The sequence below is a fragment of the Micromys minutus genome, assembly GCF_963924665.1.
Source record: "Micromys minutus genome assembly, chromosome: 1".
NCBI lineage: Eukaryota > Metazoa > Chordata > Mammalia > Rodentia > Muridae > Micromys > Micromys minutus.
The window spans coordinates 36,786,462-36,930,640 of record NC_137969.1 but is presented as its reverse complement, the minus strand read 5'-3'; the positions used below and the strand labels follow the sequence as shown (position 1 = coordinate 36,930,640).

General features: G+C 37.3%; 1 pseudogene across 1 annotated transcript; it reads right to left on the bottom strand.

Annotated features, from left to right (window-relative positions):
• Window positions 1-120,802: 120,802 nt before the first annotated feature.
• Window positions 120,803-121,685, bottom strand: LOC308424365 (calponin-1-like; annotated as a pseudogene). The gene has a single exon. The product of its transcript is annotated as a calponin-1-like (transcript).
• Window positions 121,686-144,179: the final 22,494 nt, after the last annotated feature.

The following is a 144,179-nucleotide window of genomic DNA, read 5'->3' as shown; positions in this document are numbered from 1 at the left end:
GATTCTTTTAAAATAGCTTTATAAATATCTTTAAAGTAGCCTATTAACAAATTTAAGCAGAGATTTATGCCTTCCAAATATATATAAACAAGTAACAAGTAAATGACGGAATGTATAATGTTGTCAGTTGAGCCTTGGGTTGGCTTTAAACTAAGTAACACTTGCTTCTTTTCTGCAGCATGCTAATCAAATTGGAAGTGACACTTCTTCCCACCTCCACAAAGAACTCACATAGGAAAAATTAAAATCTAAGTGGGAAAATCCTTACCTCAGAAATTATTTTCACAAGCACCAGCATGGCTTCTCACACCAAATCCTCACAGCAGAGAACCACTGAGGCCCTGGGATAAGAGTGTCTATAATGCATGAAGTCAAGTACCTGAGAACGTAGGGTTAAATTAACAAATCAGAAAATGCAAAGGGTACTGTGTAGAACATTAGATTATTCAAGGATGCTTCTCTTGTGTCTAAATCAATCCAATCAAGTTCTCCTCTAAGTGGAGTGGGCGATGCTGATGAGATAGCTTCATTTGGTTTCCACCTCACAAGGAGTAAATTACTGTAACTTAGAGAAGATGCATTTGAGAGAGCCATCCTGTTGTTTGAAGTCCTCAAATTGCATCCTCAAATTACTGAGCACTTGACAAAGATCAACTAACAGCTCCTCTTTGATATCTGGGACAACACATGGGGCTTGAAAGTTGAAATGCCTGAAGAAAGATTGGCTTCAAAGGACTAAGAGATGCCATTTAGAAATTGGAGGAGAATCCTGATTAGAAATTAAAAACCAGTTTGCTGCTGTTTGTAAAGATTTATCAATGTCTATGTAAGCTCGGTTACAGTGGGTTTGTTTTGGCTAAGGACGCATGTGGTCATGCATCCTTAATATCAAGGCAGCGAGTAGGTGCTGGAGCAAGGTTGCTATGCTAATCTCATTGTAGCCACTAAGAAATGGAAAAGACTTGAAGAGAGTGATGTCCAAAGTTTCCAAAGCCCCTTCAAAGACACACTCCAGTGATCTGTCCTCCTTTCCTTCATCCTAACCTTCTCGGGGTACTTCTTCCTCCCAGTAACATTACAGGATTGTAGTCAATCTATTACTACATATACAGAAACACACAAGATATTCACCATTCCAGTCACCAATTAATAAAACCAATTTCTAATAACTGAAACATACCTGGTACCTGCAGACAGGCAGAGATGTTGGTGAGTTTGCAGGAGAGCCTGAACAGCATAGATATGCATTATAAATCAATGGGGTCTGTGCTCCCAGCTCATTGCTGGGTGATCCTCTAAAACTAGCAGGATATTGAAAAAGCTGCACATCAGGACATTTCAGTGAAAGATTGGGGAAAAAGTGGCCATGGCAGGCACCTGTTTACATATCCTACCTGTTTATTATTATCAGATAACAGTGAAGAACCCACCAAAGATTCACGCCTTTAGCCAGAGATACCTTCACTTCAAATATAGTTTCAGGCTATAAATTGGACCACTGTGTGTTTGCAAATGCAGGATTCTGCCTGCTAAGTTATTTATGCAAAAAGATGAAGCATCTTTTCAGGGATTGCATTTTTTTTGTTGTTTGAAACATTTGAATTTTGCTATTTATAAACTGTGCCTTAAGATTCATGTCCATGTAAATGCATTTCCAAGAGTTCAGCTGTTTAAACACATTTAAATTTTAATGAGGAAGGCCTTCTAGTGCATTTATATTGTAAGGTGAATCTATAACAAAAATAGAGTTGGCCTTATCAGTAAAACAAGCAATATTGGAATAGAGTGCCAATTTGAACATCATAACTAACCCTGCTTCTTATACAAAAATGAGGGGTACCACATTAGTGTTCAATAGCCCTGTCTACTTGAGACAATGTGAAACTCTCACTGCCTTACAACCTGCTTCTTCTTTATCTGCCTTTGCATTGTGATTATTTCACTTAATACAGATGCCAACTGATGGCAGTGTGTTCTAAATAGTAAGGAGCTATGGGATAAACCTCAAGAAAACAGATCTTTATTATTGCCATTGAGTCCCTAAATCTCTTGGTCTCGATATATCTCTACTACTATTGTTTGCACTGGCAAAAAAAACTTGGCGGATTAAACCCATAGTTATTTTGATGAGAAAAATAATATACAAAAACTGAAAATACGGTGAAAAGCTAAAGGAAAGAGAAATTCTCCTTACACAGAATTATAATTGCAGATAAGTGATTTTTTTTGAGGCAAGTGTGGGAATAAATGTTTGTACTCCCAGGATAGTATTATTTTTGTTTATTTGACGAATAATGTAGGCAGGGATCAGTTTCTTTTGCCTGCTTACTAAAAATCATTGCTTAGGTGTAAGATTGTAGTGTTCATTGAGCCATATGGGGCCAGCTTAAGGTTCACAACCAGCCCTTGCCCACTCTCTTCCACGTGACCAAGCAAAGCAGAAAAATCTAAATATGGCTTTGCACAGAATATGCCTTCAAATTTCAATTTGAAAACAGGGAAAAATGGATAATCAATAATTAGTAAGATTTCTGTTTCTTTAACGTTATTTAAATTTGGAAATAATCTTTTTCTAAGTCAATGAGTTTCTGACCTTGGTCAGAAACATATATCATGATTTTCCTCCTAGGGTTTTCTTAATCCCTTGCCCGGAATTAACCTTTTAGATGTACTGATCTCTTTACTGCAGTCGCCTGCCTTGTGCTCCTCATTAAAGGATTCAATAGAAAAATGTCTAATGTCTTTCAGAGAACAAATTTCTTTCGATTTTTGCTGTTACTGCTGCTTTTGAACTATTGGTTAAAAGCAGAAATGTACAAACTATGTTTATTGGAAAAATGAGGCCCAAAGTTTGTCTTTGTTTTATTAAAATCTAGTGATACCTATTTAATTGTCATCTAAACCTACCTTTGATCCAAATGAAGGTTTGGGAAGTTCAACCCACATTCAGCACATGTAGAATAAAATGCTGATAGTCTAATCTTCACACAGTCTCTGGGCCCCAATTTTGAGTGATGTCCTCAGCACACCTACCTCCATGTCATAAGATAGAGGAGAAGAAGAAGAAGAAGCCTGCCCCCTCATATAAACCAGCAACAACAATTTTATAAACCTAACTTCTGTCTAGTGGTCACACTTAGCTGCCAAGGACTCTAGCGAATTTCTCTCCATTTTGTATAATGGTGGACTCAATCAATAAAACAGAGTTTTATCACTTCATGAGCCACTGAGAATTGCAATCCGCAAGATGAGAGCTAAGCAACCTTCATTTTAATTCAAGCAAGAGGAACAAGGACACTCAACGCCTTGCATATCTGGGAGGCTAAACAAATGTTGTTATTAAAAACTGACAGTGATCCCTTTAAAAGTCAGCACCTGACACTGTTTTCTTGAGCCCTGACATTTTATGATTGTACACAGTGCTACTATGAGTTGTTTACTGAATTCTGATTGCTTCAAAATTATACTGGCATCACAGCACTGAAGTTCAAGCCAGTAAAATCCCAAAGCCTTCATACCATGAGAAAAATTCTTCTAGAAAAAGATCTGCTTCAGAAACAGTTAGCTGAGCACTCTTCCCCTAGTTTGTAAGCGGATAAATCCCTTTGTATCATGGGTTATGTGACTTATGTATTATTTCTATGATCATACTACTGTTGGCATTATTTTCCCATTATGAACCAACCATTATTAGAATTATTTGAAAATGTATAGCTATAAGAAATCTGATTCTATTATGCTAATAGAAACAGCTAGGCATTTTGTATAATTTTTCTTCCTCCTTCAGACACCTCTCTTTTTATTCATAATTATAGCCTAAGTCTCCGAATAGCCATAAAAGCGGGATACAGATCATATTATCGTGAAATTCATTTACAGCAAGTTGTGAGATACTCTACTTCTAGGATGCTTGAGTCTGCAGATTCTGAAACATCATGTTAAAATGGCTTAGCTATGTCCTAGAAAGCAGAAACAGTCTGACCTTTAAGAGAACAATGGTTTAATCACTCCTCTCCTTCCACTTCCACTGTTTTTTCCAACAGAAAACTAGAATTATCCATAACCATATGACCAAATGTTAGCACGACCACAGTAACTTAGTTCACAAGCTGAAGCAGCACAGTGAGAGTTTCAGCTTAAATTTAAGAGTACAGTTAGTCCTCCTCGACCCTAAAAGGCAACAGTGTAGTAATGTCTGTGTCCTGGAAATGTGATGATTTTTTAAATTAAATGGTTTCCTGGGGTCATTTTTCTTCTCTGCAATCTCTATACTTTATTCTTCTGAGGTCACAGGTGGGATTTGTAGTGGGAATCTCAGTAGCTGTTGTCTGAGTGACTAGACTCCACAGCTGGACAACCATAAGGTGATCTCAGGCTCCAAGTGAATGCATACACAGCAACTAAAATGGATATAGTCTCCTTGGTCTTATCAGAGGATGACATGACTAGACCAGGACTAGGATACTACACTCCACCCAGGAAGCAAGCTTATCCCCCAGATATCCCTAGTACAATTTGTCAAATAGATTCTGAAATAACATGTTCAATTACTGTTGTTCTCTTCTGGTCACACTTCAGTACATATTGTTTGTATAGCAGGACAGCTTGATTCAGATTGCAGTGTATGCTAACCAACACAGACAGGAAGAATATTCAGAAGTCCTTGTATTCTCCCAAAGAAAAACATAAATACCCTGATTATTTACCGCTGTCTTAATTAGCTGAAAATCCAAACATAAAGGTGATAGTACAGAAGTGGCAGCAGAAACTTACAATTTTGGAGGAAGGAAGGACTATTTATCAGAACACCACTCTTTACTGAATACCTCCTAAGTTGTGGACAGTGCTCTAGAAATGAGTTCATGACAATTCTGTCTCTTTGTGCATGGCTGCAACATACTCTTTCCAAGACGGGTGAAATGAAGAAGCAATCTAATAAGAGAACAACCAGGATTTAAAGTATTTAGCTATATAGAAGAGTCTATGCGGGGAGGGTAAGATAGAATGTTGAGGCTGAGCTTCAAGTGACTTAGAAGTTAGAGTTTTTTTTAATAAACAAAGGACTGTCAAGTCAAGCCATGTGGTAAGTTAAGCTTCACATGCTGGGTAGATAAGAAACTGGATAAGGAGCCACTTAGCCTCCAACTGCCTTACACATAGGCTTGATGCCCGATTTTACTCTCTTGGCAGTGACAAGACTCTTCACCAAAGAAAAAGATAGTGAGACTTGAGGTTGGGGCCACAGGGTCTCAATGTGAAATGAGAACTCAGAGTTTGAAAAGACAGTGTGACTTTACCGAAGACCATAGTCCCAAAGAAGACAGCGGGACATCAATCAAATAAAAAGCTTCATCCAAAAGATTGGAAAAGATAAACAATTAATGTCATCAGACCTTTAGCCAGTTTAATGATGCACCCTCTCTGAGAGAAACGGCATTCAACTGGGTATTACCAATTTCATAATCAACTCCTGGCTTACATCAGCACATGTTTTTATATTCTTCCAATGTACACAGAACATGTTTCTGTTAACAGTTGTGTAAGATCTTAGTAGTCTACCATCTGAGAATGCTTATTCTTTGGCCTTACCAAACTAGAACCAATCTTTCTTACCATAGAAATATAAACTCTGTTTTTATGTTAAGTGTGTGTGTGTGTGTGTGTGTGTGTGTGTGTGTGTGTGTGTGTGTGTGTGTCTGTGTCTGTGTCTGTGTGCATCACTCTATGTCTTGAGGGATCAACACATTTATTCCAGTCATGAATTTTGATTTTAATCCAGTGTTAATGAAAGTGATGTCGGAAGCTAGAATATAGACTGTCTGGAAGTTACCAGTGTGGGTCAGGAAATCACTAAAATAGCTGAGTTGAACTGGGAGCTAAAATAACCCTTGTACTGCAAAGTCACTCTGCTCATGGAGGGCTCTTGTTTGATTACCCTCAAGTAACAGCAAAGCATTTTTATGAATGAATCAAGAGGCCAAGAGAACTCTCTGAGCTAACCAGCAATAGCACATGGCTCCGGTACTGTATAGCAATGAATACGCCATTGTTTCCCACACTTAATCTTAGAACAGAATATACACAAAGGTGACCTTGAACAGTGAAGAGCAGAACTTCATTTCATGGCAATCTTTATATAGTCTAGAATTATAAAATGAGAAGATAGCATGGAAAACATGGGTGTGGCATGTAATCCTGGAAAAATTCCTTATATTGTCTTCTCATATAGAAAAATTAAAAACTTTTTGGTTAGGAACATATTTTAAAGGTGACTGTATTGGTGGTTTCATTTGGCTACAGATAGACTGAGAACCACTAAACTACTCCGTGATAGAATTGTTTGCACTGCCAGCATTACCTCAGTAAATGTATTTAAAATATTCACATGTTTAAAGAGAGAAAAGCCATGACTCCATCTACTCACATGGGAAAGATAAGGACAGAGTAGGAAATTTAAATTTATCTTGGAGTTATATGTGGGATAGAGTATGTTATATGTGTTGGATTTATGAACACATATATGTGCATGCAGAGGCCAGAAGGTATTTTTCCCTTTCCTCCTTATACCCTTGAGACAGGGTGTCTCACTGAACTCGGGTTTTTATTCTTATCCATGAAGTCATCTCCTCAGTCCCAAGGTTTAAGTGAAAGATTAAATGTTAACCGCAAAGAAACTTCATTCTCTCCCTGCTTAACCTATCTGAGCCTCAAAGTTTCAATTATTTAAAATAAGTGGCTGCTCTTTGAGGGAATAAAAATTAGTCATTTTGATGCTCTGGACTAATATTTTCAACTACTTTTGAAAATACTGCTGTGTGTGAGAATGTGTGTGCATTATGTTTGTAAGATATGTTCTATACAGATGCAGATCAAAATTGCTTTTCCAAAATCTGTAGGGTATTACATTTTGATGAATAGTTGGACTACAACCAGAAGCTTAAACTTCTGATGTGCCAAAAACCTATGTTAAGTTTAACATTTCATCTTTACAGAAACATTAATTAAAGATGATATTCTTAAAGTAAGAATAATAAAATGGGTTGCACTACATGGCACAAAATGAAAGATTTTAGTAAGAATATGTATAATAGCTTATGAAATGTCAATTTTATTTATTCTTATTAAAATTTTGAAATTTTAGAGAACTAACTGTATTTCTATTGGAAGTAAAAGTACATTGCCAGAGACCACTACTCTCAATAACTTAAACATGCATATAAAAGAACAGCTGGATGTAAAGGTAAAGTTACACCAGCAAAATTCCACACAGCCACCCATGTGGCTCTCTCTTTATTCATATATCTTCACTTTAAGACAAGCTTCCTAATCACAGTGTGGCCCACAAGGCTTGTTTACCAAATGCTTTTAATCAGACCTGCACTATTCAATCATAGGGGAGAATATGAAAAGTACACGGATATTGCCCACCACTAAGTTTGTGTCCACAAAATTTGCTAGCCTGCCTCTCAATAAAAATTCAAAAGTTGCTCAGTTTACGAGTGATATGAGCTCTCAGGGTTCAGTGAGTTTGTATTATTTTTGCTTAGCCTCAGGTGGGGCTTATAGGTTGCTTACCTGACATTTATCAGATGAATAGTGGGAAAATAAATGTTGCTGCTTCTGAGAAACATGTTCAAATTGAGCAGCTGACCAGCCATCACAGTCTCAGACTTGTGGAGCTCCCACCATGACAGAACATGCAAGCACTAAGATTCAGCGAAACTGAAATTGTCATTCCAGGCATCTCTGCCCTTTGCTTTTTACTTTTCTTGAATTGTCATGTGGGGGAAACCATTTAAAAAATCCCTAACCCTTCACATTTTTGTATTTTTTACTGAGAGTGCTAAATGGTCTTTTTTTTTTTTCTCTCTGTGTAGATATGAAAAAGATATGGTCTTGCTTCTGGTGAGATTTGCCCTGTGGGAGAGAAGCTGAAATAACATTCTGGACGCAAATAGACTACAAATAACTTGAGCCCTTTGAAATTACTCTTTCGATATTGATTCGCTCCAAGGATGAAAGCCAGCCCTAGGCAGAACCAGACCATGGAGGCAGAGTTCCTGGGAAGCCTGAGATCTCTGGGAAACTGAAGCTTCCAGAGGCACTTAGCAGTGTGCCCACCAGCTAGGCATGCTTTAACTCCATGCCTGCCTTTGAAAATCTTTCAATATATTCTGAACACACTGCCTCACATTTTTAGGTGACAATTTTGAGAAAGAGGTTGAAATAATTGCTTGCTACCTTAACTGTGATCAGTTGCTGTATGTTTCACATTCCTGACCAAACAGCTCATATTTGAAACTTCCTTACGCACTGAGACCGTGCCTTTGTTAAGCAGTTTGTTTCCTGTTCACAAGGAAAAACTGTGTGAACATCTCAGACATCTGCCAATGGGAGCACTTGGATTGAGGCAGGATGTGGTCTTCTGTTCTTGGACACCTGCTGAACATCGCTATTTGTCCCACATCTTCTAGGGTAAAGCTAGAAACACATTCAACACTAATATCAAAATAGGTATTAAGTTGTGCTGGGAAAACATGATGGACACCCATGCAGAATAAATAAGAATATAGGCCATGGAAAGAAAGAGGTCCAGATCTGAGCAAGTAATGATATGAAATAGTACAGTATTATTCTATTTGAAAAAAATATTTCTATGCTCCAAATGTGTCTCCAGTAATGACTGAGGGATGCTCATGAAACACTTAATTGAACATGTGGTCTCCATAAGTGTGAAAAACAGAATGCTTGGGTGCTAGGTGGCAAGAGAGTAGCTTCAGTCTGTCAAATGATGGGATAAGAGCATCATGTCTCTAGTGGTCCAGAGCTTACCCATAAACAGACAGCAGTCTTAATCATGGTGCCGTGTAGTTCCTCTCATGTGTTTGCCAAAGAGTGATACATTGATAAATACATGAAGCTGTTATCAAGCTAGATTGGTTGACTTAATTTCTCACCCACTGGATCTTTTGTATTTTGATACTACCTAAAAAATGGTATATTCACAATGAAAGTCATTTTATTTCTATATAAATTCTGCAGGTTCAGAATAGCTGAACTTTCATTCACAAGTCCCACCAAATGCATAAACTGCTTGGGACGTTCACACTGCAGAGTTGGAGTTTTCATGCCATTTGATATTGTCGCAATGAGGGCTCAGCAATTGTGCTCACTCATCCATTCAGCAGCTATATCTAGTTTTGGGTCGCAGAGAATTTAAGTCCAGGTATAACACAATGTACCCTCAGTCTCAGTCATGTGAAGGCAAATATTGATGGGAAGTCCCTAGGCCATAAAACTGCTCTTTGAAGAGAAGAACATAGAAAGGACCTATAATAATGACTTCTCATTTTTATACAAAAGAACTCTTCTTAGGAACTGAATGGCCCTAACTCAACCATATGCAACAATAGAGTGTCTTCCTGAGTCCTCATTTTTGTTTTTAGGTTGTCTGAGAGAGCTTTCCTTAGGATTTCCTAAACTGGGATATTTTTAGTGAATTGTTTAAAGTAGGTTAAATTACACGTTTTAAAATTCACAATGCTAAATACTCTATTTTCAAGGCAAAGACAATATTATAGTCTTATGTTTGTTTGTTTTGGTTTATCTTCCATGTCCAGTCCTGAATGAGACATGAAAGCCAGTGTTCCAAAAGGGCAGACGTAGTACAGATATCCTTGAGTGGATGGCAGAGAGTGATAGGAAACACAGCCTTCCTCCTTTTAGAAGCTGTCATTGGCATGGATCTAGCAGCATTGTTCTTGCCTAGCACCTGGCATATTGCAAGCAGATTTGGGGTCATGTAGGACAGGTAGAAAATTCGTCATAAGGCCTTGTTTTCAAAACTGTTCTGGTAATTGTCCTCTGGTGTGGTATTCAAGCACAAATAAAAACCTCTTGCAAAGTATTTAAACCACCTGGCATTCCAAAATGATTTCCTTCTGTTGACATGAGGCAGAGCTAAGTGTTATAGCTCACACAGGAGATTGCTTCTTATCAATTTCATTATAAAAGAAGATTTAGGTTAAAATCACAGAAAATGGCAGTCAACAAAGCCAGAGGCTGCTGGGTAGGAAAAAATAAAACTGTTGCTACGATTAATAGGCACTAGCTCTCCTTTGTAGGGATGGAACTTTTTAATATATATGCTATTTTAATTGACCCATTATAATTGTACAAGTCTGTGGAAATCTTGATATTTTCCATGTATAATGATCAATACAAGTAACTAGCATGCCTGTCACCTCAAACATTTATCATCTCTATATTGGAGCAAGCATAGTTGCTTCTGTGATAAATAAGAACAATCAACATAGTCATCCTCTGCTATCAGGAACTGAAAGTTGCTTCTTCTAACCAGATGAGCTGCTGCAACTTTTTGCATTTCTTCACTTTCTCAACCTCCAAAGTCTCCTGTAACTATGGCTCTTGTCTCCCCATTCTATGCAGTCAACTTTTTCAACTTCCACAGATGAAAACATTCAGTCTTTGGCTTCCCTTACCAAACATGTTTTAATTAATATAACTACCTAACCCATCAGCTGGTCCAGGTTGTTGCTAATGACAGAATTGCATTCTTTGTTGTTGCTTAACAGAATTCCCTTGTGTACATACATTTTCTTAAACCATTCATTAGTTGATTACATTCTTAGTTCCGTTGCTAGATTATTGTGTATTGATATGAAAAGAACATGTGAGTGCAGAAGTCCCTTCAACCAGTTTTCATTCCTTTGAATATATTCCCATTAGTAGGAATAATGGTTTTATAATACATGTTTTTCTAGGTTTTGATAAAACCCCCATATTGCTCTCTACAAAGCCAGTACTAATCTACATTCTCTTGTTGCAAGGCACAGGATGTCAGGGAGATGGCTTTGCTTAATATTACATGCCTCTCAGTCTCAGTTCTAATTCCAGAGATAGTCTATTAAAAGAATAATGTAAGTCAGTGATCAGTTGCCAAAATCATCTTTTTAAAAATTCTTTGACCATGTAAAATCAAATGAAGCATCGAATCATGTGAACTCCTTTTATGTGTTTTCCAACCAAGCCAATAGTACAAAACAACTTAGAAGCTCTAAATAATGTGAGCCAGTAGCTTAAAACTGACTCTTTCTGAAAAAGAAACACAATCTATGTCATAGTACAATGCCAACTCCTCTTTATCTCCTCACTTGTTGTGTCTTTGATGTTTATGGGATCTTTCCCTGACTCTTATGGGGCAATGCAGGAAGGCAGAGGGCATCTGATTAGTCATGAGGACACAATCTGGTGGAAGCATAGACCTCTTCCATGGTGTTTGCATCTCAGGCATGACTCAGAACAGTTGCTGAGGTCTGCATTTGTGTTCTCATTTGTGAAAGTAGCTCCTCCATCATATGGCATATGATAGGCTGTGAATGGGGGCTTCAGTAATTAGCACTCATGGTCCAATTGACCTCATTCTCCACAACATCTAAAATCAAGAAAGCATTTACCACTCAGTCAGATTCTGATAGAGTGAGGATAAAAATAGCAATCAGGCTTTTCCATAAAACAACAGACTTTGTAACCCTAAAGACAATAAAAGGCAGCTTCCCAGGACACAGATCTGTGGTTTTGTCCCAGCCCACCTTATTCCATAACTGTGCCACTTTTTCAAGCCCAGGGAGTCCTGATGCCCACAATCTCCAAAGTGCCAAATCTGTGGTATGCATCCTTTTGCTGAGAATCCTAGATGACTCTCCTAGAATAATGTCAAAGACCCCTTTACTTTAAGTTCTGCAGCTGTAATCAACTGGGAAGTGATTCCCCATGTGACATCTACAACAGCAATATCTTCAGCATCTAACACTGGTTTGAAATACAAACCATGGACATTGCGGAATCTACAGAACAAGATTATTGACAGTGTCCCAGGAGACACCATTACAGTAAACCTGGCATGTCTTGAAGCTCTTCCCTAAGAGTTGAAAACCTCAAACCTAAATCAATAACAACCTGCTTCTCTCATGTCTGTCCCACAACCAACATCTGATTCTTCTAATACAGCCTCTTTCCCAAGTTCCATCCTGCCTATGTGAAGACGTACTTTGCCTCTTGATGATAATGGCTTGGTCTTCAAACCTTGACTGGTACAATGCAGGAATGAGGAAATGACAGCCAGTGAAAAAAGCAGCAGTGGGCATTTGGAAAACCTAGGATCAGGTTGGCTGGGCTCACTCGGGAAGCCTCCATCTATCAGGAAACCATCATGTTTATTTTATCCAACACAAGGAAGAGGGGTTGCTAGTCTCTCAGCAGAAGGTCTCTGAAGGGGCAGAGACTTGACTTGGTCTGTAAACATCTATGGTAAAAAAAACACCTAACATCTGTACCTAAAAGTTTGTATTTACACTGGTTAATCATTCATATACACACATAACTTGGTCCAAAGTAAAAGATTTACCATCTGTTGACCAGGAAATGCTTTGTCACAGTCATGTGTCTCAGGCATTGGGGTCCTTGATATAACCTTGCTTATGTCAATAATACAGAGTCATTCATGGCTTCCTCTGCTCCACACACATTTATTCTTGGTAATTAGGAAGAATGAGAATTTGTGTTAGGTACTATTTGAACTTAATCATGTATATTATTCAACACCTGTAGATATGCATATGTGGATACATGCAAATCTATTTCCACACATGTGTGTCTACATATTACCAACATGTTAAAGTAACAAAACATAGTCAAGAAAGGTTAACTGCCTCAAGCTACTGCCACAAATTAACTTTTTCAGTTCCCCCAACTGCACATGAGAAGTCTTGCTTTGAGGATGTTTGTTCTTCAACTTGATCCACATCATTTTCTTGAATACCTGGACATTCCACAAGGCATCAGCACTCCAAGAGACTTCAAGAAAGGCATATTTAAAACCTACACAGCACACCCTTCTGAATATTGCCCTTTCTTTCTTGTTGGAGATTTGGGTATAAGGAAATAAAGAATAGTAAAGAGAGTGAGGATATATGACTCATAAAGCCACATCACCATTTTTTCCCAGCAAAGCTCCAGAGGATGGACATCTCTGAGCCTGATGGAAATGCTATTACTTGGAGCCTTTGCCTGCAGATGCAGCTCCTCTCAGAACTGAGTACAAGGGGATGAGCAATGGCCTTGGTGAATTTTGTGGTAAAATAGAGAAGCACAAAAATGCAGATTTGGTGCAGGTCTCTGTGATGAAAACTGGAAATTTGATGTGGCTAATAATGTCAGCAACTATTAAGTCCCTTAAGTCTGTGGGCTGAAGCTGGTTAGTGCCCTTGGTAATCTCCTAGGGCTCTTCATGTGCAAAACTAATTTAAATTGCAACATGATTCAATAGGTGGAAACAAAGTTGAAATAAGCCTTTTGGATCTTGTAACTGAACAGAACCATTGTACTTGAAAAGTACAGAGAAAAACAATTGGAATCATTTCAGGCTTTGAAAACTTATAATTACAGGTAAATGGCTATTATGTTATTGGAACAGCCATTATAACTGAAAGGTACAATTTGGGATAATATATGTGGGGACATTAATACACCATCAGATTTTTACAGCACAAGCATCACAATGCATCCAATTTCAAATTAGATGTTACTTCCCTGTTTTATTTTTTTACTTTAATCTCTGCCTCTATTTTTATGTAGGGCATTCATGTGAAATAATGACATCGTTTCAAAGAATCATGATAATTTTTGGCTATCCACTATTCACTATCATTTAAAATTCTCCTGCTCTTTAACATTATAGGAAAAAATAACAAAAGTCAAAATTACCCATCAGTTAATTCCCCACATGACTGTCACCTCTAAGTGACTTAAGCTAATGAAATAACACAGTGATATAGACCATCCTGATTGAATGAAATCCAGAAATCATCCTTATTTACATGTATACTTTGCATTTAAGTGTAAATGCATTTGATTCTTTGGACATCTCCTGAGGCCAGGATGAGCTTCTCCAAAAGGATAAGAAAACAGGAATCATGGAAAGAACCAACTAAATCCAGTCTGGACTCTCACATGGTTATCTGGTAACATCTCTAACAAGCATGGGCTTCTGCATGATTTTAAGTTCTACACAGTATGAGATTGCCACAGAGATGATCAGAATAGAAGAAAATAAAACAGAGAAAGAAAGGTGGAAGTCGACTGGGAGCCAAATGTTACTGTGCAGAGCCCACTTTACCACCAGGCTGCTTTACTCAGCCACATGCCGCTGGAAGATGCTAAGTCATTGAAGACTCATCATAAGATCTTGATCACTGTGTTCTTCCTCAAGGGACAATACTGGTGTTTCCTAGCCCTCTTCAGTTACCCCAGAATCTTTAGCTATGTAGACATCTGTCCTCCATTGGAAAAATGTGAAAAATGAATATCAGCAATTCAGCACTTGCTTAAATTTTAATTTTGAGCTGGGGTCGATTCTCTGTTAATTTGCAAGTTGTTCACTCTTTGAGCAAGCTCACTTTTCAGGTGAAGAAAATTTCCCTCAGCTCCATGATTCACTGTTATAAATCCACAGTATGACTTAGTTACATCGTTTAACATGATTACAGATATGCCCATTCACAATCTCGATCAAAATTCTAACCACTGTAATACAAGAGCTTCTGTGATCCTGAAAATGCTGGCCTTACTGGCATTCTTCTGCTATATTTATCTGTAGTGTTTCCTTGTGGTGAATGGAATGATGGGAGCTTTGCTCCGGTGTAGCTTTCTCAAAAGACTGGTGTTCTCTATGTTGTTTGAAAAAAGGAGAATTGTGACAGCAACAGTCTTAATTATGCAAGCCACTGTGGTGAGAAATTGACCCAAAACAAAGGATTGAGAACAATACTAAAGGAAGTTGAGAATTAAAATGATTTTCTGCATTTAAGTGTATAGTTATTATACATTGATCTTTTCTAAATAGATTGAACATGAAAGTCATAATTTTATTCACAATAATGTATTTTCTTCCTCCAAAATAATTTCATATGCAGATATATAAAATATTATTGAAAACAATAGTAAGTTAACTTGTGGGTTAACCTTGAACTATATCAGATACATGGATAGTGAGATACAGTCTTTTGTGAATCAAATAAACTTATGAAGCACAAAAAGAAGGAAGGCCAAAATGTGGAAGCCTCAGTCCTTCTTAGAAAAAAAGAAAAGAAAAAGAAAAAGAAATGAGTCTTAATCACCTATTATTATATAACAAATATTGTGAGCCATAATAATATTTTATAAAATAAATAAATTAATAAAAAAATCAAATAAACTTAATAGTGTGTTTGGGAATCCCTTGTGCCCTTCCTTTCCAACTTGGACCCAGCAGAATGGCTCCCGCAAAGAAGGGTAGTGAGAAGAAGGGCCGTTCTGCCATCAACGTGGTGGTGACCTGAGAAATATACTGTCAGAATTCACAAGCACATCCATGGAGTGGGCTTCAAGAAGCGTGCTCTTCAGGCACTCAGAGAAATTGAAAAATTTGCCATGAAGTAAATGGGAACTCCAGATGTGCACCTTGAGACCATCCTCAATAAAGTTGTCTGGGCCAAGAGAATAAGGAAAGTTCCATATGGCATCCAAGTACATTTGTCCATAAAATATAATGAAGATGAGGATTCACCAAACAAGCTCTTCACACTGGTAACTTATGTGCCTGTTACCACATTCAAAAATCTACAGATGATCAAGGTAGATGAGCACTAACTTACTGAATATCAAATATAGTTGCAGACCTGTCAAAAAAAAATAAAAAATAAGTTTGGGTGGATATACTTAATGTATAATAAATATTTACATTAAGTATCTTTGTGTAGCACAGTTCCATATACAATAAATATGTACATTAAAGTTTGCCTTCTGTCACTTTGACATTACTTTTATGTAAAGTAACTTGCCTTCCATTTAATACCTTATCACTAAAGAAAGTCAGAGTAGCAACAACAAGCAGAAGCAGGAACCATTGGGAAATGCTACTTGCTGGCATGATCCTTGCAGCTTACACAACTTGCTTTCTTATACCACCCAGACTCACCTCCTAAGCAGTGGTACTGCCCATAGTGAACTTCAGTATTCAACTTCTATCTTTAATCCAGAAAATGCCCCAACAAGTTTACCTACCTATAATTTCACAGAGATAAATCCTTTAGTAAAGGTTACCTTTTCCTGAATAATTTAGCTGGTGCCAAGTTTCCTAACAAACAAACAAAAATAGAAACCATTACATACAATAAAATTTTAAATAAGAGGTGGGGGATGACCCGGTAAAGTGCTTGTTGTGTTCACATGATGATGTTTTACCAAAAGTGAGGATGTAGGCTGAGACTCTCAGTACTGGGGAAAAGGGAAAGGGAGCATCTTGGGAATTCCTTGGAAGTCCACCAAAACTAACAGTTGAGCCTAAGACAAGTGAGAGAACCTGTCTCTAAAACCAAAGTGAATGGTTACTGACAAACAACAGATAGCAAGTTGCAGGCAGTGAGAATATTTACTGTTTCCTTTAACTATTTGTGTTGTGCATACCCAATGATATTCCTTCTCAAAATAACCATGGACTGTGTAGAATGTATACATTGGAAAAAAGAAAAAAGAAAACAGTACCATAACTTGCCTACATAGGCTTTGTCTGTTACTTTACTGTATAAACACACAATGTGCCTTCACCTGCCAAAGGATTTTCTTTACTCCATTCACATTGGCTCATTCCTAGGGCTTGGCTTCCCCATTTACACACCTTACCTTTCCAGGGTCCATGGTATATAAAAACAAAATCTAATCAATCTGACATTTGTCCTCAAGGACAGAGCCACCCAGTACCCTCTTATTTCTGCCCCTTACTAGTTTTTTCTCTCACTTTCCCAACCAAAATTGCTGATAACTGGGCAGAAAGGACAAAATATTTTAATGGGTGTAAATAATTAAAATACAGTGGTGAAACTCACCATAACACTTTAAAACAAAGGTTGATAACTGATAACTAAGGTAGAAGTACAAAATATGATATTTTTATAGAAATCTGAAACATATTCTCTTCCAAACATACACATACAAGCTAAGAGAATTTTTTTCACAAAACCTTCAAAAGGAAAACCTTGTTTTCCAGCTACAACCATGTAAAATGTTCTGTAACACTGACAAAAGAGTTCACAAGGTCCAATAGCCTTGATTCACAAACTCTCTAAGTGTGCACTTTCATTCCCACATGGTATTCCATTTTCAGAATGCATTTAATAGGCAATATGGCAGAGTTACAGAAATACTTTCAAAGCATGTGCACTCATAATGTACAAATAACTGTGTTGCAAATTAGCTGAATTATTCATGGAGGTGCAGTGCCAAACAGCATTATCTAGACCTGAATTCCTAACAGGTTGAGTTCATTTTTCAAAAACAAAATTTGACAGTTTTTTATGATGCCTGGGTGCACACACCACAGCCAAGTTTATATAATGTTGAAACTATTGCAGAAAAAATGAAATACACAGCCAGACATCCCCCCACGTTTCTGTATTAAAGCCAAACTAAACCAGATGAAGATTTTGGACAGAAGCATTCAGTTGATTGACTAAAATATTAAGGTGCAAATTGTAAAATAGACCCATTTCTGACAATTTTGTAGAATACAAGTAAAAATGTTGATTTGATATATAATAAAGAAAGGTTCAACAAAAATAAACAATATACTTAGGGTAATATCCTCTGAATATTAGTAATATTAGTAATATCCAGAGGAACCAAGAAATTCCAGGGAATGGATAAGGTTAGTGTCCTAATATAAACAGAGTAACAAGTTTTGCATTCTTTCTCCTTCAAAATTAAAACTAGACTATTATTTAACAACATACTATAAATTATTTGCTGGTTATGTTTTCTATGCCCAGAAAGAATATCTACTAAAGACTGCAATCAGTTGGGTGGCTTCTAAAAATAGTTGGCCCCACCTCTTATCCTGAGTTTTTTTGTGTGTGACAAGCAAGAAAGGTATATATTCCCCCAGGTCTCATATCTTTCTTTCTGGCTCATTCTGGGATTAAGGGGTCATAAAACACTGCATAGGTGTTCTAGATGGGTCTCTGAGTCAAACCAGAGTGTGGTTCTTTTATTTGATGATGACCTCCTCTAATTGTTTCCTGTTCTTGCATTCACTAACCCTCTTCTGGAAATGTTGTCTAGTCTTCTTCCAATGAATTTGAGTTGACCTTGTGACTTGTTTGACATGTGATGCCAGATTTAAATTTGCTTCTTTACAGGTGTAGGAACATTTGTTTTTGTTAACTTGAGTGCCTGTCATCAGGCTCCAAAGAAGCAAATGAAGAATGCAAGGTAAAAGTTGTCACTTAAGACATGTCAGCATTGTGCTCCTTGGTAAAGCCTGATAGTTCCTGCTCAAATAAGCCTGGAAGAAAAGCTGAAGCCTGAGTGATCCCATGAGCTTAGCAGCATTGGCAAACTTCACAATTAATCATGGGGAATAGTAAATTGCTGTTGTGTTGATCCACTAAATGTTATATGTTTTATGCAATAGATCACAAAAACACAAGCATGAAGTATCCTGAAATTAACACATGGATCAAAATGTGGTTATCAACACAGATACTTTTTACTTTATGTTTTTTTATCTAAAATGCCATGCCACATATAAAACAGAACTAAGAATTCCCATAAATTTATGCTAAAAATTCCAAACCTGGCATCTTCTAAATTCTAGGATGCTCCTCTGTGTAGTAAAGATATATGTAGCAGTATTTGCAGCATAGGAAACTGTGTCAATCAGAAATAGAGAGTTGAGTCCAACAAAGTAATCACAGGTACACTGGCAGTTTGGACTTGTTAATACTACAGAAAATGCTGAAATCAATATAAAATTTCAGTTGTCTCATACTAGAGAGCTCCTAGTCCAGGTGTTATTCAGGTTGTGTTTACTTCTTAGAACTTGACTGTGAAATAAAAGCATGAGCATCTCTGCATAGATCAATATTAGCTTCATGATAACTAGAATCTTTTATCCTTCATCCATTTTGTTTCCCTTGATCAGTTCTGATGGAAAATGCAAGAGACAGAGTAGGTTGGGGTTGTCATCAAAGAAAGTAAATTAAGAAGTTCACACAGCAGTGTTATTTCTTGTGTCCAGACATTTTCCCCCAGTATATACCCAGAAGGAATGTTTCCTTATCAGTTATATCTTTTCATAGTTCGTTGATCACAATAGACCCAATCTTATAAGGATTGCTGATAAAAATTTTAAATGTGTGCATGATAATAATAAGTTATCCACACTCTGATCAATGGTCCATCCCATAATTATTATAAAGGAGTAAAAATAGATGCTCATAGTCCCAATAAGTTTAAATACTCAGGGATCCTATATGACACAATTTCCCAATCATTGAGCAATCCACAGATTTGCTGAGAAAACAAAAGCCTAGAGGCACTCATCTTTAGGTGTTGACAAGTATCTAGAGTGTCCTACATTTGAAATCATATAGAATGCTACCTTTCAGATTAGCTTTTACCTAACAATATGTATATGAAAAATACTCATGTCCTTGATTGATTTTTTTCTTTTTAATAATGAGATTCCATGGCCTTATGATTTGATGCTATATTGGTGGACTCCTAGTTGTTTTTACAGATTCAAGACAGGGTCTCTTGCAGCACAGGCTGGCCTTGAATATTTTAATTTTTTTAAAAAATATATTACTTGACATTTCCCACTCTTATCACACTCATAATCCCAGTCTTCTCTTATTGCATATGTACCCCATCAATCCTGCCTTCAGAGCCACTCACATGGACATAAATACAGAGCTATTCACTGGTGCACAAGCAGCTCACCAACAACTAAGCTAATTACTGATGGATCTCCATGTTCCAGCAGTCATATGCTGCCAGGAGATCCCCAGGAAGACCAGGGCTCCCAGGAACCCCTCATCTCTCCTTGGCAGAATGTTAATGGGCTGGATTGTTCCCTGGGCCTTCATTTTCTAAGTGCTGAAGTGTACCACCATGTGCAGTGCTGAACATTCAACCTAGGACTGTGTTCAGACATGTGAGTCACATACTTCACACAGAGGCATTCCTAGTGTAAATGTATGGTAGGGCTAGAGATTCTCTGTAGAGCCAAGGCTGGTTCCACAAATTCACACACATGCCTCAATGTCTGTTCAGTCTTACACATATGTTTGAGACAATTGTGTCTTGTACGTCTGGCTTGTCTTTAGGAACTCATCATGTAACCTAGGTAGATGCCAAGCCCTTGTTCTTGCCTCCACTTCTTATGTTGACAGATTTAAAGGTGTGCCACTACACCCAGATTGCAGGCATGCAGCAAGGATGTATTGCTAGCACTAAACTGACCCGTTCATAGATCTGAGTGACTTCAAACATTCCTTATGGCTGAGGATAACTTCAAACTTCTCATCCCCTTTCTACCAACTGAGTACTGGCATGGGTATGTACTGTCATTTCCACTTTTATGAAATGTTCCTAACATTTTCTCTATGCTACTTAAGCTCTTCATATATTGGGCTATACTCCCAGCCTAGCATCCTCCCTTCTGGTTTTTGAGCTGACCCTGGTTGAGCTCACATTGATGTTGTAACCCAGGCTGGCCTTAGAACTTATTCTACCTGAGCCTCCTCAGTGCTCTCATACAGAATAAACTGCATAGGGAACACAGGAGTGTACAGATTCTGCAAGACTATAATCCCCAGAACCTAGGAAATGGAAGTGAGAGGACAAAGAAGAGCAAGGCCATCCTTGCATATGGCAAATGACAAGTTGGGTCAAGATTGTACTACATGGTAATTTCAGGATTTTGTGGCTAGACTGTGCCACATGATAACAAACAATAATAAAAAAAGAAAGGAAAAAAGAAAAGAATGAATATGAGAACCAAACAAAGAAATGAGGAGGAAGAGGAGAAGAAGGAGGGGGAGGAAAAGGAGGAGGAGGAGAAACTCAAGAATCATTGAGGGAGAGCAGAAAGATGGCTCTGAGGTAAGAGCACTGGCTGCTCCTCCACAGGTCTTGAGTTCAATACCCAGTAACCACGTGGAGGCTTATAACCACCTATAACTGATAAAGAAAACATTCCTTCTGGGTATATACTTGGGGAAAATGTCTGGACACAAGAAATAACACTGCTGTGTGAACTTCTTAATTTACTTTTTTTGATGACAACCACAACCTACATTGTCTCTTGGATTTTCCATCAGAACTGATTAAGGGAAACAAAATGGATGAAAGATAAAAGATTCTAGTTGTCATGAAGCCAATATTGATCTACGCGAAGATGGTTATGCTTTTATTTCACACAGTCAAGTTCTAAGAAACACATAGATAACACAATTAAAGAAGATGTCCAGGAAAGTCACAAGAACATAAGCAAACAAATTGAAATCCTTAAAGAGGAAACACACACAATAAATAAGTAAGAAAATGATAGATAGATAGATAGATAGATAGATAGATAGATAGATAGATAGATAGATAGATGATAGATAGATGATAGATAGATGATAGATAGATGATAGATGGATAGATAAAATGAACCCCCCCACACACACACATACACACACACAAATCACTTAAAGAGCTACAGGAACACAAACAAACAAGTAAAGGAATTGAAAACATAAATAAAAGTGATGAAAAAGTCACAAAAGAAGACAACCTTGACGTTGGAAAACCTAGGAAAGCCATTGGGAGTCATAGATGCTAGCATCACCAACAGAATACAAAAGAAGAAAAAGAAAATCTCCCGGGCAGAAGATACCATGAAAACAATGACAAAACAGTAAGAGAAAATGAAATCAAAAAGTTCCTAATGAAAAACATTCAGGAAATCCAGTACACAATGAAGAGACCAAATTTAAGGATAATAGCTGTATAAGAGAGCAAATACTCCTAACTAAAAGGCCCATTAAATATCTTCAACAAAATTATAGAAGAAAACTCCTCTAGCCTAAAGAGATGACCACTAACATAGAAGAAACCTACAGAACCCCAAAGAAATTGGACCAGAAGAGAAATTTTTTTCTGACACGTAATGTTGAAAACAACAAATGATCAAAACAAGAGAGGATACTAAAAGCAGGAAGGGGAAAAGAACAAATAACATATAAAGTCAGACTGATGAGAATTACAGTGGACATTTCAACAGAGACTGTGAAAGCTATCAAATTCTGGACTGACTAAAACCAGACTCTATGAGAGCACTAATGCCAGCCAAGGTTACTACATCTGGCAAAACTCTCAATTACAATAGATGGACAAATCAGGATATTCCAGGGCAAAAGAAATTTTACATTATATCTATCCAGAAATTCAACTCTACAAAATAATAGATGGATAAACTATAGCCAAAGAGGGAAACTTCACCTTAGGAAATTTAAGAAATTAATCTTCTTGCAACAACCCCAAAGAAGAAAAGAACATAAACATATTTCTTCCTAACAACAACAATAGCAGGAAACAAAAGTCCTGATTCTATAATATTTTTTAGCATAAATTGATTCAATTATCCAATAAAAAGATATAGACTATAAGATTGGATACATATAAAGATGATCCAGTATTTGCTGCATACAGAAAACTCATCTCAGCAACAAAGACAAGCACAACCTCAGAGTAAAAGGTTAGAATAAATACTTTCCAAGAAAATGGTCCCAAGAAACAAGCTGGGGTAACCAACCTAATATTAAATAAAATAGATTTTCAACCAAAAGTAGTCCAAAAACATAAGGAAGTGCACTTTTAACTCATCAAAGAAAAAAACTATCAAGATGAACTCTCAATCCTGAACATATTTGCTCTATATACAAGGGCACCCACATTAATAAAAGAAACTCGACTAAAGCTCAAAGCATATATTGCAACACACACAATAATAGTGAAAGACTTCAACAACCCATGCTCATTAACGGACAGATCATGGAAGCAGAGAACAGTAAAAATAACAGCAGTTATAAACCAAATCATTTTAACAGACACCTATAGAATATTTTATCCTAAAACCAAAGAATATACCTTCTTCTCAGGACTTCAGGGCACCTTCTCCAAAACTGACCATATAGTTGGTCACAAAACAGGACTCAACATATACAAGAACATAAAAACAATTCCATGCGTTACATCAGTTCACCATGGACTAAGGCTGGTTCAAAAAAAAAAAAAAAAAAAGGACTTATACACATGATAGCTAAACAATGCATTCTCAATGATAACTTGGACAAGGAAGAAATGAAGACAAAAAATAACGATGTTTTAGAATTTAAGGAAAATGGAGACACAACATACCCAAACTTCTAAGAAGAAAACTCATAGCTCTGAGTTTTTCCAAATGAAAGTTGAGAGAGCATACACTAATAGGATGAAAGCACACCTGAAAGCTCTAGAACAACAAAAAAAAAAAATGTAGATATACCCAAGAGGAGTAGATTTCAGAAAATAATCAAACTCAGAGCTGAAATCAACCAACTAGAAACAAAAAGAACTATACAAAAAAATCTACAAAGCCGGGACCTGGTTCACTTAGAAAGTCAACAAGATTGATAAAACTTTAGCTTGACTAACTAGAGGGCAAATAGAGAATATCCAAATTAACAAAATCAGAAATGGAAGAGGAGACCAAACAAGAGAACTGAGGAAATTGAAGAAATCATCAGATTTTACTACAAAATCCTATACTTAACTAAACTGAAAAATCTAAAAAAAAAAATGAAAATTTTTCTAGAAAGATACCAGGTCAAAAAGTTAAATAAGGAATAAATAAATTATCAAAAAAGAAAAAAAAACTCATAACACCTAAAAAAATGGAAGCAATCATCAAAAGCCCAAAACCAGATGGGTTTAGTAGAGAATTCAATCAGACTTCATCGAGACCTAATATCAATACTCTCCAAACTATTCCACAAAATAGAAAGAGAAGAAATACTATCCAACACAATCTTTGAAGCCAGAACTGTCATGATTCTTTTTTAAAAACTTTATTTTAAAAAACAAAAACAGAAAAAATTTAAACATTTTTGCATAAATATATACAAATACAATTATGTCAGTGCTTGGCTTTTTTTTTTTTTTTTTTTTTTTTTAAGGTTTGATACTCTGCATTAAGGTCTTACAATTTACAATGAGCAAAAAGTGCATGTAAAACAGGGTGTAACCTGGAATTAGTCAACATGTTCTTGGTGTTTAAGGATTTACATGACATTTTTGTTTTTTTTGTTTTGTTTTGTTTTGTTTTTTGTTCTTGAACTTCACACAGGCTGTGAGTTGTTTCTGGGGCAGTCCGAGCCTCTGGGGTTAGCATCCCACTATCAGTGACTGCATATTCTGTCTGTTCTTTTGTGACTGGGTTATCTCACTCAGGAAGATATTCTCTAGATGCAGCCATTTCTTAAGTATTTGGTTAAGTCATTGTTTCTGATGGCTGAGTAGTATTCCATTATGTAAATGTACCACAATCTTTGTATCCATTCATCTACTGAAGGACATCTGGGTACTTTCCAGCTTCTGGCTATTATAAATAGAGCTGCTATGAACATTGTGGTGCATGTATCTTTGTTGTATATTAAAGTGTCTCTGGGGTATATTGCCAGAAGTGGAATAGCTGGATCTTCAGGTAGTAAGTACTATGTCCAATTCTCTGAGGAATTGTCAGACGAAATTCCAGAGTGGTTGTATCAGTTTACAACCCCACCAACAGTGCAGAAGTGTTGCTTTTTCTCCACAACCTCGCCAGCATCTGAGTTTTGGATCTTGGTCCATCTGACTGCTGTGAGGTGGAATCACAGGGTTGTTTGGATTTGCATTTCCCTGATGGCTAAGGATGTAGAGCACTTCCTCAGATGTTTCTCAGCCATTCGATATTCCTCAACTGAGAACGTTTTGTTTAGCTCTGTACCCTATTTTTAAATAGATTTGTTTGATTCTTGGTGTCTAGCTTTTGGAGTTCTTTGTATACCTTGGATATTAGGCCTCTATCTGATGTGGAGTTGGTAAAGATCTTTTTCCATTCTCTTGGCTGCCATTTTGTTTCCTGGACAATGTCCTTAGCCTTACAGAATCTTTGCAATCTCATTAAGTCCCATTTGTTAATCTTTGACCTTAGAGCTTGAGCCATTGGTGTTTTGTTCAGAAAATTTTCTCCTGTGCCTATGTGTTTAAGATTTTCCCTACTTTCTCATGTAATAGTTTCAGTGTACCTGGTTTAATGTGGAGATCTTTGATCCACTTACACTTGAGCTTTGTACAATAAGATAAAATAGGGTCTATTTTCATTCTTTTGCATGCTGAGTGCCAGTTGGACCAGCATCATTTGTTGAATAGGCTGTCCTTTTTCCATTGAATATTTAAGGCTCCTTTGTCAAAAATCAGGTGACCATATACATGGGGGCTCATTTCTGGATCTTCTATTCTATTCCATTCATCCACATGCCTCTTTCTGTACTAGTACCTTGCAGTTTTCAGCACAATTGCCTTGTAATATAGTTTGAGGTCAGGGATAGTGATTCCCACATATGTTTTCTTGTTGTTGAGGATGGATTTCACTATTCTATGTCATTTGTTATTCCATATGAAATTGCACATTAATCTTTCCAACTCAATGAAGGACTGCGTTGGAATTTTGATGGGGATTGCATTGAATCTGTAGATTGCTTTTGGTAGGATGTCCATTTTTAAAATGTTGATACTTCCAGTCCATGAGCATGGGAGATCTTTCTATTTTCTGAGATCTTCCTGGATTTCCTTCTTAAGAGGTTTGAAGTTCTTGTCATACAGGTCCTTCACTTGCTTAGTTAGAGTCACACCAAGGTATTTCATAGTTTTTGTGACTATTGTGAAGGACATCTTTTCCCTAATTTCTTTCTCCACATGTTTGTCCTTTGAATATAGAAAGGCTACTGATTTGTTTGAGTTAATTTTGTATCCAGACACTTAGCTGAACTTGTTGGTCAGTTATAAGAATTATCTGGTGGAATTTGTGGGTTCACTTAAGCACACTATCATGTCATCTGCAAAGAGTGATGTTTTTACCTCTTACTTTCCCATTAGTATCCACTTGATCTCCTTTTGCTGTCTAATTGCTCCAGCCTGGACTTCCAGTACTATGTTAAATAGGTAGGGGGAGAATGAGCAACCTTGTCCAGTCACTGATTTTATTGGTATTGTTTCAAGTTTCCCACAGTTAAGTTTGATGTTGGCTGTTGGTTTGCTGTATATTGCTTTTAATATGTTTAGGTATGGACCTTGGATTCCCGTTCTTTCCAGGACTTTTAACAAAGAGGGGTGTTGAATTTTGTCAAATGCTTTCTCAGCATCTAGTGAGATGACCATGTGATTTTGTTTCCTGAGTTTGTTTATATGGTGGATTACATTGATTGATTTCTTTGTATTAAACCATCCCTGCATCCCACGGATGAAGCCTTCTTGGTCATGGTGCATGATAGTTTTGATGTGTTCCTGGATTCGGTTTGCAAGGACTTTGTTGAGTATTTTTGCGTCAATGTTCATAGGAGAGATTGGTCTGAAGTTCTCTTTTCTTGTAGGGTCTCTGTATGTTTTAGGAACGAGGGTTATTGTAGCCTCAAAAAATGAGTTAGGTAGTATTTCATCTGATTTTATCTTGTGGAATAGTTTGGAGAGTATTGGTGTTAAGTCCGCAATAAATGTCCGATAAAATTCTGCACTGAACTCATCTGGACATGGGCTTTTTTTGGTTGGGAGGTTTTTGATGACTGATTCTATTTCTTTAGGTGTTATGGGATTATTTAGATGATTTACATGGTCCTGGATTAACTTTAGGATCTTGTATCTGTCTTGGAATTCATCCATTTCCTCCAGGTTTTCCAACTTTGTGGAGTATAGGTTTTTGTAGTAGGATCTGATGATTTCTTGAATTTCCTGTGTCAGTTGTTATGTCTCCACTTTCCTTTCTTATTTTGTTAATTTGTATACTCTCACTTTGCCCTCTAGTTTGTCTAGCTAGGGGTTTATTAATCTTATTGATTTTCTCAAAGAACCAGCTCTTGGTATTGTTGATTATTTCAAGGGTTCTTTTTGTATCTATTTGGTCTATTTCTGCCCTTATTTTGGTTATTTTGCCATCTACTACTCTTGGGTGTATCTGCTTCCTTTTGTTCTAGGGATTTTAGCTGTACTGTTAAGTTGCTGATGTATGCTCTCTTCAGTTTTTTTTTTTTTTTTTTTGGAAGCGCTTAAGGCTATGAGTTTTCCTTTCAGTACTGCTTTTATTGCATCCCATAGATTTGAGTATGTTATGTTTTCGTTTTCATTGAATTCTAGAAAATCCTTAATTTCTTTCTTTATTTCTTCTTTGACCCTGCTATCATTTAACAAACCATTGTTTAGTTTCCATGTGTATGTGGGCTTTGTGTTGTCTTTGATGTTGGTAAAGACCAGCCGTAGACCATGGTGATCTGAGAGGATGAATGGGAGAATTTAATCTTCTTATATCGATTGAGGCTCGTTCTGTGTCCAAATATGTGGTCAATTTTTGAGAAGGTGCCATGGGGTAGTGAGAAGAGTGTGTATTCTTTTACTTTAGGATGATATGTTCTGTATACATCTATTAATTCTAGTTGGTTCAAAGTCTCTGCTTGTTTTGCAATGTCCTTGTTCAGTTTCTGTTTCCCTGATCTGTCCATTGGTGAGAGTGGGGTATTAAAGTCTCCCATTATTATTGTGTGGGGTGAAATGTATTTTTTGAGCTTAAGTAAGGTTTTTTTTATGTATGTGGGTGCTTTTTTATTTAGAGCATATATGTTAAGAATTGAGAGTTCCTCCTGACAGATTTCCCCAGTAATGAGTAAAAAGTGTCCTTCCTTATCTTTTTTGATAACTTTTGGTTGGAAATTTACTTTATTCGACATTAGAATAGCGACTCTAGCTTTCTTCTTTGGGCTGTTTGCTTGGAAGTTTTTTTCCCACCCATTTACTCTGAGATAGTGTCTGTCTTTGTCTCTGAGATGAGTTTCCTGTATGCAGCAAAAGGCTGGATTTTGTTTATGTATCCAGTCTGATAGCCTATGTCTCTTTATTGGGGAGTTGAGTTCATTTATGTTAATAGATATCAAGGAATAGTTGTTTCTTTTTCGTGCTATTATTGCTGTTGTGGGTTGAGTTGTGTCTGTTTCTTTTTCTTCTTTTAGTTTCCTTGTTTAGGAGTTTTCTTTTTTTTACGAGGCTGTATTTTCCCTCATTGTATTGCGTTTTCCACCTATAATTCGTTGTAGTGCTGGGTTTGTAGTCAGATATTGTGTAAATTTTGATTTGTCTTGAAATAGTTTTATCTCTCCATCTATGGTGATTGATAGTTTTGCTGGGTATAGCAGCTTGGGCTGGCACTTGTGCTCCCTTAGGGTGTGCATGATGTCTGTCCAGGCTCTTCTAGCTTTCACACTCTCTGTTGAGAAATCAGGTGTGATTCTAATTGTTCTGCCTTTATATGTTACCTGACCTTTTCCCCTAACTGCTTTTAGTATTCTTTCTTTGCTTTGGGCTCTTGGTATTTTGACTATTATGTGTTGGGTGGAATTATTTTTCTGGTCCAACCTATTTGGAGTTCTGAAGGCTTATTTTATGCTCATGGTCATCTCATTCTTAAGGGTAGGGAAGTCTTCTTCTGCAATTTTGTTGAAGATATTTACTGGGCCTCTTGGTTGATATTCTTCTCCCTCTTCTATTCCTATTATCCTTAGGTTTTCTCTTCTCATTGTGTCCTGGATCTCTTGGACATTTTGGGTTAGGAGCTTTTTAGTTTTTGCATCTTCTCTGGCTGTTTTGTCAATGTTTACAATGTTGTCTTCAGCCCCTGAGATTCTCTCTTACATCCCTTGTAGTCTATTGGAAATGCTTTTTTCTGTGACTCCTGATTTCTTTTTTAGGTGTTCTACCTCTAGGGTTATCTCTTTTAGTGTTTTTTTTTTTTTTTTTATTGTGTCAATTTCTATTTTAAATTCCTTCTTCCATTCCTTCATCTCTTTGGTTCTGTTTTTTTTCTAGTTCTTTGAGTTCTTTGAGTGTTTTTCTTGTTTCCTCTTTAAAAGCTTCAGATTCTTTTTGCTTTTCCTTCTGATCTTGTTTAAGGATCTCTATGGGCATCTTGAGGTATGATTTTAGGTCTGCATCTTCTTTTTCTGGAGTGTTTGGCATTCCATTGTTTGCTATTATGGGAGAGCTTGGTTCTGGTGTTGCCAGGTTGTCTTGGTTTTCTTGGGATATACCCTTTTGCTTTCCTCTTGCCATCTTGTTGTCAGTGATATGTTCTTGCCTTTCCCTTGTATCTGGTCTGTGTCCCTGGATCTCCTCTGGTCCAGGTGGTAGATGGGCAGAGCCCTGTTCTGCGCCCCAAGTTCCCAGGGTATAAACAGAGGTTCCAATGGTGTGTTCCTGGTCCCTGGATCAGGCAGGGCAGGGGCGCGCATTTTGTGCACACTTGGCAGAGATCTCTCTGCTCCCTAGCTGCCCAAATTCCCTCCTCTGTGATCATTCTTAAACCACACAAGCACCCTACAAAGATAGAGAACTCAGACCAATTTCTCTCATGAATTCTGATGTAAATATACTCAATAAACTTCTTGCAAACCGAATATATACCACATCAAAGCAATAATTCACTATGATCAAGTAGAGTTCATTCCAGGGATGCAAAGATGGTTTAATATATGAAAATCTATCAATGTAATACAACATATTAACAAACTCAAAGGGAAAATAAACACATGATTATCTCACTAGATGCTGAGAAAGCATTTGACAAAATTCAGCACCCCTTCATGTGAAAAGATGTGGAAAGATCAGGAATTCAAGGATCATACTTAAACATAGGAAAAGCAATGTACAGCAAACCAGTAGCCAACATCAAACTAAATGATGAGAAATTAGAAGCAAACCCACTAAAATCAGGGACTAGACAAAGCTTTTCCCTCTTTCCCTACCTATTCATTATAGTACTGGAAATATTACGTAGAGCAATCAGACAGCAAAAGAGGTCAAAAGAGACACAAATTAGAAAAAAAGAAATAAAAATATCACTATTAGCAGATTACATTATAGTATCCATAAGTGACCCCAAAAATTATACCAAAGAATTTTAAATAAACAACTTCAGCAAAGTGGCAGGATAAAAAATTAACTCAAACAAATTAGTAGTCTTTCTATGCTCAAAGATAAGCAAGCTGAGAAAGAAATTAGAGAATCAACACCCTTAACAATAGACACAAAGAATTAAAAAAAAAAAAAAAAAAAAAAAAAAAAAAAAAACCTTGGGGTGACCCTAACTAATCAAGTGAAGGATCTGTATGACAAGAACTTCAAGTCTCTGAAGAAGGAAATTGAAGAATTCCTCAGAAGGTGGAAAGATTTCACATGTTCATGGATTGGAAGGATCAACATAGTAAAAATGAACATCTTGTTTAAGGCAATCTACAAATTCAATGCAATCCCCATCAAAATTCCAACTCAGTTTTTCATAGAATTAGAAAAACTATTTGCAAACTCATTTGGAATAATAAAAATCCCAGGACAGTGAAAACTATTCTCAACAATTAAAAAAAAAAAAACTTCTGGGGAAATCACCATTTCTGACCTGAAGCTGTATTACAGAATAATTATGATATAAACTCCCTGGTATTGGTACAGTGGCAGGCAGGTAGATCAATGGAATAGAATTTAAAACCCAGAAATGAACCCACACACCTATGGTCACTTGATCTTTGACAAAGGAGCTAAAAACTTTCAATGGAAAAAGACAACCTCTTAAACAAATGGTGCTGATTTATCTGGCAGTCAGTATGCAGAAGAATGCAAATAAATCCTTTCTCATCTTCTTGTACAAAACTAAAGTCAAAGTGGATCAAAGACCTCCACATAAAACCAGGTACACTGAATCTAATAGAATATAAAGTGGGGAATAGCTTAGAACACATAGGCACAGTGGAAAATTTTGTGAACAGACCGCCAATCGATGATGCTCTAAGAGAAAGAATTGACAAATAAGACTACATTAAATTGCAAAGCTTCTGTAAGGCAAAGGACACTGTCAATAGGACAAAAGGCAACTAACAGATTGCAGAAAGATGTTTACCAATCCTACATCTGATTGAGGGTTAGTATCTAATATATGCAAAGAACACAAGTAGTTAGACTCTCCAGAATCAAATAATCTTAATAAAAAAATGGGGTGCAGAAATAAACAAAGAATTCTCACCTGAGAAATACCTATGGGCTGAGACCCACTTAAAGAAATGCACAACATCCGTATTCATCAGGGAAATGCAAACCAAAACAACCCTAAGATTTCACTTCACACCAGTAAGAATGGATAAGATCAAAACCCCAGGTGACTGCAGAGGCTGTTTAGGATGTAGAAAAATAGGAACACTTCTATACTATTGATTGGATTATGAACAAGTACAACTACTTTGGAAATCAGTCTGTGTTTCTTTAGAAAATTCGACATAGTACTACCTGAGGACCCAGCTATACCACTCCCGGGCAACTGAAGAACAAAAGAAGCTCCAATATCTAAAAAAGACATATATTCTATCATGTTTATAGCCACCTTATTTATAATAGCCAGAAGCTGGAAAGAACCCAGATGTCCATCAACAGATGAATGGATACAGAAATTGTGGTACATATACACAATGGAGTACTACTCAGCTATTAAAATCAATGACATCATAAAATTCCTAGGTAAATGGATGGAGCTTGAACTATCATCCTGAGTGAGGTAACCTAGTCACAAGAAAACACTCATGGTATATACTCACTTATTAGCAAATAATAGCCCCAAAAGATCTGAGTACCCAAGAAACAATTCAGAGAAATTATGAAGGTCAAAGAGAAGAAAGGCCAGAATCTGGAAGCCTCAGTCCTTCTGAGAAGGGAAAACAAAAATTCTCATGGGAGAAAATAAAGGGACAAATAGAGGAGTGAGGATTGGAGAAAAGATCATCCAGAGACTGCTTCACCTGGGGATCCACCCAATATGCAACCATTAAACCCAAACACCATTGCTGATGCCAAGTAGTGCTTACTGGCAGGAACCTGATATGGATGTCTCAAAGGCTCTGCCAGAGCCATATTGATACAGAGGAGGATCCTTGCAGCTAGCCATTTGGCTGAACATGGGGACCCAAAAGAAAGAGCTAAAGAAAGTACTGAAGGAGCTGAAAGGGTCTGAAACTCCATGGGAAGAACAGAATTATCAACTAACCAAGCCAACCACAGCTCCCAGGAACTAAAACACCAGTCAATGAGTTTGCATGAAGAGACCCATGGCCCAAGGTGCATATGAAGCAGAAGATAGCATCCTGTGGCATCAATGACAGAAGAAGCCTTTGGTCCAGCATTTTCCCAGTGTAGGGGAATGCCAAGGTGCTGTGGTGGGACAGGGTGGTGAGAGTGGTAGCACCTTCATGGAGACAATGGGTGGGGGAGAGGAGATGTGTTTGGGGAAAGCAGGTAGCATTTGAAATGCAAATACAGAAAATATCCAATATAAAAAAAGGAAGAGGAAGGTGTAAAGGGGCAATAAATTGTGAGGTGGGACTGAAAGGAGGGGAGAAAAGGGGACTGCAATTGTTAAGTAAATTGAATTCATTAATTAGTTAATTAATGAAAAATGGACCATGAAACTGAGTACAGAGTTTCCAAGTAGAGAAGAAAGGCCAGAATCTGGAAGCCTCAGTCCTTCTGAGAAGGGAGAACAAAAATTCTCATGGGAGAAAATAAAGGGACAAATAGAGGAGTGAGGATTGGAGAAAAGATAAATGCAAATTAAAACTTATTTGAGATTTCTTCTTAGGCCAGTCAGTTTAGCGGTCAAGGAAGAAAATGGCATCAAATGCCGATGTGATTGTTGGGAGCGGGAACTGTCTATCTACCATTGTAAAGAGTGTATATAGATACAGTCACTATGAAAATCTGTGTCTGTTTCTCAAAAAGTTAGGATGAGAACAGTGATATGACCCAGCTATTCTGTTCATGGCTATATATGCAAAGGACTGTATGTTCTCCTACTTGCACAAAACATCCTCATGGCTGATATATTAGCAATAGGTATGAAACTGAATCAGCCTCATCATTCATCAACTAAGGAATGGAAAGTGGAAGGGTAGTAGGTACACACAGTGAATTTTATTCATCTCTAAAAAAAAAACAAATTTTGTATAAAATAGATATAGCCAGAAGTATTGGTAACCCAGAATCAGAAAGGCAAATTTCACATGTGTGTAATTTTTAGATTTGTATGTTTGATTTGGTTTGTCTATAGATTTAGAAATATAGAAATGGCCCATAAGAACAGAAGGGAAATAATGTGAAGGTAGGAAAGGGATAGTATATGCTATAAAAAAGAAAGTGGGATACTGAGAGTTAATGTTCTATACTTACTGTGGTAGAGCCAGTGGAATTCCCTCATAGGGACTTGTTAACCAAAACTAAATTTACATGAAAACCATTATAAAACATTATCAACAAACCAAACTCTCCACAATTCTCATGGACTAAGACACCAACCATTGAGCACATATGGAGAGACCCATGGCTCCAGTTGCATATGTAAGGAGAAGAGAGCAGTGTCTGGCATCAATGTGAGAGGAGGCCTTTGGTCCAGTTAGGGCACATTTTCCTGATGTAGGTAAATACCAAGGCACTAGGGTGAAAAGGTTGATTGGGAGAGGATGCTTCTTCTTGGAGACAAGTAGAAGGAGAGGAGGATGGGATTGGGGTAAAGAAAGTGGATAACTTTTGAAATGTAAATACAGAGAGTATCTAATAAAAAGGAAAAAAGAAATACACTATATTATATTTACTGAATGTAATTATTAGTAAAGGTACTTAAAGGTGTAATAAAAGAGGAGAGATCTGAACAGAGGTGCTTTGCATAGGTAAATAATGCTGTCCCTAGAAAACATGGCTCATTAAATAAATATGTCCAATGCCAAACATGCACATTCTATGAGTTATTTGTCAGGAAGGCCCCGGAAATTTCATAAATTAGACAGCAAGACCATATTTGATGACCATGTAATTTATTTTGGGCATGAGACAGAAAAATCAAGTTGTAACTGCCCTAAAAGCCTGCCTTCTTTCCTCTTTGCTATCATAGTATAGGGAGGTACTATGCATGCCAAAAAAAAAAAAAAAAAAAAAAAAAAAAGAAAGAAAGAAAGAAAGAAAGAAAAAAGAAAAGAAAAAAAATCACCTCTGGTATTATTTGGTAATAAACCATAAATGCTATATAGTGACCTGACAGGTAAAATGTGACCATTTGTGCAAAAGCAATGAAAAGATTCTAAAGGTAACCAGCTACATTCTGATTGGATTAGAATCCTCCTTTCCAAATGAGATTCAAGGATTTATTTTTATTTATTTTTTATCGGATATTCTCTGTATTTACAACTCAGGTGTTATCCCCTTTCCACCAATCCCATCTCTGCTCCCCCTCCCATTGCCTCCATGAAGGTGCACCCTCTCCCAACCTCCCTATCCTACCTCAATATACTGGGAAAATAACACTTTCCTGGACCAAAGTCTCCTCTCATTGATGCCAGAAAATGCTATCCTCTGCTGCATATGCACCTGGAGTCATGGGTCTCTCCATAACAACTCTTTGGTTGTTGGTGTTTTAATCCCAGGGAGCCGTGGTGGGTTTGGATAGTTGATAATTTTGCTCTTCCCGTGGGGCTGCAGACCCTTTCAGCTCCTCAGTCCTTTCTCTAGCTCCATCATTGGGGTCCCCATGTTCAGTCTGATGGTTAGCTGCAAGCATCTCCCTCAGGATTCAAGACTTTTATCCTGGTCAAAGCCCTTGGCAAAGGAAGTCATATGTCCTGGTAGGGGTCAAGAAGAATCCAATTCTACTATGTTTCTAAATAGGCATGTTGTTTAACATTCTTCTAAATATGTATTCTTACATACATGGATTCATGCTGCTCTCTACTTTAATCATTAAAGTGTCTTTCTGCAGCAGTCAGTAGTTAAGACAGATTCATATTGGCTAAAGTGTTTAGAGTAAATGATTATTGGGTACTTACCTATGAATGGGATATCAATATCAACCTCCTTACCATAAGACTCAGGAACTATTATGGAACAGGGGAAGAAAAGCACATACAAGCTAGAGGATAAGGAGGAGTGTTTTGAAACTCTATCTTCTGACATCACATATCTGTTGGGCTTATGAGTTTGCAGCAGCTGTGGTCACCTGTCGAAGGCCTATGCAAGATCAAGACAACAAGATCACTCAGCATTCTGATAGAAAGCACCGACTGAACTCAGTGAACTACAAATAGGAGGGGAGTAATAGGAGGTATCTTGAGGAATTAGGCAGGGGTAACATCAATATCTATTACATAGATGTATAAATTTGTCAAAGAATAAAACAATATATCTTAAAATTAAAATGATATTATACTTGAATTCAGAGCATACATACTTTCCAATTTTATAATGAACAAAGTGCTGTTGTGGGAAATTATTTAAATTCTAGGTGACATAGTCACTTTAGAAATGTTTATAATGCAGTCTATCATATCCATAAGAATCAAGCATAGTATACAATGAAAATGCAAAATTTAGCTTGAAAATGGTCCAAAGTTTTCCCAGAGGAAGAGACTTTTGCTCTTTCTTAAGCACTACTTTATAATTGAAGAGTGTAAAATGGAAAATAGATAAGACACTGGGAAGGGAGAGATGTTGAAAGGGTAAGCTCCCATCAGACTCGAAAATGATTCTATGTGGCTCACTTGTAACATTAGATCAGGCCAGTAAGGACCAGAGCATGGGGGACTGCATGGCTCTAAAGAACAAAAATGCCACAATAAATGGATAAGAGCTTATGAGAAAAACTATGGAGGCATCAGCTCTCTGCTTCTCAAAGCCAAAACAAAAAAGCTGAAAAACAGCAACAGAAACACATTTTCCTTCAATGCAAGAGAACACGTTCCAGGAAACTGTTAGCAAATGAAATTTCAACATGTCTTGAAAGATAGATAGCATACAAAGAACATTTCTAACCACAAGAAATAGTTAGGTAACCATAACTGAAGAAACACTGAAAAATTTATAAATTTGTGTAAATTAAATAGCATAGCAATGAATTAAAGAAGAATCAAAGCAAATATTATTAAATATTTTAGAAGAACAACAAGGAAAACACATCTTACCATAACATGTGTAACACAGTGAAATAGATAAGATTGATAGCAATAAGCCATTGCATTTAGAAGGAGAAAAAGCTAAAATTTAGATGTGATACTTATAAGTGTATAAAAACACACAAACATATACATCCATATACATACATATATACATAGACAAACACACACAGACACACACACACACACACACACACACACACACACACACACACATGCTTTAAGCCACTTGTGCTGTCATTGTTTCCCACAATACTAGAGGAAAATTTTGAATGGTCAGTCAGGGTAGTCCAACTGACAGCTAAAATTAGAGGGGAGGGGAGACAGAGAGAGAGAGAGACAAAGAGAGAGAGAAATAATTTGTGTAGCCCTTAATTGCCTCTCAGGCTTGAGAGTGCTCGCTATTGCTGAAGACACCTTACTCACACTTAGAATACAAGACTTTGATGATTAGAACTGGATCTGACCAAGGACAAGATAAGCCTGACCACTCTCTCCCTATCTATTCAATATAGTACTGAAAGTCCTGGCCAGAGCAATTAGACAACAAAAAGCAGTCAAAGGGATACAAATTGGAAAGGAAGAAGTCATAATATCACTATTTGTAGATGATATGATAGTATACTTAAGTGACCCCAAAAATTCCACCAGAGAACTTTTACAGCTCATAAACAAATTCAGAAACATGGCTGAATATAAAATGAACTGAAACAAATCAGTAGCCTTACTCTTCTCAAAGTATAAACAAGTAGAGAAAGAAATTAGGGAAAAGATACCTTTCACAATAATCAAAAACAATATGAATTACCTTGATGTAACCCTAACTAAGCAAATGAAAGATCTGTATGGCAAGAACATCAAGTCTCTGATGAAAGAATTTCAAGAAGATCTCAGAAAATGGAAAGATCTTCCATTTTCATGTATCAAAAGAATCAACATTGTAAAAATGGTCATCTTGCCAAAAGCAATCCATAGATTCAATGCAATCTCCATCAAAATTCAACCTCAGTTCTTCATAGTGTTTGAACGCGAAATTTGCAAGTTTATCTGGAATAAAAAAAACCTAGGATAGCAAAATCTATTCTTAATAATAAAAGAACTTCCAGGAAAATCATCATCTTTGATCTCAAGCCATATTACAAACCAATTGAAATCAAAACCACATGGTATTGGTACAAAGATAGGCAGGTATATCAATGGAACAAAATTGAAAACTCAGAAATTAACTCACAAACCTCTGGTAGCTTAATCTTTGACAAAGGAGCTAAAAAACATTCCATGGAGAAAGAACAGCCTCTTCAACAAATGGTATTGGTTCGACTGGCAGTCAGCATGCAGTAGAATGAAAATCTATCCTTTCCTATCTCCTTGTACAAAGATCAAGTCCAAGTGGGTCAAAAACCTTAATAAAAAACTAGATACACTGAAACAATTAAAAGAGAAAATTGGAACGAGCTTAGAACACATAGGCACAGAGGAAACTTTTCTGAACAGAACACCAATGCCTTATGTTATATGATCAATAATCAATAAATGGTACTTCATGAAATTGAAAAGTTCCTGTAAGGTTAAGCATACTGTCAAGAAGACAAAATGGCAGCCAACAGATTGAGAATGGATCTTTACCAATTGTACATCTGGTAGAGGTCTAATATTCAATATATACAAAGAATTCAAAAAATTAGACTACAGAAAATCAAACAATCATAGTAAAAATGAGGTGCAGAGCTAAACAAAGAATTCTCAACTGAGGATGCCAAGATCTCAACTTTGGGTGCCAAGAAGCACCCTAAGAAATGTTCAACATCCCTAGTAATAAGTGAAATGCAAATTAAAACAACCCTGAGATTCCACCTCACACCAGTCAGAAAGGATAAGATCAAAAACTCAGATGACAGCAGATGTTGCTGAGAATGTGTATAAAGAGGCACACTCCTCCACCTTTGGTGGGGTTCTAAACTTATACAACCACTCTGGAAATCAGTATGGAGGTTCCTCAAAAAATTGGACCTAGTGTTACCTGAAGACCCAGCTATTCCACTCCTGGGTATATACCCCTAAGATGCTCCAACAAAAAATCTGAACACGTTTCGACATGTTTATAGCAGCGTCATCTGCAATAGCCAGAAGCTAGAAAGAACCCAGATGTCCTTCTACAGTGGAATTGATACAGAAAATATGTTGCATCTACACAGCCATTAGAAATAATGAGTTCATTAAATACTTAGGCAAATGGGTGGATCTAGAAAATATCCTGAGTGAAGTAACCCAATCACAAAAACATATCCATTGTATGCACTCACTGATAAATGGATTTAAAGCCAAAAGTGTATTGGAATACGCAAGATAAACTTCGTTGACCACATGAAGCTCAAAAGAAGGACCAACATGTATATGCTTCAGTCCTTCTTATAAGGGGGATAAAAATATCCTCAAGAGGAAATGTGGTGACAAAGCTTGAAGCAGAAACTGAGGGAAAGGGCTTCCAGAAACTGCCCCAAATGAGGATCCAGCTCATATTCAGCCCACCAAACCCAAATAAAATTGCTGATGCCCAGACGTGCATGTTGACAGGAGCCTGATATAGCTGCCTCCTGAGAGGCTCTGCTGAAACATAACAAATACAGAGTTGGATTCTCACAGCCAACTATAGAACTGAGAACAGAGTCCTTAATGATGGAGTTAGAGGAAGAATTGAAGGAGTTTACAACCCCATAAGAACAACAATATCAATTACCCAGAGCTCCCAGGGATTAACCCACTATCCAAAGAGTACACATGGACATGGATAGATCTATGGCTCTAGCTGCACATGTAGCAGAGGATGGCCTTGTTGAACATCAGTGGGAGAAGAGGCTTTTGGTCTTGCTAAGGCTTGATGCTTCAGTTTATGGGAATGTCAGGGTGGAAAGGCAGGAGGGTTTGTGTGGCTGGGTAGACACCTCCATTGCAGGAGGGGGGAGGGGTGATGAGATAGGGGACAAGGAGTGGAATCTGGCAAAGATATGACATGTAAAATGTAAATAAAATATATCCAATAAAATGTAAAAAATGTCTATACCAAAAAGACCAGAATGACACCAGTTTTAATGGACATGTTACTGATATCGAAGAAAGAAAATGTCATGGGGTTTGTTTCCTAGAAAGAAAATTCACTGCAAGTAACTAATGCCTTCTGGAGAAAGAAAATTAGCTTTTCTCCTGGATGTGCATCCTTTCAAGCCTGTCCAATACAAAGCAGTCAGCCAATATAGACACACAAACTCAAACTTAGTGAATTGTATTTTAATATATTTATGCACACATACCTTTTGTGTATGTGGAAAATAATAAACATACATAGTGTGTTGTGTGTACTTGTGTGTGTGGTATGTAAAATAATAGTCAGACAAAAAGAAGCTATCAACTTGGGAAGTGTGGTGTTCATGAGAGGGGCTCAAGGAATGGTAGCTCAGAGAAGGTAGATGTAAGAAACACAGAATCAAATATTTAAAATCATTAAAAAGAAGTGACCTCTAATAAGTAACCTAACTTATATAGAATAAGCTGTAGAAATACCCAATATAATAGAAATGATACTATAAAATAATGAAGATTATATTACAGATAAAATACATAAGACATAAAAAATATCAATCAAACCAGCAATTCATTATTTGAAAAGATTAACAAGATTAACAAACTTTTGTAGTTAAATGGACTAAGTAAAACAAGAAATAATAGTGCCAGGTAGATGACTGAATGAGCAAAGTGCTAGCCATGAAAGATTTGGTATAGGTCCTCACAATCTATATCTAAAAGTGAGTTGAAATGGTATGAATATGAAACGTCAGGATGATGAGTAGTTATGTAGATCTGATGGACTTGCTAGCCAGTCTACTACAGGTTCAGAGATTCTGGCTCAAAAGCTAAGATGGATATAAGAGAAGAAAGCACTTAGTATAGATCTCTATCTTACACTCTCCCACACAAATTATAGCATTGGCATATACATAGGATTATACATACATAAATATTTAGATATATACATATGTGCATACATATAAACATACATACCCACAGAGAGACACACACGGAGATAGGTATTGGAGGAATAGGAGGAAAGAAGGAAGAAAGAAAGGTAAAAAGAAGGAAGGAAGAATGGAAGGAAAGAGAGAAGGAAGGAAAAGCAAGATGCAAATTATAAAGTCTAGAAATGAAAGCGCCTTCCGACCGGCCTGATCCAGAGACCAGGAACAGAACTTTGGAACTTCTGTTCCCACCTGGCGGCGACTTCAGGGCGCAGAACAGACTACGGCCCATCTGCCACTCAGACCAGCAGCTCCCAAAGGTTGAAAAACTGGTGAGTAGGAGATATAGGCAGCCAGGGAGCAAAGAGATCTCTGCAGAGTGCACATGGAAAGCACACCCTCCAAACTGCCTGATCCAGAGAATAGGAACAGAACTTTGGAACTTGTTTCCACCCAGCGGCGACTTCAGGGTGCAGAACTTAGCATGGCCCACCTGCCACTCGGACCGGAAGCTACTAAAGGTTGAAAAACTGGTGAGTAGGAGATCTAGGCAGCCAGGGAGCAGAGAGATATCTGCAGAGTGCACATGGAAAGCACACCCTCCGACCTGCCTGATCCAAGAACCAGGAACAGAACTTTGGAACTTCTGTTCCCACCTGGCGTCTCTGAGGCATAGAACAGGACTGGGCCCATCTGTCACCTGGACCAGTGAAATTCCAGGGACACAGACCAGATACAAGGGAAAGGCGAGAACATATCACTGACAACAAGATGGCAAGAGGAAAGCAAAAGGGTATATCCCAAGGAAACCAAGACAACCTGTCAACACCAGAACCCAGCTCTCCCATAACAGCAAACATTGGAATGCCAAACACTCCAGAAAAAGAAGAGACGGACCTGAAATCATACCTCAAGATGCTGATAGAGATACTTAAACAAGAACAGGAGGAAAAGCAAAAACATTCAGAAGCTTTTAAAGAGGAAACAAGAAAAACACTCAAAGAACTCAAAGAACTAGATGAAAACAGAACCAAAGAGATGAAGGAATGGAAGAAGGAATTTAAAACAGAAATTGATACAATAAAGAAAACACTAAAAGAGATAACCCTAGAAGTAGAACACCTAAAAAAAAAAAAAAAAAAAAAAGAAATAAGGAGTCACAGAATCAAGAATTTCCAATAGATTACAAGAGATAGAAGAGAGACTCTCCCGGGCAGAAGACAACATTGTAAACATAGACAAAACAGCCAGAGAAGATGCAAAAAACAAAAAGCTCCTAACCCAAAATGTCCAGGAAATCCAGGACACGATGAGATGACCGAACCTAAGGATAATAAGAATAAAAGAGGAAGAAGAGTATCAACTAAGAGGAACAGTAAATATCTTCAAAAAAATTGTAGAAGAAAACTTCCCTACCCTCAAGAATGAGATGACCACGAGCATAAAAAAAGCTTTCAGAACTCCAAATAGGTTGGGCCAAAAAGAAATACCTCCCAACACATAATAGTGAAAACACCAAGTGCCCAAAGCAAAGAAAGAATACTAAAAGCAGCAAGGGAAAAAGGTCAGGTAACATATAAAGGCAGGACAATCAGAATCACACCCAATTTCTCAACAGACACTATGAAAGCTAGAAGAGCCTGGACAGACATTATGCACAGGCCAAGCTGCTATACCCAGCAAAACTATCAATCACCATAGATGAAGAGATGAAGATATTTCAAGACAAATCAAAATTCACACAATATCTGACCACAAACCCAGCACTACCATGAATTATAGTTGGAAAACCAAATACAATGAGGGAAAATACAGCCTAGTAAAAACAATAAAACTCCTAAACAAGAAAATCAAAAGAAGAAAAAGACACAGACACAACTCAACCCACCAAAGCAATAATAGCAGGAAACAGAAACAACTATTCCTTGATATCTATTAACATAAATGGACTCAACTCCCCAATAAAGAGACATAGGCTATCAGAATGGATACATAAACAAAATCCAGCCTGTTGCTGCATACAGGAAACTCATCTCAGAGACAAAGACAGACACTATCTCAGAGTAAAAGGGTGGGAAAAAAAGCTCCAAGCAAACAGCCCCAGAAGCAAGCTGGAGTGGCTATTCTAATATCGAATAAAGTAAATTTCCAACCAAAAGTTATCAAAAAAGATAAGGAAGGACACTTTTTACTCATTACCTAAGAATTCTGTCAGGAGGAACGCTCAATTCTTAACATATATGCTCCAAATAAAAAAGCACCCACATACATAAAAAAAAACCCTACTAAAGCTCAAAAAATACATTTAACCCCACACAATAATAGTGGGAGACTTTAATACCCCACTCTCTCCAATGGACAGATCATGGAAACAGAAACTGAACAAGGACACTGCAAAACTAGCAGAGACTTTGAACCAACTAGGATTAATAAATATATACAGAACATATCATCCTAAAATAAATAAATACACCTTCTTCTCACTACCTCTATTACACCTTTCGAATTTGACCACATAATTGGACACAAAATGAGCCTCAATTGATATAAGAAGATTGAAATTCTCCGAAGCATCCTCTCAGATCACCATGGTCTACGGCTGGTATTTAACAACAACAAACACAACAAAAAGCCCACATACACATGGAAACTAAACAACGCTCTGGTAAACGATAGCAGGGACAAAGAGAAATAAAGAAAGAAATTAAGGATTTTCAAGGATGCAACGAAAACAAAAACACAACATACCCAAACCTATGGGATGCAATGAAAGCAGTACTTAGAGGAAAACTCATAGCCCTAAGTGCTTCCAAAAAGAAACTGGAGAGAGCTTACATCAGCAACCTGACAGCACCGCTAAAAGCCCTAGAGAAAAAAAAAAGCAGATACACCAAGAGGAGTAGACAGCATGAAATAATCAAAATTAGGGCAGAAATAGACCAAATAGAAACAAAAGGAACCATTGAAAAAATCAGCAAAACCAAGAGTTGGTTCGTTGAGAAAATCAACAAGATTGATGAACCCCTAGACAGACTAATTAGAGGGCAAAGAGAGAGTATACAAATTAACAAAATCAGAAAGGAAAGTGGAGACATAACAACAGAAACTGAGGAAATCAAGAAATCATCAGATCTTACTACAAAAACTTTTTATGCCACAAAATTGGAAAATCTGGAGGAAATGGATGAATTCCTAGACAGATACAAGATCCTAAAGTAAAACCAGGACCAAGTAAACCATCTGAATAACACTGTAACACCTAAAGAAATAGAAGAAGTCATCAAAAGCCTCCCAACAACAAAAAAAAAAAAGCCCAGGTCCAGACGGGTTCAGTCCAGAATTTTATCAGACATTTATTGCAGATATAACACCAATACTCTCCAAATTATTCCAAAAGATAGAATCAGATGGAATACTACCTAACACATTTTTTGAGGCTACAATAAACCTAGTACCTAAACCACACAAAGACCCTACAAGGAAAGCGAACTTCAGACCAATCTTACTTATGAACATTGATGCACAAATACTCAACAAAATCCTTGCAAACCTAATCCAAGAAAACATCAAAATGATCATTCATCATGACCAAGTAGGGTTCATCCCTAAGATGCAGGGATGGTTTAATATAAGGAAATCCATCAAAATAATCCACCATATATACAAACTCAAAGAACAAAATTACATGGTCATCTCACTAGATGCTGAGAAAGCATTTTATAAAATTCAACACCCCTTCATGTTAAAAGTCCTGGAAAGAACAGGAATCCAAGGTCCATAATTAAACATAATAAAACCAATATACAGCAAACCAACAGCCAACATCAAACTTAATGGCGAGAAACTTGAAGCAATCCCACTAAAATCAGGGACTCCACAAGGCTGCCCTCTCTCCCCCTAACTATTCAACATAGTACTGGAAGTCCTTCCTGGAGCAATTAGACAGCAAAAGGAGATCAAGGGGATACTAATCGGAAATGATGAGATAAAAACATCACTCTTTGCAGATGACATGATAGTGTACTTGAGTGAACCCAAAAATTCCACCAGAGAAATCCTACAGCTGATAAACAAGTTAAGCAAAGTAGCTAGATACAAAATCAACTCAAACAAATCAGTAGCCATTCTATACTCAAAGGACAAACATGTGGAGATAGAAATTAGGGAAAAGGTACCCTTCACAATTGTCACAAAAACTATGAAATACCTTGGTGTGACTCTAACTAAGCAAGTGAAGGAACTGTATGACAAGAACTTCAAACCTCTAAAGAAGGAAATTGAGGAGGATCTCAGAAAATGAAAAGATCTCCCATGCTCATGGATTGGAAAAATCAACATTTTAAAAATGGCCATCCTACCAAATGCAATCTAGAGATTCAATACAATCTTCAAGAAAATTCCAACCCAGTTCTTCAGGGAATTGGAAAGATCAATGTGCAATTTCATATGTAACAATAAAAGACCTAGAATAGTGAAATCCATCCTCAACAACAAGAAAACATCTGAGGGAATCACTATCCCTGACCTCAAGCTATATTACAAGGCATGGTACTGGTACAGAAATACTCACCTGGATCAATGGAATAGAATACAAGATCCAGAAATGAGCCCTCATGTATATGGTCACCTTATTTTTGACAAAGGAGCTGTAAACATTCAACGGAAAAAGTTCATCCTATTCAACAAATTGTTCTGGTCCAACTGGCACTTAGCATGCAAAAGAATGAAAATAGACCCTTTCTTATCTCTTTGTACAAAGCTCAAGTGTAAGTGGATCAAAGATCTCCACATTAAACCAGATACACTGAAACTATTAGATGAGAAAGTAGGGAAAACCTGAGAACACATAGGCACAGTAGAAAATTTTCTGAACAAAACACCAATGGCTCAAGCTCTAAGCTCAAAGATTAACAAATGGGACTTAATGAGATTGCAAAGTTTCTGTAAGGCTAAGGACATTGTCAAGAAAACAAAACAGCAGCCAACAGAATAGAAAAAGATCTTTACCAACTCCACATCAGATAGAGGCCTAATATCTAAAGCATACAAAGAACTAAAAAAGCTAGACACCAGAGAATCAAATAACCCTATTAAAAATGGAGTACAGAGCTAAACAAAATTTTCTCAGTTGGGGAATATCCAATGGCTGAGAAATATCTGAAGAAGTTCTCGACATCCTTAGCCATCAGGGAAATGCAAATCAAAACAACCCTGAGATTCCATCTCACACCAGTCAGATTGGCCAAGATCCAAAACTCAAATGACAACAGATGCTGGCGAGGTTGTGGAGAAAGAGGAACACTTCTGCACTGTTGGTGGGGTTGTAAACTAATACACCCACTCTGGAAATCAGTCTGGCGATACCTCAGAAAATTGGACATAATACTACCTGAAGACCCAGCTATTCTACTTCTGGGCATATACCCCAGATACACCTTAGTACACAACAAAGATATATGCACCACAATGTTCATAGCAGCTCTATTTATAATAGCCAGTAGCTCGAAAGAACCCATATGTCCTTCAGAAGACGAATGGATGCAAAAATTTTGGTACATTTACACAATGGAATAGTACTCAGTCACCAAAAACAATGACTTAACCCAATTCTTAAGAAAATGGCTGCATCTAGAGAATATCATCCTGAGTGAGATAACCCAGTCACAAAAAAACAGACAGAATATGCAGTCACTGATAGTGGGATGCTAACCCCAGTGGCTCGCACTGCCCCAGAAACAACTCACAGACTGTATGAAGTCCAAAAAATAACGAAAACAAAACAAAACAAAAAAAAAAAATCTTTACACAACAAGAAAACTTTGACAATTTCTATGTTACATTTTGTTTTACATGTAATTTATGCTCATTGTAACTATTAAGTTTTCAATGCATACTATCAAACCTTTAAAAAACCATATACTGCCTAAAAAATATATTCATATAGTTTTATGTAAAAATTATTTTAAAATCTGAAAAAAAGTACTGACAAAATATATTGTATAATTTTATGCAAAAAATGCTTAAAATCTGTACATTTATCTTTGTTTTGTAAAATAAAGTTGTTAAAAAATAAATAAATAATTTACAAACTGATTAATGAAAACCAACTATCCTGAAAAAAAAAAAAAAAGAAATGAAAGCTAAGTTATAAACCCCAAATGGTGCCAAAACAATTAGTATAATCAAATATATTCCAATTCTTTGTTTTTTTGGGGGGAATTTTTTACATAGTATTTCACTCTGTTGCTCAGAATTGCTTTAAATTCTGCATGCATCAAATTCCAAGATGCCCCCCCCCCACCAAAATGTGATTACCTAGATAAAATGAAAAAATTAGTTGAGACAGAAAATCTGTAAGGACTGAATAGTGAAGAAATAGAAATTCAAACTATACCTTTGAGTAGGAAGAAAACTTAACTATTCTTTTCCCCAGTAACAAAGCCTTAGACATGGTGGCAACCCCAGCTAATTCAACTGAGAATATAATGAAAAAGAAATAACGGTCATTTCCAAAGATTTCAAAAAGCTAAGGAGGAAAGAACACTGCCTAACATAGACAAGAAATTCAACATGAACTTGAAACCTAACCACAGTATAAAAAGCAAACATCAAAGTGACATATTTTATGATTATTATTAGCAAGGTCCTCAACAAAGTTTTAACATTCACAGCATATTAAAATGTGCAGCACATTAAAATGACTGTACATCATCACCAATAGACATGCATTCTTATAATGTAAGAATGGCACAGTATAGAGAAATGGCCAATGTAATCCAGCACATGAACAAAATAAGAGGGTAAATAATCATTTCTACTGACACAAGGAAAAGCTTTAAGAAATCAATACTTCTTTGTGAAAAAAATGCTCAACATCTAGCAACAGAAAGAAAATACTTTCATATAACAAAAGCCACTTTGAAAAAATTTGTGGCATACTCCTTCTCAGTATTGAATGTTTGCTAAAAGCTTTTCTTTTAAGAAATAAATAAAGCAAAATGTTCATTCTTACTACACATATTCATCATACTACAGAAAATTCTAGTCGAGCCATCAGGAAAGGGAAAAATGAATGCAAACTGAAAAAGAAAAAAGTTAAATTACCTCTATTTACTGAAGATGCAAAATGACATTCAGAAAGTCCCAAAGAGTCTACTTTAATAAACCCAACAATGTCAGAAATACAAAATTTAGAAAGAGAAATCAGACACTGCCATCAGGACTAACACCCTGTCCACAGAGAATTGAGCACTCAGAGGAGACACAGAAAAACTCTCCCTACTGAGCCACGGGTGTGCCCACACTGTCTCTCCTCTGGTTATCTTGGGAGAGACCTCCCAGAACTCTTTGGAAAAAGGGATCCCAGTGCAGTCTGGGATCAAACTGGTCCAGCCTCTACCTAATCCCAGAACCACAGGCAGATCAGGAACACTGCCATTAGGACTAAAGGCCTATCCACAAAGAACTGAGCACCCAGGGGTGACACAGGTGCACTCTCCGTACTAAGCATATGGACCTCCATCTGCACCCAGAGATAGAGCCAGCCCATTGCTATTGGAGCTCACAGCCTGCCCATAGAAAGATGAACACACAGGAACAATCTCCATCTGGAGCCCATAGCCCACAGACACACAGAAAAGACAAGCTCCATTCAGAAACCACAAGAACTAACATCAAATATAAGAGGGTGGCAAGAGGCAAGCACAAGAATATAAGCAACAGAAACCAAAACAACCTGGCAACATCAGAACCAAGCTCTCCCACCACAGCAAGCAGTGTATATCACAACAGACCAGAGAAACAAGATTTGAACATAAAATTGTTTCTCATGCTGATGTTAGAGGGCCTCAAGAAGCACACGAATAATTCCCTTAAAGAAATACAGGAGAACACACCCACACACAAAAAAGTACAAACCCCTAGAGAAATGCAGGAAAACATGAGCAAACAGATAAAAACATTTAAAAACAAAAATGGAAAAAATAAAGAAATCACAAAGAGAGACAACCCTGGAGATAGAAAACCTAGGAAAGAGGTCAGTGGTCATAGATTAAAGCATCACCAACAGAATACAAGAGGTGGAAGAGAGAATCTCAGGAGCAGAAAATAGAAAGCATTAATAAAACAGTCAGAGAAAATGTAAAAATTAAAAAAAAAGCTCCTAACCAAAAACTTTCAAGAAATCCAGCACACATTGAGAAGACTAAATCTAAGGAATATAGGTGTAGAAGAGAGTAAAGACTCCCACCTGAAAATCCCAGTAAATATCTTCAATGATATTATAGAAGAAAACATCCCTAACCTACAGAAAGAGATAACCATGAACATTCAAGAAGCCTACAAAACTCCAAATAGATTGTGTCAGAGAAGAAATTTCTCCTGACACATAATAGTCAAAACACCAAATGATCAAAAAGAAAGTATACAAAGAGCAGTAAGAAAAAAAGACAAGTAATATATAAAGACAGACCAGTCAGAATTAAACCAGACTTCTCAACAGAAACTATACAAGCTAGACAATCCTCTACAAGTGTCATACAGATTCTAAGAGAACTTAAATACCAGCCCAGGTTACTATATTCAGGAAAACTTTCAGTTACTATAGATGGAGAAACCAAGATATTCCAGAAAAAGATGAAATTTACACAATATCTGTCCACAAATCCAGCCCTACAAACAAATAACAGATAAAAAACTCTAACACAAGGAGGAAAATTACACTCTAGAAAAAGCAAGAAAACAATATTTTTGCAACAAAACCAAAAGAAGAAACATACACAAACATAATTCTACCTCTAACAACAAAAATAATAGGTAACAAAAAACATTATTCCTTAATATCTCTTAATATAAAGTGACCCAATTCCACAATAAAAAGACATACACTATCAGACTGGATATATAAACAGGACCTAGCATTTTGTTTCATATAGGAAACTCATCTCAGCAACAAATACAGGCACTGCCTCAGAGTAAAAGGTTGGGAAAAAACTGTCCAAGAAAATGGCACCAAGAAACAAGAGTGAGTAGCCATCATTGTATCATTGTATCAAATAAAATAGATTTTTTTCAAACAAAAGACATCAATAAAATTAGGAAAAACAAAAAAAAATACAGGAGAAAGCACACTAACAGCTTGATAGCACACATAAATGCTCTAGAACAAAAAGAAGCAGATCCACCCAAGAGAAGTAGACGGCAAGAAATAATCAAACTCAGAGCTGAAATCCATCAAGGGACATAAAGAGACATACAAAGAATTAACAAAACCACTATCTGGTTCACTGAGGACATCAACAAGATTGATAATCCCTTAGTCAGACTAGTTAGAGGGCATAAAAAGAGTATCCAAATTAACAAAATCAAAAATGAAAGGGGAGATATTAACAGAAAGTGAAAAAATTCAAGAAGTCATCAGATCATACTACAAAAGGCAATATGCAGCAAAATTGGAAAATCTAGAGGAAATGAACAAATTCCTAGACAGATATCAGGTACAAAAGTTAAATCAAGATCAGATAAAGCATATAAACAGCCTCATATCCCCTAAATAAATAGAAGCAGTCATCATAAGCCTTCCAATGAAACAAAGTGCAGGACCACATGGGTTTAATGCTGAATTCTATCAGACCTTCATAGAAGACTGAATACCAATACTCTCCAAAATATTTCACAAAATAGAAATAGAGAGAACACTACTCAACTCATTCTTCAAAGGCACAATCATGCTCATTCCTAAAGCACACAAAGACACTACAAAAGGAGAACTTCAGATCAATTTCCTTCATGAAAATTGATGAAAAAATACTCAATAAAATTCTTGCAAACTGAATCCAAGAACACATCAAAACATTCATTCACCATGACCAAGTATGCTTCACACCAGGGATGCAAAGATGTTTCAATATGGAAATAAATCATTGTAATCCACTCTACAAAATTCAAAGAAAAAAATAAACTTGATCATCTCTTTATATGCTGAGAAAGCATAGGACTAAATTCAACACCCCTTCATGTTAAAAGTCTTGAAAAGATCAAGAATTCAAGGCCCACATTTAAACATGGTAAAAGGAATATACAGCAAACAAGTAGCCAACATCAACCTAAATAGTGAGAAACTTGAAGCAATCCCATCAAATTCATGGACTAGACAAATATTCCCACAATCTTTCTACATATTTCATATACTGCTGGAAGTACTAGCCAAAGCAATCAGACAGCAAAAGGTGGTCAGAGGGATATGAATTGGAAAGGAAGAAATCAAGATATCTATTTGCAGATTATATGATAGTATATTTAAACAACCCCAAAAATTCCATCAGAGAACTTCTACAGCTGATAAATAAATTTAGAAAAGTTGCTAGATATAAAACTAACATGAACAAATCACAAGCCCTTCTCTACTCAAGGGATAAACAAGCTTAGAAAGAAATTAGACTAGATACAGACTTCACAATACTCACAAAGAATAGAAAATGCCTTGAGGTGGCCCTAACCAAGCAACTGAAAGATCTATATGACAAGAAATTCAAGTCTCTGAAGAAGAAAATTCAAGAAGAACTCAGAACATGGAAAGATATCCCATGATCATGGATTAGAAGGATTAACATAGGAAAAAATGTCTGTCTTGCCTAAAGCAATCTATATGTTCAATGCTATCCACATCAAAATACCAACTCAATTCTTCATAGAATTAGAAAAAGCAAATTGCAAATTCATTTGGAATAAGAAAAAACCCGAGATAGCAAAAACTACTCTGAGCCATAAAAAACTTCCGGGGGAAACACCATCCCCAACCTCAAGCTGTATTACAAATCAATTGTTATAAAATACTGCATGGTGTTATTACAAAGACAAGCAGGTGGATCCATGAAATAGATTGAAGATCCAGAAAAGAAACCAAACTCCTATGGTCACTTGATCTTTGACAAAGGTGCTAAAAACGTTGAATGGAAGAAGGACAGCCTCTTAAACAAATGGTGTTGGTTCAACTGGCTGGATCCTTTCTTATTTCCTTGTATGAAGCTCAAGTCCATGTGTATCAAAGACCTCCATATAGACACAGCATGCAGAAGAAAGAAAATAGACCATTTCTTATCTCCTTGTACAAAACTCAAGTGCAAGTGGATCAAAGATCTTCACATTAAACCAGGTACACTGAAACTATTAGATGAAAAAGTAGGGAAAACCTTAGAACACATAGGCACAGGAAAAAATTTCCTGGACAGAACACCAATGGCTCATGCTCTAAGGTCAAAGATTAACAAATGGGACTTAATGAGATTGCAAAGTTTCTGTAAGATTAAAGACACTGTCAAGCAAACATAACGGGAGCCAACAGAGTGTGAGAAGATCTTTACCAACCACACATCAGATAGAGTCCTAATATCCAAGATATACAAAGAACTCAAGAAGCTAGACACCAGAGAATCGAACAACCCTGTTTAAAAATGGGGTACAGAGCTAAACAAAATGTTCTCAATTGAGGAACATTGAATGGCTGAGAATCATCTAAGGACATGCTCCACATCCTTACCCATCAGGGAAATGCAAATCAAAACAACCCTGAGATTCCACTTCACACCTGTGAGATTGGCCAAGATCAAAAATTCAGATGACAGCAGATGCTGGCAAGGCTGTGGAGAAAGAGGAAGACTTCTCCACTGTTGGTGGGGTTGTAAACCGGTACAACCACTCTGGAAATTAGTCTGGTGGTTCCTCAGAAAATTGGACATAGTACTACCTAAAGACCCAGCTATTCCACTTTTGGGCATTTACCCCAGAGATTCTCCAACACACAACAAAGACACATGCACCACAATGTTCATAGCAGCTCTATTTATAATTGCCAGAGGCTGGAAAGAACCCAGATGTCCTTCAGTAGATGAATGGATACAAAAATTGTGGTACATTTACACAATGGAGTACTACTCAGCTATCAGAAAAAATTACCTTATGAAATTCTTTAGAAAATGGATGCATCTAGAGAATATCATCCTGAGTGAGATAACCCAGTCACAAAAGAACAGACATAACATGCAGTCACTGACAATTGGATACTAACCCCAGAAAGCTCTGAACACCTCAGAAACAACTCACAGGCCATGTAAAGTTCAAGAAAAAAAAAAGAAAGAAAGAAAAGAAAAAAAACATTATGGTTACTCCTTACACACCAAGAAAACTTTGAATAATTCCAGGTTACATCCTGTTTTACATGGAGTTTTTGCTCATTTTAACTAGTAAGATCTTAATGCACTCTATCAAACCTTATTTTAAAAAAAGCCAAGCAATGACAAAAATGTATTCGTATACTTTTATTTAAAAATGTTTAAAATTTTTATATTTATCTTTGTTTTTCTAAAAATAAAGTTCTTCAATTAAAATAGAGTCCTCCATATAAAACCAGGTACACTGAATTTAATAGAAAAAAAATTGGGAAGAGCTTAGAACACATAGGGACAGGAAAAAATTACCTGAACATAATATCAATAGGTTATGCTCTGGGATTAAATTCAACAAATAGGACCTCGTGAAATGGCAAAGCTTCTGTAAGGCAAAGGACACTAACTATAGGACAAAATGGCAAACCAACAGATTGGGAAAGATTTTTACCAATCCTCCATCTGATAGAGGGCTAGTATCCAATATATACAGAGAACTCAAAAACTTAACCTCTAGAGAATCAAATAATCATATTGAAATGAGGTAAACCAAAAATTCTCAACTGAGGAGTACATATGGCTGAGAAGCAAGTAACGAAATTCTCCACATTACTCTCATCAGAGAAATGCAAATCTAAACAATGCTGAGAATCCACCTCAGACCACTCAGAATGGCTAAGATCAAAAACTCAGGTGACAGAATATGTTGGCAAGGATGTGAAGAAAGAGGAACATTTCTCCACTTTTGGTGAGGTTGTAAGCTGGTACTACCACTCTGGTAGTCAGTCTGGTAGTTCTTCAGAAAATTGGACATAATGCTACTTGAAAACCCAGCTCTACCACTCCTGGGCTAATACCCAAAAGAAACTCCAACATCTAACAAGGACACATGTTACAGCATGTTCATAACGACCTTATTTATAATAGCCAAAGGCTGAAAAGTTATCCTTCAGCAAAGGAATGGATACAGAAAGTATGTTACATATGCACAATGGAGTACTACTCAGTTATTAAAAACAATTACTTCATGAAATTCCTAGGGAAATGGATGGATCTTGAAGCTACCATCCTGAGTGAGGTTACCCAGTCACCAGGAACGTTAATGGTATACACTCACTAATAAGCATATACTAGCCTCAAAATTTCAGAATACCCAAGAAACAATTCACAGAAATTATGAGGCTCAAAGAGAAAGAAGGCCATAACATGTATGCCTCAGTCCTTTAGAAGGCAGAACAAAATATCCATGGGAGGAAATAGTGGGACAAATGGAAAAGCAGGATTAAAGAAAAGATCATCCAAATATTGCTCCACCTGGGGATCTATCACATATGCCACCACTAAACATACACTATTGCTGGTGCCAACTAGTGCTTACTGGCAGGAATATGAAATAGATGTCACCTCAGAGGTTTTGTCAGAACCATACTGATAGAGGAGGATGCTTGTAGCTAACCATTTGCCTGAATACAGTGACCTCAATGAAGGAGCTAGAGAAAAGACTGAAGAAGCTGAAAGGGTCTGCAACCCCATGGAAAGAACAAAATTTTTAACTAGTCAAACCCACCACAGCTCCCCAGGGACTAAATCACCAGCCAGTGAGTTCATATGGAGAGACCCATGGCTTTAGGTACATATGCATCAGAGGATAGCATTTTCTGTCATCAGTGAGAGAAGAGGACTTTGATACAGTGAATGCTCATTTTCTCAGTGTAGCAGAATGCCAAGACTCTGAGGTGGGAGAGGTTGGTTGGGAGAGGTAGCACCTTCATAGAGGCAATGGTTGAGGAGGCAGGATGGGATTTCCTGAAAGGTGATAACACTAAAAATGTAAATCCAGAGAATATCCAATAAAAAGGAGAAAAAATATAGATACATTTCACAAAAAAGAGAAAGAAAAATCAAATATATTTTTATATAAGAAACAACAAATAGTTGAGGATACATCAATATTGAATGATTCTGAAATATTATTAAACACAGAAATTAACCATGGGTAACACAATAAAATCTATAAAGTAAATTAAAGCATGGCTTGAATAAACTGAAACATTTCATATATTTTTCTTTGTTCATTTTAATTATCTCTTACTTTAGATAATTGCATTATTTTCCAGTTCCCTTACCTCCCTCAAAACCCATTGCATATACCTCTTCTCATTCTATTTCAAATTCTTCCATTTTTCACTAATTGTTATATTTTTATGAATTGTTGTTACATGCATATATATGTATGTTATACATGTATAGATATATACATATATACATATCAATATACACACATCTATATATGTGCGTATATATATTCCTAAATATAAACTGTTCTGTCTGTACAAGGTTTCATGTGTATGTTTATAGGGTTGATAATTTAGTATTGGGTGACCTACTGGTCTGCTCTATAGGAGACTGTTTCTCCTGCTTTCAGCATTCCTTATTTGACTTTAATTTTGGAGGTAACCAAACTCTTTCTAATTGGACTTACAACTTTCTCAAAAAGATATTGAACCTTTTACTGAAGATGTATCCAACCTCCCAGGACTAATGAAGTCATAAGTTTTATATAGAATTGGTAACATGAAGTTTACTAAAATAGCATAATCTGCATTCTAAATATTTTTCCTTATAATCACCAAAAAGTATAGTCCTTACCCCTTCTCAAGGAAACTTATCTTTATGACAAATTTAAACACTAGAGAAAACATAATCAATCAGCATGCAGACTTGTGCAGCTCAGTTCCAATATATATGTTTTCAAAATCTAAACATTTTTTAAATATCAACATAACACAGTGGTTTAAATTTTATTGAGATAGTTATCAAAATATCAATAATACTTTTGATCAACAAACATGAATTTAAATGAATACAGAATTTTAAGGAATGAAAGTCAAATTGATCTTGAACAAAATCAAAGCCAAGAAATTCACATGTACATATTTGGAAACTGACCGCCATTCTGCAGAAATAAAAGTAGTGTGGTACTGACAACAATGGAGACCGATCAGATGAGATACCTGAGAAACAAACCCTCACTCACACATTAAAGTTACTTTCTTCAAGAATAACAAGAGGAGAGAATCGCGTGCTTTCAAAAATAGAGGTGAAAAAATTCTACATAGAAAAAAAAATTGTATACATCTTATATGAACACAAACTAAAATATATCAGCATAAATCAATATGAGCTGCCCAAGTAAACCAGATTACCATGAGAATTTCCTTGGCATTTCTCTCCATGAAGTGAAGAATAGTGAAGCACTGCATGGTATAGCAATGCAAGAGCATCACTGTGAGATTCTGATTACATTCATTCTAAACATCATTCACCCTCTCAGGTGTCTGTTTTCAACAAAACAACATATGTCCTCTCACAAGACACTTGCCACAAAAATATCAAATGACACCCTTGAATTTTTAAAGAACCTAGAAATTTCCACTTCAGAAAACAAATGTATTTATCAAAATTCTGGAAGCTGTTAAATCCAAATGAGAGCAGGTTTAGTGTGGAGGGTTGTTTGTTGAGCCTGAGACATAGCTTGATGACTGCATTCTCTAAGGGGGAAATGCTAACCCTGGACTGTAAAAGGCAGCAAAAATAAAACATGAACTCTGCCTACCAAGCACTTCAGTGGGGGAATAATCCCACTCACAAGAGAGCAGCCCTCTGTGCCTGCCTACTAAATACTCCATTTCTTAAAAGTATCACATTGGCAACACCTGAACATGGAAGAAAGCACATTCACACTATAACATCGAAGAGCTTTGAAATATCATGTGAGTGAAATAAGCTAAAAGAGAAAAACAGGTGTTATATAACCACACTAGATGAGTTGCCTAGAATACTCAGATTCACAGGACCAAGAAGTCCAGTGGTTTTGTCCATAATGAATGAAAGGATAAACAGTTGTTTACTGAGAACAGAATTTAAATTTTAAAATGAGAATTGTGGATGTGGGGTTATACAGAATGAAAAAAAATAATACTAAGGAGATGCACATCAAAACTGGAGAAGGTGGTAGGTAATATCTTATGTGTATTTTACTACAAAATCAGTTTTAATCATAAATAATAGTAGAGAAAATTTAAAGCAAATAATGACATATTTTAGGAAATTGAATCATCAGCACAGTCACAAGGTAAAAATGAAAAAATACTAGCAAATCTTGAGTGAAGGTATGAAAGAAAATGGTAACTCAGTGAGATGATTCAGTTCCCTCCATGAATCTTAGTAGGAGACAAGTAGTAAGAGCTCATGACTGTGTAGGAGGTGACCCAGAAGAGAGGTGGACAGATGCAAACTGTGTCGTGACAGTCAATTTTAAAGCAGCCATATTAATTACAAGAAAGAAGAGTAACCCACTGGCAAGTATTCAATGAGCTGAAGGGAAGCATTCGTAGGAGTGGTTGTTGTTTGTAGACACATGTATGTGCATGTGTTCACGAAAACACAGACACACACACACACACACATAAGGAGAAATAAGTATGAACACTATAAGCAAACCAACTAAAAACCCAAACAGGATACTGATTCCATAATTACTTGATCTTGGACCTCCCAGCTACAGAACTGTTAGTTATAAGGCTAATTCTATGAAAACATGCTGTAGTCACCTGGGTTGATAAAAGGAGCCTAATTATCAGGAATGTCTTGAGTTGACAAAAGCACATAAAGACAGACAGACAACAGCTAGATCATGAACGAAATTATGAGTGGGTAATGACTATAATGTTGAAGAAATAATTCTAAAGGGAATCAGTGATTTACTCAAGGTCACTTTGAAGGCAAAAGCCCATGTCATCCCTGAAACAAAAATCCTTCAACAAAGTTTTCTTTATGTATTGTACAGCTTTTATGCTTATATGAATAATATCTATAATGTTGTATAAATTATAATCATTGATGCTTTAAAATCAGACTTTTACTGTGAGGTTCAGGTGGACCTGAGGTATTCTCATACCTCAACACCCATGGTACTTGAATCACAAGGATGACCCATCATGTCTAGCTATAATTCTTATCTTTAGTCTTATTAATCTACAAATCATAACCCTTTGGACAGGAATCCTAAAATGAAAAGCCTTATAATAATTTTTTAAAGAAAATATTTATTTAACTTATGTAGATATATATTTATGAGTATAGGTAAGTAATTATAAGGCATACACCATGAGAAAATGTTGATTTCAGCAAGTTTCTTGCAAAACACTGGTAATTAATGTACACTTGTGGAAAATACCCAATTCTATTATATGGGCAAGAACTAGTAGAATGTTAGCTTCATGTATAATGCTGCTTCAAGTTTTTGTTGATGAACTTATTTCCTGTCCTAAGAGAAAAGTATATTTAATTCTTGGATTTTTCATCCACACTGTGTATCTTTTCAATTGTCAACAACCTGAAAAACTTGGAAACTGTTTGGTTTTTTTTTTTTTTTTTTTTTTTTTTTTACATTATGTTGGTGGAATGATGTTTTATTTTATTCCAAGCCTACTGTGGAGCAACTGCAAAGTATTCTTACAAGTTAACCCATGGAGAAAAGGGACTGAATAACACACACTGAGCATGCCAGGTTCAGTTCAGATGTCAGTGGATTAGGGAAGCAGTGACCATCAAGCAGAGATTGTCTTGTGAGAGTGAGAATTGTCAGATGATGGCAGTGATCATAAAGCAGAACCACATCAAGGATGTTAGCACAGCATCCTAGAAAGAAGAACCAGGAAAGAAGAGTCTTATAGAAAATGCTAAAGGACCATGGAGTCTCACATAAAACAAGAATCACCTAACCCAAGGAAGATTTTGAGTATAAAAAGTTGATCTGTGTGAAAATGTTAAAACTTTCCATGTCTCCCAAAAAAGACAGCACATCCCTTTACTCTAGTAATAACTCTGTAATGAAGTTATAGCTCATAGTACAGGTTGACTTCAAATTGTAATGCTTTACCCTTTGCCTCACAAGCATCAGGGGTAAAGATATGTAAAACCACCTGACTTCTGTTACAGAACTGTAAAGAAATGAACTGAAAACTACGGGCCTATAAGCTTACATTTTTATAAGTCAATATATTTAGTGATTACAATAGATAGGCTATATTTAAATATTTAAAGGCTATAATTTCATATTATTTTTCAAGACACTGTTTCTCTGTGTAACAGTTTTTTCGGTCCTGGAACACATTATAGACATGGCTAGCTTCAATCTTACAGAGATCCATCTACTTCTGCCTCCAGAATGTGGCGAAAGAAGATGCTATGTTATACTTCAATCTATGTTCTGAATAAAGTCTCATGTTGATTCTGTGTAATTGCAACATTAGCTTCTTAAATTTATGGTTCCAGCATAACACTTGCTTAAAACTTTAAAAATTATTCAGACAGACTAAAAGAGTTCTTCTGAAATTGGAAAACATAGGTGAAAATATACAGCTTTCTCGTTTAAAGAAGAGCATACTTCTTAGAAGGAAGAGCAAAACACCCATGGGAGGAAATATGGGGACAAATAGCGAAGCAAGGATTAAAGAAATGATCATTCAGATATAGCTTAACCTGGGGATCCATCCCATATACAACCATCGAACATAAACACTATTGCTGATGCCAAGAAGTGCTCACTGGCAGGAGCTTGATATGGATGCCTCCCTACATGCTCTACCAGAGCCATACTGATACAGCGGGGGATGCTGCAGCTGACCATTAGACTGAACATGAGGACCACAATGAAAGAACTAGAGAAGTCTACATCTAGGAAGGATTAGAAGTGAGTAAGTACTGTCTATTTGCTTTCACTGAGTCCCCCAGAGTGACCTGAACTAACTGTGCATTAGCAACTGAAAAAGGCCTTCTATTAGAGGAGAGACAGAGCTAAGAGGACCAGAAATATCAAGGAAAAAAACATTAAGCAAACAACTGATGCAATCAGAATAGGGTTTTAGAAAGAGAGCCCTTTAAATGTATGTGGAGAATACATTCAAGGATTACCTACTTGGAGTATAAAAAAACCAAACAGGAATATATTGCAGTGTTTTGGGTTAAATTTGAGACATTGGCAACATATGTGGAGAAAAAAATAGATTTGACAGATATATTGACAGATTTTTTTAAAGATTTAGGCACATAAAGAAGCAAGAGATGCATATGAATTACTGAAAGTGCAATTTAATGAAGAATTGTGTTTAAAATCTCCATACAGAGGACATGAGATTGGGAGAAAGTGAGTGAAACATATACAAACATAGTAAATGAATTTGCACAGGAAAATTCCTTATGGACAGAAACTAAATGGACATTAAGACCAAGAAATGACAAATGAGATATCATGAAACTGAAAAGCTCCTTTATAGCAATGGACATTATCAATTACATAAGAAGGCAGTCTCTCAAGTTGAAGAAATACTTACTAGATATAGATCTGACATAGGGTTTGTGTTTAGAATATATAAGGAACTCAAAAACTAAATACTAAAGACAAATAATTAAAAATATGTGGATGATATTAAACAAGGAGTTCTCAAAAAAGAAATACAAAGACTGTGAAATATGATTTAATATACAACTTTAGCCAACAACTAAAGCTTAATGTTCCTTTGAAATTTCAGAATGATCAAGATTAAAAACAAAAACAGAAACAACAACAAAAGAGTGCCAGATATCAGGAAAACCCTGGTTGCTTGAGAGATGATGGAGCAGTGTAGAGGAATTAATATTGAGTTAGCCTACACTACAGAACAAGTATTCCCCAGACAACATAGGCTATCAAATGAAAATTCTATCACCCGGTATGGGTAACCTCCATTTTAAATGTTGGACAATGGAGTTCCATAAAATTACCCCATTATATACTATTGCCATTGCCCTTGCTTTCCCTCCAGAATTTGATGGTATGACCTCATTACTAAACACAGCACACACTCGAATAAGAAGATGTAGAGCTATCAAGCAAGCACTAAACTAGACTCTTCATCTTTGCTAGCTAGCTGTAATAGTGCTAGAGCCATTGCACATGAATTCAATGAGGTCATGACTGTATGCTGAAAACTAAGGCAACAGAAGTTCCAGCATGTAAGGGTGAAGGGATTAAGAATGTTTACCACTAACTGAGGACACATTGTTTTTTGAAAGCTGCTGAGATAAAGAAAATCACCATTGTTCTATATTCATGCATACTAAGAGAACTCAATGGGATGAAAAACAGAGCTAATGAATTTGGAAAGTGATATTAGTTGGGGAGGGTGGTAGCAGACAAATTATAAGGGAGGAAAATAAGGACGATGTGATAAAATACAATATCTATGTTTATATTTTAAAAGAGTGAGAATAAGTAGCCTAAAACAGTATTTTTTTCCTAATACTGGTTTGACTTACCTACACCGAAATATAATAGTAATCATGCTCTCAATGTACTCCTGGGTACAAACGAACCTCCTAATTACTTTTCCCAATAAATTGTTACTTGAAGTTATTAAAAACAAAGTTTTCAACAGAGTTGTTCTGTAGGTAAAGTAACTATAGTTACATAGTTATCAAATTACACAGTTGTGTGCCTTCTATCTTGATTTTGAAAAAAATTGGTTATCTAACCAATTTGTGTTTGTGTATTATTTACTACCCAGTGTTCAATTAATTTTGGCTTTACAGTTGGTCAAGGCAGATCTTTTGCAAACCGCATCTATTCCACAGTGCAAATTTAAACATTTATTCACTCTCGAGTCTTCTTTCCATCCACCTCTACCACAGTTCTGGTAACCTCTCCAACTTTGGAAAGCCACATTTCTGCAATGAAACACATGGGTGAAAATAAGTCCCTATGGAATAATGACATGGATCTGTAGCCATGCTGACTCAGCAACAAGGTTATAAGCCAGAGCTGGTTTCAGGGAAACGCTTTCACAAAAGGAATGATAAAGTATGAAACAAAACAAGGAAAGACTGACTTAAGGTTTTTAAATAGAGGTCCAGTAATATGTCAAAATGTCCTGTTGGGACCCAGGCAGTCCATCTCTCACAGGAGCTAATGAGAGCCAAAATGACTGATAGGACTTCCGTTAAGCTAAAGCTGACAATATCCCCCAAGTGACGATGTTTTTGAATTTCCAATTGCATATAATACTCAGAATTTAAACCTACCTATAACTGAAAAGATAATGTAAAAAAGCCCAGGTAGCCAAATTCAATCAAGTAACTGAAATTTATCTCCAGGACAATGATAGCAGATCATATCTGGATGAAAACGTAAATGAGAGAATTGGTTACAATACATAGCTCAGCATACCTGAGCTTAAAGCCTATATAAGATTTGTATTATCATACTAATACCCCAAGTTAATATGAAAAAGTGGGATAAAGAATGAAAACTTTCTAGTCCTTAGAAAATGGTCTATTACGTGAAATGAACACACACACAAACACACACACACACACACACACACACACACACACACACACACACACACTGCCCTTTGTCTCAGACAAAAGCATATCATTTTTTTCTTCATCACAAATTTAGAAGCCTCATTTTCCAAACAAGGTTCTTTTACTAAAATTCATTAAGCTTATCACTCTTGTCCTTACAATCACTCCAAAAAAGAAGAGATTGTTTTTCTTCTTTAGCTTCTCTTAGAAACACTTGTCCATGCACACAGCATGACTAAAGTACTATATAGTTTTCCATCACTCTAACTCACAGCTCCACACCTGGATGTCTTCATGTATGTTTTTCTTCTGTCAGTGTGAACTGGTGTTTCCACAGTTAATAATTTCCCAAATAATTCTTTGGATAATCCCTTTGTACTGTACTGCTAAGTGCTACATATAGTATCATGCTGAGAATGTGAGATCTGGGGCAGGCAAGCCCAGGTATACTCAATGAAAGGCTAAGTAGTTTTACTGAGAGTCTGAACAGCCAAAGCAAAGAGCATGTTAAGGTCCATGTTTTATAAATTATGGTGCCAGTATCTATAAAATAAAAGACAAAGAAGAGGTAAATGGCCATGAAGAGGAGGAAAAATGAAGGGAAGGAGAACAGAAGAAAGAGAGGAGGAAGAGGAGAAAACAAAGTCCCTAACCCCCATAGACATCTATACCAAGAGATGATTGATTGACAAAGGCACGTTATGGACCGGTGGATAGATAGAGATGGTAGATGGCAGGTGGATAGGAAGTGGATGGACAGATAGCTTTATCTGACATAAAAACAACTTTAATAGAATGACAAAAAGACGTACAGTGTCTAGAAGTTGAAGGGGAAAAGAAGTTAATAAGGATCCAGTTATAAAAGACTTTTAAGAAATCATTCGCTTGTTATATTCATTTGAAAATTATCTGTACTTCAAAAACACTTAAAGATTGTGAGTCTGAGAGAGAAACTTTGCTCTCAAGTGCTTAGAGCCAACAGCTGATTAAGAAATCCTGCATGCCAAACACCATTGCAGATTACAGCTCTACTAGCAGAATTAATTTAACACACTGCATAAAAACAAAGTATCTTAGTTAGGGTTTCTTATTGTCATGATAAAACACCAGAACAGAAAGCAACTTGAGAGGAAGGGGTTCATTGCACATATACTTTCCTATCTCACTGTGGAGGAAAAAGAAGCCATGAAGCAGAGACTATGGAAGAATGCTGCTTGCTATCTTGCTCCTGTGTTTGTTTCAATTTCATGACCAACTCAGAAAAATTTACTTGCCCAGTAACTAGTGTTGCCCTAGTAGTCTGGGCTTTCCCACATCAATCATTAATCAAGAAGCTATCCCATAGATTTGTCTACAGGCTAAGCTGATGGGAGTGTTTTCTCAATAGAGGTTCCTCTTCAAAAATAACTCTAACTTGTGTCAAGTTAACAAAAACAGCACATATACCCATGACAATGAGTAGAAATCCTCTACTTTGATAATTTTAACACACTGCCAACAAGTCTCTTTTTTTAACTGTGTTGAATCTTTGAGAGTTTCACATCATGCACCCCAATCCACTTTTCTACCCGTCATCTCATATCTGCCACTTGCAACTCTTCACCGGCACATAAAAGCCAATTATGTAAAAAAAAAAAAAAAAAAAAAAAAAAGACTAGAAAACATCTCATCATGCAGCTTGTGGCATGTCACGGTATGTCCTACAGTATATCTCTCTGTCCATGTCATCCCTTTCAAGTGTTCATTTCAATGGGTCATTGGTCTGGTTTGAGAACTCTGGCTTCTGAGACACCATCAATATTGGATCGTCATCTGAATGCTTCATGGTTATGCTGTTGTTTCCCTGTGTCATGGAGATTCTGCAGTTTTTGATCTGTAAGACTGATTTTTCAGCACATTCCAATGTTTTGTAGATGGTATAGGTCTTGCTTTAGGCCAATTCTGAGTTCCGAATCTGGGCCTGGGTGAGAGCTGAGCTGGTCAGTGCTCTGGCTTTACCCCATCTGCCCACCAGGGTGAGCTCTCCACCACTTCTTGCTAAGCAACACATGCAGCATTCCCAAGTATATAAAGTCTGCTCTCCTACTCTCATGCCCTCAGAGCCCAATAACTCTGCCACCATGGCCAGCTCCACTGTACTGCCTGGGTGCGGCTCAGGGCTTGCTCTCCCTAACCTACCAGTAGTGACAAATGAGGCCAGTTCTCCAATGAGGGGCAGGAACAGTTCTGCACAGTAGCTAGGAATCCACATGTTTCCTAGAGGCTGGCCCAAACAGGGACATCCCCATATTCTCTACTAATAACATAACCCCTGCAGTTGCATAGCCATGAAATCAGATATGGCCTTGAGTGGAGGTTCAACCTCAGACCTCACCATGGTGGGGTTAGTAACTTACAACAGGCTCCTCCTCTCCAACTTCCAGTCTCCAGTTCCATCTCCCTTCAGGATACTCAAGCTCCTCTACTTCTCTTCTTGCCTCATCTGACCATCACATATTTTCACACTGAAGTTGTTCTTGCGGTAGGTTAGCATTCCCCATTTGCACGGTGTGGCACAGTGGCAAGGGGGTGTCTATGCCCTGTCTGTGCTGTTTATTGGAGGACAGATCTGTGGGTAGAATGGAGGTCAATTGGTCTTTGTCTGTCTTCCTTTTCTCATGCTGTGCTGCCTGGATTTGGCTGAATCTTTTTTGAGGTTTTGAGTTCTACATATAAGACAGCTTTGGCCACCAAGGCTTGCACCAAGTTAAGATGAACAAAGGATTCCCATCTGCTCTGCATCTGACTGATGAAAGAACAACACTGCCAACAGGTATCTCTTTGCCCATTTATGGAGGTGTCAGGGGGTAGTCTTTTATCTGATTTTCCTTTACTTTTCTTTCCCAGTAAATTGCCACAAGTACAACTACTTTACAAATATTTCTAACATATAGAGACGCAGAAACTGTGGGGCTGGAAACACACACACAAAATTCTGTGAGGTAGATGTTGGGCAGATGATGTTCTTTCATCAGCATTACCAGCCTCTACATTTGATCAGCCAGATTCTAGGTTTTATACATCATTTTAGGGAAATAAAAACAAAATGTGAATCATCCCCTGAGTAATTTGTTTTTTTGGAATTACTAATTAGTAGTAGTTAGAGGTAAATGGTCCTTCAATAAACTGATACTTTCAATATTTGTAATTAATATTTTACTAACTGTGACTCTTTTCTTTTTTAATAACATTATTTTACAAAACAAAGATAAATGTACAGATTTTAAGCATTCTTTGCATAAAATTATATAATACATTTTTGTCAGTAATTTTTTTCAGATTTTAATATAATTTTTACATAAAACAGTATGAATAAATTTTTTAGTCAGTACTTGATTTTTTTTAAAGGTTTGATAGTATGCATTGAAAACTTAATAGTTACAATGAGCATAAAGTACATGTAAAACAAAATGTAACATGGAAATAGTCAAAGTTTTCTTGTTGTATAGAGATTTTTTTGTTTTGTTTTGTTTTCTTTTCTTTATTTCTTGGACTTCATACAGTCTGTGAGTTGTTTCTGGGGCAGTGCGAGCCTCTGGGGTTAGCATCCCATTATCAGTGACTGCATGTTATGTCTGTTCTTTTGTGACTGGGTTATCTCACTCAGAATGATATTCTCTAGATGCAGCCATTTTCTTAAGAATTTGGTCAAGTCATTGTTTCTGGTGGCTGAGTAGTATTCCATTGTGTATATGTACCACAATTTTTGTATCCATTCATCTTCTGAAAGGTATCTGGGTTCTTTCCAGCTTCTGGCTATTATAAATAGAGCTGCTATGAACATTGTGGTGCATATAACTTTGTTGTGTACTAAGGTGTCTCTGGCGTATATGCCCAGAAGTAGAATAGCTGGGTCTTCAGGTAGTATTATGTCCAATTTTCTGAGGTATCGCCAGACTAATTTCAGAGTGGCTGTATTAGTTTGCAACCCGACTAACAGTGGAGAAGGGTTTCTCTTTCTCTGCAACCTCACCAGCATCTGTTGTCATCTGAGTTTTGGATCTTGGCCAATCTGACTGGTGTGAGGTGAAATCTCAGGGTTGTTTTGATTTGCATTTCCCTGATGGCTAAGGATGTCGAGCACTTCCTCAGATATTTCTCAGCCATTCGATATTCCTCAACTGAGACCATTTTGTTTAGCTCTGTACCCCATTTTTAATAGGATCATTTGATTCTCTGGTATCTAGCTTTTTGAGTTCTTTTTATACCTTAGATATTAGGCCTCTATCTGATGTGGAGTTGGTAAAGATCTTTTCCCATTCTGTTGGCTGCTGTTTTGTTTTCTTGACAATGTCCTTAGCGTTACAGAAACTTTGCAAGCTCATTAAGTCCCATTTGTTAATCTTTGACTTTAGAACTAGAGCCATTGGTGTTTTATTCAGAAAATTTTCTCCTGTGCCTATGTGTTCTAAGGTTTTCCCTACTTTCTCATCTAATAGTTTCAGTGTATCTAGATTAATGTGGAGATCTTTGATCCACTTACACTTGAGCTTTGTACAAGGAGATAAGAAAGGGTCTGTTTTCATTCTTTTGCATGCTGAGTGCCAGTTGGACCAGCACCATTTCTTGAATAGGCTGTCCTTTTTCCATTGAATGTTTATGGCACCTTTGTTAAAAATCAAGTGACCATAAATGTGAGGGCTCATTTCTGGATCTTCTATTCTATTCCACTGATCCACGTGCCTATTTCTGTAAAATTACCATGCAGTTTTCAGCACAACTGCCTTGTAATATAGCTTGAGGTCAGAGATAGTGATTCCTGCAGATGTTTTCTTGTTGTTGAGGATGGATTTGGCTATTCTAGGTTTTTTGTTGTTCCATATGAAATTGCACATTGATCTTTCCAATTCCATAAAGAACTGTGTTGGAATTTTGATAGGGATTGCGTTGAATCTGTAGATTTTGGTAGGATGGCCATTTTTAAAATGTTGATCTTTCCAATCTATGAGCATGGGAGATCTTTCCATTTTCTGAGATCCTCCTCAATTTCCTTCTTTAGAGGTTTTAATTTCTTGTCATACAGGTCCTTCACTTGCTTAGTTAGAGTCACACCAAGGTATTTCATAGTTTTTGTGACAATTGTGAAGGGTACCTTTTCCCTAATTTCTTTCTTCACATGTTTGTCCTTTGAGTATAGGAAAGCTGCTGATTTGTTTGAGTTGATTTTGTATTTAGCCACTTTGCTGAACTTGTTTATCAGCTGTAGGAGTTCTCTGGTGGAATTTTTGGGGTCACTCAAGTACACTATCATGTCATCAGCAAAGAGTGATGTTTTTATCTCTTCCTTTCAGATTTGTATCCCCTTGATGTCCTTTTGCTGTCTAATTGCTCCAGCCAGGACTTCCAGTACTATATTGAGTAGGTAGGGGGAGACTGGGCAGCCTTGTGGAGTCCCTGATTTTAGTGGGATTGCTTCAAGTTTCCCACCGTTAAGATTGATGTTGGCTCTTGGTTTGCTGTATACTGCTTTTATTACGTTTAAGTATAAAGCTTGGATTCCTGTTCTTTCCAGGACTTTTAACATGAGGGGGTGTTGAGTTTTGTCAAATGCTTTCTCAGCATCTAGTGAGATGACCATGTGATTTTGTTCTTTGAGTTTGTTTATATGGTGGATTACGTTGATGGATTTCCCTATATTAAACCATCCCTGCATCCCAGGGATGAAGCCTACTTGGTCATGATGAATGATCGTTTTGATGTGTTCTTGGATTAGGTTTGCAAAGATTTTGTTGAGTATTTTTGTGTCAATGTTCATAAGTGAGATTGGTCTGAAGTTCTCTTTCCTTTTAGTGTCTTTGTGTGGTTTAGGTACAGGGGTTATTGTAGCCTCAAAAAATGAGTTGGGTAGTATTCCATCTGATTCTATCTTTTGAAATAGTTTGGAGAGTATTGGTGTTATATCTGCAATAAATGTCTGATAAAATTCTGCACTGAACACGTCTGGTCCTGGGCTTTTTTTGGTTGGGAGGATTTGATGACTTCTTCTATTTATTTAGGTGTTATAGGGTTATTTAGATGGTTTACTTGGTCCTGGTTTCACTTTAGGACCTTGTATCTGTCTAGGAATTCATCCATTTCCTCTAGATTTTCCAATTTTGTGGAGTATAAGTTTTTGTAGTAGGATCTGATGATTTCTTGAAATTCCTCAGTGTCAGTTGTTATGTCTCCACTTTCCTTTCTGATTTTGTTAATTTGTATACTCTCTCTTTGCCCTCTAGTTAGTCTGGCTAGGGGTTTATCAATCTTGTTGATTTTCTCAAAGAACGTACTCTTGGATTTGTTGATTTTTTCAATGGTTCTTTTTCTTTCTATTTGGTCTGTTTCTGCCCTAATTTTGATTATTTCTTGCCGTCTACTCTTTTTGGGTATATCTGCTTCCTTTTGTTCTAGGGCTTTGAGCTGTGCTGTCAGGTTGCTGATGTGAGCTCTCTCCAATTTTTTTTGGAAGCACTGAGGGCTATGAGTTTTGCTCTCAGTACTGCTTTCATTGCATCCCATAGGTTTGGCTATGTTCTGTTTTTGTTTTCGTTGAATTCTAGAAAGTCCTTAATTTCTTTCTTCATTTCTTCTTTGACCCTGCTATTGTTTAACAGAGCGTTGTTTAGTTTGTATGTGTACATAGGCTTTTTGTTGTCTTTGTTGTTGTTAAAGACCAACCGTAGACCATGGTGATCTGAGATGATGAATGGGAGTATTTCAATCTTCTTATATCGATTAAGGCTTGTTCTGTGTCCAATTATGTGGTCAATTTTCGAGAAGGTGCCATGGGGTGCTGAGAAGAAGGTATATTCTTTTACTTTAGGATGATATGTTCTGTATATATCTATTAATTCTAGTTGGTTCAAAGTCTCTGCAAGTTTTGCAGTGTCCTTGTTCAGTTTCTGTTTCCATGATCGGTCCATTGGTGAGAGTGGGATATTAAAGTCTCCCATTATTATTGTGTGGGGTGAAATGTATTTTTTGAGCTTTAGTAGGGTTTCTTTTATGAATGTGGGTGCTTTTTTATTTTGTATATATATGTTAAGAATTGAGAGTTCCTACTGACAGATTTCCCCGGTAATGAGTAAAAAGTGTCCTTCCTTATCTTTTTGATAACTTTAGGTTCGAAATTTACTTTATTCGATATTAGAATAGTGACTCCAGCTTGCTTCTTGGGGCTGTTTGCTTGTAAGTTTTTTCCCACCCTTTTACTCTGAGATAGTGTCTGTCTTTGTCTCTGAAATGAGTTTCCTGTATGCAGCAAAAGGCAGGATTTTGTTTATGTATCCAGTCTGATCGTCTACGTCTCTTTTTTGGGGAATTGAGTCCAATTTATGTTAATAGATATCAAGGAATAGGTGTTTCTGTTTCCTGCCATTATTGCTTTTGTGAATTGAGTTGTGTCTGTGTCTTTTTCTTCTTTTAGTTTTCTTGTTTAGGAGTTTTCTTGTTTTTACTAGGCTGTTTTTTCCCTCATTGTATTGGGTTTTCCACCTATAATTCATTTTAGTGCTGTGTTTGTGGTCAGATATTGTGTAAATTTTGATTTGTCTTGAAATATCTTCATCTCTCCATCTATGGTGATTGATAGTTTTGCTGGGTATAGCATCTTGAGCTCTCACTTGTGCTCTCTTAGGGTCTGCATGATGTCTGTCCAGGCTCTTCTAGCTTTCATAGTCTCTGTTGAGGAATTGGGTGTGAGTCTGATTGGCCTGCCTTTATATGTTACCTGACCTTTTTTTCTTACTGCTTTTAGTATTCTTTCTTTGCTTTGGGCACTTGGTGTTTTGACTATTATGTGTCGGGAGGTATTTCTTTTCTGTTCCAACCTAATCGGAGTTCTGACGCTTCTTTTATGCTCATGGTCATCTCATTCTTGAGGGTAGAGAAGTTTTCTTCTATGATTTTGCTGAAGATATTTACTGTGCCTTTTAGTTGATACTCTTCTCCCTCTTCTATTCCTATTATCCTTAGTTTCGGTCTTCTCATTGTGTCTTGGATTTCCTGGACATTTTGGGTTAGGAACTTTTTGTTTTTTGCATCTTCTCTGGCTGTTTTGTCTATGTTTGCAATGTTGTCTTCTGCCCCTGAGATTCTCTCTTCGATCTCTTGTAGTATATTGGAAATGCTTGCCTCTGTGACTACTGATTTTTTTTTTTTTAGTCTTCTGCCTCTAGGGTTATTTCTTTTTGTGTTTTCTTTATTGTGTCAATTTCCGTTTTAATTTCCCTTTTCCATTCCTTTATTTCTTTGGTTCTGTTTTCCTCTAGTTCTTTGAGTTATTTGAGTCTTTTTCTTGTTTCCTCTTTAAAAGCTTCTGAATCTTTTTGCTTTTCCTCCCATTCTTGTTTAAGTATCTCTATCAGCATCTTGAGGTATGATTGGTCTGTGTCTTCTTTTTTGGAGTGTTTGGAATTCTGATGTTTGCTGTTATGGGAGAGCTGGGTTCTGGTGTTGCCAGGTTGTCTTTGTTTCCTTGGCATATACTCTTTCGCTTTCTTCTTGCCATTTTGTTGTCAGTGATATGTTCTCGCCTTTCCCTTGTATCTGGTCTGTGTCCCTGGATCTCCACTGGTCCAGGTGGCAGATGGGCCCAGCCCTGTTCTATGCTTCAGAGTTGCCGGGTGGGAACAGAAGTTCCAAAGTTCTGTTCCTGGTCCCCGGATCAGGCAGGTCAGAGTGTGGGCCCTAGTGCGCATTCCGCAGAGATCTCTCTGCTCCCCGGCTGCCCAGATCTCCCACTCACCAGTCTCTCAACCTTAGGAGCTGGCAGTCTGCGTGGCAGATGGGCCAGGCTCTGCTCTGCGCCCTGAAGTCACTGCCTGGTGGAAACAGAAGTTCCAAAGTTCTGTTCCTGGTCCCTGGATCAGGCAGCTTGTAGGGTGTGCTCTGTGTGTGCACTCCGCAGAGATCTCTCTGCTCCCTGGCCGCCCAGATCTCCCACTCACCAGTTTCTCAACCCCTAGGGGCTGGCGGTTTGTGTGGCAGATGGGCCGTGCTCTGTTCTGTACTCTGAAGTCTCCACCGGGTGGAAACAGAAGTTCCAAAGTTCTGTTCCTGGTCCTAGTTTTTCAGCCCTAGGAGCTGGTGGTCTGCACGGCAGATGTGTGACTCTTTTCATACTGGCTTGTTGAGAATTTTTCAGCTTTTCTGTAGAAACAACATTGTATATTCACTTTCCTTTGTACTGGTCATCTCATGGATATGTATTGAATGGGGTCTCAGATCTTATTGCTTGAGATTACTCTTCAGTTTTCCCTTGTTACCTGCCTGCAACTCATTTATAAAGTGTGATGTCAATGGTCGCAATTAGTAAATTATTAATAACAATTATTAAATTACCAGTTTGTTGAAGGGCATTTACCTCTAACTACTATTCTTCAATAAGTCCAAAAGAAAATACTCAATTTCATATGGAAAACACTGAGTTCCATTTAAGTAAAATACCCAAGGCCTCCTTGATATTAATCACAATCGGTGGGTACTCATTGGCTCACTGGTCTGTCCACACTGTAAAAATCTACTGTAAGCACACCGCGTCCGTGTGTGTGTGTGTGTGTGTGTGTGTGTGTGTGTCTGTGTGTGTGTGTCTGTGTGTGTGTGTATTTTATACAGAAATCTATGGCTGTGAAAATGTACTATTATACATACTTCAGTTGGTGTATTAATGTGTGAAAATACAAACTATTCTAGATAAAATTTATAAAGAAGTAGACTGAAATTGAAAATTGTTATGGGACAACAATATAGGGTCTATATGACTATATGTAGCAGAATATGGCTATAAATTTGATTCTACACAAAACTGTATATTTACTTAAAACATTAGGAAATTCTTTGGTGAAAGTTTTGTAACTTGACTGCATCATTTTCAAATATGAACTTGTACAGGACAACATAGTGTCAAAAGCATACCTATAGTCAACATGGCCTTATGACCTCCTGTACTTTGGATATATCCTTTAAGCTCTGTGGCTCAGCTGTGTACTGTATAACCTGGGGGAAAATATTTGTCCTGTTCTCAGCAGATTTTTCTGATTAAGTTACTTTACATATCTGAAGTGCTTAAACTGTTCTCAGAATCATTGTAATTGTTATGTGGTTGCCAGATACCATTGTTGCTAGTGTTATTCTTGATATTATTTCTTAAAAACAGGTTTTCAGTCCCATTCCTTGTAAATTTTATTGTACTGCAACAGGCATTTCACTTCAGTTTTTACTAGGAAATTCCAGCAGGATTTGTAAAGCAAATTTACATGAAGCAATAAAGGATTCCATGATGTCTCAGAACAAGAATATCTATCTTGTCAGAACAAGACCTTCTCCTAGTTGGCAGACTCCCCAGTGGGGCTACACAGCTTATAGTGCAGTGGGGTTATTCTGTCAGGATATTATTGTTCACTCAGCAATAAAATGGGTGATCTTAGAAGGAGATGGATCTGCCTCAGCAATGGCCAGAGTGCTCATTTAGTGACCCGTGGTCAGAATATCTTCTCTGGGCTCTGTTGTGAGCCATCATTAACCCACAGCAGGCAAAGGCCACTGAATTGCATGTGAACCATATAAATTTTCTCTAATTCATGGTCCCAAAACCCAGTCTCTAGCTCATAAAACCATGCCAAACTTATTTTCTTGTTAATTAACTATTCACTATTTATTATTTCTTAGCAATACAGCACATCTCTTCAATTTATTCTCAACACTTATATATATATATATATATATATATATATATATATATATATATATATATATATATATATATGAACAGCAGGAAAGATTACAGTCAGAGAAGGATTTACTCAAATATTTATAAATTTATTCTAAATTCTACATTAAAATATAGTACTGAAAAGCTATATTCCAAGCCAAAAAACAAAAAAACAAGTCTTATGGTTGTCAACATTATTATTTTTACATGAAACAAGAATATCCAGGTTCACAAAAAACAAACATGAAACAGCCATGAACATTGTTTTGCATGTAAAGCAATTATTCTGACACATTGCTCAGGATTAGTTGTAAAAATCAATCACCCATTCTATGCATAATGGCCAAAATGCTGTCTTTGGAATGTAATGACTACATGGTAGCCTAGGCAGGTGTTAACAACTTATTAATCAATTCAACCAGTGTGTGTACATGCATGTGCATCCATGTTCACTCCCCCAACACACATATACACAACAAACTGCAAGCTGCATGATAAAGACATACATCTATTAATATGTTTGCATAAATACATATTTATACATGCATAATGCATTATTGAGCAATATTGGTATGCTTCCTGGAGTCTATAAAATTGAAGCATTAGTGAAGCTCTCTTGCCTCACAGAAGTTGTAAGTCATATTCATAAAGCAAATTCACTATTACATTTGATTACTTCTTTTATTGTCTTCCCATGTCTTCATTACTAGTTATTTTTAAAAGTCTCCAAATCAATGTCATATTAACATTGGAGGCATATAACAATGTCATATAACATTATTATATATTAATAAACTTGAATATATAAAATTGTTATTTTTTAGAAATATGCATTTTAAGATGAGCAATTTAGCAGCATAGTTTAAGATATTTTATTATTTATCAAAATTCAAGTTACTCACTATAAAATGAATAGATCATAAATATAAATTTAATGAACAAATAGATTGTTTATCAGCTAAGCTGCAGTCAATAGATAACACCTTTCAATGCTTTGAAAAATGTCTTCAGTCTTCTTTTCACCAGCCCTGTGATTTTGTAAGCACCAATATGATTTTTATCATCAAAGATTAACTTTATGTGTTCAGAACTTCATATACATGAACTGCTGGGAATTCTTTTATCCCCACATTTTCTCATTCATCACATTTCTTAGATGAGACAATGTTCTGCATATGTTAGCAGTCATTCTCTACTGCTGAGCAATAACCCATGAATTGAGTAACCAGCTTCCTAGGGGCGCATCCATGAGCATCCACTGCTCACAGTGTGTACCCATTATGCAAAAGAAAAAGTGATTCTGTAACTGTGCTAGAAGAAATCTCCATGTACATATTTGTAACCACTTTTCTTTTTAAAATATCTAGTTTTGGAGTCAAGTTTATAAAAAGCTGTTGGTAAAAGTAGCTACTGTTTTTTCCTTCCTTCCTTCCTTCCTTCTTTCTCCCTTCCTTCCTTGCTTGCTTGCTTCCTTTCTTTCTTCTCATGCAATACTGTATTCTCACCCGCACTATACAGTAGGATCAAGCAGCCATTGTTGTGCATCTCAAGCAATTTTAATTGTTGTCAGCTTTTGTACCTTTAGTTTTTTAGTGGCTCTGAAGTAGCATCTAATTGCATTTCCCTCATGAATAAGTATACTGGGCATTATTCCTCTGCAGAGTGGGTATTTCTATTACATTTGATAGCTGAGCCTCATGGAAGAAGTAATTCATCTTTGCCCAGTACTTCCAGGAAACAAAGAATCACTGATTCTACATATGAGCTGAAAATAATCAAGAGGTCTGCAGAGACAAAGGATCAAGCAGGCATCACACAGAACAATGTGGATGAAATTTTGAGCCTTTCAGTTATGCATTTACTCCCCTTCCTGTGGTTCAGCTGTTTTCCTCTATGATCCTCACAATTCTTCCTTTTCCTGTTTAAACAGACTCAAATCAGTTCCTGCTATGTTCAATTTTAACAGTCTAAATTTGGCACTTAACTAATGCCAAAATTGTTTGACTATCAAATTTTAAACATTTTGCTAATGTCAGGAGTTACAGAGAAGATGGGTTCCTGAATGCTCATCTCTACTAATTAGACAACACTCTCCCTTTATTTAAAGAAAATTAAATGTACATGTATAAACAGGCATACACACACACACACACACACACACACACACACACACACACACACACACACAACCAGTAACATCGTAATGATTTTTGAGGGAAGAGTCAAAAATGGCTTCTATAAATTTCAGAGAAAAAAAAGTTGTACTATATAAAAACAGAAATGGGTTTTTAAAAAAAAATATGTAATTTTCTTTAAGGGTGTAATCAGACATAAAAGTAGAAGGTTATGTTGGGAAGATGAAGGTTTTCAGATAAAGTGGGAGGGGGAAGAGATGATATGGGATGAATATAATCATACATATATATGAAATTTTCAAAATATTTTAAATGAATATATTTGTTAATACTTGGAAACTGGCAATTTCATCACACTAAAAGTTTATTTTTAAGATTAACTAACTTATTCTTAAGTCCCACATTTAATCATTTACAAATAAAGTGAGCTTTATTTCTTACTTATCAGTCTATTTCTTTTTTCTGCCTTTCTGTCTTTGATTGTGTTATTTTGCAGTGTTGCCTTGGAGTGGTGACAGCTTGAAGCATCACTCTCAACCTCAGGGGAGACTCATACAGTCTCTTCATAAGGAAGGTATTCCTTTTGAGCTATCTATAGGGGTTCTGTGCTAAGAACCATTCTCTAAATTTAACTTGTCTCAAAGCTTGATATTTGTATTTTTTCTAGGAATAGGCACTGGATGTTATGAAGTATTCTTCCCCACATTTAACTATCTAAAATTGTTTATTCCTAGGCTGTCATGTTGCTCAGCTGGTACAGGTTCTGTCCATAAGCTGGAGTTGAATCCCTGAAACCTGAGTAAAGATACAAGATAATTGATTCCACAAACTTGTTTCTGACCTTAAACCATTCACAAAAACCCACACACATCAATGCACACATGCACACAAGCACACACACACACACACACACACACACACACATGCACACACACACACACACACACACACACACACACACACATGCACACATGCACACACATTGATAATAATACTAATAAAAATTTTAAAATGCAATACATTTTTCTTTTCCGGGCTATAGGTATGAGTATGACTATCACTGACTTCTTTCTTTCTTTCTTTCTTTCTTTTTGTTCATATTTAATATTTTGTTTTATTTTTTATGAAAATAAATTATTTTCACATACCATACATCTCAAATAGTGCCCCCCACTCAATTTTACCCACCTTCTTTCCACCTTCTCTCTCTCCTACAATGAACATCCCCCTCATTTGCTTTTAGACAAGAGCAGGCCTCCAAGAGACAACATCCAAACGCTATGAAACTAGATAAAATGAGACAAAGCAAAGGCCCTCAATCTAAGCTGGACAATGCAATCCCATAGGAGGAAAGGTGTCTCAAACATAGGCAAAAGAGTCAAAGACACATCGTTTTCCAGTTGGAACAGTCCCACAAAAACAACAAGCTAACAGCTATGACATATACACAAAGGACTTGCTGCAGATCCATGACGGTCTCATGCTTGCCACTTTACTCTATGTGAGCCCATATGTGCCATGTCTAGTTATTTCAGTGAGCCATGTTCTCCTTGTGTACTCCATCCTCTCTGAACCCTACAGTCTTTCCTCCCTTAATTCCTTGTGATACCCAAACCTCTGAGGAATGGAATCCAATAGAGACCTGTTATAGGCTTAGGTTTTTCAACACCTGCTTTAAGAGTTCTCAAACACTTTAATTCCCTTCAAGCCCACCATCCAAAGATAGGGAAGAAATTGATAAATAGAACAATACCCTGTTTTGGGGCGTGATTCCAATTTCCATTTGTCAGGATTCCATCGATCAGTTCAGTAGTGTCAGAATACCAACAGTGAGGTTCAAAAGTGTCAGTAAACATGAACTAGCAGTGGTGGCATTATCCAGAAGAATCAGCCAGGCCAGGTCAGCACAACTCAGAAGGAGAGACCAGGGTCAACCAGAATGCCAGGAGTTCTCTGCTGTCCCTCTCTCAATGAAGAAATGATCAGCAAAGGTGAGAGTCCAACAAAGCTAGCAATGCAATTGCCCCATCATTGCCTGTTGAGTCCTATTTACACTCTCCTACAAAATAATGTGAGTCTTGTTTAAGAAAAGCATCATGTAAGTTTGCATCACATTGCACAACCAGAAATTTCCACTGTACCTGTCATTTAGATTATGTCTCCACAGACAGTATGGCTGTGTGTATCTGCATCTGCTCACATCCACTACTGAAGAAAGCCTCTCTGATGATGAATAAAAAACACACTGATCTATGAGTAGAACAGAATGTCATTAATACTCATTTCTGTGATATTTTGAGCAGTGATACATGGTTATATTCCATGTGTCTGGGCTATCCAGTCTTGGCTTTCTGGCCATGCAATTCAGGCAGTTTAGGACATAGGCTCCCTCTCCTGATATGAGCCTCGGATTAAATCAGACATTGGTTGTCCACTCTCACAGGTTCTGTGTCATCATTCCCCTAGTACATCTTGCAGGGCAGTAGAAATCTGGACACCCACCCAACCACAAAACCCTTGATCCATAATCATTGATTTTTCGAACCATGAATCAGAGTTTTATCACTGAAAAAAAAGCCATGTAGTGATAGTATACATTTCATTATACAAACTGCTGTATTAAATAAAGCAATACATTTTTAAAAGACTTTTACATTTATTTTTGTAAAAGATACTGACTACGTACCGCTCTTTAAATTTTTTTCATGACATTTCTTGGTCGATTTGGATAGAAAGTATGCTAGCCTCAGAGGAGTCGGACATTGGTTCTATGACTTGTTTCTATGAAATTTTGACCATTATCTGACAGGATGCCTCATGGGAAGAACAGTTTATCTATACTCACTGTCAGGTTACAGTCCACCTTATCATTGAGAGTATGGTGGAGTTCCTGACAATGAGAGCTTGAGACAGAGGTTTGTACCCCATGCTGGCAAACAAGAAAATACAGGCAGTGAGGAACTCTGAGCTATTATAATCCTCAAAGGCCCACTGCTAGTAACCTCCTTCCAGCCACCTAGCTCCCACCTTCTACAGTTCCCAAGTACCTCTAAATGACAGGATGAGCTGGGGAATGAACAGAAACATCACGAGCCACTGTGAGACATTTCATGCCCAGATGTTAGCTGTCACAACTGGCTACCTTTTTCCAGTTTTATTCCTAAGAATAAAACTTCAGCCCTTATGGATTTTCTTATACTTCAGCCCTTATGAATTTTATTTATCACATTGTTTCTTCAATTCTTCTGAATGCTCTACGGATTTAATATTTTATTCCCCTCTCCTTAATTCAGATTGAATCCTTCCCCCTTTTTGTCTACCTTTCAAACGTGAAACTAAATTACTGAGTTTGTATTTGACTTCTTTCCAAACAAGTATAGCAATCGCTATAATATTCCCTCTCTGTGATGTTTGCACTGCGCCCTAAAGATTTAAGTAGATGGAAGTTTCATTTAGTTCAAACATTTCTCAGTTTCCTGTGAAAATTCTTCTTTCATCCAAATATATTTAGAAATGTACTTTTCCAGGATTTGGGTATTTTGTTCATTTATCTTTTTTATATTCATGTCTAGTTTCATACTTCTAGAGTCTATGAGTATTTTTGTGCAATTTCTCATCTTTAATATTCATTTAGGTATGTTTTCTGGCTCACAATGTAGTCATGCATTATAAATGATCCATGGAAGCTTGAGAAAAATATGTATTTTATTAGTTAAGTATCAATCAGATCTAATTGATTGGTGTTTCAATTAAGTTTAACTGTGTCTGTTCTGATTGTTTGCCTTTTATCAACTATAAAAAGAAGGATTCTTAGTCTACAACTGTAATAGATTCATTTGCTTCACCACTGAATTAATTATGGTTTCCATGGCTATGATGAGATATCATGACCAAGGCAACTCTTATAAAGGTAAACATTTAAATTGGGCTGGTTTACAGTTTCAGATGGGCAGTTCATTATCATCATAGATGAAAGCATAGCAGCATTCAGACAGACATAGTGCTGAAGAAAGAGCTGAGAGTTCTGCATCTTAATCTTGAATGCAACCAGGAGGGACTGCTATCCTCATGGAGTTAGAAGGAAAATCACTTCTACAATGGGTGGAGTATGAGCATAGCAGAAGGCCTCCAAAACTCATCTCTATAGTAATACGTATCCTTCAACAAGGCCATACCTTCTAATGGTACCACTCCTTATAAAGCAAACATGCTCACACTACCACAACCATAGACTACCATCACTCTCCCCACTTGTATTTTGATGATCAGTCATGAAATAGATTGCTATGTCTTTGAAGAGAATTAAATCTTTTCTCAGTATGCAATGCATATATCCCTAAATATTTCCTCTGGTCTGTTATCTATTCTGGCTAAAACCAATATCCCCATGTTCTTCATTTCATTAGTTCTAACTATGCTTCACCTTCTACATTCACTTTATTTAAGCCATTATATTTATTCTGGGTTTCTTCTAGATAAGAAATATAGATGGCTCGTTAGTTTGTTTGTTTCTTTGTTTGATAAATTTTGTTAACTGCCTTTAACTGAATATATTGGGATTATTGATGCTTAGCCTGTTTATTGATATAGTTAACCTGAAGCACATGAAGTTTTATGTAGAGGGAGATGTTGATTCACTAATGTGTTCCTAATTGTGTTGATAAAGGAGGCAGAATCCAATATCTGGGGAAAAAAAAGGCGGGACTTCTGGATTACAGGAGACAGAGAAAGGACAAAGAAAAGAAAAAAGAAAAATCTGGAGCGAAGCAGAAGCTGCAAACATGTAGATCTTGGGGCTCCTAGAATTTGTAACCTCTACTTCAAGCAAGCAGAGACTGAGGAAGATGTAGGAAGCTAGTTGATAAGATTAGGGCAGGAAATTTTTGCCCAGCCATTGAGTTATTTGGCTAGTTTTAAAATAATAAAACTTCCTAGTGTTTTTGATCTTTGGCACTGAGGTGGTCAGGAAGAGAAAGAGGGCAGCCAGGGTGGTTATTGGTGGCTTGGTGAAGCTAACTATGAGGGGATGGGGGATTAAGTGCAGCTGCTCACAGGGAAAACTTGCCAACTGGCCACTGACAGAGCTGAGTGAGAATTACTCCTCTCCCCGGCCCTGCAACTGACCTCAGAGCCCAGCCAAGAGTGCAGGCAAAGTACCTAAGAAGGCAGAAGTGTGCTTTTTAAAATTATACACAACAGTTTTAGATAATGTATTACCCTTATGTTGTTTTTATGTCTTCTATTCTTTTCTTCTTTTTAAAAGTATGCTTTTATTTATTCTTCAAAATTTTCACATGAGTATAAAATGTATCTTGATCATTATCTTCTCTCCAATCCCCAAGAGGCCCCTCCCAACTTAATGTTTTTTTTTACAAACTTTTTATCTATTTACCATTAACCCTTGGGGTCCAATTAGTGTTGCTCATATGTGTACAAGTATGGGGGCATCCACTGAGGTACCTCATCAAAGAACAGTGGCTTTGCTTCCATTAGTGGACATCAATGGTCAATAGTTTCTCAGCTAGCAAATGGGACCATATGAGCCCCTACACCCTCCATGCTAGAATTGTTAACTGGTTTGATCCTATACAGATCCTGTGTAGGTAACCATATTTGTTACAGAGTCATGTGTACAATAGCCATATCATATTCAGAAGGCATCCTTTAACAGCTCTCCTTGTCATCCTACAACTCTTATAATTAGTCCAGCCCCTATTGAACTATAGTCACTGAGCCTTGGGTGGGTGTGGCAGTAACTGGTTGATACACATGATATGTCTGTGGCTATACACTCACAGTTGTGTATTCTCAGTACATTGAGCAGTTATGAAGCTCTGCATTGCCCACTGAAATAAGAAGTCTCATCAACCAAAGCAGAAAACAACACTAATGTACAAACCAAAACATAGATATTTGGGAAGTAGTTTGACAACATGATTATTAAAGCAATATCAATAGTCTCTCCCATATGGCATATGATACCCTTAACTATGGTTTTGACTATGTTTACAGTATTAGGTATGAATCTCCACCATGAAGGAGGTCTCAAATCACGAAAGCAGTTAGTGATCTCATTCAGTGTATCACCAATGAGTCTGATTAAGGTATTTCTAAATCTCTGTGAACCAAATAAACCTGTTTTTTATCGTATAAGTATCACATGAATATTGGCTGGTAACAGAGTTTTGAAATTCAAGAAATTCTAACCAACTGTTAGCATCTGTGTTCCTACAGAAAATTCATTAGGAAGAAAGAAATTAGGAGCAAATTCATTGGAGCCATAAATTGCCATGATAACAGCCACTAGATGTCCAAGAAATCCCAAGCCAATTTTTCAGTAGAGTAGAAAAGGGTCTAGTTGATTTTTCCAGTGCACAGAGTTGGAGGAGAATGAAATGAATGGCTCCCAGAGCTAACATATATTTGTGGGTAACTATGAACCGGAGAAAATAAATATGACAGCTACTGTCCATTCTGAGAGTTCTTACTCACCTCCAACCAAAGAATCCGTGGTGCTGTTTATGGATGACCTTCAGAGTATTCTGGATTTCCTGGATGGTATTTGTGCACGTATCTATATAAGAAGTATCATTAACTGCTAAGATGGTTCTATAATATGAAAAAATTAAAGGAATGGGTGACTGACCCAAGAATTTGTCTCCAATTGCAAAAATTCTGATTCTTCCAAGTAAATAGATAACAAATAAGCTCTCTGAGAGATCCAAGAGAAGCTCAACCTAAACATTAGCACAAAAATGTTATTTAATTTGTTTAAGGCTTCACTTCTCTATTTAACAAAAGCATGATTGATCTTTGAGTTCTTGATATAAGAATTTATCTATTGTATTAAATCAACTAATACACCCATTGTCTAGATTTGGCCTTGCTCCTCAGTTCAAAGGTTACTTGCAGGAACCCATGGAAACCTTTAGGGGTACAAAAACTAACCACCTTGAAACCCTGCCTGACCACCCATCCTAATTGGATCTGCCTGATTTTCCATCTGGTCTGCCTGGAACAGGCTGCAGAAGGGAGTCGAACTGTGTAAAGTTACCTGAACTGTCTAGATATGGCCTTGCTCTTTAGTTTGCAGTACCCAAGAGCATCCTACCTCCTTGTGGAAACCTTGGGAGGACCAAAATTAACTAACCTCAAACTCTGCATGACTACCCAAACTAGTCAGATCTGCCTGCTACTCCACTTATGTCTGACTTAGACATATCCAAGCAAATAGGGTCCAGCCACCACACAGCTATGGGGCTGTGACCTGTGAAATGTATCCTGATTCCTGGTCAAGACAGTTGGAAGCCCAGGACACCTTAAGGGATGGTAGGAAGCTTCCTAATCTCCCAGGAGATCAGACTCCTCTCATGTTGCTACAGGCTTCCACAGGCCCTGTAGAGACTTGAGACAAATCAATCAGGTAGAGCAATGCCCCAACTCATTTCTCCACAGGTGAGGATGTGACCACTGGTCCTTTAGGCCCAAGACAGACAAGTAACATGGAAGCAGGACCATGCCCCCAAATATGTAGATGAGGTATTCCCAAGCCAATAGGAAGTACCAGTTGTCAGACCTTAATCCACCCCAATACTGTATATAAGAATCCTATCCAGAAGGATTAAAGGTGAGTAGGTATTACCCCATCATCTGAGAGCTTCTGTCATAAGAGCTGTAACATTGCAGCTTGGTAAAAGATCTGCTCTTCCAAAATTGCTGTCAGAAGTTCCCCTGCACCTCACCAGTTAGTCAGACTCCTGCTGGCTCAGCCTGGCCCAACATTCTGGGGCAGCAGAAGTGGCAGAGTTGGAAATGGAGGCAGGGCAGCACCAGCAGCAGAGACTGCAGAAGCAGTTGCCCCTCCCTTTTCCAGTTCTCTTCTCTTCACCTGAGCCCTTTCACCTACCCAGGCCAGAGATCTCAGTGTGAGGCCTCCTGCACACTGGGTCTGCTTGAGGCACAGCTAACAAAGTGGAATACCCTGACCTCCATTTTCTGGCCCATGGCTCCCCATACCCTCTCTCCGTAAGTCCTGCTACATCGATCTCATTCAGCAAATACCAAGGAAAACCAGATGCCTAAAGGACTGTGTAAGAATACAATCAACAGTACACCCAGAGCAATACAATACCACCAGAGCACAGCTATTCTGCTACAGCAAGCGCTGGTTATCATAATGAACCTGGAGAAACAAGAAGATCTTAAATCCAATTTTGTAGAGATGATAGAGGCCTTTAAAGAGGACATAAATAAACCCCTTAAGGAAATACAAGAAAATGCATTCAAATACATTGAAAAGGGGAAGCAAATAAATATGAAGAAATGTAGGAAAACACACTCAAAGAGATGAAGAATATGAATAAAACTGTCCAATATCTGAAAAAGAAAGAGGAAGAAAACACAAACTGAGGCAATCCTGAAGATGGAAAACCTACGACAGGGAATAGAAGCTACAGACAGAAAATCCACCAACAGAATACAGGAGGTAGAGAGGAAACTATTAGCTTTAGAAAATATCTTGGTTCTTTGAGGGCTCACAGAGACTGAATCACCACCCAAAGCATGAGGACAGGATGGACTTAAGCCCCCTACACATAAGGAGGAGTTGAGCAACTAGCTCTTCATGTGGGTTTCACGAATAATGGAGCAGGGGCTGTCCCTGGGCCTGTTTCCTGAGTGTCCATGGATCACGCATCCCTAAATAGACAGTGTTGTCTGGTTTCAGTGGAAGAGGATGTTCCCAGTCATCCAGCAACTTTCTATGCAGGTGGAGAGGGGTGTTTGGGGGTGGGGGTGGGATGGGGGACATAGGAAGGCTGACGCTCAGAACTGAGTGTATCTTTCCAAGGGGAATGAGGTGAAAACTTATGTGAAGGCATACAAGGAGTAGAGAAAAGGCTGGTATTGGCTTGTAAAGTGAATAAATAAATGTAATAAAAAACTCTTTGAAGTAGAAAGTGCTTATTAACAAAGACTTAAATTTTTATAGTCTTAAGCATGAATTCAATTCTTCGAGATAGATTTGAGTGTTTATACCTGTACTGGTTAGTTTTGTTGATGTTTTGTTTTTACTTTGTTTTCTGGGACGTTGTTTCGATTAGTGATAGATGTTAGAGGGACCAGCCTATTGGGCAGGACTCCTCCTGGCAGGTGGTCCTGGGTGTGCAAGGAAGCAAGCCAGTTGAACAAACTATGAGTCATTCTCTGAGGGTCAGTCTCTGCCTTGACTTCTCTCCATAATAGACTATAAACTATAAGGTGAAATTAATCCTTCTCTTCCTAGAAAAACATCAGCCAATGCATAACATTTATTGTTAAATACATGCATCTGAGAAAAAAATAGAATGCATTCTGAATCTCACATATTTATGTTGACTCACAGAAGACTTTGGAGCTCCTCCAGAGCCTGATATGTTGGCATTTGAAGTAACATTTTTTGGAGCTCAATATCTCCCTGCTCTCTGATTTTTGACAAAAATCTCCCTCTTCTACCACTTTTAAACAAAGGGGAAAACTTAAACGGCCAAAATCACTTGACCCCTTTCACCTAGAAACCAATAAAAGCATAAACAGAGTCAGACACAACCAACTACCTGGGCAGTCCAGAGTACCTGATGAGAATGAGTTACTGTGAAACAATAAGAGTGTGGGAAATCATCAAGAAGGAGGGGTTAGCAGCATCCCTAACTGGCAGCCAAAGCTTACTCAATAATGAGACCATTTACTCTCCAGAACGAAGGAGTTTCTGAGACAAAGGGCTGCTCATCACAGTTCTCAGGCCTTTAAACGTCTGCTCTGATAAGGTGGGTTAAAAAATGAAAGTCTACTACTTAGCACTAATTGATTCCACCTGATATAACTGTACCCTGAGCAGTCTTGAGGATGCCCTATGGGAACATTGGAAAATGTTGCTTTTTAACAAATACCAAAACACACACAGTTCTTAGAAAGAAACTACACAATTTTACCAGGTAAAGCTGGTGGTCCTAGACTACAGAGTAAGGCTCTGACTCATTAAGTTGCAGTTGGTGGAAGAGTTTCCTTAGCAAGATCCTGAGTACCTGAGAGAATGCTGTGTGAATCCAGGTCCTCTTTCTAAAAAGAATTACTAAGCTTTTGAGAAACATGTGATTGCATGGTCCATAATTATTAAACAATGTTGCTTCATGCAAAAACAAGAGCTGATGCTATCTGTATATGATGGGTATTATATTTTACACACCTAGAATGCAATAATTTTAAATGAATAATTTCAGTTGCACATAACTCGAACTAAGTATGATATTGTTTTCTCCTTCACATACAATTAAAACACAAATTCCATATCTTCATGCCCTTATTATTTATTTTTCAAAGATTTATTTATTTTGTGTATGTGAGTACACTGTAGCTCTTTCAGACACACCAGAATAGGGGATGGAATCCCATTATAGATGGTTGTGAACCACCAAATGGTTGCTGGGAATTAAACTCAGGACCTCTAAAAGAACAGTCAGTGCTCTTAACTGCTGAGCCATCTTTCCATCCCCAATATGCTTATTCTCTCAATCACACATTCTGAATCAATAGTTTTGCCCCAGCATGACACTACATGACTGGATGAGTCTTCTATACTTACCAAAATTCTCCCTCTGGTGTGACTACAAGAAAAACCAGGAGTGAAGAACACTTTCACAGTCATTCTAGAAAAAGCCAGACTGGAGACATTTTCTGTGCTTACACGTAAAGACTTAAAGCTCATCAAGAACCTACACACTCGTTGTTTGCTTCTGACTAAATGCATGCAGACATAATTTTATTTCTAGAGTCCTGTGCCCTGTAGTAATGCTCAGATTAAGTGTCTCTCAAAGATCCATGTGTTAAATGTTAGTTTCCATCTCAACGTGATACTCAAGGCACTTGTTCTTCCTCCACACTCCCTCCCATAATTGTGTGTCACACCAGTTAGAAGCCCAAAGCATGAAATAGAGAAAGACTTAGATTTATTATAAATGATACTTTCAACCCTGACTCTTCATTGTAATGGGACACTCCCATCTCTTGGGTGCGATCCCATAGACTAGAAAAAGCATTGTCTCCAACTGCTTGCATACTTAGTTGCCAGAATAAGCTGTGACTACCAGTGCCACTTTCTGGCTCAAGGACCTCACCTGTGCACCTAAATTGAGTGCCTCCAAGTTAACCTTGGGCAATGTCTACTGCCTGGTATTTATTTCTAAACTTCCAGAACTGTGAGCTTAGACAATGATTTTTCTCCTTAAAGTGGATGCCTTGAATATTTTTTATAGAAATAAAAAGGTAAATAACAAAAGTGGCAAATAAAATACAATAAGCTTAGATATAGAAATAAATCTATTATTTAAGTTATATTATGATTGTCAGTATTGACAAAATGAATTATGAAAATAAATAAATGATAGAAATCCAATAAAATAATGTTTCATCTGCAAAAGATTTTGATGAATACTTTGCCAAAAATAGGCATCACATTGGAGAGGTATTATGAGGAAGGGGTGCTTACAAGTGGCAAAAAAGGATGGCTTGAAGTCAAATAATGTATACAAGCTCACTATCTGTCTTCTTCTGAAGACAGTTTTCTTTTCTTTCTTAAAATTTATTAGATACTCTGTATTTACATTTGAGATATTATCTCTTTATCACACCCCACTCCCATCCTCCCATCCCCCTACATTTGCTGTCACAAAGGTGCACTCCCTCCATATCACCCTCTCCACCCAATTGCCTTGGCATTTCCCTACATTGAGAAAACATGCTCTCACTGAAAAAAAAGCCTCTTCTCACACTAATGCCAGACACTGGCATCTTCAGCTACATATGCATCTGGATCAATAGATCTTGCAAAGTGTTCTTAAAGGTTTGTGTTTTACTCAATGGGAGTTTTAAAGTGTTTGGTTGGTTGGTAATGTTGCTCTTCCCATGAGGTTGCAAACCCTTTCAGCTCCTGATGTCCTCTCTTTGGCAACCTCATTGGGGTTCCTGAGTTCAGACTGATGGTTAGCTGCAAGCATGCTTAGCTATATCTATATGACCCTAGCATAGTCCCTGAGAGGGCATCTCTATTTAATTCCAAAATGGCAGAGTCTTCAACAAATGGTATTGGTTTGACTGGCAGTCAGCATGCAGAAGAACGCAAATCAATCCTTTCCTATCTCCTTGTACAAATCTCGAGTTCAAATGTTTCAAAGACCTCCACATAAAACCAGATACACAGAAACTATTAGAAAAGAAAGTTGGGAAAGCGTAGAACACAAGGAGAAATTTTCCTGAAAAGAACACCAATGGCATACGCTATAAGATCAAGAATTTACAATTGGGACCTCATGAAATTGCAAAGCTTCTGTAAGGCTAAGGACACTGTTAGGAATACAAAATCGCAGCCTATAGATTGGAAAAGGATCTTTACCAATCCTACATCTGATAGAGGACAAGTATCCAATATACACAAAGAACTCAGGAAGCCAGACTATAGAGAATCAAATAATGCTATTAAAAATTGAGGTACAGAGCTAAACAAAATTCTCAGATGAGAAATATCAAATAGCTGAAGAGCACCTAAAGAAATGACCAACATCCCTGGTCATCAAGGAAATGCAAATCAAAACAACCCTGAGATTCCACTTAAAACCAGTTAGAATGGCTAAGATCAAAAACTCAGGTGACAGCAGATACTGGTGAGGATGTAAAAAAAGAGGAACACTCCTCTACTGCCGGTGGGGTTGTTAACTGGTACAACCATTCTAGAAATCAGTCTGCTGGTCCCTAAGAAAACTGGACATTGTACTACCTGAAAAACTATCTATTCCACTCTTGGGCATATACCCCAAAGATTCTCCAACACCTAACAAAGGCACATGCTCTACCAAGTTTATAGCAGCCTTATTTATAATAGCAAGAAGCTGGGAAGAAACCAGATGTCGTTCAACAGAGGAATGGATACAGAAAGTGTGATACATTTACACAATGGAGTACTACTCAGTACTTAGAAACAATGACTTCAAAAAATTCGTAGGCAAATGGATGCAACTAGATATTATCAACCATAAGTGAAGTAACCCAGTCACACAAGAACACACATGGTATGCACTCAGTGATAAGCAGATACTAGACCCATATGTCTCTGAATACTCAATAGCCAAGAAACAATCACAGACATTATGAAGCTCAAAAAGAAGGAAGAACAAAATGGGGATGCCTCAGTCCTTCTTAGAAGGGAGAACAAAACTTTCATGGGAGGAAATGCAAGGTCAAATTGAGGAACAGGGATTGAAGAAAAGATCATGCAGAGGCTGTCTCATCCCAGGATCCACCAGAAATGCAGTCACCTAATCCAAGCACTATAGCTGATCCCAAGAAGTACTACTGGCAGGATCAAGATATTTTTCTGAAGATCACCAGATAGCTCAGCTCCTACAGACCAAAGCTCAGACTTTTATTTATATATTAGTTCAATCAACTGTCCCAGTTTTCCTTCTGATTATCCCACCATTCAGCATTTTCATGGTTTAATTTCACCCCTTCACTCTTAGAAAGAGACAACAAGTACACTATTCTTAACATTGCAAAAGAATTAAGAGAACTACTGCCTTTGTAAGCCAAGACAACAAGGAAGCTGGGTGTGATCTTGCTCCAAAATAATCGCTCCCAAGCCTGGGTCTAAATTTGTTCTTTCTAAGACTGACCTTGAACTCAGGAATTTGCCTGCCTCTGTATCTTTTTGACAGTCTGGCTCATTAATGCAGCTACTATTCTTTTAGGTCTGTGAAGCCCCTCATATAATTCATACTGCATACTTACATTTTGCATAGTTGATAAAGTATATATTTTTGAATTCATGTTGTCAGAGTTTTTTCCATAGAATTAAGGGATATCCTGAAGGTCATCATGTTCTACCATTTTGCTGAAACATTAGAAATGCCCTTACCTCTCAGTCTCCTATTGTTTCTGATTATCTTAGAGTCATGAATCTTGACAGGGAAAACACTCTCACTAACCTTAACAAAGAGAATATATCCTGAAGGAGAAACATGATATATATGCATACACACACACACACACACACACACACACACAACAAGCCTCAGATCCAGCAGAAACCATCAACAACTGTGGAGGCTTACGCCCTCCCTATTGGCTATGTTTTAGGAGTGAAAAATCATATCATGCTGTCCCTTCCATGATAATACAGGATTTGGCAATACTTGTTTCTCACAAGAAGAGAATCATTATCTAAAGTAATATATGTGATTTATGTACTGACAGAACAAAAGAATCTGAAAGGGACATTTTATATAAATGATTGGATACAGATTTGCTTCTAAAGTTTCACATACTTTACTCTTACTTCCAAATTTAAGTAAATTTCAAAATCTATTTCTGTTCTTCAGAATCACAAGCAACATGCAAGAAGGAGGCACTACTCAAAATAGTGTAATAAAGGAGGCCATGACTTTACAGAAGACTGGAAAGGTGATCTCGGCCACACAAAGTAGTAGTAAGGCAAGAAGTATCTAAAATTCCTCTCAGTCTTGGTCATTTCTTCTATGTCTAATAGCTATCTTTCACATACATGTGTTTTCTATTTCCATTCTCATATAGAAATTTATAAAGCCTAATAAATAAATGGGCTATGATAAAAATGTATTCCCAGATTAGATAGCAAAGTAGCCATAATTCTATTTCCTACTCTCCAGGATAGCCATTAAGGTAACACAATAGAAAAGAAACAACCACATAGTCTTCCTTAGACAACAGAAAGACATTGTATGAATAAACTCAGCCTGTTGAAAATGGCATAAAGCAATAACTGACAGAGGTTTAAAAAAATCCCATCAAATAAAAATAAAATGCCTGCCTATAGAAGGAAATAGAAAAGATTCAGTAGATGCCAAGTAGTAGAGTTGCAAGTAAAGATTATGCAATGACTTTGATGCATAGAAATTCTGATGGTAGTCTATGTGGACAGAGATGTGAGCCTAAGGCTGGCAGCCCCACTTCGGATCACAATTCATTCTCATAACTTAGATGGAAATGGTTAGGCAGCATGCTTCTTCCACTTCTTAGTACCATACCCAAGAAACAGAAGACACCCACTAAAATGAAAATTAAGACACAAAATTGCATTTACATTAAATCTAAGCCTTCACCTATCAAAACCCAATCTGGAAAAGAATCCTTTGGGTTTAATTTTTGAAAACATAGACTTTCTTTCCCAGAAATATACATTTAAAATGGTAAGGATGAAATAAAAACCATGTTGAAAAATCAATACAGAATTCTATATAGATTTTCCTTAAAAGAAACAAAAGGAAACATGACAAATTTCAAACCACAGACTCTGCACCTTCCTCCAGAGTACCATACACTTGCACATCAGATAATCACAAAGAAGATGCAACTTGAGGGAAGGAGAGATCAAACCAATCTAAAAAGATACCGCTGGCAAAACTTCAAGCTGCAGTATGGATAAGGAATATGGCATTAGATCCTCAGAAGCTGCATTAAGAAAGTAGAGCACACATAAAAGAAATTACCCTAAAGCATCAAGAAGGAGATAAAAATGTGTATTTTCTGAAAGTGAGCATACAGAACTTTGCCACAAAAACAGAATAAGCAAGGCACAGAAGCAATTTATTCATACAACTAAGACAGAAAGAAAGGGACAAAAGATGGTAATTGGGGAACAACAGTCTAGTTTTCATATTCCAAGGTCATTCAGTAGATCTTCTTGCAAGGAATGAGCTCCCCGTCCCCAGCCCAACTTCAGTTGGGCCAAGTTCCCAGAGCACTGTGGAGAATCTTTTTTAACCAGCACTGGGCCCACCTGTGATAACAATTTCACTGACATAGCCACCAACACTCAGGATTCTCATTGTGGCCATGTTGACCTCTTCAGACTCAAGAATGCTTACTTTCACCTACCCTTCTTCACCCAAGGATACCTCTGTTCTTATCTACCTGTCTCCTCAGGCAGCATCCGAGACCAAACCCTGTTTTACTGGACTGCTTAATTCTGTCTCCAATCTATGAACAAGGCAACTTGTTTTATTCTGTAATACTACCACTGCAGTGAGCATATTGTCTTCAAAGCAGCATTGAATAATATTTGGAAAGTAGCATAATTTAACAGGGAAGAGAGAAGACTAAATAACTGTTCAGGGGACAGCAGGCAGAAATTCTGAAACTTTATCACAATGAGAAACATTCTGTTCATATCACTAAGTGGAATCACAAGCAACCAAATTGCCAGTGTTTGTGCTTGTGTGTGTGTGTGTGTGTGTGTGTGTGTGTGTGTGTATTAAAGAGCAAGAGAGAGAGCGACAGAGAGAGAGAGAGAGAAACAGACAGACTGAGAAAGAAAGAGAGAGAGAGCCTGGAGGGAAGAAATAGAAAAGAAAATGTTTTAATTATAGTCTGAAAATGAAAAGAGCAAATTAAAAAAAACGAGCATTCAGAAGAAAGCTGTATAAAGTAAAAATAGAACATATAAATTTGAAAGTGGCCAATAAATATTCTTAAAGTGTTCAATACCTACCAGTAATAATTCTGCTAGTCTCCTATGCTATTTTCCCGCACATATAAAAGCTTTTCTAACAATTGAAATAATAATTATTCTCAGTTTCATAGACTACAGGGGAAAGGCAATGGGCACTCTCAAATTCTTTCAATGAGAGTATAACTTAGTACAAACTGCCTGGAGGGCAATTAGGCAGCACAGGAGAACACTTCAAAAATAGCACATACTTTGATGAAGGAGTTTTATTTCTAGCAATTTGTCCTAAGGAATCAATCACAGATGATTAAAAAGATGCATGTGCAATGCTTTTCTTTGCAGCATAATTTATAATAGTGAAAAATTGGAAACAATCTAAATAGCTGCCAATAAGAAATTGGATTTTTAAAATATGAAATACATAAACTATGATGAAATTCAAGAGAGTGATTAGCAGACTTGCAAGAACACAAAATGAAATTGGGAAATGGATCAGGGAGAAAAAAGACTCCAGGTGATATGTAGAATTACCTAAATTTGTTTGAAATATATGAAAATATAACTCTAATTTTATAGAGAGGAAATAAATACAGAGAAAAGGGCTAAAGTTAAAATAAAATTGTATTAATGCAGGCACACTAAGGCAATACCCAAAATCAATGCCAACATAAAAAGACAGTGCCTACCAGGTGTTAAAACATTATAGTCTCAGTTAAGAATTGGATTAATTGGTCCTCAAGAATAATATCATAGCCCAATGAATCTGATGTAGTTATAAGTACATAATATCACCACACTGGGTACATATGCTACCACATTTTATATAGAAATGATGAATAATTTAAGATGATACTATGCAAATTTATGTGGTTAGGGTGTGGATATGTGTGCAGACATATGAGTTCATGTGTGTCTGAATGTATACCTGTGAGCAGAGGCGAGCATGTGTAAGCCAGAGGTCAACTTTTAGTGTCCTACCTCAGGAACTGTCCACCTTGTTACTTGAGATGGTTCCTTTAACTTGGGTTTAGAGCTTACAATTTAGTTGAAGCTTTCCAAAGAGGCCAATACTCTGTGTTTCTCCACTACCTAAAGTTTCAAGAACAAACCAATCACGCCAGGCTTCTACCTGTGTTGAGGAAATCAAACTCAGGTACTCTTGCTTACACAGCAAGTTCATTGCAGACTGAGCCCTTACCCCAACCATAAGAAATACATTTCTTCAGCAGAGAAAAATAAAGCCATTCTTATATTACCTTTAAAAATGAACTCTAGGTAAATTAAACACCCGATAATTAAAGTGTATTTCAACGTAAATACAGACTATTGTTACAGAAAATTCTCCTGAACAGATAAAAAAATGTAAATGTTCAGAAGTGTGTCATGTGATCAAAACTGTGATTGAATTGCTATGTAAAATTTCACATTTACTATTCTTTCTTTAACAACCTTATTGGAAAATATGGGAAAATAAGTGATATATATTTGTGTATTATTTATACACAAATATAGAACACATGTAGAACACATGAAATTTGTTGTTATGTAAAAATTCTATAGATCAGGTCTTCAGAACATGCATAGAACATAATTAAAGCTTCTAACCATTCAACAAATTTTATAAAAACATTTTAGATTGGTAGGAGATATTCATATTATCCCAAATGCAAGGAGTTAATATCTGGAATAGATTATAATATATTGTAAATAATAAAGCAAAATCACTTTAATTTAAAAAATAGATAAAGATTATAAAGATCATTTACTGACAACAAACCTGTAAGTCAAGCAAAACGGATGCAGATTCTCCAGTTGAACACATCAGATGGTAAATCACACCCAGGAATTCTAAAACTATGGAGGATTTTACCCCTCCAGAGATCAAAACCAAGTTTAACAGAAATTTACACTCATACTGACCAAATAAAGCCACTGGGTTGATATTATCCATCACTTATAAACAAAGTATAGCCATTGTTTATACAGCATTCACACTGTATTATGGAGGTTTTTAGCAAATCCATACAGCAAAGAATGAAGGACAGTGTGTCCAACAAATACCATGACAATTTATCAAAAGGCTTCTATCTACATGTAGGAGGAGAGATGTCCAGGAGCAAGGCCGCTAAGGCTGCCAAGGCTGTAATCAGAAAAATCAAAGTAAAGCAATCTGTATGTAACAGCACCAAAATTATAATTACTAAGTGTAGACATACAGACAGTGTCGATATTATGAGCCACGAAGACACAGAGAAACAAATGTATTTGCACTGGTGGGACGAGGTCAGTAGGCACCAACACCTCATAGAACACTTTGGAAGTATTGACTATAAAGCATTGGTGATGAAAACAATCCTATAAAAAAACTGGGGTACAGAACTAAACAAATAATTCTCAACTGAGGAATATTGAATGCCTGAGAAGCACCTAAGGAAATGCTCAATATCTTTAGTCATCAGAGAAATGCAAATCAAAACAACCCTGAGATTCCACCTCACACCTGTCAGAATAGCTAAGATCAAAATCTCAGCTGACAGCAGATGCTGGAGAGGATGCCAAGAAAGTGGAACACTCCTCCACTGTTGGTGGAGTTGTAAGCTGGTCAAACCACTCTGGAAATCACTCTGTCAGTTCCTCAGAAAATTGGACATAGTACTACCTGAAAACCCAGCTATTCCACTTCTGGGCATATACTGCAAAATGCTCCAACATATAATAAGGACACATGCTCCACCAAGTTCATAGCAGCCTTATTTAAAATAGCCAGAAGTTGGAAAGAACCCAGATGTCCTTCAACAGAGGAATGGATACAGAAAGTGTGTTTACACAATGGAGTACTATTCAGCCATTATTAACAATGACTTTATGAATTTCCTAGGTAAATGGATGAAATGAGAGAACACCATCGTGAGTGAGGTAATCCAGTCACAAAAGAACACACATGATATGCACTCACTGATAACTGGATACTACCCACATGAAACTGTGAATACCCAAGTAGCAATTCACAGACCTTATGGAGGTCAAAAAGAATAAAGGACAAAATGTGGAAGCCTCAGTCCTTCTTAGAAGGAAGAACAAAACACTAATGAGGGCGAGAAGGTATAGGATCAGGTTAAACAGCAGGATTGAAGAGGGGATCATTCAGGGGCTGCCTCACTTGGGGATTCACCACGTGTGCAGCCACCAGGCCCAAGCACTATAGCTGATGCAAGGAGGTGCTTGCTGGCAGGAACCAGGTAGGGGGTGTCTCCTCAGGAGCTCTGCCAGAGTCATAGAGCTGAGCATGCTTGCAGCTAACCATCAGACTGAGCAAAGTTCCCACTGAGAGTGCTATGGGCAGGGGGTGGAGTGGGGGGGGGGGGTGAAGGAGCTGAAAGTGGTTACAGCCCCATGAGAAGAACAACATTGTTGACCAACCAAATCCTCCACAACTCCCATGGAATAGAACACCAACTTATAAGCATACACTGAGAGGCCCATGGCTCCAGTTGCATATGCAGCAGAGAATAGCAGTGTCTGGCATCAATGTGAGAAGTAGTCTCTGGTCCAGGGAGGGAATATTTTCCCAATGTAGGGTAATGCCCAGGCACTGAGATGGAGAGGGTGATTGGAAGCTAGTATAGTGCACCTTCATGGACACAAGTAGAGGGGGAGGGGGATGAGAGTGGGGTGGGAGAGCATTTCAATTGTAAATACAGAGAGTATCTAATAAAAAAATTAAAAAATATATTTGAGATGAAACTTTTTATCATTATGTAAATTTCCTGAAGATAGTTGCATAGATAGGCTAATAAATATTCAAATAAAACCAGACAAAGGAGTTCTAAAACTGCCACATGCAGTAAAATGGTGAAGCATTTAAATAAATACAACCAAAAGAGTGCACCTACTATAACAGTAATACTAAGCAGAAGATAATTTAAGACAAAGTACACTGCTAGACCTAAGTGTCAATATGTAATGAAAAAGAATTCACAGAGCCCATAGAGGGATGTCTGTGCACATTTGTGCACAGAATAATAAGTCATCAAAATACACAACAAAAATGAGAGAGCTACAAGACGGAATTGACAAACTGACCTAGGAGGGAAGATTTCAAAATGCCTTTTGTTTTCTTAGTATTTCATCGATCAAGCAAGCAAACTAACAGAAAAGCCACAGTGCTATGAAAGATTAGAAAACATTAAAAACTTTCTAGCACATTTATTTATGACAGTGTATCGAGAAGTTAAAGGAAACATCATTTTCAAACACACATGCAATAGTTATTGAAATGTGGACATCATCAAAATATAAATCAAATGGCTTTCGAGTGTTTAATAGAAGAATAAATAAGACTGAAATAGAAAGAAACTTTTAAATACACAAAATACTATATTTTAGAATAGAATTTCTACATTACTTAACATAAAACATGGACAACATAAATCTAATAACAATATGAAATACATAGTTGATGCTACATAAATTTACTTTTTACAGTACGGTTTGGATGGCATGGTACAGGTTATCTAATAATATAGAATATACGTCAGATATCAGCAAAAGCAATAATTTTTTAGCTACAGTGCTAGCAATAATGATTAAGGAGAATTTGGTAGCTCAGATAGAATTATAAGTGGGACAAACAACTAGGTCTGGCTGCAGTGCTGAAGGTATAAAAAGCAGGAAGCAACATGTCTGATGTTCTGAGTTTTTGCTTATCTCTGCTGACACCTGTAATCCTGACACAAGCTTGGGGAAATTCTGAGAACCTAAATCTTGCAATGTTGAGAAAGAATGTCAGCAACTAAGATGCTATTAGGAATCCCAAAGCCAGTGGGGTCAGGTTGTATTTGTCTGCTCATAACATTAAAAAGAAAAAAAGTCACAAAGATGCATGATTTGTACCTTTTTTGGATTAACATCATAACTAGTCATGCAGCTACTACAGACTGTTTAACAACCTAGGTTGACAGATTCCAGAGGGTTTCTAGTGAAGATTTCTCATACTATGTCTGTGATTTGTGGATGGAGACACCTTATAAGCCTGATAGGGAAGGTATTCCTAGAAGCCTGACCCTAACCTACCTGTTTCTATTTCTTTGCATATTCTGCTGCTGAGTCTATATTTTGTGCTTTGCTAGACTAGAAGTTATACTTGTGAACAGGGTTATAAGGGAAGGTTTGCTATTATTGTTTCCAGTGAACCACTGCTCAGAGGGGCAACCTTGGCACCTGTGGATTGATTATAAAACATTTCCTGACAGGAAATAAGAAAAGTTAGATGAAGTAAATTCTTAGACATCATAATGTAGAAAAATCTTTGTAATAGAGAACAAAACAGATAACCTGCATAATTATATAAATACATAAAATTTTAAAGGTTTGCATATCCTACAAATTAAAATATTAAGTCAAATACTTTTGTGAATTTACCAAAACTTCCAATGAAAGAGAAATTCAGAACCTAGTAAAATAAGAATATTCCACATTATATTATATCATCTGGATATATACTGTGTGACAGACACATCCAAGTTGTATCTCCAAATCCACTAGTAAGTTGAGTTTCCAAAGTAATTTTCCTAACTTGCACAGGTTCTTCATCATCTGTGCAACCAGTATGTATTTGGTACCTTCTATAATGTCTCTGCATTCAGGGGGTGCAAGAATGACGTAGGTAGTCCCCTGTACCTTAGATTTGGAGAATGGGAGTTATGACTGGAATCCGGGCAGTAATTATCTGTGTAATAGCCATGGAAGCCTCAGAAAAACTGTCCCAGATGCAGGAGAATTATGAAGCAGGAAGCATGCTCACCAAAGAATCAAAACAAACATATAAAAAAACAGAAAAACATTAGGAGGAGAAGTTTCTAAGGCTTCGTTTCTAAATACAATGAATATTTAATAGTGGTTCTCAAGCTTAAAGATATCATGACCCAGCCTCCCTCACAGCAGCATTGTCCAGGAAAACGATTTTTTTTTTTTTTTTTTTGGTACTTTACAGAGGGAATAATGAGAGAGATAAAGAAGTCAAGAATCCAGATGTGACAGCAGCTACATGGAGCAAGTGGTAGCAGAATTGTCTGTAGACAGGCGTCAGTTCTGAAAGTATTTTCACAGTAAGGCTGATTCAATTTGTTAAGGACTCATGTTTACAGGAGTTGTAGTAAAGAGTGTCTGCTGACTCCGGGTCCTTAAGATGAGCACATGGAGTTGGTTTAAAGTAACAGGGCCCTGAGTGGAGCAGTTTAGAGAAAGTGGTCTGAAATTGGTAGGAGCTGTTTGAGATGCTTATGAAACAGCCAAGTGGATATCTGAGTTAGGTATTAGGTGCAGAGTGCTTAGAAGTTAGGACATAGACAGAAACTGGCTGCTTTAATCCTTATATGAAAAAGAAAGAAAGCAAAACCAAGTGAATTCAAGTGTACATGTAAATAGTGTGAAAATGAACTTAAAACTTTGTCTTTCGTTTTTTGCCCATTCTCACACCAATAGAGATCTTCAGAAAAATGAAATAAACACTGAACGAGTTATATATAATGAGATGGAAGGTAGATACTGTTTTAAATTGATTAAAATTGCTGTGATTCACTGTCAGTTTATATCTAGAAAACAAAATTATTCATACCTTTGAATAATTCATTTCACCTCTCAAAAGAACCTTGTATTCTGTGGAACAATTACACAAACAATATCCTCATTTAAGCACTGTATATATTAGTCAAAACCCACAAATGTCAAAAAAAATAAAGGAGTGGTTAAGCAAATCAATGATATTTGCTCAGTGGAACTAAAAAAGATTATTGTAAATACTGTGCCATATAAAGGAAAATGTGTTTAGTAGAAGATTATTTTAAAAGTTGATAAACTAGAAATTTATTGACCAGATTACTACCACTACATAAAAAATACAGGCAGAGTGTCTGTGTAAGAAGCTGGTATTTAGTGAAATGCACTGATGTGAAGTGGAGGACGACTCAAGCTCTGGGTTCCTGTTCCAAATTACACAGCTGAGACAATCTGTGATTTTCAAAAATTAAAATATATTTTGTTTAGAAACTGACATATTCAATTTCTCTGTGAATCTGTGGAGTAACAAAAGTGAGACTTAGCCATACCTCATGACACAGCAGTGCAGTGGTCAACAAGCTCAAGAAGAATCTACACCTCTGTAAGTCTAAGAGTAGTTCTCAACCTGTAGCTTGAGACTTCTTTGGGGGTTGCCTAACACTATCCGGTATTTTTTACATATATTTTCATTATAATTCATGACAACAGTAAAATTATACTCCTGAAATAGCAATGGAAATACTATAGTTAGGAGATGAGGTGGCACCACGTGAAGAACTATATTGAAAGGTTGCAGCGTTAGGGAGGATGAAAACCACTGGTCTCAAGGCTTGACTCCAGCTCTGTAATTCCATAAAGTCAAGAATGGGCCCACAGTGCTGAAGCCTCAACACAAGAGTGTGCAGTGTGTATACCTGCCTCTGAGCCAGGCTGCTGCAACTGCTCAGACACATACACAGAGAAAACGAACCAATTTAGTACCTAATGTTCTTAAAGCTTTTACAGTCTTCCAAATGAATCTTTATTGACAGCACGCCTCCTTCTCTTAAAACTGAAAAGACTAGCACTAAGTGTATAAGACACATTTAAGCAAAAATACAGGAGCTCATGTATGGCTGAAATCTGTCAGTGGGGAAATTACTAGTTCTTATAAAACCCACACTGTCAACTATTCCTGAGTGAAGAGTCACTTATGCAACTAAGAGTGTGACTACGAAACAAGAAAACAGAGATAATAATGAATCCCTTTCCTACAAGCAAGGTTGCCAGAATCAATTTTTCTAGATTGGCAAGTGATCAGCACAGTGCACTCCCCTAGAATGCTTGCTTAGCGCGGCTCTCTATTCCTGACACCACTTTTTTTTCTTCCAAAGTTTCTGGGAAGACTAATTCAATGACAAGTCAAAAACTTAGTGACTTAGCCAAGAAGACTCCTTTGGAAATGTTGATATATGAAAGGTAAAGACTTCATTGTCCTGAAGAAAACTGCTATTTAAGCATGATGTCCAACTCCAAGACAGAAAAGTAAGCCATAATTAAAAACTAATAGTAAAGTGGCTAGTGGTACCACAGAGCCTTCACACCCTACAATCCTGCAGTGGCTTGTTTCCTCTGAATGGAGACCAGCTCTAGTCAACCCTTGTATTTTAATTTAAAAGGAGCAAGAAATACTGGAGACCAAACTGAAGGATTTTTCTCCCCAACAGAACTGGGTTCTTGCTGTCTTTCTCCATTGTCTCTTTATGTCATATGGAGTGTCACATTTTTTTTGTCTGCTGAGCACTAGGCATTGTGTCTGACAGACATCTGCCTTATGTTTTAAAGAAGCTCCAGGCAGAAGAGATGCTACCTCCTTCTCATAACAGAGCACAATGTTGGTATAAAGAACTGCCTAGGAAGTCAAAGCTCATTAGAGACCACAGCTAGAATTACAGGTGAAGTCCCTTGTCCAGCCACTAACTGGATTCCTGTGTGAATCAGAAACTGGGTGCTTCAAACTTCAGGTGGTATTGGGCAGTACACTTCAAGAAGATCTGACATTCCATATCTGAATATGGTCTTAATCTTATCTAAAGTGGGAGGAGCTGGGGAAACTGTCACATGAGTACACCAGAGAGACTAACCCAAATTGGCCTTAAAAGAACTGGTGAGCACACAAATCAGATCCATTTCTGTCAAAGGCAAATACAGCTGTACAAATTCCAACTCGTGAGATCTCCTCCCTGTGCCAAACATTTGCTTTATAGCTGTGCTTACCTTCATTCTGAGACTTGTGGTTTACATTTAAATGCATTCCTCTGCTCTATAGGTGTCATTGCTCTTAGATTGTTCACCATTGACTTAGACTCAAGTTCAAGGACAAAAAATTCAAGCCCAAAGAGAAAAAACATTATGCAGAAATCTCTGTACAGAGATTCCAGGGAGGTGTGCAATTAAGGATCTCCTTCTTAGGGTAAAACCAGCTGAGAGCAAAGCAGAGAAGTGATGGGCTGTGGAGGAAGATATTAAATGGATCTGAATATGCCTGAGCAATGCCAGCAAATGTTTCCATGCACATCTACATCTATGAGCCTATGAGGACTGAAAGCTGCATGTGGAAGGAGAGGGGCAATGAAACTCAGACAGCCACAGAAGTAAGCATTAAAACTGAGGTTGTAAAGCAACCGCATTAGGTGCAAAGTGCAATCCTCCCTCTCTTCTGGCTCTCACTCCCTCTTACCTTCCTCTTGGGTCTTTTAAATTTTAAATATAATTTGATATCTTTACTACATTTTTTTACAATCTAATTTTTCTACAGTTCTTTGGATCTCCTATACCCCCAACAACAGAGAATGATTTCCCATGTTGGTTAAACAGGCAAGCACAATACAGCCTTACCCTACATACTAATGCAAAGGTCAAAGAGGAGAAGAATGTTCTGGTACAGCACAATATTTAGCTATGTTGGAGAAATGAAAATTTCCATAGGAAAGTTCCCTAGAATTGCAGTAAATTGTCTGCAATTACTGTCCACATGGTGTGAAGCATCCTAGGTATGGAATTTCTATACATCTTAATGCACTTCATCTATGTCAAGCTCTCCCATGCTTGGGCCAAGTATGGTGGCTTATATTGGTAAGAAACGTTTGGGGTAAATGAATCAGAATTTCCATGATGTCAAGGTCACACTGGGCTATACAAACCATTCTAGGATACGTGGTAAAGTCTGTGTCACAACCTTGCCCATTCCCAAGGTGAGCCTGACCTGGCCAACAAAGGAATCTCCACAAACAAATATTTACACTCATCCAACAGGACAAACTCTGTACCAAATTCATGTTCAGCTAACTCCAACTTTTTGAGAGAAAACAAAGTGTCATCCATACACAACAGTGCCTGCTCCAACCATGTCAGTAAAATCAGATATTTCTTCTGGCCTGTGGAGGATGTCCCCCAAGACTACAGTGAGATGGTACCAAGCCAAATAACTTTGCCATGTCTTTTGTAGTATGAAGTACAATAGCAAAACTAGTAGTCTGTTGCCTGTGGATGGATTTGGGGGAGTCCTTGATTTTAGTGCTCACCAACAGGTGAGATAGCCTCACTGAATAGCTCCAAACTAAGGGTCACGCAGAATGACCCTGGTTAAAATGAACCCCCCAAAAAAGTGACTTCTGGAGAGGTTGACAGAGGGAGCTGTCTCAGCTGCATATGAAAAAAAAAAAAAACAAATCACATGATCACTTTTATAAGGAAGGAAGGCTAAAAAGGTAGAATAGAAAGCAAGAGTAATCAGAATCCATTACATACATGTATTAAAAATTTCAAAGGATGAACTTAACATTCAAAAACTAGTAAATAACTACTTTTTTTCTTTCTTTACAATTTCCCAGATTCAGGATTAGTTCCAGCTTTAGTTTCTGTGGCATCTCTCTGGTACATTGTGTTATTAGCATTTCTATTCTCAGTTTAAGGTAGTGGAATTTATTAAAACTAGGGTTGCTTAGAAACCACACTACCAAGGCATGGGTAACCATGAAGGTCAATATTGATTAACAAGTAGGTAGTACACAATTCGTATTCACTGAGCAGAGGGACAAGTGGCATCCTACAGCAGGAAGTGGAATGGTGAAAGATTCCCTCACATTACTCAGAATTATGTGCGATATTGATGCTATATGTTTCCACTTAATATTTCCAAAGTATGATTATTCTGGGGACTTGAAACCTCAGATAATAGGCAGCCACCATATTTGTTAACTACCACCTTCCTAGTCCCTTCTTTATCACCACCTTCACTTTCCTGTTTGCTCAAGAACGCTGTCCTCATCAAAATTGATTAGCCATGTCTGCATGGGTTTATCTTTCTGGCTTACTGTTCTGTTTTATTCCTCTTGTTTGCCTTGGTGTCAATGCTATGCCAGTAAGACTGTGATAATTTTGTACTATAATCTTAAACAGAATGTTTAGGTTTTCTTTGTATAGGGTCCTAGCATATGCAAACAGATATTTTCTTGTGCTGCTACATTTCCTGTTTGGATGATTTTTAATATCAATTGCTTTTGTTGGAAATTTAATATTGGATTAAGTAGAAGTGCAAAGAGAATGAACATTCTTCCATTGTGCAAGACCTTAGAAAGAAAGCTTTAGTTTTTTTTCCCCTTACTGGCTATATTAGCTGTGGACTATTGTCTTTTATTTCATTGAAGAAATACTGCTATAATTTTTGAAATATAAAAATCTATATTTCAGCATCTATCAATCAGTGTTGACCTTTGTTAAATTCCCTTTTTGCACCCCTCAAGGTGATCGTGCTATTTGTTTGTTTTCTCATTTCTAAAAATCAGCAAGTAAATCCTTTAAATAAACCAACTAATTCATGGTGTGCCTGCTTCTTAATGTACTACTTGGTCCTGTGTGATTCACTGAAGACTTTTTACATGTCTGTGTAGCAGAGATTGAAGCCACTGGTGTTAGTCTTATAATATTTATATTATATTAAAGAATTAAAACTCACATTAAATTTGTGTGATCATTTGTTAGAATTTAGCCATGAAGCCATCTAATTCTTAGGCTTTCACGTGTTAAAAGGTTCCTAGTGAGTAGTCTAGTCTCCTTGATCATTATCAGTCTCTTCATGTTTTCTGTTGCTGGTTGATTATTTCTCAGTAGGCTTTATATTCAGAAGAATTAATATACTTAAAATTTATTTGCATATATTATACATATTGGTCCTTTTTGTCCCTTCATGTTTCTAAGGCATCTTTTTAAATAGATGATTTCATACTTAAGAGTTTATGAAAATTTTTTCATTTCATTAGTTATCTAGAATGGACTTCTTCCCAGCCTTTGGTGTACTTTCCACACCATTTATCATCATGGTTCTTCTTGTATCTCCAAGAAAGATCCTACTAAGAATCTAGATAACAGTTGGTATCTGATGAATAATTTTGGGATAAATTGTCAATCCAACAAATAAGAGATTAAATATGATTAATAAAAGTATTTTGCATTTCCTATAAGACACTAAACAATAAGATTTGCACAAATGACCTGGGAATTTTCCTTGTAATACTGTCTTATATTGACAAAGCTGACAAACAAGAGTAGGTGATTATGTATCTCTAAGATTCCAACCAGTAATTCAGCAGAGATAGGTGCTCAGAATACTGTAGTTTCTTAATTAGCTGATGTAATTTGTGAAAGAGATAGTAAGTAGTTGCAACTTCTACATTCAGAGGGAAATTTGCTGTCTGCTATTAGGACATGTAGATAAATCATAGAATGTGCCTTCCCCAAAGCAGTTAGAAAATTTAAGCAACCTGCAAGTGGGCTTCAAAGTCTCTGTTATTTAACCAACCTCTGTAGTGAGGCTCTAGGCAAAAAAGGCCTGCTGTGCTCCTATGTTTGCCCCAGTTCTGTGGCTAACTCAGTACCCAGGTAGCCAAAGGGAAAAACACATCTGTGTTTGGCTGATCATTGTCTGAAAGCTTTGATTTGCTGTCTGATTTAGAGAAATGAAATCTATACATAGAATGACAATATTCATATGGAATATTGTTCATGATATATATGATGTATAATATGATATATGATGCATGCATGTACACATGCATGTATGTACACTATATATGCACATACCCATATCTATACCTATACATATTATAAACAAATTTGCCAAAATATCATTCCCTGTCTGTTTCTGTTTGTAAGTTAGTCAGTCCTTTTGACACTAGCAGAAGTCATAACATAATCTCTAAAATGGCTGAAAACAGTTAAGATTTCCTATAGAAAATGTTTTTTTTAATTTCTGTCTATGCAGGGAACTATAGAATATTCTATTTTCTAATATTCAGTTAATAATGCAAGTACAAAAGTGTATGACAACAGTGTCAAAAGTCGGGCCAATTCAAAACAAATGCGAAGCTATTTAAAGCTGCTACAAATATTAAGGTTATTGCTTTCTTTTCCTTGGTGAGACTGGTTATGATTTTTAAGAATTCAACTTATAATGCAACATATAAGTATTGTCCTCCACTATACTTAATGGTGAATAAAATGACAGTATGATTGACATTAGTTCTGAGGGAGCTAGAGGAAGCAATCTAAGAAGAAAGACAGAGACCAGCACAGACAGCAAAGGAGATAGAAGGAAAAGTGGGAGTGGCGAGAAGAACTAACATTTTTTTTTCAGTCTCACAATGGAAAATAAAAGAATGATGGTACCATGAAGACAAAAGAATCTAAGGAAAGTAATGCATCTTTGTATTCAAATACAGCTCAGTATGATGCTGGTTCACAAGAAAACGGGCTCAAAGTTGATGTACTTTTATCTTTAAGATGTACTTTAATTCTTTCAATTAACTGACGTGAATGATAGCTGTGGATAGCTAATGAGCTGCAGATGTCCTGCTCCAGAATGGCTAGCAGGCAAACATGGCTTATCGGTTCTACTCAGGAAAGATAGGAGTTTATCTTCCTGGCTTTTCTCATAAACTCTGCTGTCTTTTTGAAATATCTCTGGCTCCATCTTCAGAGAAATAATGTGTGTGCAGCCTTGAGAGAGAGGCAATCTGAGAAGGGAAAAGCCTGTTTATCAAAGCACTCTGTGCCCAGCCTTCCTCTTCAGGGCAGACCGGAGCCTAGACTGTCTGCTTCCCAGGGAGACTTTATTTTGTAACCGTGGCTTTAAATGTCATATTTCTTGTAATCTAAGAGTATGTTTGTATCTAAAATAAATGCATAGTTTCTTTGGAAAAACTTCGATGGTGAGGTATACTGTTGAACAATATACATTCTATCAGAGATTACTAGAATGTTTTAGAAGTGGTGGAAAACAGCAAAGAGGGGTAGAATGTCAAGAAAGAAAGCTTAGGTGTCTTTGGTAGCTATTAATCATCTTTGAAGGCCAACTCTGAAAGTATAGGAGTCTTCTCCAATTTAGAACTGCAAAACATTCTTCCTGTACCTTACAGAAGACATTGGGTCCTGAGGATAGATTAACCTGCTGAACGACTGCTACAATTCAGATAACAAGCAGCAGCAAGGATGGCCAGGCTGGCTCATATGGGAGTTTGGGCTGTCAGTCAGTATTTCGTACAGGTGTTACCTCTGTGAGACTCTGACTGACATCATGACAGGTTGCTGCATCTAACAAGTCCTGCAAATTGTATAGTCTTCTGTCTCAAAGATTCTTGGGTTTTGAAACAAGGACTGGGGTATTGTTTATTGTTCAAGGTCAAAGAATCAAGGAGAACACAAGTCTTGGTTTCCTCTTCCCTTCATGAGGCCCACATTGGAAAGTATTTAAACTCACAATTACGGGATAACATGGCTTTTAGTGCTACCTCATATAACAGTACTAGGAACTTTTTATAAGATATCTTTAAAAAGCCATCTCATGATGATTCAGCAGCCACTCACAAGCAAAATTGTAAGTGCCTGGATATCTTACTATTTCCAATAACCAAATTTTAAATCTAAGTGAGTCAATACTTATATTATTCAGGTTTTTCTATGAAAAAATAATTGTGACTCCTTAAGTGTTTTGAAATGGTCCAGAAAATATAATGGAGCAAGTTCAGATTTAGCAGGCTATTAATTGAGCTCTTGATAAGGATTCAAATAAAAATAATTAATCAATTGCTTCTGAATATCATCTCTCACATGTAACCCCCTACTTACCAGAAAGCAGGAAGGAAAACCTAAAAGCCTATCTCTGCCATCTTACCTCTCAGTTTATGGGGAAAATCTTTAAAAGGATAGTCAGGAATGCTCAGAGATAGCATAGAAGAATAGCTTTGCTTTTAATTCTTCTACTGGATCATTAATTCCTAAGAATGTCACCACCACCAAATGCCAATCACTGAACATAAAAAGAAAGAATTATTCACAAGATGTTTAGGTCACTTTTAGCTCTGATATTTTTTTCCTGTAAAGATGCCTTCAAAACATTCTCATTCTATTTTAAAAATGTCTTTGCAGCCACAAAAGGCTATAGCACAAGCCTGCTGCTGGCTGCTGTGAAGGGAAATTCAAATTCTGGCAAACTGCTGCTTTCATCTGGTCCTTGAACAATGAGGCTACTTGGAAATTCTCATAACATCTTAGGGAAAAATAAGACATATCCCCAAGTTCAGAAAATACATTTAGCTTATTGCCTAAGTAAGTCTTGATATAGCCACTTACATCCCCAGAAAAAAAGACAAATTCATGCAACCTCCTTGAATTTAGATGAAAGAGCAAATGCCATGCCTCTCTAGTGAAGCTAAGCCACAACTCCCATCTGGTTTCTCTGCATTTTCCTGTGATAAACAATAATGGTGCCTCACAATTTAAAACCACAACTAGGGTCAAAAGGAAGAATCAATTAGATTTCACAATAACACACTTCATATTTATTTCATAGGATTTAGTTTTCCTAAAATAACTTACCTTCTTTTGCAGTTGGATTCTCGCTAAAATTATTGCCAGTTGACATACCAAATCAAATAAGGGAAATTTCACAAAGTCCCATCTCCATATGAATAGCTAAAGTCAACTGCTGGTGAGAAAAGAATCTACTTTCTCAGGGAAGAACTCCTTGATAGGTTTTTCCAATCCCAAATTGTCATTCTTAAAAGCATGCATGTAACTACAATATTACATGGACTCAATGGAATATATGCATATGTATATGTATATATGTATATGTGTATATATGTACATTAAAAATGATTATAAAAGATGTCAGGAATTTGAGAGTGAGAAGGAAAACATGAAAGGAGCTGGAAATTTGGGCAAGATATGATGTAAATATAGTATTTGTTTATAAAATGCCTTAAAATTAAACTTAAAAGGTATTCTTTTCTACTCAAATTTACTCACCATATACAAATATGTCCCATGTAGCCACATCTTATTTTGATAATAGACCAGCCTTCCTTGAATAGTAATAATTTTCCTGCTCTTCTCCATCCAATCAGTCTGTGTCTTTCATGTGGAAGCACCAAGTAATAGGTTAGGATAACCCCCTGCCACGCTTCCATAGGGAGCATCCCACAGTGCTCATCTCGCACTTGCCATTGCAGCTCCACATTAGGATGCCCCATGGGAGTAGAAATTGGACAAGATGGACCAGGAAATGAGGAGGGTTGAGTGTTAGGTGAGCTCATTCCAGGAAAGCAAACATTACATTTAGTTTGCCAAGTACTCAGTTTTCTTGTTAGGTCCTTTAAAGATTTCTTTTATACTATGTATATGAGGGTATATGCACAGGTCAGTGTAGAAGTCAGAAGCATTGAATCTTCCTGGAATGTTGTTATAAGTGGTTTTGAACTGCCTAAACTGGGTACTAGTATTTAAACTCCTGTCCTCTGCATAAGTATGTACACCTAACTGCTGAGTCATCTCCCGATTTCATTGTTTTAATCCATAGCTAGATTTTAATAGTCTTGAAATTGACCATTGTATAAAATAGCCTATATGGTTTTTAAGAGCCATACAAACCAGTATGTGATGGCTGGCTTTTTAATTCAATTTATTTCTCCTAAAAGATACTGCCGTTTTTCGTATTCTTTTCAAGGGTTGTTCCAACACAGTGGTTTCTTGTTGCATGAAATATAAAAAAGGGCACCAAGCAACACGATTGCCAGCTATTCTGGCCCCATAGGTCTCAATCTTGCCACTTCTATGGCTAGCCACATGCAGCCACCACCCATCTGTGGTTCTCTTGCTGTAGATTCTGTTCACATTCCCAGTCATCTGCCCCCTGTGGTTAGGTGTCACAAATCCTTATAACCTGGTAAAACCAAAACTCTAGAGGCTTGTAGTTTATCAGTCAGATTTATATCAGTAATTTTTTACCCCACAAAACACCCACACAATATAATCAGAGTCAATTGATATTGATTTAAATTGCCCACCTAGATAAGACAAATTGCCCTGTAATTATCCATCCTTTATAAGATATCCATAGCTATATGTGGCTATTTAAAGCTACATGGAATCTGCATCATCTTTCTCTTCCTCCATCTTCCTTCCTTCCTCTCTCTGTATACTTTGTACTGGTCTCTTAAATTCTCAGCCCACCTTTCTTTTCCACTGCCCAATCATAGGCTCTCACTTTATCTTCTGCCTACCTTCTTCTGAATATAGACAGCAATCCACAGTTTCTAATGTTCAAAATTCAGCCTTCTTCAGAGACTGCAGGAATCCATCCCATATACTACTACCAAACCCAGATCATATTGTGGATGTTGAAAAGTGCATGGCCTGATATAGGTGTTTCCTGAGAGACTTTGCAATACCCTGAGAAATAGAGACAGATGCTCTCAACCAACCATTGGACTGAGAATGGGGCCCCCAATGGAGGAGTTAGAAAAATGACTGAAGCAGCTGAAGCAGTTTGCAACCTCACAGGAAGAACAACAATATCAACCAACCAGACTCCTCCAGAGCTTTCAGAGACTAACGCACCAACCGAAGAGTACATATAGAGGGACCCATGGTTCCAGTAGCATATGTAGCAGAGGATGGCCTTATGAGGCATCAAGGAGAGGAAAGTTCCTCAGTCCTTCGGAGGCACAATACCCCAGTGTAGGGATGTGCCAGGACAGAGAGATGGGAGGGAGGGGATGGATGGGGAGAACGCTCATAAAGGCGGGGAAAGGGGGATGTCATAGGGGTATTCAAGAGAAGAAACCAAGAAAGGGAATAACATTTGAAATGTAAATAATAAAAATACCCAATTTAAAAAAATCTGTCTTCATGGAAACCACTCCAGTTGTCTATGGTATTTTGCAAGATATTAATTTGATCTCAGTATTTGAGGGAAGCTACCAACCAACACAATGCTTAGGTCCTAGAAGAGCCACTCAACTTCACGCAAGTTCTCATCTAACCATCACAGCAAAACACAGAATATAAAGGAAGCAGTATCTCAGGTTGTTTTGAAGTCAGATCAGTTTGTCTTCAACATAACTAGAATCGAATTCTGCTCATTCTAATTCTAAATGGGTGAAAATTGCCACTGCTTTGAGAAACTGGGGGAAACTTGCCTGATTTGAGTTCTAAAGTACAGGGCATTTAGCCCACTGCACAAGGTAAACCACTCTGTGATATGATGCTTTGTATTCCAAAGGAGGTAAGGCTCTCAGCTATAGGGATAATGGTGCTTGAAGACTTAAACTGCCCAAAATTCCTCAATAAAAGACCCACTCATATAACACAGATGAGTATTGAAGCAGGTCCAATGAGGTGAAGGATGTTGGTTGGGTTTCCAATATGGGAAATGTACCTTTATTTAAAAACAACAGCAACAACAAAAACAAGGACCTTTTCAAAACAGACCTTTGTATCAGTTGTAGATCATTGTTGATAGGGATGTCATAAAAAGCCTAGGAAGCTACTGTTATCAACCTTAGATTTAGAAATTTTTGACTTAGAAACGTTGTTTTCCTTACATGTATCAGAATGACAAGACATGACATTAGAGGTGCTTGCCTAAAAGTCCTAAACTTGGCTCTAGAGTTAAGATAGCCAGATGCTTGCAAACTATAACAGTTTATAATACTCGGAAGACTACTAATCTGCATCTAGTAACCCTAGCCAGTATATAAGAACTACCCTATGATCTTCTTAAGCTCCTATGTTACATATCCAGGTGTACCTTCAGAAGCCCAGATATATATCACTTTGCTTTTATCTCTTTGAGAAGTCCATACCTGTTCTTACTTCTCTCCTGAGTCCCTTTCCATTAATCCCTGTGTTTAAAATCTGCATCTTATATATCTATTAGCAACTGCCACCCTGCTAAAAAAATAGGTTTGATCTATTCATTATTTTGTTTGCAGCTGATAAAGGTTCTTTGTTATATAATATATATTTGCTTATCTTACTCATTTTTGAAGGGCATAAAACCTGTTGTTGAAGTTACAGGGTTACATGTAGACTAAAATGTAGGTACTATTGCATACATTTATATAGATAAACCCCACTAGAATAATTGATTAGGTTTATTGATGTGTCTCCTACTCATGTCAAGAAAATTTGATAATTCTGGTTTTTTTTTGATAAATTCAGATATTTTCTCTGCTGTGACACTATTGACATTTTAAGCCAGACAACTATTACTAGGTCTGTTGCACCTTTCACTGGAGAAGTGAATGAGTAAAGATGGACCTTGTAGTTTATTACCTAGCCCTACTTCCAAATTTTTCTTAGCTCCCTTACGAAAGATGGTGCAGTATGATCAGATACAACAAAATGTCCCTTTCACCATGTTGGCCCCACATGACTGATTAGATTCCTGGAAACTGTTAGCCAAAACTAAATCTTTTCTCCTTAAGTGTACTTCTTGGTAGGTATTGGATCATACAAACAACAACAACAACAACAACTAATTTGCTGTTTGACCCATGCATTTATATTCATTTGGCTTTAGCATTCACCTACTGATGGCAACACCACCACTTCATTTGTGCCATACTACTAACAACTGTTTTCAGAGTTTGCCACATGTGTCCTAAGGAGAGATACTGAGCTACCCTGCTTGGTACCGATAATCATTGCTTTAGTGCTAGTGTGGAAAAAAGGTGCTTCAGGCTCTGCCTTAATTCATATCCTAGATTCCTCTTTTAAAAGTCATCAGAGAACTCTACACATCATCAGCTTCTGCTATATTTTGGGGGTCATGATGACTGTCCTTTACCATTATGGATTTCCAATAGAGACACTGTAGTTGATCGCAACAAGAAAACTACAGAGAAATGGAGCCGAATTCCTGATCACAGGTCCTCAAGCCAGCAGGCAGAATCATCATCAGGTATTTAGCACCAGAGCCAAGGCTGTGCCTTTCAGTATTACTGAGTTCTTTAGTTTTCATGGATTAAAATCCAGTCTTTATTTTCAGTGACATTGAAGCAGGCATTTTGCCTCTGCTCCCTGATGAAGAAGACATGCTGATCATCATAGTGTGGGGCCAATCCTGATTGTTACATCCTGGAACCCAGCAGGAAGAGAGAGCTTGCCTCTGTTGACTTGCAGCCCTTGATAGCCTGAACTGTAGGCAACTCATCAAGATGAACTAACCACACTAATTAGAAACAGCAGCCCAGTCTGCTACCATCTGTGTGGCTCATGATGCTATGGGAGATGGGCAAAGAACTCAGGCTATGAGTAGGCTTATTAGTGATCATTAGCATATGTGCCTGCAGCTGTGTACCTGCTTTTGCTGAACATGGCATTGGCCAGTATAGCTTTCTCTATAGCTAGGATATCAAAGACCACACAGAATCCTGACCCGAGCAGGCAAATGAGCTACCGCAAAATTTTTTTCCATGCCATTATACTTAAAATGATTTTCCCAAATTTTTCTCCTCATTTCATAAATGTTATTTGTGAGGCATTGGACCATGCCTCCAGACAGAAAACTGGTTAGGTCAAACAGACTCAAGAACTTCAGCAGTTCTCATAATTGAGAATGGTAGGTGTTTAAATCTACCCTGGACCAAGTTTTTGTTCTGGAACAGGTAACCACGACACCCCACAAAGAGGACTGTGGCAATCGGTCATGTAGGGACAGCACCTCAAGTCCTTCCACATGTAGATGAGGTATCACTAACCTCTCAGACTGAGCCAATAGAAAGCATCTGCTTCTACATCCCACCCCATGCCCAAATGTTTATAAGGTTCTATTCACGAGCAATAAAATATAGTTATTTCACCAAAGGTCATCGGAGACTGCCTGTACCACTTCCCTCCTGAAGCTGTCATATCTGGACCTCAACTTGGTTCAATCATCCAGGTGCATGTGCTTGACTGCAGCCACTTTCTACTCAGTAGCCCTGACTTCGGCATGTAGCTGCCTGCTGTGTCTATTCTCTGGTCACCAACTCTGTGTCAGCAGTGGCAGCGGAAGAGACCTGGCATCCTGCCTTTCTCCTGCTTTCTTCACAGTACTGTAACACATTGGTTGTTCTGGCCATGCCCAAGGTCTTGGAAACCTTTTGCTCTAGTTGGGAAAAGGATTCTTCTCCAGCTGCCACCCAGTAAACAAACCTATACATAGCAGCAGTTTTTCAGAGAATGTAGGTCTTTCTCTCAGAGTGGTTCCTAGACTAATCATCTTGGTCTTTCCCTGGAGCTTATTATCAGTGCAGACTCCAGAGTCCAGTCAGAGTATTGAAACAGAATCTACATTCTAAGGAAACACCAGTTGATTCAAGATCACACATAAGCTAGAGACATGACAATTTGGTTAATACCCAAACATTGTATCATTTTTCTTTATGACATTGGATGATCTTAATAAACTCCCAGTGTAGGTAATTTTTATATGTTAAATGGCTAACTATTCTCCAACCTTTCTACAAAGTCATGTAACAAACTCCTAATACCTGATATCTTAGCTATGACCATATTTGAAAAGATGGTTAATGCAGATGTAAATAATTAAGGTATAGTCTCAATGGACCAGGATGGATCCCTAATCCATGATGCTCAAGAAATGTGATCATAAAATGAAGCACAGAGAAGGACATCACGTGAACATGCAGGTAGAGTTTGGGAGGGTTAGAAAGGTGATAGGACAGGGGCACTATTAATGAACAGTGAGTTCCTCAGAACTAGGGGAGCCAAGAAACAAGTTATTCAAAGCCTCAGGAGGAACTTATACTAGCCATTCCTTGACATTAGATTCTCAGCCTTCAGAACTGTGATAGATAGATGAATGAATGGATGTATAATAGATAGATAGATAGATAGATAGATAGATAGATAGATAGATAGATAGATAGATAGAAGTCTCTGTTCTATCAGCCTATGGTACTTTGTTAAAGTTATCATATGTATTGACTCCATGGGCCTGAAAAAGTCATCACTTACAATATCTTCTTAGAAAAACTGGTGCTTTATAAATTTAAGAAAGAGACTATGTAAATCTACCTACCAACTAAAAACATATAAGAGGGCAGAGAGGATTCAGGAGCTTTTCTTCTGCTGTGTGTTCTCACAGATGTTTTCTTCAACAAGGAGTATCAAGTGTCTTCTTTTGGAGGCACTTCCTGGCTGCCCTCTAATCTTTTGAGAACAGTTCTGTGTTTGTTCTGTCTACATTTTCCAGATTCTCATAATTATGTATTGTTTCTAATGGAGTGATATCTACAAGAAAAGTGAAACACAAAGTTGTCATTTCAGTGATGGGTAGAGTGGAAAACCAAGTTATTCTGACATTAAACAACATGTAAATTCTTACATGGCCCTCTTACAGCAGGCATCCTTGATCACTCTTTCATGGTGGCTCTGGACCTAATCTCTTATTTATGTCCTTTTAAAAATGAGTGTAACTTTCCATTTAAAATGTGTCTGCGACTTTCTAGTATTAGGCTGGAAACTTTAAATATATAAAAATAAATTCCTAGAGAAAAATCTCAAACAGATAACTTACATCCATTGTTGCATGAAGTACTAAAGATTCACAAAGATAAGTAAATTGGCTAGGGTTTCTGGGCAAATGTGGAAACTTCTATGCTGAGCCTTCCTTTCTCTCCCTTTTGCCTAACAACTGTCTTAACATTCTGTACATTGAAGTCCTAACATCACTTTTGTACAGAGAAAATTTTCAATAAAAAGAGGTTGGTGAAAATCAGATGTAATAAGATAGAAAGGCACCCAGTGGTTAAGATGACAGTCACCAGCAGTTGTAGCTTTCAGATTATTGTTTAGGGCACTTTAGCCAGTGAGAGAATTTCAATAGAATGGCCAGAGGTGTTGCAGTATCTGTGAATTCCAGGCATTCAAGAGGAAGTGGCTCTCTACTAGCCAAATGCACAGGGTTACTATAGCTAGAATGGAAAGAATAGTGCTCAAAGGTGCCTAAGACTGACAGTATTTTAACTTTTCTGTACCTGTTTCCTCCAGCATGAACTACATTCTAGTATTTTTAAGAGACTTCAGTGATGTGTCGGCACTTAAATTGGTAGATAAGGCTTACATTGTCTTTCTCAGAGACCTTCAAAGACCCTCCAGAACAGTTGTGTTTGTTTTCTGCAGAATTCTATCAGGGAAGCCTACCTAAAGGACAAGACTCTAGAAAAATAGTAGGTCCTAAAAAATAACCACTCAACAGCTGGCCTTACAGGACTACACCCTTTACATGCCAACAGGCCCTACGCTAGTTATCCCCTCTATGAAAAAGACCTTAAACAAATCTTGTCCATTACAAACCTAGCCTTAGACTGGCTCATGTATATTATAATCTTGTACTCAGAGATCTCAAGGATACAACTCTCTAAACACTCAGTTCATTGAACTGTGTTGCCTGGCTTCATTAAGTTTAGCCACAGGGTATACTTACATGGTTCTATTTTCTGCCTGTTGTTTCAAATTACCTAACAGTTACCTTAAGATTTGATATGTTCTATAACCTAAATGTGCAAAGGGAAGCATGATGTATATAAATTATTACCATGTGTATAAATTATCCTCTGTTCAATTTCCTGTGAACAGCCTCTATTAGAATAGTAAAAGGTCCAGAATACAATTATACTTTCTTTCCTAGTACATAGTCTAAAACAGGTTGGAAGAAGGAGCATGTGCTGGCTTAGGGAGCCTTAGGTATGATGTCCAGCAGGTAGAAACTGACCCTGAAGCCTTGATAATGAAGAAACAGTAGAAAGTTCACTCTTACCAGAAAAATACAATTGGTCATAAACTTAAATCGAACCAGCTTGAGAATGGAGGTAAGAAAGACCAATCAAAATGATGGACATCTGAGAACAGTAGAAAATTAATTCTTTTACATCTCTGGATCTATGAGAATCTAGACACATTAACCCTAAAAGCATTGTCCTTGAGCTCCCACCTTTTACATCATAACTCAATATTGTAAAATTTTCTCTCTTTTAAAACATATTTTGTTGCATGTGTAAGATTGTCCTACGTATATATTCAGTTACACTTTTATAAAACTTGTTTTCCTGGCACAGAGACATAGAATACTGAGGCAGAAAGATACTTTTGCAAAATGGCAAAAAAAAAAAAAAAAACCATGAATCAAAATCGTGCTGGATGTTTGAGGTCTTTTATCTATGGCACTTCAAACAGTATTTTTCTTCATAGGATATATTTAAGTTTGTCAGCAGGGAGACTCTCATAATACTAGGTATCATTGGGTTTGCTGAGTAGTCAACAACTTCAGCAATGTCAAAATTGATGTCCTGAGGCACTACCTAATGTGATCAGATCCTCCAAGCAGTCTTTCTCTAAGTCAATGGAGTCTGTTCGGCTTGTCATATTTAAACTTTGTCCCCAGGGATATGCTGCTTGTGTGGTATATTGGTTTTCCCCTTCTGAGCCACACTTTCTGAAACTGGCACAGGGAGGTGACTCTACAGACAAATATCTGGTTCCCCATCATGTTCTCCCTTGGGTACACATAAGAGGGTGAGACCTCCCTATCTTCTTTATATGCTTGATAGGTCATAGGCAGGTATAAGGCCTTTTCTCACTCACATTTACCTTCCTTACAGCTGTTCTTCCATTTTCCTAATCTTCATTCTCAGAAGGTAGAATGTTATTTGGTGCTTTCTAAAACTGACATCTTTTACTATTTTTTTTTCATTATAAAACTCAATTTGTTATAGAATTATGAGTAGGATACAGCCTAAAAGACACTTCTTCATTTTCTAACTCACCAGATAAACCTACATGTTTCTACAAACTATCTAAAATCTGGAGGCCTGAGGCTGTCTGCAGCATGGGAACCCTAGATGGAGGCCCCAACCTGACCTCAACTCTCAAGCCATCTATACCAAGGCATATGCATAGATCTGAGCCAATATTTATCTCAGTGACCTCTGCAACCCATGAAATGATACAAGCAAGCATCTGTCTGTAGATCATACAAATTGTCATTATGTTCTATATACTACACAAATGTAAACACTCAAAATTACAAACACCAAAGGAACAGTTGTACTGTAACGTCTGAGTATCGCCTACTACATTCTATGGCTTCAATGATGGAAGAGCAAATTACTTCTACAGAGAGTGAAGTGGGGCACAGGGAAGGAGTTAAAAGATGTAACAAAAAGATTGTACATAGTATAATGATGCTGCTCCATATATGAAATTCTCGTAAAAATTAAAAGTTAAGTATAAAAAGCACTTCATAAATTCTATATTAATCTAGTTTCTAAGTATTCATGTGAAAATCAATTGCAGTCATAAAACAACAACCAAAAGATAAGTCTGAATCTCACAATTTTAAACAAGTCCATTTTCCTATGAGAAAACACCTTACAAACAGTGCACATTCTGTTACCAGAACTCCTAACCAAGACATGTAATTAAGATTTGAACTTATATTTCTACACTGTTGTTTACAAGTCTAGACACTAAGACCAGTGATTAATGTTTTAGGTTAATAGCTTGGAGGACAGAGACATCTGTCAACTTTTAACAATAGCTCTCTAGGATAAAATGCTTTACCTGGGGACAAAAACTAATGAATGTCACATTAATTTCTGTGCCATTCTCCACCTGAACAGTGTAGCTGCCTATGTGTATATGGTATTTTAAGTCAGCTCTGCCTCTCTAAAATAGAAAGAATGGAAGAAAGAGAGAAAGAAAGACAAAAAACCTCCAGGAAAGGAATGTAAGCCTGATTATAAATTTGATATTTAACTATGTTTTATATATTTCAAAATAATTAATTCATATAGAACTCAATGCTTCAATATCAAGTAACCCATTAAAAATTCACCAAGTCTCTACAAATGTATACACATAACCACAAATTGCTGTAAGATGGCATGAAACTCTGAAAATGTGGTGGGCAAATGTATGATCTCTAAGGGATACAATCCAATTCTTCATAAGATGCACCCCTAACCCACCCCATACTCCTTCCACTATACCGTTAGATTCACTTTGAGGAAATGTCACAGTTGCTTTGTAGACAGAAATCCCTGATGATAGAAAGAAATGGCATATGTATCAAGTCCTGAGGTGTGACCAAATGGCTATAATTTAGAAATCATCTGTGAGGTATATACAAGTCCAAACTGCTTCAGAGCCATCTGGGGTATCCCTGAATGAACGAAGATACATTTTTGTTGCATTTACCTTGTCAAGAAAATGGGGACTGGGAGGCAACATATGATACCAGACATTTAGAAGAACTAAATCAAGCCCTGAATGTAAATTTTCTCAGAAGTGTGTGTGTGTGGGTATGTGTGTGTATGTATACAGTGCATTGTGATTATTATCTGTGATGCTTGAATCATCTGTGAAGACATATAACAATTTCTAAGCCATATACTATAGTGGTCTCTGCCCAGTCTCCTCTCTAAATGCCTCTTCACTACCTCTGTGGAATTTTCCACACTCATACCCACTGTTATCCTGTTCCTTCCCTGGGGCTTAAAATCACCAGCTATTTATCACCTGACACAAGTCTTGTACTTGTGCTTCCCAGAGGAACAGGAACATGCTCCTGAGAAAAAGATCCATCGTGCATATACACATAAACTCACAGGTTGTCCAAATCCAGACCAAGGGAGCATGTATCTCAGATGCACCCATCACCTGTCGGAAACAGAACCATTGGCCTAGCCAATTGTCATCTCCCAAAGACATTATGGAATTTGATACGTGGAGAGTGAATAGCAACACAGAATGGCTTGGGTACATGTCAAGGAAAAGCACTTGCTTATGTGCATAAGGTCCTATGTAGGTCTGGTCATCAGCACTGAAAGAAAGATGCAAATGGATTAAACTATCACTCATGTTATTGTGTAATTGACATAGTTGTAGGAGCTGAATTTTATTTTATCAGAAGACCCACTGCTATATTTCATGGGTAATTAAATGATTAACTTTGGTTGTAAAATGTCTTTATACCATTCTGAACAAGTTTCTGAAAACATTCAAATAGCACTAGACATTTTTTTTACCATTGTCCAGAGCTAAATAGAGAACCAACTTTCATGTAATAGTTAACTTGCATCAAATGTAAGTCAGCCTCCTATTTGATAATATTTTTAAAATTTAGTTCAATGAAATAATTGAGGAAACTAGATTATATTTATATATTTGGCCTAAGTTCCTTGTGGCCTTGTAAACAGGTATATTCAATATTCATAGTTCATACTACCTGGAAGTACCTAACAAATGGTACCTTCCTAACCAATTAGCTCAGAAGTATTAGATGATAACACAAAACACTGGTGTTATCATGAACTTTTTTTCTTCTTGTCCTATATTTCCATATAAATATGTAGACTGAGACCCCAATAAACATTTCCAACCACCTGTAGCCCCATGGAACATTCAGAAATTTACTGAGCACAAGATTCTAAGACCTCAGTTATATAATAAGTTTATACATAATATAAACTTATATTCTGAAAGGTTGTATTGGCGTCCAGTAATTGTATCCTGAGCAAGGACATCAAATAATCTTCATGCAAGGAATATTGATAAACACTGCATATAAGTTTATGCTGTAAGAGCAAAGAGACCACTTATGACTCTTTGTTATTAAACAACTTTATTTTAAAGAACAGAGATAAATGTATAGATTTTAAAAGCATTTTTGCATAAAACTATATAAATATATTTTTGTCAGTACTTGAATTTTTTAAAGTTTGATAGTATGCATTAAAATCTTACTAGTTAAAATGAGCATAAAGTACATGTAAAAAGTAACGTAACATGGAAAGAGTCAAAGCTTTGTTGGTTTGTAAAGGTCAAACATGATGATTTTGAAATACCAAGAAGGTCCACAAAGCTACATTCTTAGCTCTTAAATTATTATTGATTTAAGGTCTAGGTGTAACACACTCAAAGAGGATGCTTTTTTTTTTTTCTAAGAAGAATAGAGGCTTCCACTTTTTGGCCTTTCCTTTTAAAAAAAATATTTGAGCTTCATATAGTCTGTGAGTTGTTTCTTGGGTATCCAGAACTTTCTGGGGCTAGTATTCAATTATCAGTGACTGCATATTATGTCTGTTCTTTTGTGACTGGGTTACCTCACTCAGGATGATATTCTATAGTTCCATCTATTTGCCTACAAATTTCATGAAGTCATTGTTTCTAATAGCTGACTAGTACTCCATTGTGGAAATGAACCACAATTTCTGAATCCATTAATCTACTGAAGGACATCTGGATTCTTACCACCTCAGGCTAGTGTAAATAAGCTGCTATGAACATGCTGGAGCATGTGTCCTAATTATACATTGGAGTATATTTGGGTTATATGCCCAGAAGTGGAATAACTGAGTGTTCAGGTAGGACTGTGTCAAATTTTCTTAGGAACCACTAGACAGATTTCCAAAGTGGTTGTACCAGCTTACAACCCCACCAACAGTGGAAGAGTGTTCTTTTTTCTCCACATGCTTGCCAGCATCTGCTGTCACCTGAGCTTTTGATCTTAGCCATTCTGACTGGTGTGAGGTGGAATCTCATTGCCATTTTGATTTGCATTTTCCTGATTACTAGGAATGTTGAGCATTTCCTTAGGTGCTTCACAGCCATTCAATATTCCTCAATTGAGAATTCTTGGTTTAACATTGTACCTCATTTTTAATAGGATTGTTTGATTCTCTGGAATCTAACTTCTTGAGTTCTTTGTATATATTGGATATTAGACCTCTATCAGATGTGAGATTGGTAAAGATTCTTTCCCAGTCTGTTGGTTGCCATTTTGTTTTCTTGACAGTGTCCTTACCCTTACAGAAACTTATAAAGTCCAATTTATCAATTCTTGATCTTAGAGCATAAGCCATTGGTGTTCTGTTCAGTAAATTTTCCCCTGTGCCTATGTGCTCTAAGCTTTTCCCCACTTGCTCTTCTAATAGTTTCAGTGTACCTGGTTTTATGTAGAGATCTTTAATCTACTTGCACTTTAGCTTTGTAAAAGGAGATAAGAAAGAATTTATTTTCATTCTTCTGTTGAACCAACACTATTTGTTGAATAGGCTGTCTTTTTTCCATTGAATGTTTTCAGCTTCTTTGTCAAAGACCAAGTGACCATATTTATGACAGTTCATTCCTGGATCTTCTATTCTGTTCCATTGATCTACCTGCCTATATCTGTACCAATACCATGCAGCTTTTAACACAATTGCTGTTTTTATTTTTTGATGTCACAGCCATTTATTGTGCTCCAGTGAAATAGAAAAAGTGTTCGAGTTACAAACGCTGCTGTCACATCCACAAATGCCAGCTACTGCAAAACCAAACTGTGTGTGTCCACTGCATTTCCAGGCATGCATTCTGCTCCTGTTGCAGGAATGGGACAGGAGTCAGACTAAGCCTGGGTTTTAGGGGCTTTGCTTAAAGGGTTTCTAGTTCTGAAAGGTATTCACTTGTGGGGGAATAAAGGGGGGGCAGCTGATGTAGCTTTACTCAGTGCTTCCTTTGGATGCTGTTGGGGACACCCAATTCTATTTTGGGCCCTGAGAAAGCTCCAGGGATGAGAGGCCCCCCTTCTTCCCATTGACCCCCTCAACCTGATCTCCCCAAACTGTAACCCTATAGGCAGGTGCCAAGGGGCTGGGGGATGCCATGCAGGAGATGGGGTTTTCTGGGCCAGCTGGGTCCATCCAAAAGCAGCAGCCAGCCCCTTGGAGTCCCCTAGGCAGAGTTATAATAGTTGTGTGGGTAGTGATTGTGGGTGGGCTTGCCCAGCTCTGGGTATTCTGGGTTCAGGCAGTACTTGGTATCATGCACCTGGCAAGGCAGCCCGTACACTGTAATGTCCCTCGGTGAGACCCCCTTGTTGCTGCCAATCTGCAAGCTGACATTGAGTGTGTCACAGTGTTCCATGCCCAGACCTGGATCTAAGATCTGCCGCTTGGTGCCTGGTGCAGTCATGCCAGCCTGGCTGGTGCCCTTACTGGTGCCCATCTGCAGGCTGATGGTTGCCTGGCCCAGAGGTTGATCTGTACACTTTTGGATCATAGAGGTGACGCTGGGTACTATATGCAGTCATGCCCTGCTGACTGGCAAACTTGTTGGTGCCCATCTGTAGTCCAATGATGCTCCTGCCTTCTCTCAGCTTCTCAGGCTCAAATCTCTGCTCTTGTGTCTCTGCATAGTTGACCCTCACTTTAACTTTGTTTTTGTCTTGGATGGCCAGAGCCAGGAGAGTGGACTGAACTTACATATGGTTGGTGTTTTCAAACAGGTCGTTGTCTTCGAAGATGTCATGGGGTTTCACCCCAGACTTAATAATGGCTTTGATGAAATTACCTATATTCTGCAGCTGGTGCCAATTCTGGGTTGACTCATTGACCTTCTTCACAGAACACGGCTGAAGATTGTTGATAAATTTGCAAAGAATGATCCTGTCTTTGAGGCCATCGATGAAGTTGTTCCTGGTGCGATGGCCTGTCACTCCCTCGATCCACGTTCTCAGCTCCTGCTCACGCTGATGGTCATATTTCTGGGCCAGCTAGTTCTTTACTTAGGCAGACAGGCCATAATCAGGACCTCGGTTAAAATATGCAGAAGACATGCTGGCCTAAGGGCTCTGGCAAAGCAGAGGTGCTGATGACACTGACTAGCAATTGCACCAGGGAGCTGAGCCTCCGTCTCCACACAATTGCTTTGCAATATAGCTTGAGGTCAGGGATGGTGATTCCCGCAGAAGTTTTCTTGTTGTTGAGAATAGATCTCACTGTTCTATGTTTTTCGTTATTCCAGATGTATGTGCACATTGCTCTTTCTAACTCTATGAAGAATTGAGTTGGAATTTTGATGGGGATTGCATTGAATCCATAGATTGCTTTAGGTAAGATGGCCATTTTTACAATGTTAATCCTTCCAATCCATGAACATGGGAGATCTTTCCATATTCTGAGATCATCTTCAATTTTCTTCTTTAGAGATTTGAAGGTCTTTTCAAACAGATTCTTCACTTGCTTAGTGAGGGTCACACCAAGGTATTTCATATTGTTTGTGACTATTGTGAAGGGTATCTTTTCCCTAATTTTTTTCTCATCATGTTTGTTCTTTGAGTAGAGGAAGGCTACTGATTTCCTTGAGTTAATTTTATATCCAGCCACTTTGTTGAACTTGTTTATCAGCTGTAGAAGTTCTCTGGTGAAATTTGTGGGGTCACTTAAGTACAGTATCATGTCATCGGCCACTTTGCTGATTGTTGCTTATCAGCTGTAAAAGTTCTCTGTTGAAATTTTTGGAGTCACGTCATACGATCATGTCATTGGCAAACAGTGATATTTTGACTTCTTCCCAATTTGTGTCCCTTTGATTTCTTTTTGTTGTCTAATTGCTCTGGCCGCACTCCCAATACTGTGTTGAATAGGTAGGGGAGAGTGGGCAGCCTTGTCTAGTCCCTGATTTTAGTGGGATTGCTTCAAGGTTCTCATTGTTTAGTTTAATGTTAGCTACTGGCTTGCTGTATATTATTTTAACTATGTTTAGGTATAGGCCTTGGCTTCCTGCTCTTTCCAAGATTCTACAATGAAGGGGTGTTGAATTTTGTCGAATGTTTTCTCAGCATCTAGTGAGATGATCATGTGTTTTTTTTCCTTTTAGTTTGTTTATATGGTGGATTACACTGATGGATTTCTGAATATTGAACTATCCCTACATCCCAGGGATGAAGCCTACTTGATCATGTTGAATAATTATTTTGATGTGTTCTTTTTATTGGTTTGCAAGAATTGGATTGAGTATCTTCACATCAATGTTCATGAGAGAGATTGGTTTGAAGTTCTCATTTCTTTTGGGGTCTTTCTTTAATTTAAGACTGAGAGTTATTGTGGCTTTGAAGAATGAGTTGGGTAGTGTTCTATCTAATTCTATATTGTGGAATAGTTTGGAGAGTGTTGTTGTTAGGTCCTCAATGGAAATTTGATAGATTCTGCACTGAACCCATCTGGATCTTTGCTTTTTGTGTTTGGAAGGCCATTGCTGACTGTTACTATTTCTTAAGATGTTATTGGACTACTTAGATTGTTTATCTGATCCTCATTTAACTTTGGTATCTGGTATCTGTCTAGAAATTTGTCCATTTTCTCCATATTTTCCAGTTTTGTTGAGTATAGGCCTTTGTAATAGAACTGATGATTTCTTAGATTTCCTCAGTTTCTATTGTTATGTCTTTCTATTCATTTCTGATTTTATTAATTTGGATACTCTCTCTGTGCCCTCTAGTTAGTCTGGCTAAGGGTTTATTGATTGTTAATTTTCTTAAAGAACCAGATCCTAGTTTTGTTGATTCTTTGTATTGCTCTTTTTGTTTTTATTTCATTGATTTCTGCTCTGAGTTTTATTATTTTCTGCCATCTTGGGTGTATCTGCTTCTTTTTGTTCTAGGACTTTCACCTGTGCTGTCAAGCTGCTAGTGATTGCTCTCTCCTGTTTCTTTTTGGAGACACTCAGAGCTATGAGTTTTCCTCTTAGTGCTTTTTTTTCATTGCACCCCATACCTTTGGGTATATTGTGCTTCATTTTCATTAAATTCTAAAAACATCCTTAATTTCTTTCTTTTTTTCTTTCTTGGCCATGTTATTGTTGAGTAGAATATAGTTTACCTTCTATGTGTATGTGTGCTTTCTGTTGTCTTTGTTGTTATTAAAGACTTGCCTTAGTCCTTGGTGATCTGATAGGATGCATGGAAGTATTTCAATCATCTTATATCAAAGCTTGTTTTGTGTCCAACTATATGATTGATTTTTAAATAGGCACTGTGATGTGCTAAGAAGAAGGTGTATTCTTTTGTTTTAGGATGAAATGTTCTGTAGATGTCTGTTAATTCCAATTGGTTCATAACCTCTGCTAGTTTCACTGTGTCTCTGTTCAGTTTCTGCTTCCATAATTGGTTCATTGATGCGAGTCTCCCACTATTATTGTGTGTGGTGCAATTTATGCTTGGAGCTTTAGTAGGGTTTCTTTATGATGCGAGTGCTCTTATATTTGGACCATAGATGTTAAGGATTGAGAATTCACCTTGAAAGGTTTTTCCTGTAATGACTAAAAAGGATCCTTTCTCATCTTTTTGATAACCTTTAGTTGAAAGTCTATTTAATTTGATATTAGAATGACTACTCCAGCTTTTGTCTTGGGGCCATTTGCTTGGAAGGTTTTTTTCAGACTTTTTCTATGAGGTAGTATCTGTCTTTGTCTCTGAGATGAGTTTCCTGTATGCAGCAAAATTCTGGATCCTATTGACATGTCAAGTCTGATATTCTATGTCTCTTTATTGGGGAATCCAGTCCATTTATGTTAACAGATAAAAGGAAATAGTGATTAATGTTTATTATTTTTGTTTTTAGAGGTAGAATTACATTTGTGTAACTTTCTTCTTTGTTTTTCTTTCTTAGTTATTTTCTTGCTTTTCCTAGGGTGTAGTTTCCCTCCTTGTCAACACAAGGTTTTCCATCTATTTTTCTTTGTAGGGCTTGATTTGTTGTTGGATATTATGTAAATTTAGTTTTGTCCTGGAATATCTTGGTCTCTTTATTTATTGTAATTAAGAGTTTTGCTGGATATAGTATCCTGAGATGGCATTTGTGATCTCTTAGAGTCTGTATAATGTCTGTCTAGGATCTTCTAGCTTTCATAGTCTCTCCTGAGAAGTTGGGTGTAATTCTGATTGATCTGCCTTTATATGTTACATGTCCTTTTATCTCTTATTTCTTTTAGTATTCTTTTTTGGTTTTGAACATTTCTTTTCTGGTCCAAATGATATGGAATTCTGTAGGCTTCTTTTATGCTCATGTTTATCTTGTACTTAAGGGTAGGGAAGTTTTCTTCTATGAGTTGTTGAAGATATTTACTGTGCCTTTTAGTTGATATTCTTCACCCTCTTCTATGCCTATTATCCTTAGGTTTGGTCTTCTCATTGTGTCCTGAATCTCCTGGACATTTTGGGTTAGGAGCTTGTTTGTTTTTACATCTTCTCTTAATGTTTTGTCTATGTTTTCTATGTTGTCTTCAACCCCTGAGATCCTCTCTTCCATCTCTTATAGTTTGTTGCTGATGCTTGTATCTGTGACTTCTGATTTCTTTTTTAGGTTTTCTATCTCCAGTGTCGTCTCTTTGTACTTTCTTTATTGTTTCTATTTCTGTTTTCAATTCCATCATCTATTTGGTTGTGTTTCCTGTAGTTTTTTGATTGACGTCTCCTGGTTCTCCTGTAAATGTTTAAGGGAGTTATTCACGTGCTTCTTGAAAATCTCCATCACCATCATGAAGTATGATTTTAAGTTTAAGTCTTTTTTTCTGGTGCATTTGGCAATCCTCTACTTGCTGTGGTTGGAGATATGGGTTCTTATATTGCCAGGTTTTCTTGGTTTCCATTGGATAAGTTCTTTTGCTTTCCTCTTGCCATCTTGTTATCTGTGATTATAGGTGATTTTGTTACTGACTGGCCCCTGTCTCCCCTGTGGATATGAGTTTTCAGCTCTTTGTGAGCAAGCAGTGTGTTCTGATGGCAGTGACTCAGTTCTGTCTTCTTAGGCTCAGGTGTGGGAGCTCTTGTAAGGCTGTTCTGCATGCTCAGCCCTCTGCCCACGGATTCTGATTCTTATTGGTGGAGACCCAATTCTTACTATAGGCCCAAAGGACCCTTTTCCAGAGAACACTCCTGGTGTGACCTCCCTGGGGTTTTTTTGTCAGTCTCACCTCTGGTCCAGGTACAAAAGTGTCTGTGGAGCTGATCTTGGAGCACAGCCTTTCCCTCCCGCGCAGATTCCCAAGTCTGGATGACAGATACCGAACCCTCTCTGTGGACCAGAAAGAACTTTTTCACAGAGAGTACAGCACTCTGTACTCTTAGAACTCCCAGGGTGATCTCACTGGACCTGTGCCCCAGGCTCTTTGCTGATCCTGGTAGAAAAGAGCCTGTGTGTCTGGTCTGAAAGTGCAGCCTTTCCAGGCAGATCCTGATTCCTGATGGCAGATACCTAGCCCTCACTGTGGGCTGGAAAGGACCCTTTCCAGAGATCACAGCACTCCCTGCACTCCAAGAACTCCTGGTGTGACCTGACCTGGCTTGCTCTCTCTGCCTATCCAGGAGGAAAAGAACCTATGTAGCTCGTCTTCAAGAACCATGACTCCTTTTTTGTTTGATATTTTTTCCAACTTTACTTTAAAAAAACAGATATTTAAAAGCATTTTCACATAAAACTATATGAATATATTTTGTCAGTACTTGATTTTTTAAAAAGATTTGATAGTATGCATTCAAATGTTACGAGTTACAATGAGCACAAAGTACATGTAAAACAAAATGAAACATGGAAATAGTTAGATTTCTTGGTGTGTAAAGATTAAACATAATGATTTTTAAATACCAAGAATTGCCACAAGGCTATATTCTTAGTTCTTGAATTATTGATGATTCAAGGTCCAGGTGTATCTATCCCCACTCTGAAAGGGTGCTATACACTTGTTTTTTTCTAGGAAGAACTGAAGCTTCCACATTTGGCCTTTCTGCCTTTCTTTTTCTTTTTTTTTTTTTTTAAGCTTTTTATTGTCTGGGAGTTGTTTTTTAAAGAGGTGTTTTCTCTGTTACATGCAGAACAGAAGAAAGAATTCTTAATGTGAAATTAAGAGGACAATCCTCAGGCCAAGGACAAAGTGAATATTGCCAGTATTTTAAGAATTCTAGAAGGAAAAATATACTATGTATTATATTATTTTTCTTTTTTGTTCAACACAATTCTCACCAAGATAAATGTTACAACTCATTTTTACCATGAGAGTCTGTAATAATGAGTCATCCTGATTAATATTTCTATTAATAATGATTTCCCATTAGAATGCTTTTATTTTTACAAAATATAGTTTACTTTACATTATTCTGCTTATACTTTTCTATTCTATACATAGAAAAATTTTCTGGTAAGTAATATGAAATAATTTTCTTTTATTTTTTTATTTTTGAGTCTATAATTATATAATGTAACCCTTTTCTTTCCTCCCTGCAAGCTCTCCCAACTCTCATACACCCCTTCTTTCTCTCTTTACAATTCATAGTGTATTTTTCATTGTTATTGCAGTCATATTTTACATTTTACATTTTCTAAAAGTAACCTACTCAATCTGTATGATGTCATTTGTATGTATGTTTTCTGTGCTGACCACTTAGTATTACATAATCAGCTAATATGTCCTTCCTGAAAAAGACTATTTCTTGTACACAGAGCATTCCTTAGTTTCTGTGATTCTTTCTGTATAGTTCAGTCCTCATTGGTTTTCTTCCATCTACTCTGGTGATTCTACTGCTATTATCTTTGTTCTGGTCCTGTTTAGAAAGGCATATCCATGAAACTTTGTTAGTATGGCATCTGACATTACTAGGAGACTTAGTCTCACAGCAAACTCCCTGATCCTCTAACCCTGAAAATATTTCAACTCCCTTCTCAACACTCCATAAGCCCTCAATTCAGCAATATTGTAGATATATACCTTGGAACCACAATGCATTTTTGTTAGTTATGGGGGGGCGTTGTGATCATCTCTGTCTGTTTCAAAAAATAAGTTTTCTTGATAAAGTGTGAGGTCTACATTTATCTGTGGGTATAATGACAAATATTTTACCAACATTCACAGATTGTGCTGGTCATTGTGACCCTAGTGATTCTGAAAGTATCTTTGCATTTCCAATAATACTGTAATTGCTGAGTTTTATCATGTAAGACTGGGTTGGTGACCTAGTTCAAAACTCTCACCTCTTTTTATTCTGTGTGACATTCTTCTGGGGCTAGACAGCCATTCTTGGAAAGTGCCTTCAATTTCTTCTACTACCATAGGGCTCCTTCCTATGCAGGTTCTGTGGACATAATTCCCTTTCTTGTGGTCTTTACCTCCAGTCCCTTCTTATCTTACACATTTTACTATTACAATATCCTACTTTCAATTTAGATACCTCCTTTTGTCATTTTCAGAACATACTGAAAGCAGAATGGCTACTTGACATACTGGTACAGTTTTTTTACCCACTATTCTTTGTGAAGGTAAAGTGGATTATACATATGTGTTGGCAGAATTGTCACAGAATACATAGTCAGTCACCATTGAATGACTGCCAACACAGTAGAAAAAATGATGCACTCAGGTTTCACAACTCTGGATATAACCTTGTAAATGATAATTTTTTGTCATTCTATGGATTTCTTCTACCCTTTAGAAGTTACATCACTGTACCTTTGTCATAAATCTCTTCAGAAATAAATTTCTGAAAAAATCTCTGATCTGTGTATAGATGCTGGGGCACAAAATCCATGGAAGAAATCACCTTTAAGACAAGAGAACTCACTCTGCACACAGACCCTGCTGGGAGAGAATCAGTCTCACAGGAGCACTGACACATCTGAGACCACAGCTGAGACCAGCACTTCTGCCCAAATTTCTGACCCAAGAGGAACCTGCCCGTAGCCATCAGAACACAGGAACTGAGGATCAATCTGGAAATGACCTATATCAGAACATTTAGTACCCAGGTGGGAGAGAACTGATTCCCCAAAAGCACTGACATAACAGAGAACACAGGAGGGTCAGGCAACTGTCAGAATCAGCAAGACCAGCTAACACCAGAGATAAGCATGTGGTGAAAGGCAACTCTAAGAACCTAAGCCACAGAAATGAAGGCCACTTAGCATAGTGAGAACACAGTTCCCTACCTCAGCAAGTCCTGCATACCCCAAAATACAAGTAAGATACTGATATAAAATCACAAATCATGATGGTATTAGAGGACTTTAACAAAGTAATAAATAATTTTATTAAAGAAATACAGAAAAATGCAGGTAAACAGGTAGAACCTCTTAAAGAGGAAACACAAAGATCAACAAAACAGGTGAAGGAATTGAACAAAACAATATAGGATCTAAAAATGAAAATAGAAGCAATAAAGAAATCAAAAAGTGAGACAACCCTGGAGATATAAAACCGAAAAAAGATCAAGAGTCAGAGACACAAGCATCACCAACAGAATAAAATAGATAGAAGAGAGAATCTCAAGGGTGAAGATGCCATAGAAAACATTGACACAGCAATCAAAAAAAATACAAAATGCAAAAAGCTCCTCACCCAAAACATACAGGAAATAATTAGAAGATCAAACCTGAGGATAATAGGCATAGATGAGAGTGAAGAGTCTCAACTTAAAGGACAAGTAAATATCTTCAAAAAATTATAGAAGAAAATGTCCATAACCTAAAGAAACAGATGCCCACAAACATACAAGAATCCTACAGAACTCAAATTGATTAGTCCAGAAAAGAAATGCCTCATGTCACTTAATAGTCAAAACACCAAATGCACAAAACAAAGAAAGAATGTTAAAAGCAGTAAGAAAAAAAGGTCAAGCAACATAAAAAGGCAGATCAATCAGTATCATACCAGACCTATTAAAAGAGAATCTGAAAGCTAGAAGATTCTGGGCATATGCCATACAAAACCTAAGAAAACAAATCATAACCCAGGTTACTATATCTAGCAAAACTCTCAATTACCATAGGTTGAAAAACCAAAATATTCTATGACATAACTAAGTTTACACAATAATTTTCTACTAATTGAACCCTGCAAGGGATATAGATAGAAAACTCCAACAGAAGAATAAACATTACAACCTAAGACAAAAGTAAAAAGTAAACTTCTTTTGACTAACCCAAAAGAAGAAAGTCACATAAATATTATCCCACTTCAAACAATAAAAATAACAGAAAACAACAACCATAGGTCCCTAATATCTCTCAACATCAATGGACTCACTTGCCCAAAAAAGTACATAAAGTAAGAGACTGGATGCATAAGGAGAAACCAACATGTTGCTGAATACAGGAAAAAAACACTTCAGTGACAAAGACAGACCTACCTCAGAGTAAAAGTCTGGAAAGCAATTTTCTAAACAAATGGTCCCAAGAAACAAGTTTAAATAACAATTCTAATATCAGATAAAATTGACTTTCCAGCACAATTTAACAAAAAATATAAAGAAGGACACTTCATACTCATCAAAAGCAAAATCCACTAAGATTAAATTGCAATTCTGAATATCTATGCTCTGAAGGCAATGAAACATACATTCATTTAAAAAAATTACAAAAGCAAAGCACACATTGCACTTCACACTATAATAGTGGGAGGCTACAACACCAAATTCTCATCAATGGACAGATTATAAAAACAGAAAATAAACAGAGACACAGTGAAAGTAACAGAATTTATGAAACAAAATGGATTTAACATATATCTATAGAACATTTCATCCTAAAACAAAAGAATATTCCTTCTTCTCAGCACCTCGTGATGCCATATGACAATTGTCCATATAATGTCATAAAACAGGTCTCAGCAGATACAAAAAATTAAACTAATCCCATGAATATTATCAGATGACTATGGACTAAGAGTGGTCTTCAATACAAAAAAAAAAATCCACATACACATGGAAACTGAACAATGCTCTACTCAATGGAAACTTGTTCAAGGAAGAAAAAAACAAAAAAATAAAAACTATGCAAAGAATCAACAAAACTAGGAGTTGGTCTTTTGAGAAAATATACAGAGAAGATAAACCCTTAGCCAGACTAGTCAGAGTTAAGAGTCAGTATTCAAATTAATAACATCAGAAATGAAAAGAGAGACATAAAAACAGAAACAGAAAATTCAGGAAATCACCAGATCCCCTTACAAAAAACCTATACTCAACAAAACTGGAAAATTTGGATGAAATTACCAATTTTCTAGACAGATACCTGGTATCAAACATAAATCAGAATCAGATAAACCATCTAAACAATCCCATGACTCCTAAAGAAATAGAAGCACTCATCAAATTTCCCTCAACCAAAAAAGCCCAAGACCAGATAGATTTAGTGCAGAAGTCTATCAGACCTTCAAAGAAGACTTAATACCAATAGTATTCCACAAAATAAGAATAAGAATGAACATTATCCATTTCCTTCTCTAATACCATAATCACACTCATACATAAACCAAACTAATGAAAACTTTTAACCCATTTCCAGTATGAATATTAAGACAAAAATACTCAATAAAACTTTTACAACTAAATTCAAAAACACATCAAATGATAATTAATCATGATGAAGTAGGCTTCATCCCAAAGATGTAGGAATGGTTCAACATATGAAAATACATCAATGTAATTTACTATATTAAAAAACTCAAAGGAAAAAAATCATGATCATCTCATTAAATGCTTAGAAAACATTTCACAAAATTCAACACCCTTTCAGGTTAAAGGTCTTGGAATGATCAGGAATTCAGACCCACACCTAAACATATCAAAATCAATATACAACAAAACAATAGTCAAATTCAAAGTTAATGGAGAAAAACTTGAATCAATGTCACTAACATCAGGGTCTAGACAGGGATGCCCACATTCTCCCTACTTACTCAATATAGAAATCAAAATTCTAGCCAGAGCAATTAGACAACAAAAGTTAGCCAAAGGGATAGAGATTGGACAGGAAGATGTCAAAATATCACTATTTGCCAACGATATGATAATCTACTTACATGACCACAAAACTTTCACCAGAAATCTCATAGAACTGATAAACAACTTTAGCAAATTGGCTGTATATAAAATTTACTCAAACAAATCAGGACTCTTCCTTTACTCAAATGATAAACAGTCTGAGACAAAAATTAGGGAAATGACACCCTTCACAAGAGTCCCAAATAATATAAAGTACCATGGTGTGAATCTAACCAAACAAGTGACAAGATCTGTATGACAAGAACTTCAAGCCTATAAAGAGAGAGATTGAAGAAGATTTCAGAAGATAGAAAAATCTCCCATGCTCAAAGATTTAAATGAAAAACATAGTAAAAATGGCCATCTTGCCAAAAGCAATTTACAAATCCAATGCAATCCTCATTAGAATCCCAACTCAATTTTTCATAGAGTTGCAAAGATTTATTTGAAAATTCATTTTGAATAACAAAATGATAGCAAAGACTATTCCAACAATAAAAGAACTTCTCAGAGAATAACCATCCTTGAACTCAAGCTGTATTATAGATCAATCATGATAAAAACTGCATGGTATTGGTACAGAGACAGGCAGGTAGGTTAGTGGAATCAAATTGAAAACCCAGAAACTGACTCACACACCTATGGTCACTTGATCTTTGACAAAGAAGCTATAAACATCCAGTGGGGGAAAAAAAAAACAGCATTTTCAAGAAATGGTGCTGATCCAATGGCAGAGAGAATGTAGAAGGACCCAAATTAATCCATTCTTATCTGTCTGTATAAAGCTCAAGTGCAAGTGGATCAAGGACCTCAACATAAAACCAAATACTCAAGGTAATAAAAGAAAAAGTGGAGTAGCACCTTGAACACATGGATAATAAAGAAAATTTCTTGAACAGAACACCAATCGCTTATGCTCTAAGATCAAGAATTGACAAGTAGTACTACATAAAATTGCAAATCTTTTGTAAGGCAAAGGACACTGTCATTAGGACAAAAGGGCAACCAACAGAATGGGAAAAAAATAAAAAACTTTGCCAATCCCACATCTGATAGAAACAAAGAAATCAAGAAATTAGACTCCAGACATTTAAAACCAGGAACAGCAGAGATCCAGGGACACAGGTCTGGCAAGACTGTGCTGTGAGTAGCCAGGGTACAGAGAGGCCTAGGTCTAGCACACAGTAAATGTGGCCCTCTGATTGGCCCAGAGGAGCAGGAACTATGTCATAGGGACTCAGTGTCCACCCAGAAGGCCCTTGCCTGGGGACCAAATGCTCAATCCATTTTCCACCTGGAACAGCGGAGATCCAGGGACACATGCCTAGTGAGATTGCGCCATGAGTGGCCAGGGCTCAAAGAGGTCTGGGCTGAGTGCACGGAAAGAGAGGCCTCCTAATTGGTTCACGAGAGCAGGAACCCTGGAATAGGGACTTGTTATCCGCCCGGAAAGCCATCGAGAGCGAACCAAATGCTCAGGACATTTGCCACCAGGAACAGCAGAGATCCAGGGACACAGGTCTGGCAAAACTTCACTGTGTGTAGCTGGGGTGCAGAGAGGCCTAGCACATGGTAGGTGCAGGCATCCCATTGATCCAGGGGAGTAGGAACTCTGCTGTAGGGACTCAGTGTCCACACAGAAGGCCCTTGTGTGTGGACCAAACACTCAAAACATTTGCCACTTAAAACAGCAGAGATCCAGGGACACAGGCCAGGTACATAGATGGAGAAACCAAGACATTCCAGGACAAAAAGAAATTTACACAATATCTGACAACAAACCCAGAACTACAAATAATTATAGGTGGGGAACCCAATACAAGGAGGGAAACTACTTTCTAGTAAAAACAAGAAAATAACTAAGCAAGAAAAAAAAAAGAAGAAAGACACACAGGTACAATTTTACCACTGTAAGCAAAAATAACAGGAAACAGCAACCACTATTACTTAATATCTGTTAACATAAATAGAATTAATTTCCAAATGAAAAGACATAGGCTATCAGACTGCATGTATAAACAGAATCCAGCATTTTGTTTCATACAGGAAACTCATTTCAGAGACAAAGACAAACACCATCTCAGAGTAAAAAGTTGGGAAAAAATTTTCCAAAAAAAATGGCCCCAATAAACAAGCTGGAATAGCCATCCTAATATTGAATAAAGTAGATTTTTAACCAAAAGTTATCAAAAAAGACAAGCAAAGATACTTTTTACTCATTACAGGGAAAAATTATCAGGAGGTACTCTCAATCCTTAACATATTGGCTCCAAATAAAGGAGCACCCATATTCATAAAAGCAACCCTACTAAAGCTCAAAAAATACATTGTACACCGCACAATAAAAGTGAGAGACCTCAACACCCCAATACTTTCCCAATTATTCCACAGAATAGAGTCATATGGAACACTACCTAACTCATTTTTTGGAGGCCACAATAACCCTCATACCTAAAACGCACAAAGTCGCTACAGGGAAAGAGAACTTCAGACGAATCTCACTTATGATCATTGATGCAAAAATACTCAACAAAATCCTTGCAAACCGAATCCAAGAACACATCAAAATGACCATTCACCATAACCAAGTAGGTTTCATCCCTGTGATGCAGGGATGGTTTAATATATGGAAATCTATCAAAGTAACCCACCATATAAAAAAACTCAAAGAAAAAAAAAAAACACATGGTCGTTTCACTAGATGCTGAGAAAGCATTTGACAAAATTCAACACTCCATGTTAAAAGTCTTGGAAAGAACAGGAATCTAAGGACCATACCTAAATATAATAAAAGCAGTATACAGCAAACCAATAGTCAACATCAAACTTAACAGTGAGAAACTTGAAGCAATCCCACTAAAATCAGGGACTAGAAAATGATGCCTTCTCTCCCCCCTACCTATTCAACAAGTACTGGAAGTCCTGGCCAGAGCAATCAGACATCCAGAGGAAATCAAAGGGATACAAATTGGAAAGGGAGAAGTAAAAATATCACTATTTGCAGATGACATGATAGTATATTTAAGTGACCCAAAAAATTCCACCAGAGAACTATTACAGCTGATAAACAAGTTCAGCAAAGTGGCTGGATATAAAATTAACTCAAACCAGCAGCCTTCCTCTAATCAAAGGGCAAACATGAGGAGAAAGATATTAGGGAAAAGATACCATTCACAATAATCACAAACCCTATGAAATAATTTGATGTGAAACTAGTTAAGCAAGTAATGGAACTATATGACAAGAACTTCAAAACTCTAAAGAAGGAAATAGAGGAAGATCTCAGGAAAATGGAAAGATCTCCCATGCTCATGGTTTAGAAGGATCAACATTTTAAAAAATGGCCATCTTACCAAATTCAATCAGCATTTTCAATGTAATCCCCATCAAAATTCAAACACAATTCATCATAGAGTTGGAAAGAGCAATTTACAATTACATCTGGAATAACAAAAACTCTAGATTAGCTAAATACATCCTCAACAACAAAAAAATCTGAGAGAATCACTATCTCTGACTTCAAGCTATATTACAAAGCAATTGTATTAAAAATTGCATGGTACCGGCACAGATATAGGCAATTCGATCACTGAAATAGAATAGAAGATCCAGAAATGAACTTTCACATATGTGGTCACTTGATTTTTGACAAAGGAGCAGGAGCTATAAACATTCAATGAAACAAGTACAGGCACTTCAACAAATGGTATTGTTTCACCTGGCATTCATGATGCAGAAACACGAAAATAGACCCTTTCTTCTCTTCTTGTACATAGCTCAATTGCAAGTGGATCAAAGATCTACTCATTAAACTAGGTATACTGAAACTATTAGAAGAGAAAGTAGGGAAAACCTTAGAACACATGGGCACAGGGGAAATTTTTCTGAACAGAATACCAATGGCTCATGCTCTAAGGTCAAAGTTCAACAAATGGTACTTAATGAGATTACAAAGTTTCTGTAAGTCTAAGGATACTTTCAAGAAAACAAAACTGTAGCCAACAGATTGGAAAAAGATATTTACCAACTCCACATCTGATAGAGACCTAATATCCAAGGTACACAAAACCTAAGAAGTTAGACACCAGAGTATCAAACAATCCTATTAAAATATGGTGTACAATGCTAAACAGAAACTTCTCAATTGAGGAATATCGAATGGCTGAGAAGCCTCTAAGGAAGTGCTAGACATCCTTAGTTATCAGGGAAATGCATATTAAAACAACCCTGAGATTCCACCTCATACTAGTCAGAATGGCTAAGATCAAAATCTCAGCTTACAGCAGATGCTAGCAAGGATGCAGAGAAAAGGGAACACTTCTCCACAGTTGGTGGGGTTGTTAACTGGTTCAAACACTCTTGAAATCAGTCTGGTGGTTCCTCAGAAAATTGGACATAGTCCTACCTGAAGAACCACTTATTCCACTTCTGGGCATATACCCCAGAGATGCTCCAACATACAACAAAGACACATGCACCACAATGTTCATAGCAGCCCTATTTATAATAGCCAGAACCTGGAAAGAACCCAGGTGTTGTTTTTTTTTTTTTATCTTTCAGTAAATAAATGGATAAAAAAAAATTGTAGTACATTTACACAATGGAGTACTACTCAGCTATCAGAAACAATGACTTTATGAAATTTCTAAGAAAATGGATGCATCTAGAGAATATCATCCTGAGTGAGGTAACCCAGTCACAAAAGAAGAGACAAAATATGCAGTCACTAACAATTGGATAATAACCTCAGAAGCCTCTGAGTACCCCAGAAACCACTCACAGACTGTATGAAGCTCGAGAAAAACAAAGGACAAAAAAAAAAAAAAAAAGCCTCAGTCCTGCTTAGGGGGAAAAAAGTATAGCATGCTCTCAGAGTGTGGTACTCCTGGACCTCAAATCATTAATAATCCAAGAGCTAAGATAATAGGGTTGTGGCAATTTTTGGTATTCACAGATCCTTATACTTAATCTATACTCAACAAAAAATCTGCTTTCTTGTTATATTCTTTCCTACATGTACTTCATGCTTATGGAATTTCAATGCATGCTATCAAACCTCTAAAAGAATTTAGTACTGACAAAATTATTCATATAATGTTATGCCAAAATGCCTTTAAAAATTTGTAAATATATCCCTCTTTAAAAAAAAATAAAGTGGTAAGGAATTAAAAAAAAAGAAATTAGACTCCAAAGAATTCAATAACCATATTAAAAAACTGGAGGAAAGAGCTAAAAGTATAATTCACAGCATGAATTGAATGAATATCGAATGGCTGAGAACTACCCAACCAAATGTTCACCATCCCTAGTTATCAGGGAAATGTACATCAAAACAACCCTGAGATTCCATCTCACATGAGTCAAAATGGCTAAGATCAAAAACTCAGGTGACAGCACATGCTGGCAAAGATGTGGAGAGAGAGGAACACTCCTCCATTGTTGGTGGGATTGCAAGTTGGTACAACCACTCTAAAAATCAGTCTGATTGTTCCTCAGAAAATTGACACAGAACTAGCTGAGGATCCAGCTATACCACTCCTGGGCATATATCCAAAAGGTGCTCTAACATATAATAAGAACACCTGCTTCAATATGTTCATAACAATCTTATTAATAATATGTAAAAGCTGTAAAAGAGCTCTGATATCCTTCAACAGAAGAATGGATACGCAGGACACAGAGCGGAGCCTGGCCCAACTGCCAGCCGGACAGGCGGCTCGTACAGGCTGAGAAACTGCGACCTGGAACAGATCTTAGGAACTTCTGTTCCCACCCAGAGACGACTTCAGGACGCAGAGCAGAGCCTGGCCCAACAGCCAGCCGGAAAGGCGGCTCGAACAGGCTGAGCAACTGGTGAGTGGGAGACCTAGGCTGCGGGGGAGCAGAGAGATCTCTGCGGAGTGCACACGGAAAGGGCACCCCCTGCCCTGACCTGCCCTGTCCTCCCCAATCCAGTGACCAGGAACAGATCTTAGGAACTTCTGTTCCCACCCTGAGACGACTTCAGGACACAGAGCAGAGCCTGGCCCACCTGCCAGCCGGAAAGGTGGCTCGGAGAGGCTGAGCATCTGTGACCAGGAACAGATCTTAGGAACGTCTGTTCCCACCCGGAGGCAACTTCAGTACGCAGAGCAGAGCCTGGCCCAGCTGCCACCCGGAACCTGGGCTGCCGGGGAGTAGAGAGATCTCTGCGGAGTGCACACGGAAAGTGTACCAGGGACACAGACCAGATACAAGGGAAAGGCAAGAACATATCACTGACAACAAAATGGCAAGAGGAAAGAGAAAGAGTATATCCCAAGGAAACCACGACAATCTAGCAACACCAAAACCCAGCTCTCCGATAGTAGCAAACATCGGAATTCCAAACACTCCAGAGAAAGAAGAAACAAACCTGAAATCATGCCTCAAGACGCTGATAGAGTTACTTAAACAAGAAAGGGAGGAAAAGCAAAAAGATTCAGAAGCTTTTAAAGAAGAAACAAGAAAAACACTCAAAGAACTCAAAGAACGAGACGAAAACAGAACCAAAGAAATAAAAGAATGGAAGAGGGAAATTAAAACAGAAATTGACACAATAAAGAAAGCGCTAAAAGAGATAACCCTAGAGTCAGAACACCAAAAAAAGAAATCAGGAGTCACAGAAGCAAGCATTTCCAACAGATTACAAGAAATAGAGGAGAGAATCTCGGGGGCAGAAGACAACATTGCAAACATAGACAAAACAGCCAGAGAAGATGCAAAAAACAAAAAGCTCCTAACCCAAAATGTCCAGGAAATACAAGACACAATTAGAAGACCGAACCTAAGGATAATAGGAATAGAAGAGGAAGAAGAGTATCAACTAAAAGGCACAGTAAATATCTTCAACAAAATCATAGAAGATAACTTCCCTACCCTCAAGAATGAGATGACCACGAGCATAAAAGAAGCCTTCAGAACTCCAAATAAGTTGGACCAGAAAAGAAATACCTCCCGACACATAATAGTAAAAACATCAAGTGCCCAAAGTAAAGAAAGAATACTAAAAGCAGTAAGGGAAAAAAGTCAGGTAACATATAAAGGCAGACCAATCAGACTCACACCCGATTTCTCAACAGAGACTATGAAAGCTAGAAGAGCCTGGACAGACATCATGCACTCCTTAAGAGAGCACAAGTGCCAGCCCAAGCTGCTATACCCAGCAAAACTATCAATCACCATCGATGGGGAGATGAAGATATTTCGAGACAAATCAAAATTCACACAATATCTGACAACAAACCCAGCACTACAATGAATTATAGGTGGAAAACCCAATACAATGAGGGAAAATACAGCCTAGTAAAAATAAGAAAACTCCTAAACAAGAAAACTAAAAGAAGAAAAAAACACAGACACAACTCAACCCAAAAAAGCAAAAATGGGAGGAAACAGAAATAATTATTCCTTGATATCTATTAACATAAATGGTCTCAACTACCCAATAAAGAGACATAGACTATCAGACTGGATACATAAACAAAATCCAGCCTTTTGCTGCATACAGAAACTCATCTCAGAGACAGAGACAGACACTATCTCAGAGTAAAAGGGTGGGAAAAAAACTTCCAAGGAAACAGCTCCAAGAAGCAAGCTGGAGTGGCTATTCTAATATCGAATAAAGTAAACTTCCAACCAAAAGTTATTAAAAAAGATAAAGAAGGACACTTTTTACACATTACCGTGGAAATCTGTCAGGAGGAACTCTCAATACTTAACATATATGCTCCAAATAAAAAATCACCCACATTCATAAAAGAAACTATACTAAAGCTCAAAAAAATACATTTCACCCCACACAATAATAGTGGGAGACTTTAACACCACACTCTCACCAATGGACAGATCAGGGAAACAGAAACTGAACAAGGACACTGCAAAACTAGCAGAGACTTTGAACCAACTAGAATTAATAGATATATACAGAACATACTATCCTAAAGTAAAAGGATACACCTTCTTCTCACCACTCCATGGCACCTTTTCGAAAATTGACCACATAATTGGACACAGAACGAGCCTTCATCGATATAAGAAGATTGAAATACTCCCATGCATTCTCTCAGATCACCATGGTCTACGGCTGGTCTTTAACAACAACAAATACAACAAAATGCCCACATACACATGGAAACTAAACAACGCTCTGTTAAAGGATAGCAGGGTCAAAGAAGAAATAAAGAAAGAAATTAAGGACTTTCTAGAATTCAACGAAAATGATAACACAACATACCCAAACCTATGGGATGCAATGAAAGAAGTATTGAGAGGAAAACTCATTGCCCTAAGTGCTTCCAAGAAGAAACTGGAGAGAGCTCACATCAGCAACCTGACAGCACAGCTAAAAGCCCTAGAACAAAAGGAAGCAGATATACCCAAAAAGAGTAGATGGCAAGAAATAATCAAAATTAGGGCAGAAATAGACCAATTAGAAACAAAAAAAAAACATTGAAAAAAATCAACAAAACAGAATTGGTTCTTTGAGAAAATGAACAAGATTGATAAACCCCTATCCAGACTAACTAAAGGGCAAAGAGAGAGTATCCAAATTAACAAAATCAGAAAGGAAAGTGGTGACATAACAACTGAAACTAAGCAAATTCAAGAAATCATCAGATCATACTACAAAAACATACTCCACAAAATTGGAAAATCTAGAGGAAATGGACGAATTCCTAGACAGATACAAGGTCCCAAAGTTTAACCAGGACCAAGTAAACCATCTAAATAACCCTATAACACCTAAAGAAATAGAAGAAGTCATCAAAAGCCTCCCAACCAAAAATAGCCCAGGTCCAGACGGGTTCAGTGCAGAATTTTATCAGACATTTATTGGGGATATAACACCAATATTCGCCAAACTATTCCAAAAGATAGAATCAGATGAAATATTACCCAACTCATTTTTTTAAATACAATAACCCTCGTACCTAAGCCACACAAAGACCCTACAAGGAAAGAGAACTTCAGACCAATCTCACTTATGATCATTGATGCAAAAATACTCAACAAAATCCTTGCAAACCAAATCCAAGAACACATCAAAACGATCATTCATCATGACCAAGTAGGCTTCATCCCTGGGATGCAGGGATGGTTTAACATAAGGAAATCCATCAATGTATTCCACCATATAAACAAACTTAAAGACCAAAATCACATGGTCATCTCACTAGACGCTGAGAAAGCATTCGACAAAATCCAACACCCCTTTATGTTAAAAGTCCTGGAAAAAACAGGAATCCAAGGCCCATATTTAAACATAATAAAAGCAATATACAGCAAACCAACAGCCAACATCAAACTTAATGGCGAAAAACTTGAAGCAATCCCACTAAAATCAGGGACTCGACAAGGCTGCCCACTCTCTCCCTACCTATTCAACATAGTACTGGAAGTCCTGGCTGGAGCAATTAGACAGCAAAAGGAGATCAAGGGGATACAAATCGGAAAGGAAGAGATAAAAACATCACTCTTTGCAGATGACATGATAGTGTACTTGAGTGACCCCAAAAATTCCACCAGAGAACTCCTACAGCTGATAAACAAGTTCAGCAATGTGGCCGGATACAAAATTAACTCAAACAAATCAGTAGCCTTCCTATATTCAAAGGACAAACATGTGGAGAAAGAAATTAGGGAAAAGGTACCCTTCACAATAGTTACAAAAACTATGAAATACCTTGGTGTGACTCTAACTAAGGAATAACGGACCTGTATGACAAAAACTTCAAACCTCTAAAGAAAGAAATTGAGGAGGATCTCAGAAAATGGAAAGATCTCCCATGCTCATGGATTGGAAAGATCAACATCTTAAAAATGTCCATCCTACAAAAAGCAATCTACAGATTCAATGCAATCCCCATCAAAATTCCAACCCAGTTCTTCATGGAATTGGAACGATCAATGTGCAATTTCATATGGAATAACAAAAGACCTAGAATAGCGAAATCCATCCTCAACAACAAAAAAACATCTGCAGGAATCACTATCCCTGACCTCAAGCTATATTACAAGGCAATTGTGCTGAAAACTGCATGGTACTGGTACAGAAATAGGCAAGTGGATCAATGGAATAGAATAGAAGATCCAGAAATGAGCCTTCATGTATATGGTCACCTGATTTTTGACAAAGGAGCAGTAAACATACAATAGAAAAAGGACAGCCTATTTAACAAATGGTGCTGGTCCAACTGGCACTCAACATGCAAAAGAATGAAAATAGACCCGTGCTTATCTCCTTGTACAAAGCTCAAGTGTAAGTGGATCAAAGATCTCCACATTATTCCAGATACACTGAAACTATTACACGAGAAAGTAGGGAAAACCTTAGAACACATAGGCACAGGAGAAAATTTCCTGAACAAAACACCAATGGCTCAAGCTCTAAGGTCAAAGATTAACAAATGGGACTTAATGAGATTGCAAAGTTTCTGTAAGGCTAAGGACATCGTCAAGAAAACAAAACGGCAACCAACAGAATGGGAAAAGATCTTTACCAACACCACATCAGATAGAGGCCTAATATCCAAGGTGTACAAGGAACTCAAAAAGCTAGACACCAGAGAATCAAATAACCCTATTAAAAAATAAGGTACAGAGCTAAACAAATCATTTTCAGTTGAGGAACACCGAATGGCTGAAAAACATCTGAGGAAGTGCTCAACATCCTTAGCCATCAGGGAAATGCAAATCAAAACAACCCTAAGATTCCACCTCACACAAGTCAGATTGGCCAAGATCCAAAACTCAGATGACAGCAGATGCTGGCGAGGCTGCGGAGAAAGAGGAACACTTCTCCACTGTTGGTGGGGTTGCAAGCTAATACAACCACTCTGGAAATCTGTCTGGTGATACCTCAGAAAATTGGATATAGTACTACCTGAAGACCCAGCTATTCCACTTCTGGGCATATACCCCAGAGACACTTTAATACACAACAAAGATATATGCACCACAATGTTCATAGCGGCTCTATTTATAATAGCCAGAAGCTGGAAGGAACCCAGATGTCCTTCAGAAGACGAATGGATACAAAAATTGTGGTACATATACACAATGGAATACTACTCAGCCACCAGAAACAATGACTTAACCAAATTCTTAAGAAAATGCTGCATCTAGAGAAGATCATCCTGAGTGAGATAACCCAGTCACAAAAGAACAGACATAATATGCAGTCACTGATAGTGGGATGCTAACCCCAGAGGCTTGCACTCCCCCAGAAACAACTCACAGACTGTATGAAGTCCAAGAAATAAAAAAAACAAAAAATATACATATATTCTCAAAACAAGAAGACTTTGACTATTTCCATGTTGCGTTTTGTTTTGCATGTACTTTACGCTTATTGCAACTAGTACGTTTTCAATGTATACTGTCAAGCCCTTGAAAAAAATCAAGTACTGACTAAAAAACCTATTCACATGATTTTATGTAAAATTTATTTTAATGTCTGACAAAACAGTACTGACAAAAATGTATAATTTTAAGCAAAAAATTTTTAAAATCTTTACATTTATCTTTGTTTTGCAAAATAAAGTCGTTTAAAAAAAATGAATGGATACGGAAGTTGTGGTACATTCACAGAATGGAGTACTGCTCAACTATTAAAATCAATGGCTTCATGAAATTCTTAAGCATATGGATGTAACTAGAAACTATCATCCTAAGCAAGGTAACCCAATCTCACACACACACACACACACACACACACACACACACACACACACACACGGTATGCACTCACTAATAAGTGGATATTAGCTGCAAAAAGCTCAAATAAACCAGCATACATTTCACCAACCACAAGAAGCTCAAGAAGAAGGAAGACCAATGTGTAGATGCTTCAGTTCTTCTTAGAAGGGGAAACAAAACTATTCACAGGATGAAACATGGAAACAAACTTTGAAGCATGACCAACGTAAAGGCCAACCAGTGACTGATACCCCCCCAGCCCTAGAGATTCAACCCATATACTGCCACCAAACCCAGACAATATTGCTGATGCTGAGAAGTAGTACATGCTGACAGGAGCCTGATATAGTTGTCTACTGATAGACTTTGCTAGATGCTGACAAATACAGAGTCAGATGCTCACATCCAACCATTGAACTGAGAATTGTGTCCTTAATGGAGGAGCTAGAAAAAGGATTGAAAGAGCTGAAGGGGTTTGCAACCTCATAGGAATGACAATACTAGCCAACTAGATCTCCCCAGTACTAAACCACTATTCAAAGAGTACAAATGGGGGAAACCATGGCTCCTCCTCCATATGTAGCAGAGGATGTCTTTGTTGGGAATCAATGGAAAGAGAAGCCCTTTGTCCTTCCACGGCTCAATGTCCCAATGTGGGGGAGTTTCCACACAGAAAATGGGAAGAAAGTGGGTAGGAAGGGCAGCACCTCTTTAGAAGCATTGTGAAGGTGAATGGGATAGAGGTTTATGGAAGGAAATCCACAAAGAGAGATAACATTTGAAATGTAAATAAAATATATCCAA